General features: G+C 37.8%; 7 protein-coding genes, 3 long non-coding RNA genes and 1 pseudogene across 18 annotated transcripts; 7 read left to right on the top strand and 4 right to left on the bottom strand.

The window, feature by feature from the left end:
• The first annotated feature begins 8,685 nt into the window (after positions 1-8,685).
• LOC121803433 lies at positions 8,686-9,363 on the top strand. The gene is made up of 2 exons (XR_006051006.1): positions 8,686-8,784; positions 8,891-9,363. It is a non-coding gene; the product is annotated as an uncharacterized LOC121803433 (long non-coding RNA).
• Positions 9,364-10,494: 1,131 nt separating this feature from the next.
• LOC121803204 lies at positions 10,495-11,901 on the top strand. Its single transcript, XR_006050934.1, has 3 exons — positions 10,495-11,010; positions 11,095-11,151; positions 11,622-11,901. It is a non-coding gene; the product is annotated as an uncharacterized LOC121803204 (long non-coding RNA).
• A 40,472-nt stretch (positions 11,902-52,373) lies between these two features.
• On the top strand, positions 52,374-53,925 carry LOC121802862 (putative GATA transcription factor 22). The gene is made up of 3 exons (XM_042202556.1): positions 52,374-52,702; positions 52,789-53,145; positions 53,378-53,925. Exons 1-3 carry the CDS (start codon positions 52,523-52,525, stop codon positions 53,702-53,704), a joined length of 864 nt encoding a protein of 287 aa, XP_042058490.1. The 5' UTR covers positions 52,374-52,522; the 3' UTR covers positions 53,705-53,925.
• An 8,764-nt stretch (positions 53,926-62,689) lies between these two features.
• On the top strand, positions 62,690-65,990 carry LOC121804941. Of its 4 annotated transcripts, none has more exons than XM_042204665.1 (12): positions 62,690-62,836; positions 62,930-62,986; positions 63,055-63,106; positions 63,210-63,283; positions 63,386-63,516; positions 63,754-63,859; positions 64,020-64,171; positions 64,276-64,578; positions 64,664-65,251; positions 65,339-65,455; positions 65,555-65,622; positions 65,695-65,990. In XM_042204665.1, the coding sequence occupies exons 1-12, from the start codon at positions 62,812-62,814 to the stop codon at positions 65,795-65,797; spliced, it is 1,776 nt and encodes a 591-aa protein (XP_042060599.1). In that variant the 5' UTR covers positions 62,690-62,811; the 3' UTR covers positions 65,798-65,990. The 4 variants fall into 4 exon arrangements, with proteins under 4 accessions (XP_042060599.1, XP_042060598.1, XP_042060600.1 ...); XM_042204664.1 differs by having other exon boundaries at positions 65,692-65,990; XM_042204666.1 differs by having other exon boundaries at positions 62,727-62,836; positions 62,930-63,106; positions 63,186-63,283; positions 65,692-65,990.
• Positions 65,991-66,053: 63 nt separating this feature from the next.
• LOC121804940 (potassium channel AKT1-like) lies at positions 66,054-70,908 on the bottom strand. Its single transcript, XM_042204663.1, has 11 exons — positions 70,666-70,908; positions 70,109-70,474; positions 69,968-70,025; positions 69,568-69,885; positions 69,239-69,484; positions 69,047-69,145; positions 68,910-68,942; positions 68,652-68,837; positions 68,320-68,514; positions 68,145-68,220; positions 66,054-67,024 (listed from the first exon to the last, which is right to left on the bottom strand). Exons 1-11 carry the CDS (start codon positions 70,881-70,883, stop codon positions 66,141-66,143), a joined length of 2,679 nt encoding a protein of 892 aa, XP_042060597.1. The 5' UTR covers positions 70,884-70,908; the 3' UTR covers positions 66,054-66,140.
• Positions 70,909-79,263: 8,355 nt separating this feature from the next.
• On the top strand, positions 79,264-80,868 carry LOC121802699. Its single transcript, XR_006050836.1, has 2 exons — positions 79,264-80,480; positions 80,596-80,868. It is a non-coding gene; the product is annotated as an uncharacterized LOC121802699 (long non-coding RNA).
• A 52-nt stretch (positions 80,869-80,920) lies between these two features.
• LOC121803865 lies at positions 80,921-86,050 on the bottom strand (annotated as a pseudogene).
• A 3,474-nt stretch (positions 86,051-89,524) lies between these two features.
• LOC121805192 (venom phosphodiesterase-like) lies at positions 89,525-91,785 on the top strand. Its single transcript, XM_042204984.1, has one exon. The coding sequence runs from the start codon at positions 89,787-89,789 to the stop codon at positions 91,227-91,229; it is 1,443 nt and encodes a 480-aa protein (XP_042060918.1). The 5' UTR covers positions 89,525-89,786; the 3' UTR covers positions 91,230-91,785.
• A 1,945-nt stretch (positions 91,786-93,730) lies between these two features.
• Positions 93,731-107,885, top strand: LOC121804755 (K(+) efflux antiporter 4-like). Its single transcript, XM_042204406.1, has 20 exons — positions 93,731-93,944; positions 97,382-97,425; positions 97,973-98,031; positions 98,147-98,225; positions 98,366-98,427; positions 98,521-98,596; positions 98,735-98,809; positions 98,968-99,039; positions 99,162-99,245; positions 99,704-99,772; positions 101,199-101,276; positions 101,452-101,540; positions 104,430-104,526; positions 104,596-104,649; positions 104,751-104,846; positions 105,695-105,883; positions 105,970-106,047; positions 106,254-106,298; positions 107,145-107,234; positions 107,342-107,885. The coding sequence occupies exons 1-20, from the start codon at positions 93,746-93,748 to the stop codon at positions 107,420-107,422; spliced, it is 1,716 nt and encodes a 571-aa protein (XP_042060340.1). The 5' UTR covers positions 93,731-93,745; the 3' UTR covers positions 107,423-107,885.
• Positions 107,886-108,027: 142 nt separating this feature from the next.
• LOC121804753 lies at positions 108,028-112,870 on the bottom strand. Of its 4 annotated transcripts, none has more exons than XM_042204404.1 (7): positions 112,745-112,870; positions 110,934-111,250; positions 110,527-110,617; positions 109,652-109,812; positions 108,976-109,003; positions 108,665-108,773; positions 108,028-108,351 (listed from the first exon to the last, which is right to left on the bottom strand). In XM_042204404.1, the coding sequence occupies exons 2-7, from the start codon at positions 111,153-111,155 to the stop codon at positions 108,270-108,272; spliced, it is 693 nt and encodes a 230-aa protein (XP_042060338.1). In that variant the 5' UTR covers positions 111,156-111,250; positions 112,745-112,870; the 3' UTR covers positions 108,028-108,269. The 4 variants fall into 4 exon arrangements, with proteins under 4 accessions (XP_042060338.1, XP_042060337.1, XP_042060336.1 ...); XM_042204403.1 differs by having other exon boundaries at positions 112,624-112,854; XM_042204402.1 differs by having other exon boundaries at positions 112,656-112,853.
• A 1,287-nt stretch (positions 112,871-114,157) lies between these two features.
• Positions 114,158-117,846, bottom strand: LOC121802318 (inactive protein kinase SELMODRAFT_444075-like). 3 transcript variants are annotated; one of them, XM_042201955.1, is made up of 8 exons: positions 117,635-117,846; positions 116,773-116,927; positions 116,601-116,695; positions 115,550-116,490; positions 115,167-115,327; positions 114,848-115,075; positions 114,613-114,762; positions 114,158-114,472 (listed from the first exon to the last, which is right to left on the bottom strand). In XM_042201955.1, exons 2-8 carry the CDS (start codon positions 116,863-116,865, stop codon positions 114,434-114,436), a joined length of 1,707 nt encoding a protein of 568 aa, XP_042057889.1. In that variant the 5' UTR covers positions 116,866-116,927; positions 117,635-117,846; the 3' UTR covers positions 114,158-114,433. The 3 variants fall into 3 exon arrangements, with proteins under 3 accessions (XP_042057889.1, XP_042057888.1, XP_042057890.1); XM_042201954.1 differs by lacking the exon at positions 117,635-117,846 and adding an exon at positions 117,088-117,624; XM_042201956.1 differs by lacking the exon at positions 117,635-117,846 and having other exon boundaries at positions 116,826-116,924.
• Positions 117,847-130,553: the final 12,707 nt, after the last annotated feature.

Here is a 130,553-nt window from a genome sequence, read left to right as displayed (position 1 = left end):
TTTTACTTTATGATATATGGATCCATCCATTACATTATTTCAATTACTATCTCCGTTCCAACTAAGTTGAGTCATAATTTTTGGGCACAGAGATTAAGAAATTGTGTTGAAAAATAGAAGAGGAGAATAAAGTAGGAAAACTAAAGAAAGAGTAAAATAGGTGATGATATAAAGTAAGACTAATTAGATGTTTTGTTTTTTTTGTCAAAAAATGACATAACTCAACTTAATTGAGGCATCCCAAAAAGGAATACGACTCAACTTAGTTGGGACATAGAGAGTATTTTTTTTTCCTTCGTTCTCACTTTATCAATTACGCATTAAAACTCGTGTCACCCCAAATAATCTATTTCTATGGGACGGAGGGAATACATTTTTGGATGGTATTAAAGTCGACTATTTTTTAGACATAAGATATATATATATATATATATATATATATATATATATAGGATTATATATATATATATATATATAGGGGAGCGTTATTCTCCTTTTCACATCTTAGATCATTTTTCCTTTTTAATATTACGCGTTAGATCTAAGGCATCAACGGATCAAATTGATTCTATAAAACTGGTTCCGTGTTGCATTATAGAAGGTGGTTGTATGCATTACAGGGTTATTATTGACATTTGACGGAAAAGTAACTGCCACATTTTGGTATCTGCGAATAATGCACCACATGGTCACGAGTAATGCATATAATTGACTATATAATGCACAATATGTGAACTGCAATGCATACAAATAAGATGTACCATGTTATGATGTTTGGACACACGTTTCTTGTTTCCCCTAAGGGTTTAATAAGCTTAGAGGCTAGGGTATAGTACGTAGACACGTATGTAATCTTCACATGGTAACGAGTAATGGATATAATTGACTATATAATGCACAATTTGTGAACTGCAATGCATACGAACAAGATGTGCGGTGTTATGATGTTTGACACACGTTTCTTGTTTCCCCTAAGGCTTTAATAAGCTTAGGGGCAGGGTATAGTACGTACGCATTAATAACAAATTATAAAACGATACGAATAATTCACCAAATTGTCACGAGTAATGGATGTTATTAACTATATAATGCACAATATGTGAACTGCAATGCATACGAATAAGATGTACCATGTTATGATGTTTGACACACGTTTCTTGTTTCCCCTAAGGGTTTAATAAGCTTAGGGGCTAGGGTATAGTACGTAGACATTACTAACAAATTGTTGTTATTGGAATATACATATGTGCATTATTTGGTTTAGGTAGTGCATTATGTAGCTGTTAATTGTCATTATCCCAGTATATTATGCATTATTAGAGGTATTGTGTATATGGGTTAATCAACGGATTGAAGATTACATACGTGCGTTTAGTAATGTCTACGTACTATACCCTAGCCCCTAAGCTTATTAAACCCTTAGGGGAAACAAGAAACGTGTGTCAAACATCATAACATGGTACATCTTATTCGTATGCATTGCAGTTCACATATTGTGCATTATATAGTTAATAACATCCATTACTCGTGACAATTTGGTGAATTATTCGTATCGTTTTATAATTTGTTATTAATGCGTACGTACTATACCCTGCCCCTAAGCTTATTAAAGCCTTAGGGGAAACAAGAAACGTGTGTCAAACATCATAACACCGCACATCTTGTTCGTATGCATTGCAGTTCACAAATTGTGCATTATATAGTCAATTATATCCATTACTCGTTACCATGTGAAGATTACATACATGTCTACGTACTATACCCTAGCCCCTAAGCTTATTAAACCCTTAGGGGAAACAAGAAACGTGTGTCAAACATCATAACACAGCACATCTTGTTCGTATGCATTGCAGTTCACATATTGTGCATTATATAGGCAATTATATGCATTACTCGTGACCATGTGGTGCATTATTCGTAGCGGTTTCCAGCCATTATTAGATTACTATTGTACCCTCATAATGCACAAAATAGGACAAATAATGCAACACGGGATTAATTACCCAATGTTGATCTTGACCGTCCATTTCTCTAATCTAATGGCTGATATTAAGAAGGAAAAAAGAGGAAATATAGGAAAAGGAAATGAATACATCCCTATATATATATATATATATATATATATATATATATATATATGGTAGTGTTAAACTCCTTTTCTCCCCTTAGATTTAAGTTCCTTCTTAATCTGGACCGTTAGATATCATTCATCAACGGTCCAGATGATCTGCATTATTACACTATAATGGTGCATTATTAGTCGGTGTGCATTATTCAATTGAAAATCTGCATTATTACCACTATAACGGTGCATTATTAGTCGGTGTGCATTATTTAACTGAAAATCTGCATTATTAAATGACACGTGGCATCAATCTAACCGTCGGATGACAAAATCGTGGGGCTGAGATCAAGAAGGAAATAGGAGAAATTATGGAAAAAGGATTTGAATACAATCCTATATATATATATATATATATATATATATAGAGGTGTGATCAAATACAAACTCTCTAAAATATAAACTATACAAACTATGTCACCGGAGTGTACAAATTCTGTCACCGGAGTGTACAAATTATGTCAACGGACTATACAAATTCTGTCACCGAGGGTCGATGTCAACGGAATGTACAAATTATGTCACCGGGGGATGTACGGAGTGTACAAATTCTGTTGACGGGGGTGTCCAAATTCTGATTTTTCGATGTCAAAATGTTGACATTAGAAAATCTCTTATATTAACCGTTGATTAATTGTATTAAGTGAGTATGATTAAAGTTTGTATAGTTTGTATTTTAGAGAGTTTGTATTTTATCACACCCCTATATATATATATCTTGAATTGTTACATAAGTGTGACATGTTTAGTTGCGCCACTGGCCTAAATTTAAAATCCAGATATATACTGCTGGAGTAGTCATTTTTTTTTGTTTCGGTCCGGATATACTGCTAGGTTAAATAATTTTGGCCTATAGTCGACGACCCACTATGATACCATGATAGAAATATATGAGTTATATCATAAAACCAATTGGTGATAGGAGAGTGGCACATAAGATTTATAAAGTGGTTCAATATTCTCTTAAAAATGATGTAGGATAGTTATATGTTATTTTTTTAGTTTCAATTGCCAACATCATCTATGAAGAAGAAGAAGACCTAGAAATTGGGACCCGCTGAGAAATTGGGTCCCGCTGGAGAATGCTAACTGGCCAGTGTTCAGGGAGTCGTTATCAGGATTCATTCTATTCCTAGAGAAAGAAATTTTATAGTTGAGAGAAAAGGGAGAGGTGTGTGTGAATGAAATGGAGAGAAATGAAGTGTATATATAGGGGTGGGAAAAAAATCAAAAATAAAAAAGTCGAGAATAGTGGTCCAATCGGCGCGCAATAGGCGTCGATCGATCGCGATCGAGCTCGGCAACGCCTGCTGGGGCGGCGTTCGCTGTTCGGCGGTGACCGACATTTTCCCCTCAATAGGCTCCGATCGAAAGTCTTATTGTGAATACTCTTATGACGGTATATGGTACATAATTATCAAAGTGTGATTTGTAGACTAGTGTATGCCTAGGAGACATATTTATCCAATCCACCCATCAAATAATGATAAGGGTTTAGGGTTTAACAAATAATGATCGTGGGTTTTTCTCATGGTTAACAAATACTTCCTCCATCTCAATTAAGTTGAATCGTATTTTTTTTTAATGTCCCAACTAAGTTGAGTTATTTTCTTCTTTGACAAAAAACAAAATATCTAATCATTCTTACTTTATTTCATCACTCACTTTACTCTCTATTTATCTTTCCTACTTTATTCCTCCATCTCAACTAAGTTGATACTTCCTCCAGCTCAACTAAGTTGAATCGTATTATTTTGGATGTCCCAACTAAGTTGACATTTTCTTCTTTGACAAAAAACAAAACATCTATTCACTTTTACTTTATTTCATCACCCACTTTATTTTCTATTTATCATTATTACTTTATTCCTCTTTCATACTTTTAAACACAATTTTTTAATCTCCATATCTAAAAGTTTTGACTCAATTTAGTTGAGACAAAAGGAATAAATTTAGCAATAACTACAAATTTCACTCAAATCATCACCATCATAAAACCAAAGCTTGGAATACAAAACAACTATTGGGGACGGAACCAATCCTAGCTCCGTCCCTCACCATCCTTGATTCACTCGTTAAAAAGTGTCCCTAAATATAATAATTGTGAAATGCTCTTACACACGTCTATCAAATAAATAAATAAAGTCTTATTTTGTCATTTTGGGATACCTTTGATTTAAAGTCATATTTGGTTTTTTCTATTATAGGTAAATGAACTCACCATTCAACTAGTTCATTACACCACATTCTATTATAAAAATAAACATATAAAAGTGGAGTCCACATTCCACTAACTCATTTTGCTATTTTTATTCATATAATCAAACAATTTCTTAAAACTCGTGCCGAGTAAAAATGAGACTAAATGGCGGAAAGAGGGAGTACGTTTCAGTCTATCAATGACGGGCTAACATATACTCTCTCCGTCCTGCAAGAGTATGCACTCTTTCTTATTTGGTCTGTCCACAAGAGTATATAATTTTTAATTTTGGAAACATTTTCTCTCTATTGAGGTATGACCCATTCTCCATTAACACTACTTTAATTAATTTTTCTTTCTATCTATCTTACTTTACTAATTGTATATTAAAACTCATACCCAACCAAAAGTGTATACTCTCTGCCCACAAGAATACACACTTATTCTTTTTAGTTCGTCCCACAAGAATACACACTTTCTAATTTTGAAAACTCTTTTCTCTCTAATGAGGCAGCACCCACTTTCCACTAACAATATTTTAATTACTTTTTCTCTCTATATCTCTCTTACTTTACCAATTTTGCATTAAAACTCGTGCTGAACCCAAAGTGCATATTCTTTAAGGACGGAAGAGGTATTTATTTATTATTTTTATGATAAATTGATCTTGTCGAATGCAACATCTGGATAACAAGTTTACAACTTGCAGCCTCTCTTTGAGTTGTGCATACCCCATTTGCTGTTGGATCCACATTGGATTTTGTTTGTCATCAAGATCTCACTCATTGTTTTTATTTACAAGGATGGTATTGTCATTCGAGAAGGGAAATAATACTATTTTGATACAATTCTTTTTAAAGAGGAAAATATTAGTACTTTTAATTTACAAAATCAATATTTTTATTCTATAAAAAAATGTCTCGAACAATACCATCACTCAACCTCTACAATTAGGTCATTTAAAAAAAGTTAATTGTAATATCAGTGTGACAATTGATATGCAATAGGTATTCGGTATTCCGACACTGAGAAATGGACCTCATGACATTTTAATGATATTTTACAATATTTAAGAACATTCATCTTAAACGAAAATATTATGCGACAGTAGATAATATATTTCAATTAGTTGTCGATTACGAGGTATACTTAACCCTATATTATACATATAGTGAAAGAGCTTTCATAGTTTTTCTTGTACGCAATTATTTCTGAATTAATGAAATTAAGTAACGATTAACTATGCAACAGTAGTTGCAACTGCATCGAATCAATTATTTGGGTAGTTGCCGTTTTCTTTCTTTTTAATCAAGTACGATTTTTCTCTTCAACCGATGCATGCCAATCGTTGGATTAATTTAACATTATTCAAATCTGTTTTTTTTTTGAAGAAACAACATTAATCAAATCTAAATGCATCCTTTATTCAAATCTACTTAGAAGGAAGTGAAGATATTTAGGCATCGTAGATTCATTAAAAATGGATAAATAAAGGCATAAATTAAAGCCTATTAAGGCAAAGATGCTCTCAAAAGGAGACTCAAAAAAGATGACTTATCAATATTTATATTATCTTCCATCTTTTTCAACTTTATCAACGGTGTCTTTCTCTTTTCTCAAGTGTTAGAGCATCCACAACGGTGTCTTTGCCGACGGGCGTGCTCTAGCCGTCGGCAAGGACAAGCACTGTTCGTCGCTGTGCTCTTGCCGACGACAAGGACAAGCCCTGTCCGCCGCTGTGCTCTTGCCGACGGCAGGGCGCTGCTCTATGCATAGAGCACGTTCGTGTCAACGGCAAGAGCACGAGGCGTCGACGTGGCATGCTCTGATTGGCCCGTTGGTTTATCATTTTTTATTATTATTTTTAAAAAATCAAACAAATCTGTAAAATTCAGATTTAATAAAAAAAATATTTTCCCACTTCCTAATAACATATATCCATTTTTCCACACTTTTAATTTATTTTTTTTATTATTTTTACCTCAAAATTCATAGTTCCATCTATAAATACTCTCATTTCAAACACAAAAAAATGACACTATACCAAACAATTATCTCAATCTCAATTTTTAGGATTTTAATTATATAATTTTTTAATTTTTAGGATTTTAATTATGTAATTTTTAATTTTTAGGATTTTAATTATGTCATTTTTTATTTTTTTTTTATAATTTGTAATTTTATTCCGGGTAATTTTAATGCATTTTAATATTGCGGAAATGTTTTTATTTAAATTGAATGATAGAATGGTGGGACCCTTGAGCTTGTCCTTACGGAAGAGCACAGATGTGGGTGTTGTGCTTTTGCCTAAGAGCCGTGAGTAAAAGTGGATCCGGGCCCACATCCATGCTCGTTGGCAAGAGCACGGATGTGAATGCTCTTATTATGTGCTAAATTAATTAGATTAGAGGGGTGGAACTATTTCTTTGTTAAAGATAATAAAAATTATAATCGTGAAAGTAGATGTATATTATTTGATGAAATTGGAGCCTCGATTGCCCGTACCATCACCATCACTGCTTCATAAGTGATGGCTACATCTATTTAATCAATATTGTCGTATTTATCTTCACTCATTATTATTCTGCATTTTTTTTGTTTGTTTTTGTTTAATTTTTTAAGGTGGTTGGGCGATGTGCAGGAACAAAAGATTGAACTTAATTAAGCTTGTGCACGAGACTATGATTAAAACTCTGTTCTGATTATTTAAAAACAAATCGATCTGTACTGTATTTGAAATAATATTTGTTGTTTATATTATTGAGTATTCTCGAATCAAATTGTACCAATTCTTTTGGTACCAATTTTAAATGCTCTTTATGCTCTCTGCAAATAGTAGCTAGTCAACTTCCCCTCCCCAAATAAATAGAGAATAGTAATATTTTATGCATTGGAGAATTAGATTGAAAATTTTCTCTTCGGCGATAGATTGGAGAAAATATTATTGATACAGATTCTATTTAGTTATTTCCTTATATATCAATAATTAGATTAACTTTATAAAAAGAGTTAATAGTTTATTGAGTTGATCTCTTGTACGTGCACAGTTTCCAACTCTAACCACAATTTACTTATTTATTTATTTTAAATATTATTTACTTAATTTTAAACAATATTGAATAAATTATAATAGCTCTTATTTTAGGTGATAGCTCACGAGGGGGAACTCACATTAACTTTGTCTAATAATATGTGTACCTGCAATATGATTGGTACGACCAATTTTGATCTACACCTTACTGGTGACAATAAAGTTCCGATACTCGTGGAGTCTAATTTGCCTTTTTATACAAGATTCATTCTCATCATTTCATTTTCTACATCTTAAATTGAGTATCAAGAAACACTAACTTGCTTCGAACTTGAACTGAGTATCAAGAAACCCTAAACTATTCGGGTTAAATCTTTCAAGAATCTTATTAATAATGTAAGCCACTTGCAAAAAATATAATTTATCTGTCACTTTATGGTACTTAATTTACATGTCTAAAATTTGATTAACCTCTCTAAGATATTTAATGAAAAATCATTCAAATAATTATTTTTTTCAAGTTATTCATCTCCTTTCCATCACTCCAGAGTTAATTGTCGTATACAACATATCCTCCTTATCTTGAGCTACTATCATAGTTCCCCTTGGTAATCTTCCCATTGATGCAACCTAACATCGTCACGTACGCTTATGCATCAAGCTGCCCAATCGAAAATAAATTTCCATGTAATTCGAGAATGACTCCATTCAATTTTATCACAGATCCATTGGATGTAATTACCTTCACTTTTTCAATTTCTACGACATACAAGAGCACGTCATCAGCTAGATGTATCTTTCCAAAATTGCCAGAAATGTGGTCTTCCATTATGTCCAGAATCTCGTACTCACAATTCCATTGGACTACTCACACTCAAGACCAACGTCTCGCCATCGTCATCAGACATGGTAGCGTTTGATGTCTTCACCAACCATCAGATCCATTACTTTGTAATTGAACTTAGTCGATATCAAGGACGGATCTATATGTATATCACAAGGGGCTAATGCCCCGCCTCAAAAAAATCATTTATGCTATTTTAATCATTATTTTTAAAATTTTTTAAAAAATACCTTTATAAATGTCTCTTCTTAAATCCTTAAAATGTTTTTATATATATATTTGCCCCAATTATATAGAATTTCTGGCTCCGCCCCTGGTTTATATTCAACAAATTTTATATCAACTAAGTTCAGTTACGCTGTAATCATGTGAAACACGTTGAGATGTTGTTGCAATGGTTTTCTGATACATCATCTACAAGGTCTTCATAATCTCATTCGTCGTCGATGTTGTAGTCGTATGGTACATCATATCAATGGACAATGATAGCCAAATCGTGCTCATCGTTTTTTTTGTCCAATAGCCCCTACTTGTCTTATTCTATCTTTCGAGCTTTGGATTTTATTGGTTGTATCTTTACAGTACAGGTAATCCTCGATTTGTATTTTCCAAAATCTGAAATTGATCCGTTAAATTTCTCCATAGCAATGTTTTCGTCGATCTCCATTGTGAATTCTATTGCTTGAACCTTAGGCCCTTTGATACGGGAACACACCCGACAACAATCACAGAAGCGCAAGGGGACGAAGTGAGACGGGAGGAAGGCTGCGAGGTACTGAGAGCAGAGGAGAATCAGTTGGTGTTTGAAACTGCAGGGGAAGAAAGAGCGCCAGCGGCAGTGCCGAGCAGGAGCGACCGGCCACGACGGGAGTCGAGACCTCCAGTGAAGTATGGAGACTTCGTGGTCGCACGGAAAAAGCGTTGAAGATTCAGACGTGGAGAGTTATTTTGCTTTCTTTAATATTAGTATTTATTTTGGATGTTGCTATTTCATTATTTGGACCGATTTAATTAAAGTTTAGAGTCGAGCCCAATAAGCTCCTTTCCGGGTTTTCTTGGTGATTCTTTCCCGGATCGCAAAAGAGAGTCGAATCATCTAGGGTCCTTAGATTATAAAAGGGGATTGTGTTATGAATTGTTCATCAAGAAATAACATATTTTTCCTACTCCTCGTTGTTTTACTTTCCGTCAACCCTAATATTGGAGCTGATCGCGGGGCAAGCCCGTGACGTCCACGTTATCCATCCCGTCGTCGACTGCTCGTCGCCGACGAATCCGCGTTGAGGGAGTCTTCTCTTAACAACCTTGATACCAGTTGTTTGGAATTGAACATAAATAATCATAAGTATAAAAGAGACAAAACGCAAGGAATTGTTTTTCCAGTTCTATACAATGTGTTTCTATATAAGGGGTGGGGCGATGTTAAGCCAAAGATTTCATATTACTTTTACAACGAAAGAGTAGCTCCATTTGTAAGAAAAATAAAGAATCCTAATTCTTGCCACTCTATGAAATTGAGTATAATTCTAGATATGATAGAAAATTATTAAAACTACATGATTAACAGATTATTGTAAACAAAAGTCATTATATACTTAATTTGTACATGGATTCAACAAAACATTATGGTTTCAACCGAAACTTAAACCGATTGATGGCAGACAGGCAAGCTGAGAGCTGATTTTGGACAAAACTTAAGATCACAATTCAATCAATTAAGTTTAATTATTTTTTCTCGGAAGCGAAAAAAGGAAAATAAAAAGAAAGAGATATGAAGGATGCATATATATATATATATATATGGATGTATTCATTTCCTTTTTTATCTTTTGTTCTATTGTTCTTTTTAATCTCAGCCCCACGATTTTATCATCCGACGGTTAGATTGATGCTACGTGTCATTTAATAATGCAGATTTTCAGTTGAATAATGCACGCCGACTAATAATGCACCATTATAGTGTAATAATGCAGATTTTCAGTTGAATAATGCACACCGACTAATAATGCAAATCATCACAACCATCCAATTCAAGGATCCAAGGGCTGTGATTAAAAAGAAGATTGGACTGAAAAGCTGCGAAGGACTTTAACATATATATATATATATATATATATATATATATATATATATATATATATATAGGGTCTTCATCTACCAAAATCAGTCCTTAAGTATAGAAATACAGACCATATCTAGACCGTCAGATCTGGAGATTAATGGCTAAGATCTGGAGTGACTCCTCGTTTTATATGGGTCATAATAAGGCCGATCTATGTCATGTTAGGGGTAATTTAGGAAACAAACATATTAATAACTGTCGTTCCGTTTTTAGGCCCTGATTAATTGGGATTGGGAGTAATTACTGCACACGTTCCATTCTATTTCACTCTCTTTCAACAAAAACTCTCCAATCTCCCTCAAATCTTCTTCTTCTACCACCAAATCAACAAAAAATCATTCAACAAAAAATCGTCTCGGCCCCTCAAAATCGTCGTCTCCTCCACAGATTCGTCTTCTCCTCCACAAAAATGTCGCCTCCTCAAAAACCCTATTCCTACTCCAGAAAATCGACGGAGAAGGGGAACCAAAACCTACTTTACCACCAAATCAACAAAAACCCTTCTCCAAATCAACAAAAACCCTTCTCCAAATCAAAGCGTCTCCACCTCAAAACCGTCGTCTCCTCCACAAAATCGTTGTCTCCACCAGAAAATCGAATCCTCCACGATTTTGGAAGACGGTGAACCAAAAGCCTACTTCAACAATGGTGGACACTCGAGCATCTGGATCTGCTAGTCATGACGGAAAAAGTTAGTAAGATTTTGTTCAACGCTTGACTTAAATTTGACTAAATCAGGCAAAATTGTCACTTTAATTGGTTGTTCGGCACGTAGTGTATCAGAGAACGAACGTGAAGAAGAAGATTTTGCGGATCCCTAAAGCACCGAAATGTATGTCGATTTCATTTTCTGGGATTTGGATGCATGTAGTTTTGTTTCGATTTTGGAACTTTGGTATTTAATTGTGGTTTTTTGTTCCATAAGCAAAAGGTCAAACCTCTTCAATGGCTCAAGTTTTCGTTTAGTATGACCCAAAAATCGTAGTTGACGATTTTGGTTATTATTAGTGTATTCGTCGGTCGTATGACCCAGTGCCAGCTTATTATGCCCCAATTTAACCAAATGTTTCTATGACTGAAATCCCCGTTTAGTATGACCCAAAAATATATCTAATGTTTTTGGTTATTGGTAGCGTATACTTTGGTCGTATAACCTAGTTCCAGCTTATTATGACCCAATTTAACCATATGTTTCCATGACTAAAATATATTATTAGTATGACCCAATAGCATAGTTGAGGTTTTTGGTTATTGTTAATGTATTGTTTGGTCGTACTAATATTTGCAACCCATGTTTTGCAGAGGACGTTCTTTTGTAAGTATTTAACAATGATTGGTTGTCACAATCAATGCAAATCAGTGATCAACGCACCTATTCAGAGGTTGAAAATGAGTTGGACAACGACAGACAATGTTGATGACAACAGGGTTTATTTGCTTAGACACCTTGAAGTCTACATGGGTGAAAGAGAGGGTCAATGACTTTTGAATGCTTTCCTCTTGTTTTTTGTAGACGATAGCCCATGCGATGAATATTACTCGATACATTGGGTCACAATAAATCAATATTTGAGTTATAGAATTGTTAGGTTAATTTGTGTCATAATATACCAACATTCGAGGCATGACGTAAAACTACTCAGTACCAGCATGCCTCATACAATTTGATCGAAATGTTCGCATGAAACAAACTTATTGGAAGTACGACCGAAGAATATTCTCGTGTTCTGAACATATTAAAAAACCAAATACGCGATTGTAATCAAGTTTTAAACATATTAAAAAAGCTAGCAAGACAGAAGAATGCAAACACAATAACTAAAAACAATAGTTATGCTTTTGGGTCATGCTAAACGACGTTTTGAGTCATGAAAATATGTGGGTATATTGGGTCATAATAATCCAATATTCAAGTCATGCCATAAAACTACTGTTTTGTATGCCAACAACTTAATGACGATGATACAGAATTGGAAATGGAACTGATTAATCTGGAACACGATTGGAGTTGGAATCTGCTAACGACGATGATATATAAAATTGAGAATGGAACGGATTAATCTGGAACACGACATCGACGAATATTAAATCACAAATAATAAATCTTCATGGAAAAAAGTATGATGGAAGTTTGATGGTAGATCGGTTGAAGAAGATGAAGATAGGAAGAAGAAGAAGTTGAGGAAAATAAACTGTTAACTCATGCGTGTGATTTGTTGGCCGAAATAAATGTAGGCAAGATTATAGGAGATGGCATAACAATAGAGAAATAGCTAATGACTTTATTAACCTTAATGAATATTTAGTGAATAAAATAATAATATTTAGGGAATTAAATGGGCCATTAGATCTTTTAATCTCAAGATCATCTCGCCTAATCCTACGGCTGAAAATTGGCCTGTATTTCTTTGTTTAAATGGATTCTTGTTTGGATCAAAATCCTATATATATATATATAGGGCTGTATTCATTTCATTTTCTCATATTTCCTGCTTTTTCCTTCTTAATCTCAACGGTTAATTACATCAATCGGATGGTCTAAAATATTCGCTGATGACATTTAATTATAATCAATTAAAAATTGATTAAGGGCAGATTTGGTAGATAATTATTTGTTAGTTATGGAAATTCCATGATTCTCTCATTGGCAAATATTGCGGTTTTTTTTACTTCTATCACGTTGAACAAGGAAGGGAAGGCTCAGGCATATATTATTTTGCTCTAGTTTTTTGCAAGATTTCAATTATCACAATTCTCAATTTTCTCGTTAATCAATTCTCGGCAGTTCAAGCTTGTCTACTTGGCGTTGTAGCTACCAGTTGTTGTTCTTAATCAATGGAAGAAGGTAAATCACGAATCAGCCTGATTTTGTTTATGATGCGGATGTTTCAGTACAAGTTGTAGCAGTTTGATTATTTGATTTTTAATCAGCAATTAAATCGTGTATTGTGTTGCCATGGTATAACATTAGCGCTTGCTGTGAAAGCTTCCTCCATGGATTCGCTCTCGCCATATCTAGGGTATTAGGTTGAAACGAAGCATGTAATGCACATATTGACGAAGCATAATGAACTTAGGTGTCTATATAATGCATAATTCGTGAGCGGCAATGTTTCTGGTAAAAAGATTTCGTCTGGTTTGCGATGTGTGGCGCACGTTGCTTGTTTCCCCTAAGGGTTTGATAAGCCTAGGGGCTAGGGTGTAGTATGTAAACATTAATAACAACGTTTAACAAATCTTTGTGTTTGACCTATAACTATATTACGTAAGTCTTCAACGTACATAGTATACTGAATAAAGTTCTTAACAATAATGCATAAAGTGAATATGCGTAATGCTATATATTGTATGTATAATGCATAGTATCTTATTCGCAATGTGTATGTTGTACGAATTAAGATAGGCATATCTAGGGTATTAGGTTGAAACGAAGCATGTAATGCACATATTGACGAAGCATAATGAACTAAGGTGTCTATATATTGCATAATTCGTGAGCGGCAATGTTTCGGGTAAAAAGATGTCGTCTGGTTTGCGATGTGTGGCGCACGTTGCTTGTTTCCCCCAAATCTTTGTGTTTGACCTATAACTATATTACGTAAGTCTTCAACGTACATAGTATACTGAATAAAGTTCTTAAAAATAATGCATAAAGTGAATATGCGTAATGCTATATATTGTATGTATAATGCATAGTATCTTATTTGCAATGTGTATGTTGTACGAATTAAGATAGGCATATCTAGGGTATTAGGTTGAAACGAAGCATGTAATGCACATATTGACGAAGCATAATGAACTTAGGTGTCTATATAATGCATAATTCGTGAGCGGCAATGTTTCGGGTAAAAAGATGTCGTCTGGTTTGCGATGTGTGGCGCACGTTGCTTGTTTCCCCTAAGGGTTTGATAAGCCTAGGGGCTAGGGTGTAGTATGGAATGGTAAGGCCTGAATCTGTTGCGGTGCATCCTCCCGATGCCGTGAAGACGAAGGGTCACGCCAGCAGCTCGGCGAGCCATCTGATTTCAAAGAGAGAGAAGGCTATAAAGGATGCGACTAGGCCTCCTAGACGGTGTAAGGGTTGCGATGAGTTGGGTCATCACGACTCCAGGAACTGTCCTGTACTTAAAGAGATGACGATGGAGAAAGATGGGCGGAAGGGGAAAAATCCAGCTTGAATCATGTCGTATAAAAAAACAACATTGGTCGTTATTTGGTCAATTTTTTATTTTTTGTAGAATGGTTGTCATAGAATTCCATGGTTTACTTTATTTGTGGGAATAATTTTTGGGTTTATTAGAGCCTTATACATCGGTCCCTAACTCTATGAATAAGCATTATTTGAACTCAATGTACAATGCTTCATACATTATGCGGTTTGAATTAAGCATTACAAAAGTTTACTGAACCTATATATACAATTATCGTAATGCACATTGATTTCAATTTGGTACGTGTTGACATTTTGTTGTGGTCCAATTTAACATACCAAACACAATTAACGACAGAAAGTATAGATTTACGTCCATGTGACTTTCCACAAAACCAATTCACCCAAATACACACACCAAGTTTACTAATGCATAATCTAATACGTATACTGACATTATATGCAGATATGATGCAAATAAAATCGAAGCGTACTATATATATGGCTTAATATTTTAGGCGTACAATATACAAATGGATTATTTGGTTTTGCCATTGCATTACGCCCAAGGATTGGTGCATTATTTGGTTAAAATACACAAACAACGTTTAGTAATGCATTATCTAATGCGAATACTTACATTATATGCAGATATGATGCACATAAAATTGAGGCGTAATATATATGGTGTAATATATTAGGTGTACAATGCATTATTTAGTGTTTCCATTGCATTACACACAACAATTGGTGCATTATTTGGGTAAAATACACAAGCAACGTTTTGTAATGCATAATCTAATACGAATACTTACCTTATATGCTGATATGATTCACATAAAATCGAGGCGTACTACATACATGGCTTAATATATTAGGTGTATTATATACAAATGCATTATTTGGTGTTGCCATTGCATTACGCACAAGGATTGGTGCATTATTTGATATATGTTAAGCATTACGAGAGTTAATCGGCCACCTATACAGACAAAAAACATAATACAAACAAGACAAATAATATAATACACCAATTACACACTAAGTATTTTAAGCTGTCTGAGTAAACAGGATGCACATACGGTTCGACTGAGTGTTCACAAGATCAAAATCAGAAAGAGAGTACTGCACCAAAACCAATTTCCGTGAATGTCGCAGATTCCAAAACATTATGCGGTTTGAATTAAGCATTACAAAAGTTTAGTAATGCATTATCTAATGTGAATACTTACATTATATGCAGATATGATGCACATAAAATTGAGGCGTACTATATATATGGTGTAATATATTAGGTGTACAATATACAAATGCATTATTTAGTGTTTCCATTGCATTACACACAACAATTGGTGCATTATTTGGGTAAAATACACAAGCAACGTTTTGTAATGCATAATCTAATACGAATACTTACATTATATGCTGATATGATGCACATAAAATAGAGGCGTACTACATACATGGCTTAATATATTAGGTGTATAATATACAAATGCATTATTTGGTGTTGCCATTGCATTGCACACAAGAATTGGTGCATTATTTGATATATGTTAAGCATTACAAGAGTTAATCGGCCACCTATACAGACAAAAAACATAATACAAACAAGACAAATAACATAATACACCAATTACACACTAAGTATTTTAAGCCGTCGGAGTAAATAGGATGCACATACGGTTCGGCTGAGTGTTCACAAGATCAAAATCAGAAAGACTATTCTCAAAAACGCAAGATAGCTAGGGATTTCTTTAATGTCGAAAGAGAGTACTGCACCAAAGCCAATTTCCGTTACAGCCCTTTTCTGCCTGGGATTTAACTGCTTCATGCAGTTCAGAAATTCCGACGGTGTTCGTCTGCAGTAAAGACGATCAGTCTTTCTTCCCTTAACTTGTGTCTGTTGAACATCACTTGCTGAGGTACTAGGGGCAGCCGCTGCCAACCGATCCCTCAACTTCTGTGCCAACGCTACCGGAATTAAATCATCAACTGCATCGTCGAGTTCAGATCTTACTCGCTTCTCTGAAACTGCACAAACAAAGTAACAAATCACAACCTTTTCAATAAAGTAGACTACGTTCTATGTAATGATGTGTTCATATTAATGTTTACATATTAATGCAAACAACGTAATTAATCAGATCACATGAATGATTGCGTAATGCATTCGCATAACGCATTAAACATAACTGATAATGCACTAAATATTACTGATAATGCATTAGATACTACTGATAATGCATTATTACATCATTGAAATGCACATTTTTTCAAAAAACCTCTCTAATGCATATTTTATTAAACATAATGCTTATATTATGTTCCGAAATGCAATGACCTGATAATGCATTTTCTCAAAAATGCAAGTGTACATCTGTTACACAAAAATTGTATAAAAAACGCACATTTTCAGTTCGACAATTCATTTCCCAATGAAAATAAAAAAACAAACGATCCTGCCTGAGAATATTTAACAACACTCCCAAGTATCCTCTGTAATGCAAATTTTGGTAAACATAATGCATAAAATATGTTAAATAATGCTTAGTTTATATAAATTATGCTCCATATAAACAAAATATATTACACTTTATAACTAATATACCTCATATAATGCAGACAGTAACACCAAAAAATGCATGCTTATAGTTCCACAATTCATTGATTATATCTGAAATTATGAACTCTGTCATGTATTAGACACCACACCACACAACATGGATAATGCGGATTCAACAGATTTACTAATACCCTTACTCACAATCTAAAAAAAAGATATTGAATTGAAGCAGGCCGATGTAAATTTTACCTGCAGCCTCTGTTACTTGAGATAGCGGACGACCCCTCTTAGGCATTTTCGATCTGGCAAAAACCACAAAAACATATCATGATACCGGATTTCATCATTGTTTAACCGAACCCAAAATGGGTCTGCAAAATCACGAAACCGCAAAAAACGTATTCACGCCCCATTAAGAGAAAACCATAAACAATATGGGTCTGCAAAATCACGAAAAAAGACGCCTAAATCACTATTGAAACATACCTAGTAGAAACGAGTCGGTGTTTCTGAGTAGATGTTAATGTTGATAGCTAATTTCCTCCAAAATTTTGGTCGACTAATGCTCAATTTTCAGACGCGGCGCTGGGGAGGGAGAGTTCTAGGGTTTCGGTTGTGGAGAGAGTGGGAGGAGTGGTATGGGTTGTGGCCGTAATGAATGAAGAAAGAAGAAGAATAGGATCGTTTCAAATCCCATGAAAGTCGCAGATTCCAAAATATGGCGGTTCATCTTCAGTTAAATGTCTATATTACCCCTGTAATGCATAACGCCACCTTCTATAATACAACACGGAAGTTGATTTATTGAAACAATATGATCCGTCGATTCCCTAGATCTAACGGGTATTATTAAGAAGAAAAAAGGATGTAAGAGTTGAAAAGGAGAATAAGGCTCCCCTATATATATATATATATATATATGGTTGTCTTATATACAAAACAATCTAAAGTGTATAACCTAGAACTACATTTCATCCATTGGATGAGGAAAAAGGATGGTCAATATCAAATTTCATACATAATCACAATGCATCGGTTATAACCACCCCACTAACCACCCCACTAATCATGTTTTCAATCCAAATTTGGCCTTGGTTCTACATTTAAGATTGGTTCTACATTTAAGAATGGTTCTATCTTGATCACAACCATATATATATATATATATATATATATATATATATGGTTTTGATATATGCAAAACTAGATTTAAATACAGAAACGCAGAACAATATCATACGTAGGGCACTTTTAGGTCATAGTTAGTTAATTTTTAGGTCATGCTAACAAAGCATGACCTAAAATGATCTTAGCATGACATTAAACCCAAATATTATAATATGACCTAAAATTGCTTAATTATGACCTTCTGTGTTTTGGGTTAATTATTGACTATTAGATCATCTAATCATAAGGCCAAGATTTGGGCTGCATTTCTGGATTTAAATGCATTTTTATTTTGATCATCTCCATATATATATATATATATATATATATATATATATATATATATATATAAGATAGAACCATTCTTAAGTGTAGAACCTAGAACTCTACATATTTTATTCATTGGATGAGGAAAAAATGACGGTCAAGATTAAAAATCATACATATTAGACTATGTTTTCACGACATTCCGGACTCAACATGTGAAAAAACTCACATGTTGATGGAAGAATGAATGAAACGAAGAAGAGTCCATGCATGCTTTATTTTTTCACTTCTCTGCATTCACCCATTAATAATAGTTTTGGTTGTAATGGGAAGTTGCTGTGCAAATCAACACCATTGGATTAAAAGATCTAACGACCTCCGTTTGGCATTTGTTCTACGTTTAAGAATGGTTCTACGTTTAAGAATGGTTCTATCTTGATCACAATCCTATATATATATATATATATATATATATATATATATATAGTTGTGATCATATGATAACCCCTAAATCACGTAATAACCCTATAACCAAATCTGAACCACACATATTTTCTAATCTTGTGGTTGAGATTCAAACTTAGATTTACTTCATAAAAAAAAGCGCAGGGGTAAATATGTCATTTCCCTCATTTAATTTCTGAATTTCGCCAAATATCACGTAAAATGATAAAATGATATATGTCAGGTTTATTGCATAGAATGATAGTTTTGCCGGATAGAATGATACTCTGAGTTGATAAAATGATAATATGTCATTTCCCTCATTTAATTTCTGAATTTCGCCAAATATCACGTAAAATGATAAAATGATATATGTTAGGTTTATTGCATAGAATGATAGTTTTGTCGGATAAAATGATACTCTGAGTTGATAAAATGATACTTTTGACTGACTAATAAAATGATATATGTTGGGTTTATTACATTGAATGATAGTTTTGCCGGATAGAATGATACTCTGAGTTGATAAAATGATACTTTTGACTGACTGATAAAATGATAAAATGATATATGTTAGGTTTATTGCATAGAATGATAGTTTTTGCCGGATAGAATGATACTCTGAGTTGATAAAATGATACTTTTGACTGATAAAATGATAAAATGATATATGTTAGGTTTATTGCATAGAATGATAGTTTTGCCGGATAGAATGATACTCTGAGTTGATAAAATGATACATTTGACTGACTGATAAAATGATAAAATGATATATGTTAGGTTTATTGCATATAATGATAGTTTTGCCGGATTAAATGATACTCTGAGTTGATAAAATGATACTTTTGACTGATAAAATGATAAAATGATATATGTTAGGTTTATTGCATAGAATGATAGTTTTGCCGGATAGAATGATACTATGAGTTGATAAAATGATACTTTTGACTGATAAAATGATATATGTTAGGTTTATTGCATAGAATGATAGTTTTGCCGAATAGAATGATACTCTGAGTTGATAAAATGATACTTTTGACTGACTGATAAAATGATATATGTTAGGTTTATTGCATAGAATGATAGTTTTTCCGGATAGAATGATAGTCTGAGTTGATAAAATGATACTTTTGACTGATAAAATGATATATGTTAGGTTTATTGCATAGAATGATAGTTTTGCCCGATAGAATGATACTCTGAGTTGATAAAATGATACTTTTGACTGATAAAATGATAAAATGATACTTAAATAAGATTTTACGTATTTAAATGAGCGAAATTTGTATATAATGGGAAATAAGATTTTACGTATAACTGAACCTTATACATATGTGTAACTGAACCTCATACATCTGTATATCATGGGAAATAAGATTATACGTATTTAAATGAACGAAATTTGGATACGTAAATTTTATCATGAGCGAAATTCAGAAATTAAATAAGCGAAATGACATATTTACCCTCTGCGCCTTTTTTATGAAGGAAAGCTAAGTTTGAATCTAGACCACGTGATTTTAAAAATGTGTGGTCCAGATTTAGTTATAGGGTTATTACGGAAATTGGGGTTATCATTTATAATGCACCCATATATATATATATATAGGGAAGTGATCAATGTCGAACCAATTTTAAAGACCGAACTAGAGACCAAATCTCATCCATCCATTAATCACATCTAATGGTTATTAATAATTAGTCATTATTTTATTTCTTTTATTTAATTAAATTGACATAAGGGTAGTTTTGGAAGACCAAAAATGATGCAGTTCCGTGCATACACTTCTTCCTCCATTCCCAAATTCAATCCACTTCTCTCTCTCACCGGTCCCCGGCGCCAACTACCTCCACCGTGCGGCCTCCCCCACCCCACCGCATCGGAGTTGAGGAAGAAGCACCACACTGCGGAGTGGATCTCAGATCTGGTGGAGATGGTGAAGCTCTCCGACTACACTTGGAACGAGGCATATACAGCAAATCGTGGATGTGATCTGCCGATTCTTTATCTCGTAAATATCTATCTTCTTATCTCAATCTTCCTCAAATCATATTGCAGTTTTCATCAAATCGTGATTCATCTCTGAATATAAAGCTGGAGATATCTACACAACGAAGCCGGACGTGAAGAATTTCGATTACTTCGTGAGACCAGAATTCCGATTACTTCTCAATCTTACCTTCATAATCTCATAGAAAAAATCTGATTATGGATGATCTACAAACACCAATTGGCACTCTTCATACAAATTCAGATTTAGAGGTAGAAGAAGACGACAACTCATTTGAAGGTTCACGGTTTTTTTGATTTATTTTTTTTGGATACCTGATGTGTTTTTAATTTTGCTAAAGTTTTTTAACACATCCGATGAAAAATCTATTGTTGAACCTTGTTGATGAATGAATTATATTTAACAAGAGATTAACAATTTGTATATTTTTTTTATTTTTTTCACGTTTGTAGTAATAAACAGATCAGTATGAGGTAATAGTTTATCTGAATGAATTACTAGGTTGTATGCATAAGTAAGAAGAAGAAGAAGAAGAAGAAGAAGAAGAAGAAGAAGAAGAAGAAGAAGAAGAAGAAATGTTTATTTCCTTATAGTAAATTATTTTATTCTAGTAGGTTTCGTTCGAATTTTTTCACACTTGTTGTAATAAACATATCAATATGAAGTAATTTATTTCCAGTAGGCATTACTCCATTTTTGTAGTTTTTTATTTCATTACAGTAAGTTTATTACTTCAGTTCATTATCTAATAAATTGAAAATGAAAATGTTTTTACTTCATTCAAGTAAGTTTATTACTTCATTCCAGCACGTAATATATTGAAAATGAATAGATTTTTACTTCATTACATACTACTTCATTTAAATGAGTCGTTACTTCATTCAAACAGGTTTTTAGTTCGTTGCATGCAGTAGGTTTTCAAATGATTTAACACATGTTTCATTCGAATTCATTGAACTAGGTTTTTACTTCATTCCAGTTGGTTTTTACTTCATTTCATTTGATTTTTACTTCATTTAAGTAAGTCTATTATTTCATTCCAGCACGTAATATATTGAAAATGAACACATTTTTACTTCATTCCATATTACTTCATTTAAATGAGTCGTTACTTCATTCAAACAGGTTTTTAGTTCATTGCATGCAGTAGGTTTTCAAATGATTTAACACATGTTTCATTCGAATTCATTGAACTAGGTTTTTACTTCATTCCAGTTGGTTTTTACTTCATTTAAGTAAGTTTATTATTTCATTCCAGCACGTAATATATTGAAAATGAACACATTTTTACTTCATTCCATATTACTTCATTTAAATGAGTCGTTACTTCATTCAAACAGGTTTTTAGTTCATTGCATGCAGTAGGTTTTCAAATGATTTAACACATGTTTCATTTGAATTCATTGAACTAGGTTTTTACTTCATTCCAGTTGGTTTTTACTTCATTTCAGTTGATTTTTACTTCATTTAAGTAAGTTTATTATTTCATTCCAGCACGTAATGTATTGAAAATGAACAGATTTTTACTTCATTCCATATTACTTCATTCCATATTACTTCATTTCCTTATAGTAAATTATTTCGTTCCAGTAGGTTTCGTTCGATTTTTTCACGCTTGTAGTAATAAACAGATCAGTATGAAGTAATAGTTTTGTTGAATGAAGTTATCACCAGAATCAATGAAGTAATATTAGCATTACTAGGTTGTATGCATAAGAAGAAGAAGAAGAAGAAGAAGAAGAAGAAGAAGAAGAAGAAGAAGAAGAAGAAGAAGAAAATGCTTATTTGCTTACAGTAAATTATTCCATTCCAGTAGGTTTTCGTACTTCATTCCTGTAGTTATTTACTTCATTCTTGTTGTTTATTACTTCAACACATGTTTCTTTCAAATTCATTGAACAATGTTTTTTACTTTATTCACTATAAATAATAGTGCAATTTATTCCAGTATATTTATTACTTCATTCGAAAAAGTTATTACTTCATCCAGTAGGATTTCAAATTCTTCTACAGATACTTCGTTTCTGCAGTGTCCACGGCAGAGCCTTCAGCTTCTGAAAACCAAAAATCATCTCTAATAATTGAACAAATGGATTTAACAAACAAAATGCATCACCTCTTCCCCACCAAACTCACTTGCTCATCGCATTTTTAATCAATTATGACCATCATTTCAGGATCCAAGAGTTATTTGTACTTAGAAACATCGGTGAGGCGGTTCTATCCACAGTGGTGACTCGACAGCAGCAACGAGCATGGTGAATAGATGCAGCGCGAATGAGATGACAGCGACATAGCTTCAAGTGGAATTTTATTACTATTTTGACGAAAATCAGAATCCAATTTGGAATTAGATTAAGTAAATTAAGACTAAGAACTCTGTAAAGCTTCAAAGATGTATTACCTTCACCAGACATTCAGCCAGAACGCAACAGCCGTTGAATACCTTCGGTCGACGATTGGCCTGTGTCAACCATTTCAAATCATTGGATTGGGGATGAATTGGGGGTGAATCGACTATAGTTGAATCAACTGGAGATGTCGTCGATTGTAGTCGAGGTACACGATGATGTCGTCGATTTGCAGAAGAAGATGTGGAAGCGTCGATTTTGGTAGAAGAAGCAGCTTTGGAGCGTCGATTTGTAGAAGAAGATGTGGAAGCGTCGATTTTGGTAGAAGAAGCAGCTTTGGAGCGTCGATTTGTAGAAGAAGAGGAGCAGGAAATGAGAAAGAAGGGTAAACATTTTTGGAGGCGCAGCAGCGGGAATGAGTATGGAAAGTAAACCATGAAATTTTTACCCTAAATGCAATTTTACCTAAATACCCCTGGGATGAAGTAAATTGTGTACCTAATGAAGGAGCCAAATTAATATAACATGGTCTAATCTCATCCATTAAAAACTAGATCTAAGGGCCCTAATTTGGTCCCTAGTTCGGTGTTTAAGACTAGATTTGTGAATAATGAGACTAGACTATGTGGCCATAATGTGGCCAGCCACACAATGGCATTTTTGTAAATAATTATTAAAGTCAATGCAATAAATTAATAGTAATAGTTAGTGCTAAGATAATTTTACTTAATTACCCTTTTCTCAATTTTTTACTTCAAATTTAAATTTACAACATTCTCTCTCCATAAATCCAAGCCCCTTGGCCTAGCGGTAAAGGGTGCTGGATACCGCGTCCATCCTGGAGGTCTCGAGTTCGAACCCTGGGTGGCGTAATTTGTCTTTCCTCCTTGTTATAGGAGTTGATTTGTAATTTCCTCCTTCGTATATATGATATAAATATATGAAGTTAATTTTTTTTTTTTTAAAAAAAAAAAAAAAAAACATTCTCTCTCCATAATAATTTATGCACAATTTATTTTGACTTACCTTTTAATTTGTCTATTTCTAATCATTATTATTTAGCATTCTCTCTCCATAATTATTTAGCATTCTCTCTACATTTAGCATCACAATTTACGAGCCCTATCAATAATTTATGTATTAAAGACTAAGGTGTATTATAATCTAATAATAATATATTATAGTGTACTATGATATACGATTATTAGATTGTGAAATATTATGACAACATAGTATTGAAACTTAATATTAAATTATAACTAAATTATGAATTTATGATAGCTTTTTCGTCATACTTAATTTATAAAAATAAAAATAATAATAGTAATGATAAAAATATTTCTTAAGATTACAGTATATGTCGAGTAATATTATTTTAAATAAACATCTGAATAAAAAGCAAAAGGATATAAAGTACTCTAATAAAACGTAAATATCTTCTAAAAATAATAAAAACATTGTTGGATGGATGAATATAAAGTACTTACTTTATAAACTAAGGTAGGGGGTAGAGTTGTTTTAAGAGTTTTGATACTTTTAAGATAAGTTAATTATTAAGTGAACTCATTTAATTTTTAGCTAAAAGACAAATTATGACTGGCCATAATATGGCCATTTAGCATCACTCATTAATATAACTTGATTATAACAGTTTGCTGATGATAGGCATTGCAAAATAAAATATTATTAAACTTAGTTTAGGATCCACCAAAGCATAATTAGTAAGCATTAGTTAAATGACTATAAGTTGATGCATCATTATCAATGCTTACTCACTAAGAAGTCAAACTCTTTCTTGAGTTCCGAATCTAGCAAGCTCAAAATTAACATTGCATCTCATCTCCCTAGCTATTCTTGAGCACCCAATCTCTCTCTCTCTCTCTCTCACGCACACACACTGATTTAACAAGTTAATTGCATAATTGCATTCATAATTGTGTTGAAAGGTCAGAATGAGCGGTTAATTGATCCATTTCTAGAAATTGAATAAGATACTGTACTTATTATTGACCTGATTATCCAGCACCCCAAATCTAACTTTAAGTTCTGAATTATAAATATATTTTAGTGACAAATTCGGATGAAGATAAAACTACCTCTATAAAATTATAAGCTTATAAGTACACCAATGAGAGCGAACTAGTGTTATAGAATAATTTTTTTATTGTATTATTGTATAAGGGAAAGTGAGAGTTGTGGGATAGTGTAAATGTAATCTTGTAAAGGATATTAAAAGCTTAAATTCCAATATAAGCATATAATGATTTTGTGGATTTCAAGATTTTATTCGAGTAATTAAAGTGACACTCATGGAGCAAACTAATAATATCTCGTGAGCTCTACACCAATTTCTTAACTTAATTAATTAATTAATTAATTAATTGTTTTTTAAATGACGGCCCAATGGAATAGTTTATGTCCTTTCAAGAAACGAAAGCGTAAAACAACAGACGTCATCTGCAACGCTGTCACTTATCCGCCCTTTAAATTACTATTCACGGGTCCTACTGTACTTTTTTACTCCATCTCTTAACTAAGGGACGGAACCTGCAACCCTCTGTCTCTTAACCGTCCCTTAAATTACTATTCATTCAATTTCATTTTTTATTTTTATTTTCAACCAAATTCAATTAATAAAAACACACTTCATTAAATAAAATAAACTTACAACATTAAAATTCGTAAAAAAACATAATTTAATAATTTCCAAAAAAATTAAAAATACATAATTTAATAATCTCATCCGCCAAATTTTGCCCAAATGTGCTCCATTAGATCATCTTGGAGTTGGGCGTGGGAGGAAGAGTCACGTGTCCTTACCCGAATAGACAACCGTTCTTGTATAGACGGATGCACTCCACTGCCTGGCGGACTACTTGCGGTAGAGCTTGCGGGGGCTTCAGGGTCGAACCAATTTCCCGCCTCAGGTCCTTCGTCTTGGACAATCATGTAGTGCAAGATTATGCACGTATACATGATGTCGACCATGCTCTCCATGAACTACGTACGAGCAGGGGCTTTGATAATGTTGAAGCGCGCTTGGAGAACCCGGAACGCCCGCTCCACATCCTTCCGAGCAGCCTCCTGCTTCTGCTTAAAAAGCGCCTGCTTTGCGTTCACAGGCTTGGTGCACGTCTTCACGAAGGTTGGCCACTTCGAGTAGATGCCGTCGGCAAGATAGTACCTCATTTTATAGCGCCGGTTGTTAGCGGTGAAGTTGATGACCGGCGCTTTACCATCCAAAACTTCGGCGAAGAGGTCGGATTGGTGGAGGACGTTTATGTCGTTGTTTGAGCCGGGGACCCCGAAGTACGCATGCCAGATCCATAGCCGGTAGTTGGCAACGGCCTCGAGTATAACGGTGGGGTGGGTGCCTTTGTGGCCGCTCGTGTACGACTCCCTCCACGCCACCGGGCAATTCTTCCATTGCCAGTGCATGCCATCGACGCTGCCAAGCATCCCGGGGAATCCGTGCACTTCTTCGTGAAGGCAGAGCACGAACTGGCAATCTGTCGTGCTTGGCTTCCGGAGAAATTCGTCAGTGAAGGCTGTCGGACGCCTTTGCAGAATTGGAGCAAGCACATTCTCCTAGTGCTTTCTCCAATGTGGAGGTATTCGTCGAACACATCCGTCGTTTGTCCAATCGCAAGCTGACGGATTGCTGCAGTACATTTCTGCACCATTTTGTCTATTGTTAGTATTTGTTACTGCTTGTGAATAAAACTGATTTGGTCCCTCAAATTTAAATATATTGTTGAGTATACACCGACAAGCTCTTGTGTAATTTTCTTAAATGAATGAATCGTTCGAAAACATGTTATTGATTTTGTTGCACGAACGTATTAATAATTTAGGATTGGTGTATGGACATTAAAGAAGCTGCGGATAGTGTGGTCTATGTCTAAATTTTGGTGTTGCTTTTAATGATAATTTTGATTGAAAATGAAATGATAGATTGAAAGGATGGGCGCAAAACTAGCTCGTATTATTCATTCCATTGTCGTTTTCTTCTCATTATTATTTCTTACTTTAATGCCTTTTACCTTAGTCCACCATCATATCTCATCCCTCTACCTCTTTTCCCTTCACTTTTTAAAATTGTTTCTACATTATTTTACTGTTTTGCCTAGTAAAAGATGTTGTTAATTCAATAGTAAACTCCGATTAAAAATAATTTTCCCTCGAAAACATTAAAAATAATTAATTATATACCTACTAATTTTCTCTGCATTTTAGAGTGTTGTAGAGCAATATATAGTTGATATTTCCCCAGCCCCACAAACTATGGTCCCATATTCAGAAAACCACAATTAGTTGTTTGTATTTACTTCGTTTTTTTGTTATTTTGTATGTATATCTACTCTTCAAATATTAGTAGGCGAAACAATCTCATATCGTCACATCTTACTTACAACTTAGTTGCGTTTGCGATCTAAACATGTTCTTGCACTTCTAATCAATGGATCAATTAAAATAATTAAAATTCATTTCTGTCCATGACAAAGTATAAATTATAAATTTAATTGTTTTAAATTAGTCACTTGAATGGTAATATTAACATTTATTATAGGGCTTGCCGAAAATATCATTAAATTTGCCAATATTCTGGTTCAATAAACGACTTTAAAATTCAGTAAAACAAACATATTGAATTTATTCGCAACTATTTCACATCAATTTTTTACAGTATTGAATTTGTTATGACAACTAAGAAATTATATGCGGACGTCATTATCAGTAAGTTAAATAATTTCATCTCTTCATGCAAAAAATGTGGTTGTGTGGAAACAATAACAATAATAGTATATTACAATAGTAAGTAGGAAACCGAATATTTTGTGGGATAGTTATGATCAATTCTAAATTTCGTAATTTTTTTTCAAATGATTGTTAAAATTATGGGACAACTCATAATTTCATCAAATTTATAATCTTACTGCCAATTTATTTTATATTGGTTTTTGAGAAAGGATATGCATCTCTTTAGATACTTTAATTGTTCTTTAAAAATACTTTTTGGGCTTTGTTACAAAATTGCTGATTTGTTGGAACCTATCATAGGTGCGTTTAAGCAATTCTATAACTTGTTGGCCCCAAATATGCAAGCCTAAGGGTGTCCACTATAGGGCCGGCGCCGGCCGCCCCCATTCCGATACCGCCCCGCCGGCCTATAGTGGAGGGAGCGTCCGCCTCGGGGCGGACGATTTTTGTTGGGGGGACGGCACTCCGGCGAGTTAAGTGCGAGGACGCGCCGGTCCCCAATCGCTGCGCCTATAGGCGCGTCGGCCTATAGTGCGCTGGCGATCGACGCGCCGGCCGCCGGATAATTTTTTATTGTTTTTTCCAAAAATTCTACTATAAATACCTCTCCACCACCACCCATTTTACACTCATTTTAAACAATCTCCATTCATTCACTCTCTACACTTTCACTCTCTAAAAATGCACGGTGGAGACGACGAATCACCCGGCACTGACGAATCGGGATATGGCGGCTATCCTTCCCAGCCGTCGGGTTGGAGTCAAACTCCCCCTCCGGCGGAGAAGAGGAGGAGGAATCCGATTCTTCCACCGAGTAGACGGTGGCGGTTTTTTTATTTGTATTGTTTTTAAATGTTAGTTGTATAATTTTACCGTTTCCAATACAACGAATATCCGGTCCCAATTACCTCATTTTCTAATTATTTACATTCCGATAATTTTAATTGATTTAATATAGACGATAAAAAAATAAAATGATAAGTGGCTAAAAATTTTGGGGCTATTGGAAGTGTCAACCTTATAGCTGCGGAGAATTTTTTTTGTGGGCGCGGACAAATAAACTGGGGCCGTTGACAAAAAAAGGGGGCGTGGCTATTGGGACTGTCCACCTATAGTGGACACTGGCTATTGGGGCAGTCCGCCTATAGTGGACACTCTAAGAGTGTCCACTATAAGGCGGACACTTCCAATAGCCCTGCCCACTTTTTTTGTCCACAGCCCCAGTTTATTTGTCTGCGACCACAAAAAAAGTTCTCCATCCCTATAGGTGGATACTTCCAATAGCCACAATTTTTTTCGTTTATTTTAATTCAATTATAATTAAAATTATCGGATTATACGTAATTAGAAAAAATGACTATAAGTGAAGAAATTAAAATTAAACACTAAATTTTCGTCGTATTAAAGTACTGAAAAAATTATACAACGAAAATTTAATCTATTGAAAATCACAATGGTGTTCACACTGCGTCACCTCCCCTACGTGCCCAAACTTGTTCAATCAAATCGGCCTAGAGTATGGTATGTGCTGTGCTCCTGCGCATATCAGTGAAACGTTGGAGTAAATATTCATTGCTCCGTGGTACGCTCCGCTATGGTCTCGTTGGATGATCCGCCGACGAGTAATCGCACGAGAGATCGCGGCCTCCGCCACTTCCGCCGCGCGCGCCGCATCCTCCTCGTCGGCCTGGTGCTGCACCTCTTGAATTAGGGAATTCCACGCGTCGTTCCACAAATTGTCCATGTCAATCCACAAATTTTAGTGAGAGAAAGTATGAGTGAAGAGTTGGAATGGTGTGAAAATAATGAAAGGAATGGGGTGTATTTATAGGTAAATTAAATTGAATTTAAAAAAAAACAAAAAAATTCTTCCGCCCCGGAACCGTCGCACCTCGCACCGCCCCACTATAGGCCGGCTCGCCTATCGCCTCGGGGCGGTCGGTCCGGCGCGTCATCGCACAAAACTCGCCGGAGGGCATTCCGCCCCAAAAATGGCGTCCGCCTCGGGGCGATCGGTCCCCCACTATAGCAAGGCGGGGCGGAGGCTGGATGGGGGCGGCAGGCGCGGAGCCCCGCCCCTATAGTGGACACCCTTAACCACAGCCCAGACCAGCAAATTATTGTATAATTATTTTTTAAATTTATATTTTTACTAAGTTCTTGAGCCACAAAAATATGTTTTACCATGCAGGTAGGTTGCAGAATTATTGGGTGATCATGGACAAATTGTCGGTTTATTTATATTAGTAGGGCTCTTTCCCCCATTTTCAAGTCTGCCATTAGTTAATTTATGGGCTACTGCGCTATATAGTCTAGCTACGTCACATTCATTGTCATGATTAATAGTAATAAGAACTTAAGAGCATCCACGTGAACTTAAGAGCATCCACATCCGTGCTCTTGATTAGGCATCCACATCCGTGCTCTTGCCAGCGAGCACGGATATGGGCCCGGCCCCACTTTTTCTGCATGCTCTTAGGCAAGAGCACAACACCCACATCCGTGCTCTTCAGCAAGGGCGAGCACAAGTGTTCCACCATTCTATTATTCAATTTAAATAAAAACATTTCCACAAAATTAAAATTCATTAAAAATACACGGAATAATATTACAAATTACAATAAAACTAAAAATTACATAATTAAATTCCTAAAAAATAAAAATTACATAATTAAAATCCTAAAAAATAAAAATTACATAATTAAACTACTAAAAAATAAAAATTACACAATTTAAGCGTTAAAATTACATCCGGGGAAGACTAGTCATAATCCGGCAATACCCCCAACGTTCTTTGGAGACCCCGTATCATCGCCACATGCGATCGAAGTTGCTCGGGGGTCATATTTGACCTATCGGCCAAATTGAGTTTGGCCAAAACCCTCCACAACGAGTTGGTGGGGGGTTGAGGTGGCACATAGGGAGCGGGAGCGGGTTCGGGATCGGGATTAGGATCGGAGGCGGATGGAGTCGCGACGCGACGGCGGTTGGCCGCCGCCTTCTTCCTTCCTTGCGGTCGGCGTTGGGAACCGCTCGGGCCGGCGTCGGGGCTACTCGAGTTAGCTCCGGAAAGTTGGCTAGCCACGTCTTCGGAGCCGGCGTCGGATAGAGATACCGACCTTGACCGTTTGGAGGAGCCACTATAGGAGGATGTTACGCCTCCCCTATACTTCGGATGCGACTGCGTCTCCTGCCAAATGTTGAGGTACTTGAACGGCTTGTAGTTCATGGATTGGTAGGTCGACAAGGCGGAACTGATGATGTCGACCTCGCTCCGACCGTTCCCCGCCGACCGCTCTTCTTGGAGGTAATACCCTTGGAACTTTTGGATTTTTTCGTTGGCTCTGTATATGGCGTTGCGCACTATACTCTCGTTGCGCTCGATTGTTCCAGCCGGCCGGTTTTCATTGTACCGGCGACAGATGCGCCACCAATAATGATCGCCGGATTGGTTCGTGCCAACCTCCGGATCTTCGGAGATTGACAAGAACGCTTTGAAGAATTATTCCATCTCCGCCGGAGTGTACGGTGTGCGGACACCGCGAATAGGAGGAGTCGGAGTTTGGGAGGGGCTGCTCGACCTCGCTCTAGGCTCGGGTGTCCACACGTATTGCCCTTCGGGGGCATCTTAGTCGTCGATCGGGTAAGACCGGTAGCCACCCGAAACTTCCGAACCTTGGGTTTGAGGAGGGGCCGAATATTCCGTTTCCGAACTAGGAAACGGTTGTGAACCGAACCACTCGGGGTTCCAGCCGTGGGAGCCGGAGGGTGATCGCCGTGGCCGGACATTGTTATGTTGTAGGAGTGGAAGAAAATTGAGAATTGAGAATGAAAATGAGAGAATGTAGATGAGAATTGTCTAGTGTGGTGTGAATTTTTGGGTGTGAAAATGGGGGTATTTATAGATGAAAATGTGTATTTTGGGGGGAAAAATTGAAAAATAAATTAAAAGTGGGTAGAAAATGGATATAATTTTTTGGAAAGTGGGAAAATATTTTTTTTAATTTTTAATCGGATTTTTTAATTAAAATCTGATTTTTTAAACAAAAATCAAATTGCCAACGGCTATGCCGTTGGCCAATCACCGCCTGCCACGTATGCTGGTCGCTGGCACGGACGTGCTCGATGCATCGAGCAGCACCGTGCTAGCGGCAAGAACGCAGTGGCGGACAGCAGTGTCGCGCCGCTGGTAGGACGGACGGACGAGCTGTAGCTCGCCGATGTGGATGCTCTAAGATACAAAAAGATTCTCATCTTATGTCCTGACTCCTGATAAATATATAGGACAAATGCAATTTAAAAACAAACATTTAAAATCGTATCCAAACACATGCGAAATATAGTTAATGGGAAGTGATAAAATCCAAAATCATATATTGTATAAACTTCAAACTTTTTAACACAATATCAACACAATGTCAATACAATGTCAATACAGTTTAAAATTTTAAGATTTTGATGTCAATACAATTTTAATACAATGTCAACACAATATCAACACAGTGTCAACCGTTGACACTGTGTTAATATTTTCTGTTGCTATTATTTTATAATCTGTTGACATTTTTAACGGCCCAGATCATAGTTTGGAGTTTGTACTATATTTAAAGTTTGCAATTGATTACATTCCTATAGTTAATAGTATGTATACTATGGTGTCGCTCAGTTGACATGGATAATTCACCTTGGATTAAGTTGTGGGCCGGAATTATTTTAGTTAAAAGGGGATAACTATGATTAATTATCACATATATAATTATCAATCTAAAGTTAAGTTATGGAATTCAATCTCATTAACCAAACATAATACTCCGTCCGTCCACGAAAAATAGAGCACATTTGCCTTTTTTGTTGTCCACGAAAAATAGAGCACATTTAAAAAAAGAAAGTTTTCAACAACTTCTTTCTTACTTTTTTCTCTTCTCTCTTACTAATAATATTAACCTCATATTCCATTAACACCACTTCTCTCTTACTTTTTTTTCTTCTCTCTTAGAGCATCCAGAGTAGAGCGGATATCCCGACGGATTAACATTAGAACTGGCCAAAAACACATCTTGCCAAGTCACTAGGACATCCCACTGCACACTAGTGGACAAGCACTAGGATATCCCAACAAACAAAATCACAAATTCACAAATACGGAATTAAAATTTTGACACGAATACGGGGAAAATGCAACCATTTTATATAAATAAAAAAACATACATAATTAAAAATAAAAATACATAATAAAAAAATACATAGTTCACGAAAAAAAAACCATCCTGCAGCTTCGACACTCGCAACCTCCCTCTCACTCCTCGTCGTCCCCTTTGCCAGACCCGGCGGCATCGGAGTCCCCAGAGGCTCCCCCAGTGCCGATGGGTGGGAGCCCCAAATCGCGCCGCATACTGTCGATGACCCCCTTGAGCATCTCCTTGTGTAAGGGGTTAGTCGTCACACTCCACTTTTGTATAACATCTATCATGCTCTGCTGCTGCATGCCCGCGAGGTGGGCGAGCTCGGGACTCAGGTGGACACTAGGAGCTGCCGATTGGACCTACTGGGACCCGTCGGCGCTTCCCCTAGACATCCGTTATGCCGTCTTTTGCCCAACCGGGTGACGGCGGCGGGAAAATTAGGAGGGTTGGAGCCTCTTCGGCATCGTTCGGGGAGGTCGTGGGAACCGGCGCTACTGCTGTACTCGCCGGCGATGTTGTCCCTCTGCCGCTTTAACCAGCCTGCGTCAACACCCACACGAAACTTGGTGGAATCCATCAGCACCACATAGGTGTCCCAGTATTTAAACGCGGCGTACTTTTCGTGCTCGGTGAACTGCTGCATCGACAACGTCTTAATATCCTCCATGGTCTGTCCGCTGGTTATCATGTGGCTGTTGTTTTTGTAGATGCCGGTAAATCGGGAGAGCGCGGCCCTGATTCGGTCCCATTGCTCCCGGCACTCCTCAGACGTGTATGTCTTCCCATCCGAAAAAAAAACACCTTGTAGGCGTCGGCGATGCGAGACCACACGTTGTCGATTTTCTGATTGTTCGACACAATGGAATCATCGCAAACACTGATCCAAGCCTTGCAAAGCGCCACGCACTGCTCCTCACTCCAAACTGTCCTCCGACCCTCTGCCCCATCGTCCCCTGCCACCGCATGTGAAGACTCGCCTCCTACCCCCTTGCTCTTCTTCATCGAAGGGCTCCAACGTCCTCCTGCCGGTGGACTCTGAGTGGGAGGCACCCCTATCGGAGATATACTCAACTCCTCCAGTAAGAAAGTCTCATCAGAAGTGAACTTAGACTCCAGTGGAGTACAGGTCTGAGAAGCACCTGTCAAAAAGTCAAGAGTGGGCTGATAGACATTGTCCCCGGGCAATTCGGGGACCCCCACTCTACTACCCCCCGTAGCGGCACACTGCCCCTGCATCATCCCGCTAACCCCAATCATCCCTGCCATTTGGGGCATCAGTCCAGCTATCCTGGTGGTGTTCCTGCCCATCCCACCTCCAACGGGGAACGTTTGCGATTCGCTCGTGGCTAGAGAGTCGTTGTCGTGCTCCATTTATCTTGAATAGAAATGAGAGTCGAGAGAGAGAAACTCATTAATACAAGTGGTGCAAATGAAAATGAAGTGCAACGAGCCGTATATATAGAGTTTTGAAAAAAAAATTGAAAATCGTTCTCGCCAGTCGCTCGTCCGTCAGGGGCCCACAATAGCGGACGGGCGAGACGACGGACGAGCGCATTATCCGACGTACAAGAAGTCGTCCGTCTGGCTCGTCCGTCTGCCTCTCGCCGGTCGCAGTAGTGGACTAGCACGACGGATGAGTGGCTTGCCGGTCGCTAGTTCGCGCGCTAGTCCACTATTATGGATGTTCTTACTAATAATATGGACTCCATATTCCACTAACACTCATTCTCTCTTACTTTTTTCCCTTCTCTCTTTCTTTGCCAATTCCATATTATAACCCGTGTCATTCACAATATGTCCTATTTTTTTATGGACGGAGAAAGTATATATTTAATTATTAAATATAATTTTACAAACCAAACTAGAGAACATGTAGTTTAATACTCCCTCCGTTCCATAGTAGTAGAGTCATTTTGTCATTTTGGTACGTTCCATAGTAGTAGAGTCATTTCCCTTTTTAGTAAAAGTTAACACATTTCTTCTCACTTACTTTACTCTCTCTTACTTTATTCTCTCTTCATCTCTCTACTTTCTTAATCTCCGTGCCGAAAAGAAATGCCCCCACTACTACGGAACGGAGGGAGTAGTATTCTGAGTATCATTTGTAAGCAATGGCACCTAATATGGAAAACGAACATTAATTTGCACCTAATATGGTAAACGAACATTGATTTGCATCATATCATTATATTTAATTTTACATATTATACAGAGAGAGTGATAAACTGTCGTCTGATATTTTTTTATAAAATTTAATAAAATTCTTCCTCTTGAAAACTAAATTTTAAAAATACAATATCTCTGTCCATAGAAAATAGTTTTATACTGTAGGAGTTTTACTTTTCATTAACGTTACTTCACTTACTTTTTTCTCTCTATCTTTTTATTTTACTAATTTTGTTGAAAGTATTCTCGTCAATTATTAATACTATTTTTTATAGGCATAAATACTAGAGTAATTATTAATAAGCCCTAGGTATTCGCCTCTGTTATATACAGAAGAAAGCCCAGTGTAATCAGGCCCATTTTCGCATTTCATAATAACAAGACAAAAGTATATTTGCGTACAGTGAAAAGAAAATCATATGATCCATATTTGATTTATTCTTGTATCAACTAAAGAAAATAATAAGAGTTTTACCAAGAATAGTGAAAATTTCCAGTAATTTTTATTACCTATTTTTTCTTAAATTTATTATTCCTGATTTTAAAATTTTACTTATTCACATATTTGATACTATCAAAATAAAAAAACAATACCACTAATAACAGTAATAATTATTATTAATTTATCAAAACAAAAAACTATAATAACAACAATAAAAAGTACTATAATAATAACAAATATGCATAATAATATCGTTACAGTAACGCGGCAATACCTATCAATGTTACATGGCTGGTGGAAGAGGGTCTATCTCAAAAGGTTCATTACCGAATCCGCCTTTGGCGGAATTTAACTAATCAAACGTTCATTTTCTTTGTTCACTGTATTCATTCTACATTTCTGTTATCCATTAATTTGGGTTAGTTTCCACCTAAAACTACTTGACTACTCTTCAATAGTATTCATCCTAGGTGTATATAGAATAAAGTCAATAATTGAGTATTATAAAGATAAGCATCCTCATTAAATTTATTTCTTTTTTATTGTTATTCTTTTTTTTATTATCAAATAGATAAGCATCCTCATTAAAGGTAAGCAATATTACATTTAAAAAATTCATTTTTTAATTTGATAAAATGTCTATTCCAGTGGGGGAATAGCGAAGTCTCCTCCTTCAAAAGAATCGCATAAAATTTTAACAATTATATTCCCATGTAGGGGTGTGCATTCGGGTTTCGGTTCGGTTTTTTGTCAAAACCGAAACAAAACCGAAAAAACCGAATTTAGTTCAAAATCCAAACCGAACCGAACCCGAAAAACCGAAAAACCGAAACCGAAAAACCGAAAACCGAACTTAAAAAACCGAAAAACCCGAACAAAACCGAAAAACCTGAAAAACCCGAAAAAATAAATATAATATTAATATATATATGTGTAATTTATTTTATTTTATATATACTAATAGAATATTTATATATAATATAAAATTAATAATACATATAATATAGTAGAATTTATTAAAAGAGTATACTACATATTATATATAATATAATATATTAAATTAATAGAATATATATATAATTCGGTTATTCGGTTTTTCGGTTTTTTCTTCGCCCGAACCGAACCGAAAAACCGAAATTTTTGTATTTTCAAAACCGAACCGAACCGAAAAACCGAAATAACCGAACCGAATTTCAAAATTTCGGTTTGGTTCGGTTCGGATATTCGGTTTCCGGTTTTTTTGCTCACCCAATTCCCATGTCCCAAAAAATAGTCCATTATTGCTATTTTGGTCTGTTCCTCTGAATTAGTTCATTTACTTTTGGTAAGTTTTTGGTTTGAGAAAATATTGATTCCAGTCTTATTATGATGAAATATTTGGCATGTCGACAAAGATGGAAAACCAATCTCATGCAAATCATAACACTTCAGTTAATCCACTTTTTCACCCCTTAAATATTTGTTAAGCACTTAAGAGGGAAATTGCCTAATCCACATCTATAATGTTATATAGTATCACTAGATGCCCATTTTTCAAGCAAGAAGACTCCATGCCCCACTCTTCCTTTCAAGTATCCCACAATTCAAATTAAGGGCAGTCGAAAGATGATCAACATGCATGTCGTATATGCATTAATATCTCCCTTAGCTAATTTTACTTTATTCATTTTATGTAACAATAGGCTTGCACTTTAACATCGTTGTTTCTACTAATAGTTTTGCTTCAAAAGATTCATCGACCTTATCCAAATACCTCAATGTCGTGAAAATACTCTACTAATGCTCCAAGATCATCATATCAAATTCAGAAAACAAATTCTACCTCAACATCATTCATTTCCTGTAATAATCATATCATCTATATAGAATTATAGATGACATAACATGTTACTTAATACTTGTTGAATGTTATCGAATTTGTTATTAATCCTATATATGTTATTGTTAATCTTTTATAAAATTTAGAATTTTTATATTTTGCATTTTTATTCATTATATGATATGTTTCTTCTAACCAAAAAACTCCCAGTGAAATATCTTTTCTATATTAATCTCTTGAGTTATTTATCCGAACATTAAAATCTAACCGAACAAATGTCTCTAGCTAAAATTGATGATTTCAGCATCCTTAACGCGCGGGGCCGGGCCGCAATGAGCGAGTCCCGGCCCGTGCGTGGCGTAGGAGGGGAGAAAGTTCCGGCCCAGGCCGGTCCCGGCGCCGCAGTTGCGGCCTGGGGATGCTCCCGGGGTCCGGCCTGGCCGGCATTAAGCCGCAACGAACGCGTCCCGGCCCAGCGTTTGATGCTCTCCGGGCTGGGCCGCAAGTCCCCATTTTTTTTTCGAATTTTTGTCTATAAATACTGAACATTTGGCCACCATTCTTCCGCACTTTACCCATTTCAATCCTCTTGTATTCCCATATTTTCGGCTTCTATGGAGTGGTTTAACAGCGATGAAGAAGTAGTAGTTTTATCCTTTTTTTAAAAATGTATGACTTGTATTTTTATTTTCTAGGATTTTTAATTTGCTTTGTCTAGGATTTGTAATTTTAATTTCTACTGGACAATGTATTTTCCCGGTTTGAATTGTTCAACGTATTGCATTTACGAGTAAAATAGGTTGAAGTTGTGAATAGTGAAATTTATTAGTTGTGGCCCGGGTTGGGGCCTACAGGGTTAGAGCAGTTGTGGCCTGGGACTCAAATTTAGGAGAATGATGACGTGGAGAAGACTTGGGGCCAAAATCCGAGCCATGGTTAAGGATGCTCTTATAGAAAAAATATCATGTATAGAATCGAGATAGATCTGAAAATGGTGTTCATTCCTCTAGCATTGTCTAATACCAACCATTTAAATGTACTAATATTATTTGAATTACAATAGAATAATAATTTTGTTGAGAGGATAGAATAATAATTTTGTTGAGAGGATATATAGGGTAAAAATAGAATTGAGTCGAGCTCTGCGAGGACAGGTAATATATCTATATATAATCACAAAAATGATAAAAGTAGTATAGATACCTAAATCATATAAATATGTGTATAGCTAGATTGAGAATCCTATGCACACGTTTGATTTTAGAGTGAGAAGAGAAGAGAAGAGAAGAGGCGTAATTAATTAATAAGAAAAAAAATGAGAAATTTATTAAAGAGGAGAGAGATGGAGCCTAGTTGACATTGAAAAAGGTGTCTTGTAGCTGAGAGGCAAATGGCCCCAAAGATTTGAGGCAGCAATTTGAAAACAACCTGCATTTGGACGTACCTTAAATTTCTGACAGTGAACGTGATAATATTTTTGGCCCATGCATGTCACCATCCCTGTCTCCACCCTGCAGGAGTGACTCTTAATCCGCATACGTAGCCAATCCCTTCATCATTCATTCTCTTTCTTAATTAATACAGTTATCCTCTTCAATCTACACACAACATTAATTAGTAGTATTTTTCTTACAACACTAAAATAATCATAACTACTTCAATTCCTATATTTATTACTACTACTTATTAAACAACTATATATATATATATAGATTGAATATTAATACTTTATTGCAATTCATTTTTCATAAAATATAAATGGATCAAATCAGCCAAAACTGATCAGGCCACCAAATTATTTTCTGAATCCAGGAATAATTTCAAAAATGATGGGAGATATTGGCACTACATGTCCTCCGATCCTAATTACTACTTTATTTTTTTTCTTTAATTATGGAAGGGATCTCAGCTGCCCTTTTAATCAAAACATCAAATATAATAAAAATATAAGGTCGGAAATAGCTAGCTTTTATAGTTAGATCAGAAATTAAGTAAACTTAACGAAAACAAATATGCTAATAGTTAAGGGCCATGCAAGTAGGGTTTCATATATATGAGGGTGTTGACATAATAAACAAGAAAGTCCCATATATTAATAATTCTTGTTTTTATTTCTGTCACACTCCAAACAGTGTACACAAATCTCATCCACACGAGTTTTTGAGACTAATCATTCACCCCCTTTTCTTTCGATTTATTTTTTTATTTAAATTATATACTGTCTTGTATGGTGTATGAAATTTGCTAACATGCATATCATATTCCAGGTGTCAACAAAAATTAATGGGCATATATTTCGTCCAATAAACAGTGATATACGGAATCGAATTACAGTTTTGGAAGACATGGTAATATTATCTTCATCGATATTTTAGAAAAAATTAGGAACAACTCTAATCTATAATTACTTATTATCAATCACGTTACTCAAAATCAATTACTCCTACTATTTGGGCATTGTGAATAAGTCGAATTAACTAAAACTGAGCAGTAATACAAATTGATCTCTGCTGGCAATACAAAATAATTAATTTTCGAATATACATATATAAATCTAGCCACCATAATGGAAACTGCGTGTTAAGTCTTCTAACGTTCATATCTGGATATAGTAGTATTTTAAAGAAATTAAATTATTTACTAGCGCTCGAGAAACAGATTGAAATTCCTAAATTTTGTCTCATATATTCGTCGCACATCAACTATAATTGACGAGGTTCTGTTTTGATTGCATCAGGATATATGTAAAGAGAAAAAATAACTAATCATAAATATAGAAAAGACAAATATGTTATGGATTATTACATTTTTTCTCTTTTTTCGACTTAAATTAGTATTTAACATGATCATATATATGTGGAAATAACTCTAATTGATGTCTCTTCAATACGACCATTAATTAAAAGATTAACAATTGTCGTGATCAAAGAGTACCTGGCCTTGCCTTTTCGTGGACCCATACATGTTTCCACTTGAACTTTGTGATGGCTTTACACGATCTTGAAAATATTCTGTAAGATTTTACGACAATTTGAAAATTCGAAAGGCACCAATCTTGAAAATATTCTGTAATATTTTGCCAAAATTTGCAAACAAGGCAACAAATTTAAAACCGCCATATGTACTAGTAAGCTACGTGGTGCCATAATGTTTGACATTTTTTTCAGTAATGTTACGATTTTTATTTTATGTAAATTGGTATATAGTATTTACAACTGTTGAGTAATATTTTTTGCATCTCTTATTGGGCTTCAAAGCCCCAAAGTATATTTAATCCAGGTCTTACTAATGCTAAATATCTTCGAATTTCTAAGGCTATGTTACATGGCATTTATGGTGTGAAATTGAAAATAGAGTTTATAAATTAAAATCCAATGTTGGGTATTATAAAAAAATGAATTTAGAATTTAATTATAATTCCAAATTACTGAATTCTACAGTTTGAATTTCATAAGTAGATATTTAGAATTCCAAATAATTATAGAATTGGATATTTTCACACATTGCACACACAACACACACTTCAAACACACACATGCATAATACGCATACAATATACACATTGCACAGATCAACAATGTAATTCGGATTTTCACACACAGCACACACACATATTTTTCTTATAAGGTGGTTTTCCTTCGGATTTTATAGATTTTAACGAGGCTTTGACCATTGTGCCTTCTACTATCCCCTTAGTACTATGTTTAACTTGTTTTTGAATAATAGAGCTTTAATGTAAAAATCAAGCCGACATATTCTATTATTGTATTATTCCAACATTATTCTATATATTGAGATTGGACATCAAGGTTCGCTTCCTCGTGATTTTGTTAACATTATTGTGATTCTATTCTAAAGCTTTTGCACATTGTTTAATGGAGCAGAAAATAGATTCAAAGTTTTTGGCAAACAAAACAACGTTGGAAGTCATATCGAATAATTGAAGTTTTGCATTGCTATGAAGTCTGAACAGAATCATGTTATTTGATGGACTCTTAATAACTAATTTTATCATTTTAGATCATCCCTTAAAATTAAACCGATTCTAAATAAAAAAAAATTTATAATAAGGTGAGTCTCATTTACCACTAACAATACTCAATCACCTTTTCTTTCTATATCTTTCTTACCTTACCAATTAAGCATTAAAAGGCGTGCCGTATACAATACTCCCTCCGTCCCCAAAGAATATGCACTTTGAGTTCGGCATGGAATTTAATGCAAAATTGGTAAAATAAGAGAGATATAGAGAGAAAAAATAATTAAAGTATTGTTAGTGGGGAATAAGTCTCACCCCATTAAAGAGAAAAGAGTTTTCAAAATTGGGAAGTGCATATTCATTTGGGACGAACTAAAAAGGAAATAGTGCATATTCTTGTGCGACGGAGGGAGTATAAATCAAATAAAATCAATTTATTTCAGTCAATCTTTTTCTTTTCTAGAAATAAAATCTCAATTGTGTACAAGTTTCTCGACAGACGATATTGAAGGTCAATCTTGTTCTAGCTTTGTAATTCTGAGTAGGATTAGAATTGAGAGATGATTGTGATTAGGAATCTTATTTGAAAGCTTGAAAGATTTTATATATATAGTTATGGAGAAAGCTGGATGGAATTAGGATTAGAAAAGTAGTAGTACTATAATTTAAATCAAAAAATGAGGTTTGTGGTTTCCTTTCCCACATGCCGCAAGGCGGGTCAAGCAAAGCATGCGATTTAATTGCATCATCTAAACTGGCCTCCCAAAGTCGTCTTCACGGACTGTGAGTTTTTCGAATGCAATTTGCAAGGTGTTTCTCGCGAGGCACATGTTTAATATTTGGTTTGTTTGTTTTTTTTCGATTTTTCGGTTAGGTCGATTTAAAATTTTTGGAAAATTTTAGTTTTTCGATTCAAATTCGGATGTAAACAAACTGAAAAACCAACAAACCGAGTTTCTTTTTAAAATTATATACTCCCTCCACCCCTCATTATTTGTCTCACTTTGATCGGACACATGTTTTAAGAAATGTAGAGGAAATTAAGTTGAAAAAGTTAGTGGAATGAGGATCTTATGACTTGAATATTAGTTTTATAATAAAATGGGAGTGAAATTAATTAATAGAATGTGACGTCCATTACCAGAAATAGTAAAAGTGAAGCGACAAATTAATAAGGGATATGGTATTTATTAAGGGACATGGTATTCATTACGAAGAAGTTCTCTGAAATAACTTTATTATCTTTTCCCAATATTGAAATTTTGTTTTTCTTTTCTTCGCTCTGTGTCTTTAAACATGTTCCCACCAAAATAAAGCATGTTTCTTTAATTTAATGGCAACCAATTTGACCTTGTTGTTGTCACTGATTTCTTTATATCAAAAATGCGTTCTACGATATTTAACCAATCAATGAACTCACTAAGAAGAGTCTTACCCTCAAATTCTAGAATCTCAATATGCATGTCAATATCACGCGCTGGGACAATCCTATAGTACTCGTACCTACTGTTAAGAGTCACCTACTCCTAACGTGAATATTCCGTCCAATTCTTCTGGGTAACACACGTTTTCCGGCGCCTTCAACGAGAAGGTCGGCGGATGATTTCTGTTCTGGCGCGAAGAACGCTCTTCGTCGGCAGAGATAAAGATTTCAAGAGTATTACGCAAGATAATTAGGCAAATAATTCTGTATTGATGATAAGATGGAACAACGAATAGCCGTATTTATAATCTATAGACCCTAGGGTTGGTTCGACCTATCCTAATAACATCGGGAAAGAACCAACAAAGAAAACCCGACGGAAATAAATAAAAATAAATAATTCCCATAATGACTAAAATATTACCAAAAATATCTAACTAACAAAAGACTCAAATTTGATTAAGGAATCGGTTGGGGGCTTCAACCGGTCCCTCGGGCGAAGCTGTCGGCCGTCTCCCTGACCCGCCGTCGCCGAAGCCGGCGGCGGTTCTCTCTCAGTTTCTTCATCACCTTCAGCTGGCGTTTCTTGATCGTCTTGATCGTCAGCCGCCTCTTCATTAACCCCAGTTGACAACTGTATTGTTTGATCGGCAGCAGCTGTTGCTTCTACTCCGCCCTCCGCCTCGGCAGCAGCTGCCTCGTCCTCCCCGCTTGACGGTGCCGGTGCATTCGTAACAACTCCCCCCCCTTGGCGACGCCGTTGTCCTCAAGGGCGAGAGTTGGAAAGCGCTTGCGGATTTCCGACAATGATTCCCACGAGGGCGAATCCGTGCCGTCCGACCAACACACTAAAACGTGCTCCATCGCTTCGCCGCCATGCCACATCGTCTGGGACTCCAAAATGCGCACCGGATAAGTAACGGGTCTGCTCCCTTCGAACGCGGCCGGCAGGGGTACCACCGGGTCCCCTGGCACAAACGCTCGTAATAAACTGACATGGAAAACGTTATGCACGCGGCTGCCCTCGGGAAGGCGTAGCTTGTAAGCTACTGGACCTATTCTCTCCAGGATCTCAAAAGGTCCGTAGAATTGCTTGGCCAACTTAGCAGAAACCGGCTTCGCGACCGAGTGCTGACGATAAGGTTGTAACTTTGACCACACAAAGTCCCCAACGTCGAACTCGACGTGACGGCGGTGTTTATTCGCCGCAGCGCTCATTTGCTGTTGGGCCTTCACGAGGTTGCGCCGGAGGTCGACCAGGAGCGCGCCCCGCTCCCTAATCAAGTCAGCCACGTTGGGAGGAGTCCTGTTGGACGGCGGCGCCGCGACCAACGTTGGAGGTTCTCGGCCGTACAAGGCACGAAACGGTGATGTACCTATCCCGGCATGGTGAAAACAATTCAAAGCTAACTCCGCCCAAGGCAGAAAGTTGGACCACGCCGACGGTCGGTCTGCCGTGAAGGCGCGGAGGTACTGCTCAAGGCCTTTATTCCGAATCTCCGTTTGTCCGTCAGACTGCGGATGATATGCCGTTGAGAAATGTAGCTTCGTGCCACTAAGGCGCAGGGTCTCCTTCCATACGGCATTCAAGAAAACCGGATCACGATCCGAAACCAATGTCTTAGGAAACCCATGATGGCGGACCACAGTATTGACGAAGAGGTGCGCCACGCGCAATGCGTCGAAACGGGTGGGCAAGGCTGCAAAATGGGCGTACTTCGATAGTCTATCGACGACCACCATGATAGTAGTATACCCGCGGGACTGCGGCAATCCCGTGATGAAGTCCATCGAGACGTCTTCCCAAACCTGGGATGGAACGGGCAACGGTTGAAGGAGACCGGCCGGTTTCTGTGTCGAGTACTTCGTTGATTGACAGACGACACACGCATCCACAAAGTCCCGTACGTCCTTCCGCATTTTGGGCCAATAAAAACCCACTGCTAACAGCCGGAAAGTGCGGTCGTGGCCAGGATGACCGGCCAGCGGTGTGCAATGATGCTCCTCCAAAAGTAGCCTCTTCATGGCCGATGATGGACTGACAAGAACTCGACGGTTAAAATGAATTAGGCCGTCTGCCCATGATAGCTGTGCCGGGGCCTCTCCTGACTTGATCTTTGCGGTCAGCTCCACGAGATCGGGAAACGTCGCAGTCTCTGTGCGAAGCGCATCTAGCAGGTGCGGAAGTGGATGAGCCACCGTTGCCAACACAGCTGCCTCGGCGACGTCCTCGTGTTCCGCCGGAGATGTCTCGGCTGCCGGCGCCGAGTCCGACTCCTCGCGGCGTGAAAGGGCGTCAGCCGCTTTATTCGATATCCCTTTTCTTGTACTCAATTCGGAACTTGTACCCCATTAGCTTTCTGACGTACATTTGCTGGTCCGGCGTATGAACAATCTGTTGGAATAACTCCTTTAAGCTCTTTTGGTCTGAACGGATCACAAACTCCCTTCCCAACAAGTATTGGCGCCACTTTTGAACTGCTTCCACAATTGCAAACAATTCCTTATGATAGGTAGACGCTGCCCTTCGTCGGGGACCCAATTTTTTGCTAAAGAACGCAATGGGATGGGCGTCCTGAATGAGCACTGCTCCAATGCCCACATCCGAAGCATCCGTCTCAATGCAAAATGTCTTTGAGAAGTCCGGCAGGCTTAGAACCGGTGCCGACGTCATCGCCGTTTTAAGGGCGTAGAAGGCGGACCCGGCTGCGTCATCCCAATCGAAGGCGTCCTTCTTTAGTAAATCGGTGAGAGGAGCTGCAATCATTGCGTAGTTTGCGACGAAGCGACGATAATACCCGGTCAAGCCCAAAAATCCCCGCAACTGTTTAACTGACCGCGGCGTAGGCCAAGCTGTCATAGCCTCTATCTTTGACGGATCTGCCTGTAAAAGGCCTGCTGTAATGAGATGGCCTAAGTATTCGACCGTTGTGCTGCAGAAGGAGCACTTGGTCAACTTCACAAAAAACTGGTGGGCCTGTAATAAGGAAAGCACCTCGGTTAAGTGCCCGCAATGGGTTTCCAGGGACGGGCTATATATCAAAATATCATCAAAGAAAACGATGACAAATTTTCGAAGTAGGGGCTGAAATATCCCGTTCATTGCTGCTTGGAACGTGGAAGGAGCGTTGGTCAGACCAAAAGGCATGACCAGGAATTCAAAGTGCCCATCGTGAGTCCGGAATGCGGTCTTAAAAATATCCTCTCCATGCATCCGAATCTGGTGATACCCTGAACGTAAGTCCAACTTGGTAAAGAACTTCGCCGCCCCTAGCTCGTCAAATAGTTCGTCCGCGGTCGGGATCGGGAAATGGTCCGGGACCGTGGCCGAATTTAGTGCGCGATAATCTATGCAAAACCTGAACGGCCCATCCTTCTTCCGAATCAACAACACTGGGAATGAGAAAGGGCTCTGACTTCTCTGTATTATCCCTTGCTCGAACATCTCTCGGACCTGGCGCTCGATCTCGTTCTTCTGAAAGTACGGATAACGGTATGGCCGCACGTTAATTGGTTTGGTGTTAGGTAGCAAATGGATTTTATGATCGAACGCGCGCTTAGGTGGTACCCCTATCGGCAAGGCGAACACCTGCTGGTGAGCCTCCAACATCTCTCTGGCCGGTTGTGGTAACTCCGAGGGAAAACATGGCCCGACGGATAATCCTTCCCTCATCTCCGGCTCTGGTTCGAAAGGCACGATTTCATAGAATTCATGTGCGGGGGAGTGAGCGGCCAACAGCATCAACGCGTTCAGGGATAGCTGCTGCGGTCCCGGCCTATCCCCCTTCAACACAATCGATTTCTCTCCTTGCCGGAACTCTAAGGTCTTTCCAACAAAATCTGCCGAGATCTTGCCCAGCGATTCGAGCCAGTCCATTCCCAGAATCACATCCGCCCCGTGCACCTCTAGAATGTGCAAATCCACCAGAAACTGGACACCCTGCATAGTCAACTTCGTGCGACGCGACACGTGTGCACATAATAGCGAGGCCCCGTTTCCTACATATACCCGAAAAGGGCGAATAGGCGTCAATGCAAGCTGGAGGCGCTCCGCAATCTGCGGGTGCAGGAAGTCGTGGGTGCTCCCTGTATCAATAAGTACGCCCACCTCCGTTACACCAATATTCCCTGTCACCCGGAACGGCTTAGACCGGCTATTTCCGTTTAAAGAGTGCAGATGGGACAGGTCCGCTGTGATAACCTGATCCTCCTGCAATTGATAGTCAGTCGCCGGAGGTGTATCCTCGTCGTCCTCTTCCCCAACATAGCACAACAACTTCACCGCGCATACATGTCCTGGAACATATTTCTCGGGGCAATGCCAACACAACCCCTTCCTGGATCTCTCCGATTTCTCCGCTAGCGATACCCGGATTGGGGCGGCGCGCGAGGTAGTCGACGGGCCCCCAGCCTGATGTGGGGCGGCGCTGCTAGGTGGCGGCCCCGTAGGCAGCCGGGGCTCCCGGGTCGGCCATTGTCGACGCGGAATTGCCGCGGTCTGCTGCGCCCGGTGTTCCTGACTTGCTCCTAACCGTAGTGCCATCGCCATTGCTTCGGCCAATGACTGTGGTTGCTGCAACTCCACCGTCTCCTGGAGTGGCTGTTTAAGCCCTTCAATAAAGATCGGTATCAATGCCTCGTCTGAAAGACCCTGGACCCTGTCCAAATATTTCTCAAAGGTGTTGTGGTAGTCTGCGACAGAGCCCGTTAGCACCAACTTAGCAAGGGGTCCCGTATAGTTCTTGAAACTTTAGGGGTCGAACCGGTGGCGCACATCTTCCAGAAATTCCAGCCACGTTACGTAGGGATTGTTCTTCTGGTAGTTAAAAATCCATTCCGCAGCCGGAGGTTCGAATAACATAACCGTGTAATGCAACCTGTCCTCCTCGGGCGTAAGTTTATGGTTAAAGTAATATTCCACACGAGAAATCCAATTCGTCGCGTTTGACCCGTCGAAGTGCGGTGCCCGCATAGAGATCCCTGTGTTATCGTCTCCCCCCTGTCGACATATAGCATGCTCCCGCTGCCGGGGGCTGTCCCAGGCCGTCGGGCGTCGGCCCACGGGAGCCCCTCGCGTGCGTGTCTGCGGCAGATCCCAATTAGTCGGACGTCGGGGTCTCGGTCCACCCGGCACGCCCTCCTCTCTGCGGTATGAATCATAGCCTCGCTAAGATTCCCCTCTCCCGCCCCTTGGCGGTCGCCCTCCACGATTACCGAATCGATTTCTAGGGTTAGAACCCTTCGGGAGGCCATACGAATTGCGGTGGTTATGATACTCCTGATCGTCGGAATCGTAATCCTCGGCAGAGAAGTCGGCCTCCTGTGCGGAAGGACCCTCTATCGCATCCAACCGGCGATCGGAGCTGTCCATGCGCATCTCCAATTGATCGAAACGCGACATGATTTGCTCAAAGCCGCGTGTGATCGGGTCGATGGCCCCCCCCCAAGGGGTCGCTCCCCGTCGCGATACGTATCGCGCGCCTGGTGCCGCGGTTGTCCAGCTGGTTCCCGGATCGCAACCCCAGCCTGGCGGCGAGAAGACTCCACCCCCAATTCCGTCGCGTTGGCTCCAGTCAGCGATGGTCGGGACGGGCTGTTGACGTTCATTAAATCCATGAGTACAGGATGAAAGCACCACTTGTTAAGAGTCACCTACTCCTAACGTGAATATTCCGTCCAATTCTTCTGGGTAACACACGTTTTCCGGCGCCTTCAACGAGAAGGTCGGCGGATGATTTCTGTTCTGGCGCGAAGAACGCTCTTCGTCGGCAGAGATAAAGATTTCAAGAGTATTACGCAAGATAATTGGGCAAATAATTCTGTATTGATGATAAGATGGAACAACGAATAGCTCTATTTATAATCTATGGACCCTAGGGTTGGTTCGACCTATCCTAATAACATTGGGAAAGAACCAACAAAGAAAACCCGACGGAAATAAATAAAAATAAATAATTCCCATAATGACTAAAATATTACCAAAAATATCTAACTAACAAAAGACTCAAATTTGATTAAGGAATCGGTTGGGGGGCGTCAACCGGTCCCTCGGGCGAAGCTGTCGGCCGTCCCCCTGACCCGCCGTCGCCGGAGCCGGCGGCGGTTCTCTCTCAGTTTCTTCATCACCTTCAGCTGGCGTTTCTTGATCGTCTTGATCGTCAGCCGCCTCTTCATTAACCCCAGTTGACAACTGTACTGTTTGATCGGCAGCAGTTGTTGCTTCTACTCCGCCCTCCGCCTCGGCAGCAGCTGCCTCGTCCTCCCCGCTTGACGGTGCCGGTGCATTCGTAACACCTACGCTCCTCCGCACAAGCAAAACGGTTATCGTCGTCTCATGATTGGAAAGATCTGAATCCGAGTTTGGCTCAGTTGAGGTCCTCAGTGGTGCCATTCGTCGTTGGAGGTCTCAAACCTGCAGTCTTAGATCATCGTTCTCGATGTCACGCAGGTAACGATGTCATGCCCCTCTTCATCTGGAGAAATCTCTCCACATCCTCCACCACGACCGCTACAACGAACACTGCCACAATCACCACCATGTCTACGTTAAGAATTGGCAATCAACTTAGATCGTGATATCAATTAATCCAGAAACGTATAGAGAATGACTTAACTGGTAAGTAAATCAGAGAAATCCTTGTATTTTTTAAAAAATGAAAATATTATTATGAGTAAAGGTCAAAATTGGTCCTGAACATATAGCCATTTTACGATTTTGGTCCTAAACATTATCTTTTGGATTTTTTGGTCCTGCACATATGGACATTTGATCATTTTGGTCCTCCGTCAATATTTCCGTTAAAAACTAACGGTCAACATTATCTTTTGGATTTTTTGGTCCTGCACATATGGACATTTGATCATTTTGGTCCTGCACATATGGAATTTTGATCATTTTGGTCCTCCGTCAATATTTTCGTTAAAAACTAACGGTCAACAGCCGATTTTTGACTAAAACAATGGGTTGGGTCGGGTCGGGTTTGGGTTACACGTTAAGAAAAAAATAATATTTTCTTAAAATCTAAGCATAATATTTTCGTTAAAATCTAAGCATAATATTCTTAAAAAATTAATTAATATTTTTTAATTAATAAAATTAAAGTATAGTATTTTTTAATTAATTTTTTCATGAATTTGAAGAAAATATTATGCTTAGATTTTATTAAAAATAATTTTTTAATTATTTAATTTTATTATATAGATTTAATATTAGTATACTTTAATTTTATTGTTTTGATTAAAAAATGATTATTTTAATTTGGTAATTTTTTATTTTATCGTGTAATATCATGTTTAAATCGTATAATAACATCATGTTTTAGTCGTTATAATATTTTTAATCAACAAAAATAACTAAAAATTAAAGTTTTATAATTTTTTAATTAATAAAAAATAATTATTTTTTTTCTTAACGTGTAACCCAAACCCGACCCAAACACGACCCGACCCAACCCATTGTTTTAGTAAAAAATCGGTTGTTGACCGTTAGTTTTTAACGAAAATGTTGACGGAGGACCAAAATGATCAAAATTCCATATGTGCAGGACCAAAATGATCAAATATCCATATGTGCAGGACCAAAAAATCCAAAAGATAATGTTGACCGTTAGTTTTTAACGAAAATGTTGACGGAGGACCAAAATGATCAAATTTCCATATGTGAAGGACCAAAATGATCAAATGTCCATATGTATAGGACCAAAAAATCCAAAAGATAATGTTTAGGACCAAAATCGTAAAATGGCTATATGTTCAGGACCAATTTTGGCCTTTACTCTATTATTATTAATAAAAAAAATGTATTCAAAACAAAGACATTTGCTACTTATAAGCGCTTAGAAAACTTTATGGACACTCTGCTTGATTTGCGAACACTATATGAATTTCAAGTCATTGTGACATAGAAAACGTTTTCGACATCGTCGACGTTTCCTGCTCGAACTTCGTCATAAAATTTAGCTACAATTTTCATATTTATAGTCCTTTATATAAAGTAAAAGGGGTCGCAACTAATTAGTTCCCTCCTATCATTATTAGTATAAGCTTGTGTATTGGCGTTGCATTATGTAACAAATAATATTACTATTTCATAGCACTTGTATCGACTGTCAGAATATTCAAACCTCTCTCTAAACAAAAAACCATTAATAGACATGATTATTCTTATATTTTGTATTTCCTTCTTTCAAATTCTGGAATGGACCAAGTGATGATGTGATTTTACAAAAAGATAAATTAATTTTCGACCATTTACGATCAAGACGATCACGTATATATTGAACATAACAGTAAATAAATGAGGCCGGTTTGATATACTATAAATGAATGAAAAAGTTTAACAATAAAATGATTGTGGGGAGAGGCGTCGCTGTCCTTTGCCTGGCGAGGGTTCATAATACTAACATTATTGCAATATGCCGCCTCCATGCAACATAACTATCTCAAGATGCACGTACAAATCCATTATCTATATACATAATGGTTAGTTACTAAGTATATTTTTTGTGACATAGGCGATGGCCGACGTTTTGACGTCAAAATTACCGATACAGAGAACAATCGAATGACGTGAAATTTGCATGGTGACCCGACATCGTTTAGAGGGAAAAAAAAGACAATTTACTATTTTTCCAGTTATTATTAATTTCCTAGTTTCGTTTTATATACTTTTGACGCCCTAGGGTTTCCTAACCACCTAATAACAGTGAGTTTCATTGTTTGGAACTCATATTTTGATTAATAAGAATATTTTCATTTCCAAAAACTAGGAATTTTTTTATTACTCTCTAGTTCAGTCATTCTTTATACGTTTCTACACCAACACCATGACTTTACATTAATCAGACACCTTCATAGATCCACAATTACAGTTAGTAATATTTTAGGACGAATTAAGTATTTTTCATATCCCTTCTATTAAGCTTGTTATATTTATATACTCCATAAAACTAGAGTAAATTGTTAGAGTAGGAATGGATATTATGAACAAGGATGCAAAAAGAATTAGCCACTCGATCCCTCATAAAATTGATGGATTAGAATTAAGAGAGGACGATTAAAAGGAGTCATCACATGTGGACATGAAACTAATCACATATTTTTAGATTTCCTTCACTAATCAACTACACAATCATTTGTTTTATGAGTACTACTAAATAGAATGACAATTGTAAAAGATAGGGTTCTGTGCAAATGGTCGTGTGGTAGCATTCGACTCCTTCCTTTTTCCTTTTGTCTTTTTATTACACTTGTTTGTTTTGTTGCCATGAAGTCACGTGAAAGCCTGCCTGAATTTCCCCCTCTTCCCTTTATAACACCCTCTAAACCTCACCTTATTACGCCCTTTTACACACACATCAACCACTGCCTTCCCCTTCCTTCAATCAACACAACATACCACTTCCATTTTCCTCGAATTGGATCAAGAAAAAAAAAGCATTCTTAACTAGTCTTTTTTGTTTTCTTACTCAAAAATGAACTTAAATTCCCCCCCTTCACATTTTCCTATGCACCAAATTGACAATGATCATGAGCAGCCCTTTCTCCCAAATCATTCCTCTTCTGTCTCTTGCCATTTTTTCTTCGATCCAACCCGGGATCACGTCGGATTCTATGATCACCACCAACTATACCAACCTAGCCATCGTATCGCGGTACGTACCTATAATTTTTTTTCTTTTTTTTTTCAAAGTTAAATTTAGTTGTGATATGAGTTTAATTTTTTTTTTTTAATCTTTAGGGTGATCAGAACTACGGGTACCACGGCGGATCAGCATACGAGACAAATGGGGCGGACGACAGCAGCCTAAATCTAACCCTATGGAAGAAGGAAAGCGATGAGCTTCAAAATAGCAGTAACCCTATGAGATGGATGTCTTCGAAGATGAGGGTGATGCAGAAGATGAAGAAGACGGATCATGATCGCGCTGCTGTGGCTAAGACAACAACAACGGCGCAGCAGCCTTCGTCGTCATCTGTGGAGACTGATCTGCGCAGCAACAGCTCCTCTTACAACAACAACAGTCCAATTAGGGTTTGCTCCGACTGCAACACTACCAAGACCCCTTTGTGGAGAAGTGGTCCCAAAGGCCCTAAGGTAATTAAAAACCTTTTTTAATCAAAGAGTGGTATAATTAGTTATCAAATTTATTAATTAAGTACATCACAACTTAAAAACATAGATCAAATATGCCATGATCTTTAAAACAAATTGAAAAGTTTGGGATAAATTTGATAACTAACCCTAATTAAGAATATAATTTCCTTATAAACCAAAAAATTATTAAAAAAATGGTTCTTAATTTGTAATTTTGTATGTATATTTGCAGTCGTTATGCAACGCATGTGGTATAAGGCAAAGGAAGGCCAGGCGCGCCATGGCCGCAGCTGCTAACGGCGCCAGTCAGGAGCCGGTGGCGAAGATCAAACTGCAGCAGAAAAGGAAGAACGGGCACAGCGCGTCGCAGCTGAAGAAACACTGCAAGACAGCAGTGACCGTGGCGGGTTCAGGTGGGAACGGGCAGAAGCGGATTGGTTTCGAGGATTTTTTAATAAATTTGAGCAAGAATTTGGCGTTTCACAGAGTGTTTCCAGAGGATGAGAAGGATGCTGCGTTCTTGCTCATGGCTCTATCTTCTGGTCTCGTTAATGGTTGATTTTTTTTTTCAATTCAAATTTGGGATCAATTAAGCACATTAGGGTTAATTAATGTGTGGGACTGCTCTCTTTTTTGTGATGGATCGAGATTAGGAGATCAAGTGAGTGAGACTTTAATCATGTGTCTTTTTTTTCTCCATATTTTATAAGAAATCATGCATAATAAATTTGTTTGGTGATCTTAATTTGTGAAACCTTTTGGGACAAGTTGATAACCTAATATGGATTTCTTGTTCACATATTTATCCCTACTTATTATGTTTTAATTTGAATATTCAATCAACATTCATGTTTGTAGTATGTATATTTTTAATTAATTCATTCATTTTTTACTTTTTTTTGGCTCCATTTTCTTTGTTTATTCAATTAACATTATTGTACGGAACAAGAAGTTATAGAACAAATTCTATTTGCAGCCTTGACCGAGGTGATTGTTGATCATCGAATTCTTGTCATGTCAAATAAATATATTACTAATATATTATACATGGAGATCATTGAGAGATGCTAAAATAAATCCCAAATGCTCCCATTAGATAAAAAGAACATACATATAATAAAAATCTAGCTAATAAGGTAATAATTGATTGATACTGTCTTTTTCTTTTGGGGATTTTCAAATTCAACTCATTATGTAAAGAAATAATTGCACTAGCTGTTTCTTTGTTGTATATGTGTGTTTCTGGCAATATTAGTATTACATTGTGTGGACCAAGATATGTATACTATAATTTATATGTATGTGTGTGTGTGTGTGTGTGTTTAGTGTAAAACTGTTAATGGAAGATGTGAGAGGGTGTGGGTGTGGGTGTGATACGAGCCTCCTTCGTCTAGTTTAGATTTGTTCCTTCTTCATTTAATTAGTTTAGATTTATTAGGGTTTTGCATATCTTTACATATATTTGTTTCTTGTTCGATAAGTTAGGACTTAGTATTATAAATAGGGAGGAATGTGATCAATTCATGCAATCAATAAAAAGAATATTATTTTGCTCTACTTACGTGGCCCCTTATCAAATCCTAGTTATCGCGTTGCCCGACGGGAAGATCCCGCGCACAACTCGTAACTATTCTATCAAGAAACTCTAGCAAGCGTGCTGCCCGACGAGAGCTCTCGCGCACAGCAGCTTCTGGATTCCTCCGACCCCGTGTTGAGGGCGCCGGACGAGTGTTAGATCGACGACAAGGTTCGTCGAATTGTGGTTAAGGGAAAGACCTCTTAACAATTGGTGCTTTCATCCTGTGTACTCATGAATCGATTCAACAACAACGACAAAACAGCCTGGAGCAGCCATCGCCCAGATACGTTCGCGAACAGAGCCTCGCGTCGTCCAAATTTCAACATCCGACGTAACGAGGTGTTTCAACGGCAACCGTTCGATGATGATGAATTGGAGGGGCGTCCACACGGTGATTCTCATCATGATGATACCGTGAGTGGGAAATTAGATCGCTTGCTGGAGAAGATGGATAAATTAGGTTTATGGAGGGAAGAGACGGATCGACGCTTTGATAATCTGGACCCATATCTGTCGCGTGAGACAGAGCCTCCGCTGGGGATCGACGATGATGATGAGGAGTATGATGTCGGTAGGAGGAGAAAATTGGGGTATCGAGGCAGCGGTATCCCTACTTGGGGTTCTCGCGATGCGGCGTTCGACGATAGGGATCGTCGCGGCGCGAGGGGTAGGAATAACTCGGGATGGGACCCGCCGGGGAATCGCTACGAGCGCGAGCAGTTTGGAGACTTTCAGCAAGGATTCACGCCTCGTACGTCGTGCTGGAACCCCTCCCATCGTTACCATGCTGCGGCGACGGGGTTTGACAAGAATCAAGTGTCAACGAAGCCGCCGCGCTTCGATGGCAGTGATGCAACCAATTGGGTATCCATGGTTCATTACTATTTTGATCACTTGATGATACCGGAGGTACAACGAATACACTATGCGGTGATGTTATTTGACCCCCCGGCTTCGGAGTGGGTGTTTAATTATTGTGCAAATATTGAATTCGTCACGTGGCAAGAATTTTTGGAAGATGTGCTCCACCGTTTTGATAGGAAGAGTTTCGCGAATGCAACAATGGCTCACACATTGGAATTTGCTGACTCTCAAGCAAGCAGGGCTCCTCAACCCCAGCCGATCGCTGATCCTCGTCGACCGTGGCAGAGCAGGGAAGACCGTGGCACGACGGTGACCTACAGCAGACACCCTCCGACTCGGTCTACACCTGGTACGGGGCCGTCACAGGAGAGTTCAGGACGGGCTCCGGAGCAGCAGCGCCGCCCTTTAATTCGGGTTTCTCGGGCGAAAAAGGCGGAGCGTTCCCGTTTGGGATTGTGTTGGAATTGCCCCGAAAAAGGGGTAATGGGGCACGTGTGTAACCATCGTCTCCTATGTTATGCGGACGAAGATGATGTGTTTGAGGAGAATATTGATGACGATAATCTAGCTGAGGATGTGGATGACGTCGATTTGGAGAAGGATATGACGGAGGATTTGGCAGACATGGAGGTAGCACACGTACCGCCACGAAATCCCCCAGAAATGGATCGTTTGAAGCTTTTCGACAGCAACGACATTTCTTCAGACGACGACCTGTCCAAAATTGAAATCAACCAGGAACATGCCAAAAACAAGAAGCAATTGATTAAGGCGGGTCCAGAGCTAAGTAATGAAGATGATGAGAAGATTGGTGAAGAGGAGGTGACATGGTTAGAAGATAAGGAGGAGACATGGTTAGAAGATAAGGAGGAGAGTGGTTGTATTGGTAAAGGAATCAAGCCGGGTTTGGGTACTTACAGCTCGAGTTTAGATGGTGCTTGCAGATATAACAATGGAGAGGTGATTGAGAATGTTTTATCTTCTATGGCACAGACGGGGCTTATCTTGAAAGGTCATGCTTCGAATTATGATTTGATCAACAAGAAGCTTTGTGGTGTGGGGGAAACGTTCGCAATGGATCTCTCCCTCATGAGGGCTTGCATTGATAACGCAGAACTAGAGCATGCTACGTATGAGTGTATGTTTATGGCGCTGCTGTGTGAGGGAAGACATTCAACTGTTCGATATGTGTTTGATCCCGGAGGATACGCATCGCCAAAGCTTTCAACTATCATCGTTGCTTCGTGGTTTCCACCTTGAGGACAAGGTGGATTTTAACCGGGGGAGAGTTGATACGAGCCTCCTTCGTCTAGTTTAGATTTGTTCCTTCTTCATTTAATTAGTTTAGATTTATTAGGGTTTTGCATATCTTTACATATATTTGTTTCTTGTTCGATAAGTTAGGACTTAGTATTATAAATAGGGAGGAATGTGATCAATTCATGCAATCAATAAAAAGAATATTATTTTGCTCTACTTACGTGGCCCCTTATCAAATCCTAGTTATCGCGTTGCCCGACGGGAAGATCCCGCGCACAACTCGTAACTATTCTATCAAGAAACTCTAGCAAGCGTGCTGCCCGACGAGAGCTCTCGCGCACAGCAGCTTCTGGATTCCTCCGACCCCGTGTTGAGGGCGCCGGACGAGTGTTAGATCGACGACAAGGTTCGTCGAATTGTGGTTAAGGGAAAGACCTCTTAACAGGGTGCAGTGCAGAGGATTATATTGTTATGTGTCTGCGGGGCCTGAATGCTGATTGTGATGATACGAAATAAATGTCAACTTTTACACTTGTGATGAGTCAGTACTTTCTCTTTTTTGTATGTTTAGTCAAAAACATTTACAAATTTTAAATATTATGGTTTCTTTCCTTTTCCATTTAGGGGTCGGAGGATCTGAAATCAATGTAGTTCTAGCTACAACCTAATTAATGCTAGCTAGTCAATAACAAGTGTCATCTTGATTTTCGCGCACCCAATAACGGTTCAATTTGCACCAAGTTTCATTTTCCAATTATTTATAATGTTCTGTGGTATCATGAAATTGAAATTAGATTAGAACTGAAACTGTATAGAACTAAATTTGAAGAAATTGTATTATATTATTCTAAAGTCATTTATTTGGTAAGTTCGTTTATTGTATGTGTTGTGTATATATGAGATTGTTCGGCTGTCATGATTATTTATGATTAAAGTTCATCATTAATCTTATTTTTTGTTTGATTGTATTTTTTTCAAAATCTCGGTCTGTGATAATGTATCTTTGCTCACTATTTGATCCGATATGAATTTTAAGAAATGTAATAGAAAGTAGGTTGAAAAAATATGTGGAATGTGAGTCCTACTTTTATATATATATATATATATAGTTGTGATCATATGATAACCCCTAAATATCGTAATAACCCTATAACCAAATCTGAACCACACATATTTTCTAATCTTGTGGTTGAGATTCAAACTTAGATTTACTTCATAAAAAAAGCGCGGGGTAAATATGTCATTTCCCTCATTTAATTTCTGAATTTCGCCAAATATCACGTAAAATGATAAAATGATATTTTTGGTTTATTGCATAGAATGATAGTTTTGCCGGATAGAATGATACTCTGAGTTGATAAAATGATACTTTTGACTGATAAAATGATATATGTTAGGTTTATTGCATAGAATGATATTTTTGCCGGATAGAATGATACTCTGAGTTGATAAAATGATAATTTTGACTGATAAAATGATATATGTTAGGTTTATTGCATAGAATGATAGTTTTACCGGATAGAATGATACTCTGAGTTGATAAAATGATACTTTTGACTGATAAAATGATATATGTTAGGTTTATTACATAGAATGATAGTTTTGCGATAGAATGATACTCTAAGTTGATAAAATGATAATTTTGACTGATAAAATGATATATGTTAGGTTTATTGCATAGAATGATCGTTTTGCCGGATAGAATGATACTTTTGACTGATAAAATGGTATATGTTAGGTTAATTGCATAGAATGATAGTTTTGCCGGATAGAATGATACTCTGAGTTGATAAAATGATACTTTTGACTGATAAAATGATATATGTTAGGTTTATTGCATAGAATGATAGTTTTGCCGGATAGAATGATACTTTTGACTGATAAAATGATACTTTTGACTGATAAAATGATATATGTTAGGTTTATTGCATAGAATGATAGTTTTTCCGGATAGAATGATACTCTGAGTTGATAAAATGATACTTTTGACTGATAAAATGATAAAATGATAAAATGATATATGTTAGGTTTATTGCATAGAATGATCGTTTTGCCGGATAGAATGATACTCTGAGTTGATAAAATGATACTTTTGACTGATAAAATGATAAAATGATATATGTTAGGTTAATTTCATAGAATGATAGTTTTGCCGGATAGAATGATACTCTGAGTTGATAAAATGATACTTTTGACTGATAAAATGATATATGTTAGGTTAATTTCATAGAATGATAGTTTTGCCGGATAGAATGATACTCTGAGTTGATAAAATGATACTTTTGACTGATAAAATGATATATGCTAGGTTTATTGCTTAGAATGATAGTTTTGCCTGATAGAATGATACTCTGGGTTGATAAAATGATACTTTTGACTGATAAAATGATATATGTTAGGTTTATTGCATAATGATACTCTGAGTTGATAAAATGATACTTTTGACTGATAAAATGATATATGTTAGGTTTATTGCATAGAATGATAGTTTTGCCGGATAGAATGATACTCTGAGTTGAGTGAAATTTGGATACGTAAATTTTATCATGAGCGAAATTCATAAATTAAATGAGCGAAATGACATATTTACCCTCTGCGCCTTTTTTATGAAGGAAAGCTAAGTTTGAATCTAGACCACGTGATTTTAAAAATGTGTGGTCCAGATTTAGTTATAGGGTTATTACGGAAATTGAGGTTATCATTATAATGCACCCCTATATATATATATTAGTTTTATAATAAAATGTGAGTGGAAATTAGTTAGTGGAATATGAAGTCCACTGCAAAAAAATTGTAAAAGTGAAATGTGACAAATTTTCAGGGACGGACAAAAATGAAAATAGTGATAAATTTTCAAGGATAGATGGAGTATCTCATGATTAATCATCTCACTTTAACCTCTATGACTAATTTAATTCTAGATAGATCATATTTTGACTTATCCAATATTGTATCTCACTATTATCTTATCTAACGAACCGAAAACCATCATAGTGTGTTGCATATATATTGTTTGTGTATAGTGTGTGTAATGTGTGATTCCACTAACGATACTTAGTTGTCAAGAAAGACGTTACTAATAGCAGCTTTGACGCTGACACTACCCCTTTTTCATCATCGTTAGCTCTTTTGTCATCGTCGCTGTTTTTTAACGACAACCATCGTACCTATTTGTAGTTTCTATCATTAATTATCTAATTGTTTTTCTTTCACATTACCCATATCTTTCGCATTTTTTACTGTCAATGTCACAACTGCTTCCATTGACGTTGATACCGAAAATACCTCACAACTATTAACACTAGCTTGAGCCCTCATCTCATCGTTAGAATCGTGGCACCACCACTGTGTGTGCACATGCGTGTAGTGTGTGTGAGTTGTGTGCGATGGGCGTATTGTGTATGTTCTACATGCATTGTGTGTACATGTGTATTGATATGTTAAATTCAGTAGTATATCACTACCACTACATCTGAAATTGTAATTAGCCTTTAAATTCGTATATACCTTTAGTTCTACTATCCAAAGCTCCAACTCACATATAGGTGAGGCCCAAACATATGCATGGCCTGTAAACCAAAAATTCTTAAGCCCAGCATACATGGTAGTAATCCACTAAGTTACGGACCTTGTTCTTCTTTTCTTTATATGAAATCTACAGTTAATCATCGTGTTATACATAAACGAATGAGATATCACACTAAGCCGCATGTGTAGGCTTCACAAACTGCAGTGCTATGCTTAGGCATGGTCAACGCCCTCGAGCATACCATAGCAGAATATGCATGAGCACATGGATGCGTGCACAAGCACAATATTGATCATGTTAACCTTTGTCGCCAATCATATCATGTCATGTCACTTATGTAATTATGTTAGTACTCCATCCGTTCCACTATAAATGACACGTTTTCCTTTTTTGTTTGTCCCAAATAAGATGACATATTTTCTATTTTAGAAACTTTCTCTCTCCGATTAATACACTCAACCACTTTTTCTCACTCTTAATAAAATATTCATCTTTCTTTCTCTCTCTATTTTAATACTTTCATCCACATTTTCTCTCTCCAAATAAACACATTAACCAATAACTCCTAAAATCTCGCGTCGGCTAATAAATGTGTCATCTTAGCCAGATGGACTATTTTTTTTCTTTTATGAGTAAATTAATTTCATTGACAGTTAGTAGTATAACTTAAATTATGCATAATAAATAGTCATTTAAATTTTGAAATTTTAATTAAGTCAGGTTAGTCCAATACAGTTACTCCCTCCGTCCGCGAATAAGAGTCTCATTTTTCCATTTTAGTCCGTCCGCGAATAGGAGTCCTGGTTCACTTTTATCATAAATGGTAATAGGGTCCCACATTCCACTAACTTATTCCACTCACATTTAATTTAAAACTAATATATACAAGTGGGACTCGTATTCCACTAACTTTTTTCCACCAATTTTCTTAAAATTTCTTAATACCCGTACCGCCAAGGAATGTGACTCCTAATGGCGGACGAAAGGAGTACAAAATAACTTTACAATAAGAAAAAGAAAAATACTTTAATTTCATAAAACAATATCGTCTGAGGAGCACCAAAGACGTTGTTTAGTACTACACAGATGTGATAACTTAGAAAAACTAAAACTTTGTAATTTTAATAGTGTTATGTTTTCAAATTTTATGGAATTAAATAAAATTTGATCAAATTTTATAATTTAAATTGTTATTATTCCTTGAAAATAATAAAAACATGAGAAATATGGAAAATACGTGAAAAATATAATACTCAATAAAATACTACTCCCTCCGTCCCACAAAGTTTGTCTCAGTTACGAGTTTTAACAAATTGTTTTACTTTGTATTAAATGGAGGTGTGTAGTGGGATAAGAGTCTCACATTGGAAGAAATGGAGGGGTGTAGTGAAATAAGGGTCCCACATTCAGAGAAATGGAAGGGGTATATTTAATGTCTTTTTTTTGGTAGATTCTTTATGGGACAAACTTTGTGGAATAAACTGAAATGGTAAAATGAGACAAATTTTGTGGGACCGGGGGAGTATTGTTTAAAATTGGTAATAGTATGACAGAGCAAAATAACATGATAGTATTGTCGCTAATTTATTAAGTTCAAGGTGTTTGGGTCAAGAAAAAATTATAATCCTACTACTTTCTAAACATAAGTAGAGTATTTTCTTTTTACCATGTGGTCGTGGGTTCGATTCCCACAGCCGGCGTATATTAAAATTTTATTTTTTATGTGTGTGAGTTGGCCAAGCGGTAGAGAGGTTAATAATGTCTAATGCCAAAGTTCTCAAGTTCGAGTCCTCCATGACGTGACCTTAAATTTATGTTCATTTAACCATATAAAAAAAATAAGTAGAGTATTTTCACGTAAAGAAACAGAGTTTCCAAAAGGTTTTTCTTTCCAGACGAAATTGAAAAGTATGCCCTGAAATGAACTTTTATTTATGTGGAGGCTAAAGGGTAGGACCACATAGTGATTACCCTACACTTGAATGCATGTACAGAAATACTGATATAGACTCTTGTGGCATCTATTTATTAATTACCTTTTCTATTTAGTGTTATTACTCAGTAACTCTATTATTATTATACTAATATCAGGCTATGCAGACTCGTTTCTAAAATTTGTTTTCCTATGTGTTAATGACTTAATCTATTTTCTTTTGATTTTGATGTCAGTGTTGAGTGAGAAATATATTGATGTACTTTCCCCATTACATGCTAATTCAAGAAGTAAATTTTTCCTAGTTTACATTGAGCTGAGTGAGACAAAAGTAGAGATTTTGACTATGCCCTTTTGAGGTGGTTAGCAAATTTATGGACCCCATCATGTTTAAATCCAGCCACCCATACCCTCACAACCAATCCTCTATCTCCCAATTTCTTGCTGATTTGCCTCAAATTAATTGTTCACAACTTAATTTCTCGAGCTTAATACTCTCCAATGCCAGGAACCATACATGTTACAGGTGTGTTGAACTGCCTTTGCAACTGATAATTCTCTGTTTCTGTTTATGACACCAGCTCTGATTTCACACTCTTTCAATATTGAAACACTGTAGTTCTTGAATTCAAGGGAGTCTCATCTTCACCAAAGCCTTCTGCAAAATCCCTCAAAGGTAAATGAATCAAGACTTGCTAGTTTTCTACTTCTCTTTCTGTATTTGGTCTTGAATCTTTTGAGCAGTTTCGATGGGGAAGAGGCAGTATCAGACTTGGGACAAGGGGCACTTCTCATTGTAATGATTCTGACTCTCAGCTTCACTTGTAGAATCTTGCAAACTATCATGTAACATGTATATATGCAGCTAAGTAAAGAGGAAATTGATGATATTTTGACAGCCCCATAACGAGAATTCGCGAAAACATAGTTGTTGCTCTTCTTGATGCCGGGGGCAATGAGATAGCTCATCAAGGTTTGTCATGTTCCAACATACTACTAAACAGCATTGTGCTCTTTGTATAAGTCATATTCTTTTACTTTTTTTAATACAAATTTGTCTTGTTTCGTGGGGTAGATATTCGGACAATGCAGATCATTGAGAAGGGGTCTTGGGATGAGGTTTTCTCCATCAATGGAGGTGGGCATGTGCACTTGAAGCTGGACTTCACTCTCAGTCAGGATGAACGCAACCGCATTCGTGTTATGGTATTGTTTTCAATCCAAATATTTTTATCTAGTTCTTGTGTAGTGCAGGAGGTTTTCTTGAATCGTGAATCAAATTATAACGAATTATTGAGTGCTTTGTTTTGTAACATTATTTGGCTTGAGAAACATGAAATTTCTAGCTTATGATCATGACTTGAAGGATTCGAATTCTAAAGAAATTTCATTATGCAGTTGAATGTGTAACTCTGATTCTTGTTTATATTCCATGCTTTGCAGAGAGAATCTGCGATGAAAAAGAAACTCGAAGCGAATCCAAGCATTAATCTTCGATTTCTGGAAGCTGTTGCCTCATCATCCATGAAAGATGAACTGCAAATCTCAGGTCAGAACTCACTGCTTTCATGAAAAGTGAACATTTGAGTAGTTAGCATTGGAATGTATTGCTACACAGTTATGTCATTATAGTTTTAATGTTGCTTAAGTCTCCCTTTTCTCAGAGAGAATTTTAGTGTGATTGAAGTATCAATGTTGTATGTCTTAAGCTTCCACAAAAGGATTTGTTGAAATAGATATAACTACCCCAAAAGTTGAAGCTTCTCAAGCTGGTTCGTCTCTGACCGCTGCTGCTTCCTCTTCCGCCTCACTGTTTAGTCACCAGATGGGTAAAGAGCCCGTCGTTGATATTGCAATCCCAGTTAAGGAGTTATCAGTTGTGCTAAATTCACATTTTTCATGAGAAAAAATAATGTGGAAGAAATATCTTTGTTGTCCTAACAAAAAAAAAGTTACCTGTTTTAGAATGCTACAGATGGAATTCAAGACACTCCATCTTCTCCTGTTGAACATGAAATCAACGTAGAATCTGCTCAAGTATCGAATGAAAAAATTGAAGCTCCTCGAATTGCTAGTGTAAGATCCGAGAGTAAGGATGGACCTTCGTCTGACTTGCCAAGATCATCCATATCGGAAAAGAATAGTATGATTGCATCAAAGTTGCAGGATGATCTTCTCGTTCAAAAACCTCAGAAACAAGTGCCTGTGAGGAAAACTCCCAGCAATGTGAGAAAAATGATTAGTGCCTTTGAAACTGTCCAGGTTCAGGTAGTTTGATTTTCTATACTTTCACTTGCCATAAAAAGGAATTGTTACAATCTGATCAATTACTATGAAAACTTGGAAAAAGCAGGAAGTGAAATCAATGAAGAGAGCAGCATCTGTACCGTCTCAACTGAACATATCTAGTAAGGAACGGTTGTTGGAAGATCGCGTCTCTCCTGCTGAACAAACTTCAACTGATTCTAAGGATCCCAACCTGAGAAACTTGCACAAACAGCCAACTATGGTCAGTGGAAAAGTTTTGAGCAAATGTGAACCATCACAAGTCGAAAATTCATCAGTTGATATAAGGAGGCAATTAGCTTCAGAAACAGCAACTATTTCTGGAAGAACGGACGAGGAACAATCTCAACATTCTTTCTCAAGATTGGTGAAATCTTCAGCTGCAGAAGGAAGTGGGAGAGGAAGAGGAACCGGCTTGAAGAACTCAAGCACGATTAATGCTCAAGTGGCTTCAAACCTGAAACGGAAAACACTAGATTATTATAACAAAGAAGAATATGATTCGGCTCAAACCTCTGGTATGTGGATATTCCCAGATAACACGAGTCGTTTGTGTATCACAACTGCATGTGAGCAGGACATGAAAATAGTAGGACATTATAACAACAAAGCGAAAACCCATCAAGCCAACAGCATTTCTTCAGAGAAACAGAAGGTAAGATTTCTGAAAGATATTCAACTAAACTTTGCAGTGCTTTATATCATTCTTGCCGTTTCTGTTTGTTAAGACATGTGTCTGCAGAACTCAATGCATGAAAAGGAGCAACAGATGGGAAAAAACTCGAAAAAACTCTTTCACCAGCCAGAATCAGGATCTTCTGGCTCTCCAAGTGACTCGTTTAATGGACTAGTTAGACAAGTAAATTCCTAACTGTTGTTTATGTTCAATTATCAAACTCCTGGTCAGCTTATTTTACTTCAACGGGGCAACGTGTCATTTTGTGTGTTTACGTCTCAGGTGATCAAAGTTGCAGCGATTGTAGGCTTTGGAGTACTAGTTCTTATGACCAGACAAAAGGAACCGTGGTATGGGTTTAGTGAACTGCTATTAGAACATACACAAACTAGGTTTGTGTTTAACAGCATAATGTTTAGCAGGAGGAATCATAAAGAAGATAAAGATAAAGATAAAGACAATCTCTTTCATATACCAGATTATGTTGATGAAGGAACATTGAAGCCATGGACCGGGAAACCATAAAAGATCAATAAACTGTGAGCTGTACTTCTGCATTGCTCCATAGACAACATATAGATGCAGTTAAATCTGTGAAAATCCTATGATGTCCTTTTTTCATGTAACGTTGATCTAATTCGGAACCTAAATGCCCTTTAGCATATGAGCTTTTTCACTTGAACAGTCCAATGTTGGTGAAAGAACCAATTGTTACACACATCTTCAATTTCAATTTGCGCACACTTGATGAAATATATAGTATAAATATATGAGTATATGAAAGCTGGGTCTAATTTACATTTCCAATCAAAAGAAATGGTAGTGAATTTAATAATAAAAAGTGACTTGCAGTGAATGAAAGCAAACATCAATCTGTTCCACAGTTCCTACCATCACTCACTAGGACTAATTGATCGCCATCTCTGATTAGCTGTATATCATCAATTGCAGCACCATCTTTGCTCAAAATTTTTGCAGGAATGAATCCATACTTCTTCTCCCCAATCTCAAGTAGTTCTTGAAAGCTTTGTGGAAGTAGGACGAGCTTTCCTGCTACGTCCCCTCTCTCGGGACAGCTCACAGTCACTCTGGCAGCATAAGTTCGTCTAACTGCCGGTGCTGCACCTGTAGCATTGTTGTCCAGAGGAAAATGTGAGCTGCTGTCTCCCTGTCGCGCTGCTGACATTATTCCAAACAGAGAATTATCAAAATCGTTGGTCTTGCGCCTAGGACGAGACCTTCCCCATGATGTATCAGGCGCTGGAAACAACGAGTCATGGTTAACGGGTGAAATAGTGGGTTCACTTCTAAACTTTTCCAAGAAACGAACTCTGTGGCGCTCCTCAGGGATTTTGACAGCGGATTCTTCAGTCTTGGACCCTTTATAAGAATCAAAGAGCTCCTCAATCTCTTTGTGCCCTTGATGCTCAGCCAGTTTCCTTGCTGTCCAACCATTTTCATCCCCCTTATAAACATCAGCACCTTGGTCCAGGAGGAACCTGACCATTTCGATGTTGCCTTGACAAACTGCAACATGGAGGGGCGTACAGCCGCTGCTCTTGGATTGATTAACATCCCCTCCACGACAAACAATTTCCTTGAGTAAATCCAGATCATTTTGTTCAGCAGCAGTACAAGCAAACAGACCAACATCGCTGGTTGCTATCGTAGTGCCATTGTCCAACAACAGTTTAACAACTTTCTTGTGCATACCAAGCATGGCCTCCCATAGCGGTATATTTCCCTCTGAATCTGCTAGTTCAGCAAAACAACCACTTTCTTAGGCACAGGTAACAGTAAAACAATAAAATTAAAAACCAAATAATAATGACATTACTGAACATGCATTATCAGTCTGTCCCTGGGATTGGTGGGGGCTAGTCGAATAATACACTTGACTTTCTAAAATAGATCCAGCAAGAAAAAAGTTCATTTGAAGTATAGTCAGCTGATGATAATCAATGCATCTAATATGGAAAGATGACAGGTAGTTGTGTGATTCTTTGACAAAGACATTGACTTATGAGAGTCAGATTATGTGAGATTAAATGCGAATAAATGAGTATTTCTGACCATTATCGGCCATACTGGTTTAGCATCATCCTATTTGTACAAAAAAGATTTGTTTATTAAAAATAATAAATGCGCAAGAGTGATCTCAGACTCACCAACCGTTCAGTGCCAACTATCCGATCGCTAAAAATAGTAAGAAACAGAATGTTGTTGGGATGTTCACCCCTTAACTATAAAACAACCTACGGATTGCTTATGAGACAAAAGGTATGCCAGTTATAGCAAACATATAACTAGAAAGAGTGTATTGTAATTTTGCAAGATGAATCATTTAAAACAATAAAGAAATCAAGATTAGATTTGAAAACAGCAAATGAGTATTATAGAGTGAATCAATCAGATTTTTTTAAAACATCCACTATGACCACTTGTATGGTCCCACAAGGATACATGCTTTGAAAAAATGACATGAATACCTAAATATAAAAAAATCCGGAAGTCGGTTATAGAACTCAGCATGGAGGAATTGTAGAGTGAGTTATGAAGTCAACTCAACATGTTAATAGAAGGCTTAGTTAATGCAACCCCAGCTCTTGTAGCAAGCAATGGACATATTCGAGTTATACATATGTCAAGATTTGCATTAAAGTGGAGTATCATTTTTTCTTTCTACAATATGTTAATAGCAATGACACGCACTAAATCACATCTGTTAGCTATAATAGTATGTATCTGATAGAAAAGAAGAATTGTGGATTCATATTTGGGAACCAAAAAGAGCTTACGGCTATCCTACATGCAACACGCAAATCTAACTTGAGCCTAATAATAATGTGGTTTTGGGAAAAGTATAATGGACCTCTGCAGTTGACCTCTGCCCCATAATCCAGCAAAAGAAGCACACAGTTCTCATTTCCTTGTGCTGCGGCTATATGCTGAATAAATATGTACATAAAGACGATAATATTAAGGAACAAAAATAAAGATTTTCAACTCCGCTTAAAGTGCAATAACAGTAGCTAAGATGTACTGACCAGAGCTGTTCTTCCGTTAGTATCGGATTCATTTGGATCAAGACCCCTCTTCAGCAGCTGATGCAATAGCAAGTCATCTCCCCTAAGTGCTGCAAAACACAGTGTGAGAGGTAGATCCAATCTTCCTCGAGCAAGCATGTTCTCAGTCTCTAAAAGAATTTCCTCCATTATTGGGACCTTCGATTGCTTCAAATGCTGGCATGAGGAGGAAAACAAGTGTCAATCAATATTCTCCAAAGCTTATATGGGTAGGCTAGAAAATTAAAAATACAGTGAAAGAATGTTATATCCAACTTTAGCCTGAATAAAGGATAATTGCATAGGAAACAGACCTGAAGAATGTTATTCATGATTATCGTTCCATCTCCAACGTTAGCCTGAATAATGTTCATAAATGTGGTACGGTTCAGGCGCAAAAGCTGGCACAATTTTTTTGTACGCACGGTGAACGGTTGGGGCCTATAACAAAGGACACCAATCTCTCCACATAGATCACCATTTTTCGCCTCTCCAACAACCTAGAAATTTTTGTTCAACTTTTAGTCTGGTTTTCTATATAAAAATATGTAACAAGTGAAAATCGGACTTACATGTTCTACTCCATTTTTAAGGACCAGTAAATCCTACAAAGAAATTACACATTATGACGTCAGTAGAAAAATCAGTTACAACATGATTATACATCACACAAAAATATTAGAGGCGAGGTTTTAAGGCCAATCTTTACCACTGCTCCTGAGACAAGGATATAAAAGTCAGTTGGAGCTTCATTCTGCAAGATCACGTCTTCCTTGGGAGGGAAATACTCAGCCTTCATCTCAGATACCTTTCACACAAAAAGATGATGATAAATGAGGATTAGAAAAGTTCAGTGTGTAGTAAATAGGAAGAAAACTGAAATATGGTTTCAAGAAATCACCAGCTGGAAAAGTAAATCATTGGACACATCACGAAACAAGTAAGCCTTTTCTACTAAAGCATAGAAAAGGAAGTGAGAAATGCTTGATCGAATGGCTTTTGGAAGAGAATCAAGAGTCTCTTGCTGCTGAAGCCCCTCATAGTCAGTTCGGAACTTTAAGCACAAATGTGAAAGCATCTGTTCTTGAAGCCGAGGGGCCAATTGATTCCTTTGTGCAAAACTTGAAGCGGCTTGAATCGTGTCTCTCTAATGTAAGCAACACAGAAATTAATTTGAGGCATGTAGAACCACCAAAGAAATTTTGCAACACAATATCAAAAGTTACTCACAAATTGTCTGGTCTTACTAGTCCCATCGACAACCAAATTGGTCATATTTCCTATCAAATATGCTGTTAGCCCCAAGTTAAACAGCATGTAAAATATAGCAAATATCATCTCCCTTGTATTTTCAGCATGCAAATCTCCATAGCCAACCGTTGTCATCGTTGTAATGGCCCAATAAATTGAAGTCACATAGCAAAGCCATATGCTTTTGTCATGAAAATTCTCTATAGATGCTCCAATCCATGTCTTGTTTGGATTAGGATAATGGTCGGCAAGTAGAAAATAGAAGCAACCTGCACAATGAACCGCAAACAAAGTAACCTACACACAAGCAAAGCTAAAGTCAATACAACGAAAACAATAGTATCACCAGAGTCTTCCAAAAGCTCGAGATTTAACTTACACAGATTAGTTTGGCACACCTAACCCAAAAGTAGTTGAAGTACTTATCCTTCTCCAATCTGCATTGAAGAAAGAACAAAAAGATCATGTTTGCTCCACTACTCTCGAGAACATACACATAAGAAAATTCAGAATACGATACCGTGCAAATAAGGATCCAACTCTTCTAAGACGCCAGAGACGAAGCATATTGAATGCTCCATAAAATTGAAACGGTTTGGGAAGCATCTTACGAGCAAGTTCGGATGGGATTGTAGATACAAAATCAAATACGAACCACGACAATAAATACTTCTTAGCAATCTCCTTGCGGTCATCCACAAGGATATATGTGCTTCTATCCAGATAAGCAACAAAGAATGTGAGGACGATGTCGATAAAGAAAAATCCGTTGACAATATTGTCAACGATGGAGAGAGGCCTTGCCGGTGTATCGATAAATCCTAATTCGAACGGAGACACCCAAGCAGTGTAAACAACCAGCACAACAAGAAAGTTTTGCCATACTCTGCAAGATTCAATTCAATCTGAGCTGATTTTAGCATCATACAAAAAAGCAAAAGAGATTTGCAGCAAATGCATATAATTGTATTGAAACTATGAATCAAATGAACACAATGAAGCAGTGAAATGAGACATGCAAAGTAGTAGTGGAAAACTCTCAACAAATGGAAAAAATAAATAAAAAAGCAAAGGAACCTGTAGCGGCGATTGGAAGGTGAAATGATGAAGGAACTAAGCGTGACTCTGCGATTACTTCTGGCGCCAAGTGAAGGGAGAATTCCGGTGGAGAGGCTGTATCGACTGCCTTCGCGAGAGAGCTGCTCAATTTCACGTGCTTGAGCGTCGCCGCCGCCGCCGCACATTGAAACCCTGAGCAGGCCACCACCTCTGCTATTGCCATATGCAGCCGCCATTGTTTTCTGCAACCAAATTTGGAAGGTTTTATTCTATTCCTCGCTTGGTTCCTGGGCTGTGTTCACGTTCAATATTGGCACTTATATAGGTGAGGAGGTTTATGCATAAATATAATATTATTATTTTCTAGAAATGATATTTTGGGTCCCACGCAATTCACTCATAAGTCATAGTAAGTCTCACCTCATTTTTTGGTGAAGTTTGAAATTTGATTCGATTACAGATTTCGGTTTGATTTCAATTTTTAACAGTTTTTCTATTTTCCCAATTAAGGTAAAAATACGAAAAAACTGAAAATCGATTTTCTTTTAATATTATACTCCAATGGTGCGTTAAACTAAAAGGGATGGCAGAATCTATATTTGCATACAAATTCATAAGGAAGTGTTAAATGGAAACAGAATAAGACAGAATCTATATTTGAATAGTAATTGAGAATATGTTGATGGTATGTTTTATATATATATTGGCTGCATTATATTATAAGATCCGACAGAATACTATACTTCCACTACGTTTAGAAAGTTTTTATTTCCAAAGTTATATTATTAACCCCAACAATTGTACTGTTAGTATCCAATTATTGATTTTCTTGAAAGTAAACGGTGGAGGACCGCAAGATCACCGATACCTAGCTAGGACCTTAAAATATTAAGTAAATAAGAGAATTATATTTTTAGTCTTTGAATATTGTACCAATATAAGCAAAAATCTATGGACATTAATATAACATTATTAAAATTATTTTTATACTTTTTTGAACCAAAATACCTCCGTATTGTAAGAGCTATATTTATTTAAATTTTTTTATGAGAGCTACTGTTTATTCATGTCTATACTATTTTTCCAATAGAATTCACTCAAACTATGTGGCAAATTAATTGGTCGTTACAGCACATACATGAAATAACCAAAGTGGTGATTCTCTCTCTAATAAACCTTTTAGTTTGGAGGGTTTTTAAAAATAATCTCCGAGTTTTGATTGTATTTTATATTAAGATTTCCTTTTACATAGATTACAAACCCCTAATGTATAATTAATTTCGATCTAAAGCTTGAACAATATATATAGAGCTTCACTAGATGCAATCAACGAAGATTTGAGTGGTTGTACAAGTTTACAGCTCCAATCAAGCATGTAGACATTGACCACAAGAATATTTGTCAGACGAATTAACAATTATTGTCACAAATTAACACACAGACAGAAAAATGAAGAAACGGTGGCTTCTATCCTCTTACTTAAATACTAGTAAAGCTGATCTTTAGTAGTAAAACAATTATGTTAGCAAGAATTAATCATCAAAAAGCATCTCTTCCTCTTTTGGGTCTGTTCTTTTTTGTAGATGGTTGATTTGAAAGTTTTCCTGTGTGTATGAGGTTTGATGTTGTGTATGTGTTCGGCTGCAGGCGTTCAATTTTTGGGGTTGATTTAAAGTGTTTTAGAATATGTATGAGACCATTCAAACTAACTTTAATTATATATTCCCTTGTTGATGGGAACTGCTTAGGGGCATGATTACAACTAAGACTACTTCGTTTGATCAATTTTGCTCATTTCCAGTTTCTTCTTTTCTTTACTTTTATTAGTCATATTTTGACGTCGGTGATATAACATATCAAGATTCAAGAGATATGTGATTGCCAAGAGTCACAATCTAAAACAACATATTCATTTTTTAGTAAACAAGTTTCAGTGATCCACAAATTTGGTTGGACTTAAAAAGTGGAGATTTAACTAACCTTCTCCTCTATTTATAGGGCCTATGTATGTCTATTTGTTTGAATACTCTAAAGTGGACAAACTATAGAATATTTGGATTTAGCTAGCGTATTATATTGTGATGGAATATAAAAAGTGGAAGCATCAACATTTTAAAAACTCAACAGCTGAAACCAAATTTTTATACTCAGTTTGTTATGACTGTTTATTCTTCCTTTTTGTGGGAAACATATAAAAAAATGTGAGTTACATAAAGGAAGTCAGCATAATGTGACCACACGCATATATTATCTATTGTGACACTTATATCTTTTACGTCCCAGTAAGTTATCTATTGTGGCACTTATATCTCTTACGTCCCAGTATTAATCAAATGTGTCTCAATAGATATATATGTGTGACATGTTACTTCCAAATGCTGAATAAGTTATTTGGATACATAGTGCTTCCAGATTAGTAAGTTATCTGATAATCTTTAAAGAATAGGTTGATAATACTTCCAAATGTTAAATGTAAGTTATTAGAGCATCCACTATCGTCCGCCCGATGCATCGGGCGTGCTATCGTCCGCCACTGTAGCTATGTGGACGATGCTCGATGCATCGTCCGCGCCCTATGCATCGTACGCGGACGATAGGCTTCTCGACACGCATCGTCCGCGGTATGATAGAACGCGTTTTCTATTTTTTTAATTTTATTTCTTCCAAAATCTATATATATACAACAATTCAACACTTCCATTTTCACTCTATTATATTTCACTCTATCTTCACTCTTCTCTTCTTCTATTTTCAATATGAATCCGGATGAGTTCCCAAATCCGAATAATCCCGACGGTCTGCCGATGTTCGGCGGTAGTACACGGTGGCCGGGTACGGACCCTGACCAATACCGCCCCTTCGACTCCAACACCCAGTACGATCCGGATTTCAGCACGGATTCATACGGGCTTTCCGACATGGAGCCGTCCCCCACCCGCCCCGCCACTGCCACCACCGCCGACCCTGCCTCTTCCGCCTTTGCCTCGGCATCCGCACCCAAGGAGTGGAAGAAGAGGAACATACACCGAGCCCAGAAGTTGCCACCTCAGGAGGTGAACGAAGAATTTGCCCCAGGTGTTTGCCAACAACCAAAAGTAAATCGTGTACTGGGAGCGCATAGTGGAGCGCTACAACGAAGCCCAATCGACAGCCTCGTACAAGCGCTACAGGGAGCAGTTGCGCAAGCATTGGGATCAAATCAAGAAGCAGCTCAATTTATTCTCGGTGGAGTATACAAAGTGCTTGAGGGGGCAGGGCAGCGGCGAGAATTTGAACGATGTGCGCGATAAAGCGCTCGCGTCGTACATTTCACTGTACGGCGAGTTCAAGCACTACTCCTCCTGGCTCATCGTGAAGGAGAAGGAGAAGTTCCAAGGAGGGATTATGCCCATTTGGTCTGCGAGGAAGAGGACGAAGAACATCGCTACCGATGATTATACGAGCAGAGATAGCGGCGCAATTCTGATGGACCTCAACCAGCCGATGTACGAGGATGAGAGCTCCGGCACACCGGTGTCCTCCCGGCATCCCATTGGCAACAAGGCTGCCAAGAACAAGGGCAAGGCGAAGGCGACGACCCTGGCTCCAGCCCCGCCTTCGGTTGCGGCACATGCATATGGGGAATTGGTGAGGGCCGCCAACCAGTGGACGTTGTTGGACACCCACAACGCCCCCAGACAGACGGACGACCCGGCTGAAGCCGAATACCTCAAGCAGATGATCGAGAGTCTCCGGAGCTAGTTGGGAATGCTTTAGACTAGCCTCTTTATCTGTAGTGCACTTGTTTTTTATTTTCACTTTTGTAACTTTTTTTTTAATTAAGTAAATTATTGGACTCTAGGTGTTTGACACAAGATGAGTGGCGAAAGAATTGTCCAAATTACCCTTTGAAGGCCTTAAGGGCTTTTTTGTCCGAAAAAAGTTCAAAATACCTCAAATGATATTAACTTGTAGTTAACGGACCTAAAATGATATTTTCAAAGTTCACGGACCTAAAATGATACTTTGACAAAGTTTGTGGACCTAAAAAGATGTTCCCTCTTTTATTTATTTTGGTTGACATATTTGCAAACATAAAAATTAAATACAAAATAGAAGTATAAAAACTATAGGGCTGACTATAGGGCATCCCACTACAGGTGGAAGGGTAGGAGGATAAAACGTTGATATGGCGGATGATAGGGCGCCCTATAGGGCGCCCCATTGTGAATGCTCTTAGGATACATAATCCCAATTAGTAAGTTATATTACCTATTAATCTTTGAGCGTCAATGACATTATATAACTATTAAGCGCAAATCAAATTTTCCAAAATAGGAATTTAACATACTATTATTGAAAAATGATATGTTACATGTGAGCATCATCACCACAATTGCTTAATGCATATTTAGCTTTCTTAATTTTATTTTAGTTTAGTTCGATTCTAATATATTTAAAATTGTTATCAACATTGTAGTATAATAATTCATAAAAATGATCGATTTTCATTTTATATATCGAAACATATAAAATGTCTTATGTTTAATATGGTTAATACTTTTAGTTTTCCAGCCGAGATGCATTCGACTTTTCCATTGTGGCAACGGTTGATGTGTTTATGATTTGTTAGTATAATAAACAATGAGACTTTCCATATCGACATTTCCGTTATTGTAACGGAAAATGATTTTTGTATTTGTAATGGACATCGAGACTTTCAAATCTCACAATAGCATATAAATAGACGTGGGTTGTTTAGAGTGGAAGACACACTAATTCATGCAATTCTAACTGTAGCATATAAATAGACATGAGTTTTGAGAGTGAAAGCATTATAAAAGTGAAAGTTTTTCACTCTTAAATTTTGTTAGGTACATAGTTAGCTCATCCTCATAATTTCATTAAGTTTGTTGTTGCTAGCGCATTTGAGATGTCATTTTTTAAGGAGATTAACAATTTGAGATGTTTCTTCATGTTAGGAGGAAATAATTTTATGTGGTGTGGGAATAATACGTCAATTCGTGTATACTAGATTACTAGTCAAGTCATAATGTCATTCATATATTGAGTTTAGGGATATATGTTTCTCCTTAACTTGACTTACAGTTTTTGCTTCAATTTTATTTTGTTCTCGATCGGTTGTTTTTCTAATTTTTTGTTTTGTTTTTTTTTGATTAAATTGTCTGGTGGAGAATAGTCTGTTTAACAACAGTAATTTTCAACATACTAATCAATAATCAATTTTCTGACCGAATTTTCCCAATGAAACAATATACATGGATCCTAGGTCTAACCAAAAAGAACCACTATGATTATTAGAAATGTGGAGCCAAGATGAATAATGACTATGCATAGAAACACCATATAATTATTGCACAAGAGTTGAGGATGTTAAATTGGAAGGCAGGAAATATAAAGGCCCAATCCGGTTCCAATGGGCCTAATCAATCTCATGTGTAAGAGTGAATCGAATTATATTTGATTTTAAAAAATTGTCCTATAGTTAAGAGTAGTTCTACAAATTATTCAATCTGACCTTTTTTAAGTACATCGGGTTTCTTTTGGAGATTTTCATGGTAAGTGGATCATTTCTTCATCTTTTTGCAGGTATCAATATTTCATTTTATTTTTTTATTGTATTCTTTGTTCATTTAATTAATTAAATTTCATATTTAAAAAATACTCGCTCCGTCCTCAAAAAAAGTCTCATTTGTTGACGACACGAGTTTCAATGAGAAATTACTAAAATAAGAGAGATGATAGAAAAAATAGATAAAGTATGAGAGATGGAAGAGAAAAAGTAAGAAATGGAAGGAGAAAAAATGGGTAAAGTACGTGAATAAATTTTCATTTAAAATGGAACTATTTTTGTTGGATATACAAAAATGGCAAAATGTGACTATTTTTTATGGACGGGGAAAGTATTGTACCGGTGGAAAAAAAAACGACAGAAAGTATATACCAGAACTCACAAACTAATGATGTAACAACCCCCCCCCCCCTAATCTTTCTATAGTTGTTCTCGAAAGTGCGTCGAACCTTTCAAGCCGATTTTCACCTCCAATTCTTGTAGTAAAAGAATATACATTTTGGGCCTATAGAATTTATTCAGTTATTTTTCAAGAAAACCCATTGTTAAGTTATTTATCAATTTTTCATTTTTGAGCTCACTTTGAATATGCAACCCAATCATCAGACTAATGTGCAGTCGATGATCCTAACAAGTGGTATCAGAGCCGATGGCTTGGCTTTGGGTCGGGCCTGGATGAGTCTAGGTTAGGGTCGGACCCAGAAAGATTCGGGTTAGAGTCGGACCCAATATGACCCAGGGGCCATAGCTGTAACAACCCATGTTCGAGTTAGGCCCAGGATGATCAGGTTTGAGTCGGGCTAAAAAAGACTCAATGTGTCTACTGTAATCTCGATGTGGTCTCGATTTGAGGAAGGTCTGATTGGTTACAAACCCATACCATATCGTGTGTAGTAAACGATCCTAACAAGTGGTATCAAAGTCGGTGGCTTGACTTTGGGTCGGACCTGGATGAGCCCTAGTTAGGATGGGAGCCTGGATAAATAGTAAAATAAAAGCAGGAATAATATAAATCAATCGAATATTTTTATACGCAAGAAATGTCTCAAACTTAAGCTATTTTTTTCACTTGTACTAATATAAGTAGTAACAAAATTATGATGTATATTTGTACTTAAAAATAACAAAGATTTCTCCACTATTTCAATTATAATAAATTGAAAGGAAATGGCTAAATAAATTGGAATATGGATTAATTTTGTTCACCACATTAATTAGATCGGAGAAAATAAAATTGTAGAAATGCAAATTCATAAAATTTCAATTAATTTTACATCTAAATCGACTTATTGCCTATCTTGACTAAATTTAATATACAAAAATAATCATAAAATAGAGATGACTCCTTACCCTCCAGACCATCATTGCTAACTCTATTGCTTCATGCCAGATTGTTGCAGGGGCTTCCTCCGACCAACAAATCGATTTTTCCGATGGTGCTGATGATCTGCTCGACCGTGGGAGTGTCAAACAATGTCACGTTGTCAAAATCAATCACGTTACCAGTATGGTTGGTTTGCTCCCACCAACTTCTCATTATGTCTCTGTTCGCTGTGGACTTCTCGATTGAGACGACAATCTTCAGTTTGATGCCGAGACGGAGGAGCACTGTCACGACCACATCTCCCTAGTCAAAGAAAGTGTAGCTTTACCGCGACTAAAACATACTGAAACTGTCTCAACTCATCATAAGATGCTTAAATCAAAAGAAACATTGTCTGAAGTGTGTTGAGGGTACAAATCATGCTGAATCAGAGTAGTTATGAGAAATTGTCTTTGTTAAATGAATGTTCTGAATTTGCGCAACGGAAGAGTACCAAGACAGATGTAGTATGTATGAAGACACACTACACCCGCTACCTTCCTACTTATTTGGTCTTCTGTCCCAACACCTCCTCTGCCTCGATCGATCAATCTGCACATTAAGGAAAACAATATGCAGGGCTGAGTATTTTATATACTCAGTGGCTTATGCCGAAAACTGTTTTCTTTTAGTCGTCAGCCAAACTGAGTGAACGCGGGGTTTTTCTGAAAATAAGTCCCGGTCACTAAAATCTGTTATTTCTTTCTGAAATAGACTGCAGTCTTTTAACTTTCTGATGATATACCATATCAAGCTGTGTGAATCGGGAATGTGGCCACATTCCACGATCACTGGGCCGGCCAACCTGGCGCTAGCTCACGACCCACGGACCGGCCAACCTAGCGCTAGCTCACGGTCCCTATGTGTACACTAGTCCGAGTAGGATTTACTGACCTACTGGGACCCGAATTCGATTTAACCATGAATGGCAATCACAAAATAAAATATGGCATGACAACTCATTCAAATATTCACACTTATTCTCATAGAGTTCTGTAAATAAAAAGGAAAGAAGCCCACACCTCAATTGCTTAACTCTTGCAAAATAGGTGCTTCCCTGTTCTGAGATTATGCGTCGAGCGACGACGTTCCTTTACAAAAATTCGTATATTTGAATTAGGCTTAAAAATTTACTGATTTTGCATGAATGCATGCCTAAGCGTGCTCCTTTATTATTTTATTTCCTTTCTTCTAAAATTAGGAAATCTTAATTCTTAATTAAATCTGCGATTTAATTTATTCGGAAACTGGCCGAAAACTATTTCCCGCATTAATTTAAATATCTTAAAATACTTTCCGGGCTAAGAGTTCGCTTAATTATTTATTGGCTTTTATTTTATCACGGCGAACATTCTTTTCATTTTCTTCCGTAGCTTAGGAATTTAATACCATAAATTCTTGGAATTAACTAAAGATTTCAACAAAAGAATCCGGGTCCAAGTAATTAAATTCTCGGGCTCGGTTGGAACTAATTATTCTGGCCCAGCCTTAACTTTCGGCCCGCTCATTTAATCTCGGCCCAAAATGCATTTTCCTTATCTTCTTTTCTATTAAACAATCAAGCCCAAACTAAAACTAAAGAGGAGGCCCATTTCCAATTAATTAATTAGAAGCCCAATAAGAGGAATAGTGGAAATGGCCCAAGGAGAGGTACTCCTTTCCATCCGTCGGCCCCCACCCCCTTCCCCTTTCTCATTTCATTCTCAATTCTAATCCCCAATCTCCTTCTTCTTCTTCCCCCAAAATTCTCCAAAAGAAATCCTTAATTCACAAACAAGGAAGAAGAAGCTGGAAACGGGAACCCTAGTTCTCTCCGCCATCGACGAATTCATGGAGCCGCCGCTCTCATCGCGTCTCCCGGAGGTGTCCGCCGTCGCCTACTCCAGGCTGCTGTCTCCGTCGCGAAGTAGCCACAACACGAACCGGAGCTCGCGCTTGCTCCCTCCACCGAACGCCCTCCGGCGAGTGATTCCCCCTTTCGGCGAAGTCGGCGGTGGAGAGGAGGCGTCGCCTCCTTCTCTTTCTCAGCCGCGGCCCGTAGCTGCCTCGCGCCGCCTCGGTTACTGCCGAAATCGGGCAAGCTCCGAGACACGCCACTGCTACCTCGTGCCTCTGCTCCCGCGTCGTCGTCGGCTCCCCACGGTCAAGCTAAGTCTCACTCCCCTTCCCCTTTTATTTATTCAGATTTGTGATGTTCTACTTGAAGGCAGTAGCTATGTGGTATTGGGATTTTTGGTGATTGAGCTCGATTACAGCAGTGTGTATGCTAAGGCTTCGTGGAAAAATTTAGTTTCCTATGTCCTTGAGCTTCTGTCCCTAAATTCCTCAACTTGGCTATCTACTGTGTTCGCCTAAACGTGATGCATAAAGGGTGTTGTGGAGTTTACCTCTACTGCAGTGTTTCGGTTCTTGTCTCTGCTTCGGCTCTCCCTCCCTTTAGCTTGCTCCTCTGCTATTGAGTAGTGGTGTTGTGGTGTGGTATTGCTTGTGGTGTTGAGGGAGAGTGAAGCTGGGATTATTTATGCCCATTTGTCTAACTGAAAGCCTGTTAAGGCTGATGTGTTGTGCAGCGAGGGAGTCCTTGCTTGGTTGTGTTTTGGCTGTTTTCTCTGCAATCATGCAGGGGTGTACTCGTGGGATTAAATGTGGTTGTTATACCATTTTGTTTCCTTCTTGCAGAACTCCCTTTTTCCCTTGAAGCTGCATCCCTTAACCTGAACTTTGTGTGGTGAAAAGCAGGTGCAACAACAAGGATTGTAGGGTTGTTACATGACAACCGCAGAGCTGCTGCTCTACACGGAGCAGGCTTTGCACGGTCGAAAGGTCCATGGTTGGGGCTGCTGTGAGCCGTGGAGTGCAGGAGACATTGCAGCCTCTTGCTTTTCCTTCTTTTTTTTGGTAAGTTTTGGTCTCCAATGCTTAAAGTAGGCTTGTTCCTTATCCTTACTTATTTTGCCAACTAGCCACTTTAGTGTCTTATGCATCTTCTTGTTTATCTTGTTGTTTCTGGCAGGGACAAGAGGCTGACTCCTTCTCGGCTTTTGTCTCGTCGACTCGGCCCAACAGGCCGTCGTGATGGGGCCGCGGTCCGTGCCGGAGAGGCCCAACGCTAGTTTTCCTCCTTTCATTTTCATATTGTAATAACGTAGTTCGACTTTTATCTTTGTCGTCAAGAGTTGTAAATTAGTTCGGGATTTCTGTAATTAGCAATTTCATTAGCTTTGTATTAAATTTGAAATTTGTACTTAAAATTCTTATTCAAGAAATAAAATCACTCCTTCATCAATTGTACAAAGAAAATTCCAATATTTACTATTTTTCGAAAAATCTCGAGATAATTACGTCTCGGCTATTACAAGCACCACCTCTGCTCCACCTATCCCGGAGAAGAGGGACAACACGTTGACGCATTGAGCAAACATATCCTTGAGCACTGACATATGATAGGCCACAGTGTCGACTTACATTCGAACCAAGAACAATGTATCAATGCATCAAGAATCGGGAATTAAAGAGTTGACAGCCTGACAAAGAGTTCAAGATTACTAACTTGAAAAGAGTTTCCAAGAGACATGTATCTGTCAGTTCGACTAATCCCACCGCCCCTTGTGTGGTTCTTTGGGAACCCCAAGAGCATCTCCACTTCATCTTGCTCCAGAGGGGTGACTTTTTTCCGACCCACCCACACTAGGTTCCACTTCTGGTACTGCTCCATGACCTAATGTTGGATGGCCTTTGATGGATCACCCTCGCTCCTCTCCAGCTCAATGCGGATCCTCTCCGTCAGCTTCACACTCACCATAGCAGTCTGAATACAGTTTAGTTCGTCTTTTGGATCCCACGAAGGCCACCACTTTCTCGATAGGGGAAAAACATGGCGGATGGTAGGGTAGGGGTGGGTAGGTACGGTATACTTTACCAAAGCTACCATATCGTATACCTTATCGTAAATTCAGTATGTGAAAAAATCATACATTTATCTTACCAATGTTTTTGGTGTACCGAACTTCGGTATACCTTATTTTCGGTATGACGAATTTACATACCGATATCGTACCTCATTTCCGGTATACCGTACCAAAGTTAGGTATGTCGTACTTTTGCTGTATACCTTACTTTCAACATCAATGAAAATAAATCATTTGAGTTTTTAGAATATTATTAAAATTTTATATTTTAAAAAATATATTAAATATATTTTATTCATAATTATATTTATATTTCACAATCGATTTTATAATTGAAAAATATAAAAAATATATTTTATATATAATTATATTTATATTTTACGGTATATACCTTAATTTACAGTATATACCGAATTTAGGGATGTAGCGGTATACCGCGGTATATGAAAATTTATACTGTTACCTTACCGAAATCTTTTGATAAGGTATCATATCGTACCGAAATTCATGGTATACCAAAAATTCAGAATTTTTTCGGTACGATAAGGCCGATATTTCGATATTTTTTCCCAGCCCAAGGTAAGGGGTGGGAGAGGTATGAGGGGAAACTTGTTCTTGATGGGCAGATTGTGAATGTAGCCCCTCTTTCTTGCACAAGCTGAGAAGAACTTCGAGTCAACGAATTCTGGCTCGATGTCATAGAGGAAATGTGAGATGGTGTCCCAGACCCCCTTTGGTGTAAGGGTGACATTCACATAGTAGAAGAACGGGGGCCTTTTGTTTCTTGTGGCAAGGAACGAGGAACCCATTTTGTCAACTGCATGGAGGGAACGCCATATCCAATCATTGGATTAGGCAAGCGAATCCACTCCTCTATGACATTCTTCTTCATCTCATAATGTTTTCTCTTCTTGCTCTTGCTTGTAGAGATGCCCATGGTTTCGGGAACTGGCGTTTACGGTTCAGAACTGCCAGTTTTGGTTTTGAAAATTGTCAAACTGGAAGCGAACCGCAAGGGTGTTTCACCATTATGGTTCCGGTTCCAAAACCATCAGTTGCAATTTCGGTTCCGAACCATTGATTTTTTACAATTTTCATGGTTCCAAACCGTCGATTTCTAGTAATTTTTTGCGGTTCCGGCTTGGTTTCACAATTTTCCGATGATTTTTTGTGATTCAAGTTTGGAACCGTCTGAAACCGACAATTCTAGCACGATTTCGGTTCCAAAATTTTGGAACCTTAACTGGTCCACGGTTCCAAAAGGGACAGTTTCAGTTCCATTTAAATCTCACGATTTTGGTTTGGAACCGTAACGATGGTTACGGTTTCACGATTAGCCGCCCGAACTGTAAACCTTGGGCATCTCTACTTGTTACTTCCACTAAGAATGTGTTTTGGTTGTTAGAAATGACATAAAGTGGTCGGTACAAGTCTCTAAAATCTAGATGGTACTGTAAAGGTACCGAAGGTTTACGGTTCTGGTGGTTAACTATGAAACCGTAACCGATAGTTACGGTTCCGAACAGAAACCGTCAATTTTAGAACCATGGTTCGGTTCAGATTCGAAATTTTTTGAACCATAAAAAGTCATCGACGGTTTAGAACTGTGAAACACCACAGAAAAACCACCGGTTTGGAACTGAAACCGAAACCGACGATTTTGGAATCGGAACCAGAACCGCAAAACACCCTCGCGGTTCGGTTCCGTTCGGCAATTTCCAAAACCGGAACCGACAATTCTGAACTATAACCACCTATTCCAGAACCGTGGGCACCTCTGGATGGTAGGTTTAAACATTAAGATGAAGAAGTTTACCTTGAGATCGTTTTTAGGCAAGTGGCCAGGGACGGACCTAGCCAGGGCCAAGCCGCCGCTCCAGCGGGGGCTTGGCCGGTGCTGGTCCTCGTACTTCAACCATGGCAGCCCTGCTGCACTACATATATTTTTTACGTTTCTTCTTCAGAAGGAAGGTTAGTTGGGAATGAGGAAGGGGAAAGAGAAGATAATTAATTATGATCCTTTAATTTATAGCTGTATGGGGTACACTATTAATTTTTATTTTATTTTTTTTATGTCATTATATTGGGAATAATACTTATCGAGAGATTTTGAAATACATTAACATTATTAATACTCCTAGTTATGATTGTAATAGAGTTTGAACTTTTTTTTTATTTTTGGAATAATAATGTAGGCTTATCTTCTTGCATTTATAGTCTGTTACTGAATTTATTTTAAAAAGATTATTTTGCATATCTTCATAATATCATAATTTATGTAATCTATTTTATTATAAAAATGTTAGTAGTCCTTTAAAATTTAGTTAAAATCTAGTTAATTTATTTGAAAATAACATATAAAATTAATATGAATTTTATTTTTTTATTAGAATACATATTTTTTCTTTTTAGTAGTAATTTTTTCTTGTTTTAACAAAACACTATTGTTTTAAACACCATCCAAAAAACGACAAATTTTATCTGGATGTGAGTATAAATTATACAAAAATAATTTAAATTTATTATTTAATATTCTGATTTTAAATATTACTACTATAAGACTAAGAGCATCGAGCAACGGTGGCGTCCGTCGCCACGGCCGTCAGCGCCGCTGGCACGGACGCTACCCGCCGCCGCTGCGCTCGCGCCGCTGGCACGGCGCTGCTAGATGCATCGAGCAGCGCCGTGCCAGCGAGCAGCTGACGTGGCGCGCTGGGATTCGTCAACGGCATAGCCGTTGTGTTTAAATTTTTTTTTAATTAAAAAATCGGTTTTTAATTAATAAAACTGATAAAAATAAAAAATAAAAATTTCACTTCCAAAAAAAAATATATCCGGTTATAACCATTTTTTCCACTTTTTAATTTTTTTTTTCATTTTTTTACCCAAAAAATACACACTTTCATCTATAAATACCTCCAATTTCACTCCCAAAAATTCACATCAAACTACACAATTCTCATCTTCATTCTCTCATATCCATTTTCATCTTTAATCTCTCATATCCATTTTCATCTTCATTCTCTCATACCCTACAACATCACTATGTCCGGCCAAGACGATAACCCTAAGGGCTCCCACGGTTGGAACCCCGAATGGTTCGGTTCACAACCGTTTCCTAGTCCGGAAACGGACTATTCGGCCCCTCCTCTCACCCAAGATTCGGGCGTTCCGGGTGGCTATTCGGCCTCTCCTCTCATCTTTAATTTTTATGATTTTAATTATGTAATTTTTAATTTTTAGGATTTTAATTATGTCTTTTTTATTTTATCTGTAATTTGTAATATTTATTGTGGTTTTTTAATGAATTTTAGTATTATGGAAATGTTTTTTGTGTAATTGAATTTTAAATTAATTGTGCTCGTCCTTGCGGAAGAGCACAGCTGTGGGTGTTGTGCTCTTGCCAGAGAGCAGGCAGAAAAAGTGGGGTCAGGCCCACAACCGTGCCGCTGGCAAGAGCACGGTTGTGGATGCTCTAACAAAAAGTTATAAACTTCATAATCTGAACGAATATACTTTGCATTTAATTGATTATGTATTTGTGTCTTCATCCGTTCATAAATATGTAAAATAAATCAAGGGGGCAAGGATAATAAAATGCTCCATAATTTTAAATATTATATACATAGTATTTTTTAATAATTTTAGCACGTACTTATTCAAGTTTCTGGTTCGTCCCTGCAAGTGGCAGTCTTTCTCCCTAGCATTTGAGCAACACGTATGAAGTCAATAACATCATTATTCGGGGCTTCTGCCTTGAATAGTAGTAGCAAGTAAATAGGGGCTAAAACAAAATATTCTAGATTATAAATAAAACTAGGGTCGAGGAAATGGACAATGTTCAAATACTAAAACAACTTCTAACAAAAAATATTAATCTCATAATACATCAAAGTCCTAGCACTTATGACAATATCAGGTGAAACTCTCATTTTGGTACTTAACCATAAGCACCTAATTCCCAACTGAAGTTGTATTCAAACAACCATTTTAAAGATGAAACATAATTTCAGCAAAAAAAAAAGATTCAATAGAAAAAGAAATGACAATTATAATTATCTAGTATGATTCATAGGAACCTATAACAAATCCTACATAAACCAAACAAACATTTTTTGACTCAATAAGACGCTCAAAACTGACCTTTATAAGACATAGTACGTGTATAAATCTGCAATAATTACCACCCAAAATTAAAGGAACAATATTCAGGAACTAAAGTAAATTTCATCAAGGTTATGCAGAAAAAGAAAATGAACACATAATTATCATAGATTGCACCCCAAAAATAAAGAAACAATAGGTAGCACATTTGTGTACACACCACATCTTTCTAGAGCAATTTCCACCTCTTCCAGAGCTTATCCCATGTTTGCCAAGTCCATCAATATTTTCTGTGTCTCTAACAACCATCCAGATGCTGCCAGTGACAACATCTTGTACTTCTTGGATTTGTAAGCATCATTTTCCTTCAAACAATCCAATATGGCGAGGAGAACAAAGGCACAAAATCATGATAAATGTTACTCCATCCATCCGTTCCTTAAAATTTGGCACCATTTGATCGGCACGAGTTTTAAGAAATGTAATAGAAAGTGAGTTGAAAAAGTCAGTGACACATGGATCTTACTTTTATATATTAGTTTTAAAATAAAATGTGAGTGGGAATGAGTTAGTGGAATGTAGGGTCCACTATCAAAAATGGTAAAAGTGAAAGGTGACAAATTTTTAAGGACAGACGAAAAAGAAAATAAGTGACAAATTTTAAGGGACGGAGAGAGTAATAACTAAATATTAAAGATTGTAACTAAATGCAAGTGCACAATATAGAACACAGTTTTTTTTTTTTTAATATAGAACACAGTTTATAGTCTTTGATTTTAGGGATAAATTATGATATATGCAAAAGAAAGAAACTAAAGAATGACAAATTCTGGCCAAAAGAAGTCATACAACAGGCTTATATAAATTTTCACTTACCATGACATTCTTATAATTATTCCCAAAACTCCTTTTTTATGTGTATAGATGTCCCAATATTAAATTTTCAATCACTAGATTATTATGTGGCTTCATTGCCTGAACTTGAAAATAACAATTACTCATATTTTCGTTTCATAAAAATAACATATTTTAAAATAATACGAGTTTTAAACTTTTAATATTTTCTCTCTCATATTTGATCCACTTTTTTCATTAAGACTCGTCGTCCTTCTATTTGTACATGAGATTATTTTTTGGAGGGTTGGAGTATAATTGACAAAAAAAGAGAGAGATTGAAAGAAAAAAAATGATTCATTGGTGGAGAATGAGATCAGCTTAGAAGAAATAGAAAAGTTATTAAAGATAAAAAAATTCTACTACTTTCATAAGATAGACCGAAATTGCAAAACTAGTCTATTTTTATGGAACGAAAGAAGTATTCTCTTCGTCCTATAAGTGTATGTATTTTTTGTTTGATACAGATTTTAATGCACAGATGGTGAAGTAAGAGTAGTAGATAGAAAGACAAAAGTAATTAAAGTGTTGAAAGTGGAGAATGAATCTTATTTAAAAAATAGTTTTAAAATTAGAAATTGCATAGTCTTGTGTAATGGAGGGAGTATATTTATCATTTATATTTGATCAATCGGGACTAAAATATGACTATGGATTGATTTTGTTCAGAGTTCGGACATTTATTAAATATTTTGAGATTTTTGTGAAATGTTAGTGATTAAAGAATTTAATTGCAATAAAAAAAATTCAACAAATTAGATTTTAGAGCATCCGCAGCGGTGGCGGTTGGCGCCACCGCCGTCCGTGCCAGCGGCAAGGCGAAGGACCGCCACCGCTGCAACCGCGCCGCTGGCACGGCGCTGCTCGATGTATCGAGCACGTCCGTGCCAGCGGACGCACACGTGGCGGTCTCCCATTCGCCAACGGCATAGCCGTTGGTTTCAAACATTTTTTTATTTTTTTTTTTAAAAAATCGGATTTTATTAAAAAAATCGATAAAAAATAAAAAAAAAAATTTTCACTTCCCCAAAAAATTATATCCGTTTATAACCGTTTTTCCCCACTTTTTAATTTTTTTTTATTTTTTTTACCCCAAAAATACACACTTTCATCTATAAATACCCCCAATTTCACTCCAAAAAATTCACACTTTCACTACACAATTCTCATCATCAATCTCTCATATCCATTTTCATCTTCCTCTCACACCCTACAACACCACTATGTCCGGTAACGACGACAACCCAAGCGGCTCTCACGGTTGGAACCCCGAATGGTTCGGTTCGCAACCGTTTCATAGTCCGGAAACGGAATATTCGGCCCCTCCTCTCACCCAAGATTCGGGCGTTCCGAGTGGCTACCGGCCATACCCAATCGACGATCAAGGTGCCTCCGATGGGCGCTACGGGTGGACACCGGAGCCTAGGCCTCGCGCCCCTTCCCAAATGCCGAATCCTCCATCTCGCGCCGGTGTCCGCACACCGTACTCACCGGCGGAGATGGAAAGATTGTTCAAGGCGTACTTGGAAATCTCCGAAGATGCGGTGGTTGGAACGAACCAATCCGGCGATCACTTTTGGTGGCGCGTCTCTAGCCGGTACAATGCACACCGGCCGCCGGGAACGATCGAGCGCAACGAGAGTATGGTGCGCAACTGCATCGGCCGAGCCAACGAAGAAATTGGCAAGTTCAACGGCTATTTCATCCAGGAGTCCCGGAATGCCGGGAGCGGCCGAAGCGAGGTCGACATCATCACCGCCTCGCTGAGCACCTACCAATCCATGAACGGTAAGTCGTTCAAATATCTTAACGTTTGGCAGGAGACGCGGACGCACCCGAAGTATAAGGGAGGCATAACATCCTCCTCTAGCGGCTCCTCCAAACGCTCACGGTCGGCATCCCTATCCGACGCCGGCGAAGAAGTGGCTAGCCAACTCGCCGAAGCTAACTTGGGTAGCCCCGATGCCCAACCAAGCGGTTCCCGACGCCGACCGCAAGGTAGGAAGAAGGCGGCGGCCGAACGACGTCGCGCCGCGACTCCATCTGCCCCTGCTCCCGAACCCGCACCCTATGTTCCACCTCCACCCCCGAACAACTCGTTGTGGGCCCTTTTGGCCCAACTCAATTTGGCCGATAGGTCAACTATGACCCCCACGCAACTTCAAACGCACGAGTCCATGATATTGGGTCTCCAAAAACAATTGGGGTTGGTGCCGCCGGATGCGTAGTCTTCCTCGGGTTATATTAGCCAATAATTATGTAATTTTTAATTTTTAGGAGTTTAATTATGTAATTTTTAATTTTTAGTATTTTAATTATGTAATTTTTAATTTTTAGGATTTTAATTATGTCTTTTTATTTTATTTGTAATTTGTTATTTTTATTGTGGTTTTTTTAATGAATTTTAGTATTATGAAAATGTTTTTGTGTAATTGAATTTTATATTAATTGTGCTCGTCCTTGCGGAAGAGCACAGTTGTGGGTGTTGTGCTCTTGCCAGAGAGCAGGCATGAATAGTACCGCCCGGGCCCACAACCGTGCCGCTGGCAAGAGCACGGTTGTGGATGCTCTTAGAGCATCTCCAATGGCGGACGTCCGGTCGGACATCCGGTCGGACGTCGCGACGGGCGACCGGGACGTCCGCCATTGTGGCGTTTAGGGTCGGATACGGACGTCCCGTGAGGACGTCGGGTGTCCTCGGACGTCGGCGCGACGGGCGGGCGGACGTCCGCCATTGTGGAAGTGATAGCGAGAATGAGTTGGAGGTCGCTGTTGAAGGTGCGATAGAGAGGCTGCTACAACAGAGATTGCAGCGGCGGCAGCAGGCGGCGGTACCTCGGCCGTTCCATCGTCGAACTCAAGTACCCCGTGACCACATTGCTGCACATATTCGGTTGTATGCGGACTACTTCGCTCCGCAACCGCGTTTTGGGATGTTCTAGTGGATGTCCTAGTGGGATGTCCCGGAGATGCTCTTATTCAAATCAAGAATATTGTTGAATTTTTACCGTCCCCTACGGCAAGGATATCGTCGTCTCCAACCTTCCTTGATTCGGAAGACAAACTGCCACCCCACCTTCTTTGACACCTTCATCTCAACCACCTTCCATTCTCACGCCACCACAACTCATATCTCTCATTCTTCTATAACTCATCACTCAACTGATTCACCACTCTCCCCTCCCTCCCCAAATACTCTTCAAATCTCAAAATTTGATCCAAAGCTACCAACTTCATCTGATTAAAATCACCCCCAACAATCTCCACAAGGGTTCCATTTCCATAAAATCAATTGGAAATGGTATCTGAATCCGTACCGATCCTCACTCCGAAAGCCAACGAATCAGCTGCAAAGGAAGAAGACGAACTTCCCGACGCGGCTCTTCTACCACTCTCCACCTCAGACTCTTGCCCCTCAAATCCAAACCCTAAACCGGCCTCCATTACCCTAATCATCATCTCCCTCTTCCTCTCCACCTGCATTGCTATCGCCGCCGCCGCCGCCTTCGCATTCCTCTTCTTCCACTCCGCCTCTAATCCGCCGCGGGAGGTGGCCAGGCCGCTCGCAAAGCTCAAGAGCCCAGTCGTTTTACTAATTTCAATGGATGGATTCAGATTCGGATACCAATTCAAGACCGATACGCCCCACATCCGTCGATTGATCGAGAACGGAACTGAAGCTGACCTAGGTTTGGTTCCTGTGTTCCCAACCCTCACTTTCCCCAACCATTACTCAATTGTCACAGGATTGTACCCTGCTTATCACGGAATCGTCAACAATTTCTTCACCGATCCCGCCACCGGCGACTTCTTCACGATGTCCAGCCACGAGCCAAAGTGGTGGCTTGGTGAGCCTCTGTGGGAGACTTTGGCAAATCGCGGCTTGAAAGCATCAACCTATTTTTGGCCTGGCTCGGAGGTAGTCAAAGGCTCATGGAACTGTTCTAATGAATACTGCATGATTTATAATAGCTCTGTGCCATATGAAGATAGAGTTGATACTGTTTTAAGATACTTTGATTTGAACAGTAGTGAAATTCCTTCGTTTATGACATTGTATTTCGAGGATCCCGATCATCAGGGTCATAAGGTCGGCTCCGATGATCCGAAGATCACAGAGGCGATTTCTAGGGTTGACAGCATGATTGGGAGGTTGATTAGTGGTTTAGAACAGAGGGGTTTTTTTGATGATGTGAATATCATTTTGGTTGGTGATCATGGGATGGTTGGGACATGTGATAAGAAGCTGATATATCTAGATGATCTTGGGATACCCAAGGATTGGATTCAGTCGTATAGCCCGTTGCTTGCCATCCGTCCGCCATCTGACCATTCGCCTAAGGAAGTTGTGGCGAAGATGAATGAGGCTTTGAAGTCGGGGAGTGTTGGGAATGGTGAGTATTTGAGGGTTTATCTCAAGGAGGATCTGCCTAGGAGACTGCATTATGCAGATAGTGATCGTATCCCTCCAGTTATAGGGTTGGTTGATGAAGGGTTTAAGGTGGAGCAGACGAGGTTGAAGAGGCAAGAATGTGGAGGATCGCATGGATATGACAATGCAATCTTCTCCATGAGGAGTGTTTTCATTTCTCATGGACCTCGTTTTGGTAGGGGGAGGAAGGTCCCCTCGTTTGAGAATGTTCAGATATACAATTTGGTTACAAGCATTTTGAACATTGACGGAGCTCCAAATAATGGAACAGTGTCATTTCCCTCGAGTGTTCTTCTGCCTATCCATTGAGATCATTAGTCATCTCTTGTGCTCAATGAAGTAGATTGGCTGTATCCTGGTGCCAGAGTTGCAAATCACACCATGCGCAGTGATGAATAGTATTCGTTATGGGGAATGGCTGCTGATTCAAATGATAAATGGAGTTTTTCCAAGAGAGAGATACGGGTTGGGTAAGGTAGGTTAGTTTTTTTTGTTTGCAGAGCTGGACGCGTGAAGCTTATGAAAGATTTAGTTGTTCGATCTAAGATGCTCGACTCATGCCATATTGTCACTTGAGCCACAGCAGTACTTTTAAAGTAAAGGGAAAGATTTATACTTGCTGAAGTGAATGTAGCAATCTGAAATGACACGGAGCTCTACAGCAACTGACGATGATTGTGCTTTGCTTCCAAAGCAGTTTGGATTACTGAATCTTGATATGATCAGTGATTTTCTGATTGATTCCATAGGTTTGATACTAATTCTTACAAGTGATGATGCCTTTTGCAGATACATTCATCTACTTGATCAAAATTGAATTGAATGTTACGATGTTTATAATGTTTGAAAACGGAGGAGTTTGTTATGTGTACAGAAGTAGTTGCTGTGAATGTGCAGAAAGCTTTTACAGCCTCTGGTTGTATAGCCTCTCCACAACGCTAGAATATAGATATCGCATTATCGCTATATACTTGTATTCCTTTATATAGTGGAGTAGTAGGAGTAGGACATTATTTCAAGTTGATACTAAACCTTTTTCAGACTTATATTGGATGCAAAAATTGATTTACGGTGAAGAAAGAGTTGATGCTGCTGCTAGGTGTTTTTGCATCCCACTTTTAAAATAGTCTTCATAACGAAAAACAAAATCAAACACAAATAACAATGTAACTAACTACAACAAGTCCTTATAGCAATTCTAAACTTGGAAACGAACTTAGAACCAAGTGTTAGGAACACATTACACACCTAAAGAGCACATTGTATCTCATAAAAACAAGCAATTGATACCAAATCCAGTGCACTAAACAAGCCTTATCAACCAACACATGAATAATGTCACTAGAGATATGTGTATGCGCTATTGCGCGTGTGCGCATAAAGCATTTGCTCTCCCTCAATTGTGTGCATGTGTTTTGATGCATTTTATGTTTGTGCGAATCCAATTGAAAAATTACTAACATCTCAAATAAATATTCCAAAAATGAATAAGAAATAGAATATCAATGATTATGGTTTGAACGTGATGAGCAAAAACAAATACTAACATACGATTTGATTATTTTAGTAAATGAAATAGAGTTGTATCATTAACGAAATCGAACCAAAATCATAATATGGTTTTATGGTTTGCTGCGATATGATTTTTTTAGTGATGCTAGAAGAATAAATAATCAGGAAATTTTAATTTACTAATTTTACAAGAATAGCAGAGAACTACTTACTAGGCAGCGCGGCCAAGGAGCGTCCACGCTCCTTCGCCCCGTGGACCCAATCTACTCTTTCGCAGATCTAAACCGCCGAGTATCTGAGATTAGTAAAGTTGAGAAACTCTGTAATTCAGGGGTAAATGCACAATAAATACAGAATATTTTACCAATATTTCAAATTAATATAAAAATATTTCTTATTTTTCATCCTTCACTCCACTCTCAAATTTGATAAGTTTTTTTGATTGAACATGTGCACATGAGATGCACGAAGTCTTCAACCGTAACTTGAACTCCCATCTCCGCGAAAACATCAACTGCCGCCAACCTTGAGAGCTCCTCGCTTTTACACAACGCGCACCTTGCCCATGTCGAACACCGCCGACACTTTCCCCTCGTCCATGTCAAACATTGCCGACACTTTCCCCCATTCGTTGCCAGATTCCTGCGGGTTTCCCTCTTCCAATCTCACTCACGCCTTCACTGTTCTTCCACTAATTATCCTCCCACATAAATTCGAAGATTTATCATTTCTAGGCACTTGATTATCGAGGCATACTGTTTGAGGGGGTTGGCATTTGTCTCAAGGTCATCGACGGTGGTGGTGTTGATCAGGAAAGGGAAGTGAGTTTAGTTTATGGTGAGAATGAGAACCATATATATTTAATCATTTTTTTAATGAAAATGGACTTTCAATCTAGGTGTTTATCATGATTTTTATTTCACTAATGCAGGTATTATTCATTTTAGGTGTTCAATCACAATTTTTATTCCCAGGAGTATCATGTAAATATGATGAAAAAATAGTACTACTAAAAAATAATTTGGAGTAGAGTGAAGGATGAAAACTAAGAAAAATTAAATGGTGTTAGTGTTATTTAAGTGAATGTATTGAAAAATTAATCAAACTCTTTGTATAATATCTGCTAACTTAATATTTTTGTATTAATTTGAAATATTAAAGAAACATTTTTGTGGCTGGTGTAATTACCCAATGTAATTCACTCCACCGCCACCACCTCTAACTCCGCCGTCTCTGATAACGTGCGCGGGGAGGACACTTATCTACCGCTATAATTTCTCCCTCTATCCGATTCCAAGGAGTAGATAGAAAAGATGCGACCATTGGTTGCTCTCCTAATTCTCTTCTATTTCATTTTGTCGCCGCTTATCGCCGGCGACCTCATGCCTGAAACCGGCGGACTTAACGCTACTGCCTCAAACGATACCTCCTTGCTAAAGGAAAACACTCTTGCAGATATGATTGATCACGCATTGGAGAAAGAGTTCAATGAAACTGATGAACTCGCCGACGGTTAGTGCAGATCGCTGATGATTGTACTCCGTGCTTTTGCCTTGTTGTACATTGTCAGTTAATGCTACCTTTCTATACGCTTTTCCTTTTCCCTGACTTATGTGTTCTGTGTTGCATGGACTAATGGAGCCCTTTTCCATTTCTGGCTTGTTTGTTTTAATGCATTTATTTTGTGATAATCTTCAATGATTCAGTGTTGTGTATATGCTTTTTGAAGTAGATTCATGTTAAAAGAAATGCCAGATAAAGATTCTTTGAGGCCATAGAGCATCCGCAGTGGTGGCGAAAGTCGCCACCGCCGTCTGCGCCGTTGGCAAGGCGAAGGACCGCCGCCGCTGCAGCCGCGCCGCTGGCAAGGCGCTGCTCGATGTATCGAGCACGTCCGTGCCAGCGGACGCACACGTGTCGCGCTCCCATTCGTCAACGGCATAGCCGTTGTGTTTAAACTTTTTTTTATTTTTTATTTTTAAAAAATCGGTTTTTTATTAAAAAAACCGATAAAAAAAAAAAAAAAAATTTCACTTCCCCAAAAAAATATATCCGTTTATAACCGTTTTTTACACCTTTTTAATTTTTTTTTCATTTTTTTTACCCCAAAAATACACACTTTCATCTATAAATACCCTCAATTTCACCCCAAAAATTCACATCAAACTACACAACTCTCATCATCATTCTCCAATATCCATTCTCATCTCCATTCTCTCATATCCATTTTCATCTTCATTCTCTCATACCCTACAACATCACTATGTCCGGCCAAGACGATAACCCTTCGGGCTCCCACGGTTGGAACCCCGAATGGTTCGGTTCACAACCGTTTCCTAGTCCGGAAACGGAATATTCGGCCCCTCCTCAAACCCAAGATTCGGCCGTTCCGGGTGGCTACCGTCCATACCCAATCGACGACCAAGGTGCCTCCGAAGGGCGCTACGGGTGGACACCGGAGCCTAGGCATCGCGCCCCTTCCCAAATGCCGATTCCTCCATCTCGCGCCGGTGTCCGCACACCGTACTCACCGGCGGAGATGGAAAGATTGTTCAAGGCGTACTTGGAAATCTCCGAAGATGCGGTGGTTGGAACGAACCAATCCGGCGATCACTTTTGGTGGCGCGTCTCTAGCCGGTACAATGCAAACCGGCCGCCCGGAACGATCGAGCGCAACGAGAGTATGGTGCGCAACTGCATCGGCCGAGCCAACGAAGAAATTGACAAGTTCAACGGCTATTTCATCCAGGAGTCCCAGAATGCCGGGAGCGGCCGAAGCGAGGTCGACATCATCACCGCCGCGCTGAGCACCTACCAATCCATGAACGGTAAGTCGTTCAAATATCTTAACGTTTGGCAGGAGACGCGGACGCACCCGAAGTATAAGGGAGGCATAACATCCTCCTCTAGCGGCTCCTCCAAACGATCAAGGTCGGTAGCCCTATCCGACTCCGGCTCGGAAGAAGTGGCTAGCCAAGTCGCCGGAGCTAACTTGGGTAGCCCCGACGCCGGACCGAGCGGTTCCCAACGCCGCCCCCAAGGAAGGAAGAAGGCGGCGGCCAACCGTCGTCGCGGCTCGACTCCCGAAGCCACTCCCGAAGCCGCTCCGGCTCCCTATGTGCCACCTCCACCCCCGAACAACTCGCTGTGGATGCTCTTAAGCCAACTCAATATGGCCGATAGGTCATCTATGACCCCCACGCAACTTGAAACACACGAGACCATGATAAAAGGTCTCCAAAAACAATTGGGGTTGTTGCCGCCGGATGAGTAGTCTTCCTCGGGTAATATTAGCCAATAATTATGTAATTTTTAATTTTTAGAATTTTAATTATGTAATTTTTAATTTTTGGGATTTTAATTATGTCTTTTTTATTTTATTTGTATTTTGTAATATTTATTGTGATTTTTTAATGAATTTTAGTATTATGGAAATGTTTATGTTTAATTGAATATTAAATTAATTGTGCTCGTCCTTGCGGAAGAGCACAGTTGTGGGTGTTGTGCTCTTGTCAGAGAGCAGGCATGAATAGTACCGCCCGGGCCCACAACCGTGCCGCTGGCAAGAGCACGGTTGTGGGTGTTATGCTCTTGTCAGAGAGCAGGCATGAATAGTACCACCCGGGCCCACAACCGTGCCGCTGGCAAGAGCACGGTTGTGGATGCTCTTAAGGTTATTGATATTTTGATGCCAACGTTTACAAAAAAATGTAAAGAAAATGCTAGAGTTTCAATTGAAAATAGTTAGAATGGTTTTAGGTGCACATTAATTAGCTTAAGTACGCAGCGACGGAATTAATAGAAGTTGGAGATGTGACATCACTATGATGAACTGGTGAAAAATCTTGGTTAATTTGGTGATTGGGGAAAGTGTATCCTTATATGGCGTTAGACCATCCACAACGCGTCTCGCGCCGGGCTCGCGTCTCGTCTCGGAGAGACGAGACCCCCGCGAGACGCATTGCAGCGGCCATCTCGTCTCCAGCTCGCGACCGTCTCGTCGCGTAGCTCGTCTCGGAGAGACACGAGACGAGCTGTCTCGCCACGCGCCCGAGACACGTGGCACGTCCCCATGCGTGCGTGACGCCCACTCGCTGGCCCGCGAGTGGGCGTCGTCACTGATGACGCAATAATTCATTTTTTTTTAAAAAAAAATCGATTTTTAATAATTTTTTTTTTCAAACGGTAATATTACCGTTAAATATTTATTTTCATTTTTTAAATTTTTAATTTTTTTACTCTATATACGTGCATAATCTTGCACAACATGATTGTCCGAGACGAAGGACCCGATGCCGGAAATTGGTTCTACCCCGAATCCCCCGGAAGCTCAACTGCAAGTAGTCCGCCGCGAAGTGGAGCGCATCCATCTATACAAGAACGGTTGGCTATTCGGGCAAGGACACGCGACTCTAGCGCCCACACCCAACTCCAAGAGGATCTAATTGAGCACATTTGGGAAAACTTTGGCGGAGAATATTAAATTATGTCATTTTTATTTTTTTAGAATTTTAATTATGTCTTCGCTTTTTTAATGTTAAGTTGTAATATTGTTTTAATTTTAATAAAGTGTGTTTGTTTAAATTGAATTGGGTTTTAAAAAAAATTATAAATTAAATTGAATGAATAGTAATTAAGAGACGGTATAGAGACGGTTAAGAGACGGAGCGTTGCAGCCTCCGTCTCTTAGTTAAGAGATGGAGGAAAAAAGGACAGTGGGGCCCTCAAATAGTGCTCAAATAGTAGTTAAGAGACGGTTTAAGAGACGGTATAGAGACAGCGTTGTGGATGGCCTTAAGCTTCATGAAATGAGAACCAAATAGAAGTTTGATTGATGTACTTTAAATCATTGGAGTTGATTTAATATAAAGTAGAGATTACATTTCTAGTTGGAAAGGAACATGTAACTTGAGTTTGTGATCACACTCTATCTCTCTTAACATTTGCAGTCAAAGATCATGGAAGCTTCAACAACAGTGTTAACGAACAGCAGGTTTCTTTTTTTCCTTATAATTTCTTCTTATGTCAGAACATGCTAATACTTGTAATTCAGACATCTTAGCTATTTGGAAAGGGTGAATGCATGTAAAAATTATTACTATATGCTTTCATGAACTAAATTGGGCAAGCACTGTATTTCTGGCATCTCAAGAATTAGATTTTTAGGTGCTAGGTGATATGCTGAAAATCTGCAGCCAAAGCCTGAGGGTTAAATTTGCTTGTGCTTGAGGGGATTTTGGATGATAATGCAGCTTTATACAAATCAGATTTGCTCTTATAGGGCATTGAATTGATCACATTTATTTGAAGTTAAAGCAAAATAATCACGAGTTCAATGGAATTTTGTCATAGTATAATTTATTGAGTTGTACGTAAAAAACAACTTCAATCAAGTTCATTACCTCAAATATCTAAACTTGACTAAACATCAAGAGCATTATTTGAAACATATTTGCTTTGTGACTATTCCCCCTTTCTTCTTGCCTTCAGTTTCAATTTGGATGTCTCTCTGCCTCTATTGAAACTTCTAAAATTCTCAGGCAGTTCTGGAAACTGTTGCGAGGGTTAAGCCCAAGAAGAATGAGACAAAAGATGAAAAGTATGCTTCTTAAACCTGTATCCTCCAAATTCAACAGTCTTCCGTGTTATGTTTCTGTGACTACAACAAACTTAAAGTTGGATTTTGGTTGATACTTTTTCTGACTTTATATTAGGTCATTTCAGTTTAATGATGTTTTTAAGCTTGATAGTGAGAATCAACCCGAAGAAACTCCAACCTTGATAGATAGCAAGGTACATTTTTTCAGCCACTAACAATATTGTTTTAGTTATACTACTGTGGGGATGATATAAATTTGTTTTCAATCATTTCAAGTTCTGCTTTCTTGAAATGTTTGAATTAGTTGATTTCAGCCACTGAAATTTATTTGCAGGACAATGTCTTCATTATGTCCAACCGCAAGTCGAAATTTCCCATCTTACAGTTGGACTTAAGGTTAGACTTGTGAGTTTCTTCCCAAGGTACCAGTATTCATTATTCAAATCTTACACAAGCAGTCACACGTTATGATTTCTTTTTATTCCACAGGTTCATATCTGATTTAGTTGTTGTAATTGTGTCTGCAACGTGTGGTGGAATTGCCTTTGCTTGTGCTGGACAACCAGTAAGCTTCCAAAGAGGCTTTCTGCTATTTTTGCTGATTTTAGCAACTTCCTGTTCATTGATTCTCCTTGTTTTAGTTATTCTGAATGTATTTCTGATCTCTGAATTTCTGTGATGATCTGCACTTTTAACCTTGCAGGTTATAACTGGATATTTACTAGCGGGATCCCTTATAGGACCTGGAGGTTTTAGTATTGTCAGTGAAATGGTTCAAGTACGTTGCCTTTTTGCATCAGCTTTATGTTTGAGCATAATATTGTTGCTTCTTTACTGATTTCTTACTCCTGTGTGAATGTGACCTATTTCTTTGAAATGTTTGTCATGTCTCAAAGATAATATTTGTGCCTAATTACTCATAGTATGCCCTTGCAGGTTGAGACTGTGGCACAGTTTGGAGTTATTTTTCTTCTTTTTGCACTGGGACTTGAATTCTCTGTTGTGAAGGTTCGTCATGTTTTTATCTAAATTTACATCCTTTCTAATCTTGTTATGTGTTATTAAAAGAAATAATAATAAAAGGAATCGAGACCTTGAAAGATTGATAGTAAATTTAACTGATAATGCAGATTCGTGTTGTGCGAGCAGTTGCTTTTTTCGGCGGGCTGCTTCAAATGCTTTTGTTTATGTGTTTGTGTGGGATAACAGCCCTGGTATACTACTCTCTATTATCAGCTTCTTAGATATTTGCACCTATGCAATCACACCTATGTTATATGAAATGTTAATCGGGGCTAAATTCCTTAGATATTATTGACTTTCTTAACCGCCAGATTGCCATAAAAGGTATTGATGTAAACTGGAAAATTTTAAATTGATTCATTCACTATCTGTAGGCTAAGCATTGAATTTTATCACTTTTTACTTTAGATGTCAAATATGTTTGGAAGGTCATTTTGTGATGGTAGGAGCTGTGTGGGAAAATACATGATCAAGGTGAATCACCTTGTCCTGCCATATCTTTAGTGCTAACCTTCAACTTTTAGAGGATGACATTCACCTGATCTTTAAGGTTTCCTTTATGGTCCAGTGCCATTCATAAAATAATCTTTTGTGTCTAGTCCTTTCATTTAGTTCTATCTTTTAATATGTTGAAGTAATATCTTGGCAGTTATGTGGTGGGGAAGCATCTGAAGGTGTCTTTGTTGGTGTGTTCCTGTCAATGTCTTCAACAGCAGTGGTACAACACCCATCTGATTTTTGAATCTTCAGCTTAATCTAATTTGTTAGAGTGAAGATGATTCAGCTGTTGAGTCCCGACTTTAGTTCTTTTTCCTCTCTATGGTTTAAAACATTAATTTCTGGATATAATTTATTTTCATGCTCTCTAAATCTCATAATATAGCACATTTGACTTGCACGGGTTTTAAGAAAATGGTTGTAGACGTGGTTTGAGTGGATAAAAGGTATTTCTAGGGATCCCACTTTATAGAAAAATGTGTTTTTTTTTGTAAATAAGAGATGTTTAGAAGGTTGAAATATAAAGTAGAGTGTCGGGTCATGTTCTTAATTGGAAAGTGTTGTACATTTGGGGGACACCGAATCTTGTAATTGTGCTATACTTTTGGGGGACGGAGGGAGTATTTCTTTTCTTGCTTAGAGGACCAATCTTGAAGTTATATTTAAGGTAAAAGAACCGTAATCTCTATATGCAATCACAATAACAAACAACCCTCGAAGACAAAGGTGTCAATTCTTTCCCTGAGACAATAATCAGAACGTGGATATAAAGAGATTAACTTCATTGTGGAGGAAGCTGTCACTAAGTTTTTGATGTCAAAAGTGGAGTTGACTTTTATAATGTGGTATAAGGAAACTCCATAATAAAAGGAACTTAGGAGTTGGTCGCTAGATATTTGACCAAATCGGATCGCTCATTTCATATAGATCCTATCACTAAACTCCTTTTAGAGGGGTGTACGGCTAAGTGGAGCTAAATATGTGCATTAAGATACGGATGCTTCATATTCCACCACAATGAAAGCACTTTTTCACTCTTTCATGTACTAGGGGATTTTCTTTTGGAAAAGAAAATGATGCATACTAATGATCGGGTCCATAACCATGTGTTCCAATGCTAGAGATCTTGTAGCACTTACCTAAGGAACCTTTACGAGGGGTCCATGTTATTGTACATGGATGATCCTCCTCCCATTGGTTGGCTTCTTATACACCGTAAGGAACCTTTAAAGGGCATTCATGTTCTTGCGCAAAGTAATTCCCTTAACCGGTGTTCCTTACTGCATATCAATACATTGCTGCTGCAATAAGATTACATCTTCCGATGATAAAAATATTCTAATTATGCCTCTAGCCCTTTTGAATATGGATTTTATCTTATTGAGCTCAGAGATATTGTGGTTGTGTATGATGAAAAAAGGGATCTTTTTCAGCACTAAAATTCACCCTACCAAACCACATAATATGCTCCAAGAGGGACAGAAACAAATGATTATATAGTGCTCTTGATACTTGCATTCCTATAAGGAGGCTTCACTTTTTACATGTGGATATGTGTATTGATTATCAGTGTGCGCCGTGCGGTTGGTGTCTGTTTTCGTCTTATTTAATCTGTACAACAGTGTCCGACTCTATTTTGCTTACAGGTTTTGAAATTCTTGATGGAAAAGAATAGTATCAATACATTATATGGACAGGTCACTGTTGGAACCCTCGTTCTGCAGGTTTGTGTTTGCTTAAGATTGTTCCTTTGATATTTGAAGTTGAAGCCTAATGCTCTGAAATCTGATTGTTGCACATATAAATAATACTGACAGATTTTCCTAACAGCTTTGTAAATAAGTTTATATTTTGCACGAATTTTGCTTTGCCGAAGTCTGAACCACACTTGTTTTCCAGGACTTTACTGTGGGTTTGCTATTTGCTCTTCTCCCTATCCTTGGTGGTACTTCTGGTGCTCTTCAAGGAATCATTTCCATGACAAAACTGTAAGACATTATACCTTACAGAATGGTTTTTCCTGTTTTCACGATTTGCATGCAACGTAGTATCTAGTTTGTCTCTAACTTAAACATTGATGCTACTATTTTTCCTGTTTACTTGACTTGTATCTATGACAACTTCTGGACTGATGTTCTGAAAAGGTGTTGGTATATATTATGAGTAAGAATATGAAGCTACCTGCGGACATTCTGACGTTCCGTCAGCCCACAATTATTTACTTATTTTTTTAATAAAGTCCAAATTTGGTCCCTTAGGGCACCCGCAACGCGTTCCGCCGGCGTTCCGCGTGCCGTTCCGCCGGAACGGTTTCGCCGCGGAACGCGTTGCGGCGCACCATTCGCTCCCATTCCGTTCCCATTCCGTTCCGGGTGCCGACGGCACGGAACGCGGCACGGCTTGTGCCGCCACGCGCTGGGGCGACGTGGCGCTCCCCGCTTCGTGCGTGCTTCCCACTCGCCGGCCCGCGAGTGGGACACGTCAGCAATGACGCAATAATTAATTTTTTTATAAAAAAATTGATTTTAAAAAAAAAAAAATTTTTGTTAACGGTAATATTACCGTTTTTTTAACTTTTTTTAATTTTTTTTATTTTTATTTTCTTATTCTATAAATACACCTAATTTATTACATTTCACACACAACTACACATCAACTCTTCCTAAACCAACATCAATTCCTCTCCAATTTTCTATTTCAATCTCCTTCACAAAATGTCCGGCGACGGGAATTACGGCGGTGGCGGCTCCGTTGGGTGGGATCTCAATGCGTTCGGCGATTGGGAGACCATGTACAACACACTTGGTGGTTCCGGGTAGTCGACGCCGGGCACCCAGGGGTCGGCGACGCCGGGTGGGTACCAACCACCCACTTTCGATGTGGATGCCTACGCTCGACCACCCGGCTCGCGGCTTTCTCAGGGTTTGTCCCAGATTCGGGAGGATATCCCCGTTGAACCCACCCAGGGAGGAAGTCGAGGCGGTGGAAGCTCTAGGGCTGCGTCTGAGGCACCCGAGGAGGAGGAGGAGGAACTGGAGGATCTGGGCCGGCATCCGTACAACAACGAAGAAACTAAGGCGGTGTACACCGCCTGGCTCACCGTCTCGTACGATCCCATCGTCGGGAACCAACAAGCCGCCAAGTGCTTCTGGGAAAAGGTCCGTGATGTCTACCACCAGACTAAGCCGAAAGGGGCTCGGAAGCGCAAATATACAATGCTCCGTGCTCACTTTGGCCGAGTCGACGCACAGGTCAAAAAATTTTGCGGCATCTACTCGGCCGAAGCGGCGAACTACTAAAGCGGAGCTTCGGGCGCCGACATTCTGAGGGCGGCTTTGCGCGTCTTCTACCAGGACACCGGTCTACAGTTCAAATATGTTGATATTTGGCAGCTCGTCAAGGACGAGGAAAGGTGGGTCGGCGGTGTCCGCTCGAGCTCGGGCTCAACCTCAAAGCGCACGAAGCACACGGCGAGCGGCAACTACTCGTCTGGTGACACCGGTGAGGCCAGCGAGGGTGAACCGCAGGTGTTTGGGGGTACGGGGGATCCAACGCCCGACGAATACGGGGGATTCAGCCGTGGGCGCCGTCGGCCGCAAGGGACGAAGGCGGCGAAGGCGGCTAGAGCGAGGAATGGCCGAGGCGAATCAAGCCAGTCGGCCTCGGGATCGGGCTCGCGGGGAGGCTCGGACACACTTATGGTGGCGTACATAACCGCCACAATGGCGGACACTTCCTGCTTCTCGTACGCCCAATTCACGGCCTGGTGGAACGAAATTGTGCATATGGCAGGAATTCTTGGTCTTCCTCCTCCCCCTAAACCTCGACCGCCTCCGGAGGATGATTCGCCGGCGGAGTAGTTTTTTTATTTTCCCACGTTTAATTGTGTGTTTTTTATTTTTTTTAAGTTTAAGTTGATTTTTTTTAATGTTGTGTGTTTTTTAATAAAGTGTGTTTGTTTTTTATTAAAGTGTGTTTATTTAAATTGAATTGGGTTGGAAATTAAAAAAAAATGAAATTGAATGAATAGTAATTTAAGGAACGGTTAAGGAACGGAGGGTTGCAGGTTCCGTTCCTTAAAGGAATGGAGTAAAAAAGTACAGTGGGGCCCTCAAATAGTGGTTTAAGGAACGGTATGGGAACGGTATAGGAACAGCGTTGTGGATGGCCTTACAATTGCCCTAAAAAACTTTTTGGTCCTATATATTAAGTGTATTACCTTTTGGTTCCAAACAATATATTTTGGTCCAAAATTAACATCGGTCAAACATGTTTTGACTAAATTATTGATTTAATTATAAATCTATTTAACTATATTAACCTAATAAAATTTATAAAATATTCACAAATGTAATTTTTAATATAGGTAAAATATTTCATCATTTTAGTTTAATTTAATTTTTATAAAATGTTTTATTAACTTTAATCTAATTTAATTTTTATTATAGGTAAAAAATATTTTAGGAGTATAAATTTTAATATTAAATTAATTAGGTTAATCTGCCTAATTAGATTTAAGTCACTTATTTGGTCAAAATACATTTGACCGATAAGTGTTAACTAAAATGTTAATTCTAGACCAAAATATATTGTTTGAGACCAAAAGGTAACACACTTAATGTATAAGACCCAAAAGTTTTTTAGAGCAAATGTAAGGAATTTGGACTTTGGTCTTTTTTAAATCAGTTATACTCCATTAAATACTATCAGCAGTGAGTGATGTAATCTAAAAATTCTCTTACTCCTTTAGTGGCATGGATATGTTTAGACTAATTTTTGTAATTCTTAGAAACAATTGACTTGAAGTCTGTATGAAACCAGGGTTTCTTTTCAGTGATCTCTATTGTCAATAATGGGATCCTACTTTACTTGTACAGGCTGGTGGTGTTAGTTACATTCCTGACCATTTTGGCATTATTGTCCCACACTCTTATACCTAGGTTACTGAAGTTGATGATTAGTCTATCCTCACAGGTGCCTTTGTGCTTGATAAAATATGTTGCATGCACTTTGTTCGGATATTTGACTTAGTCATCTTTGCAGACTAATGAACTCTACCAATTGGCATCTGTTGCACTCTGCTTGCTAGTTGCTTGGGTTAGTCGCACTTCCTATAATCAGTTAAAAGTCCTGAGAATGTGCCTTTTGACTGCTAAGTTATTGAATATATGTATCTAATGTAAACTATGTTTTTCCAGTGTAGCGATAAGTTGGGTTTGAGTCTTGAGTCAGGCTCATTTTCTGCTGGACTGATGATATCAACAACTGATCTTGCTCATCATACTCTGGAACAGGTATGCTTTTTTCTATTGTGGCATGGTATTCTATTCTACCATACATATCTTCCTGCATGTTTGTGTGAGTCTCATACAAAGAGCTAATGTGGTATTGATTGATTACTGAGCTGTGATTTGCTGTATGGTCAGTTTATTATGGCTGTCTTTCTTATTTTTATTGAGTTCCTTACCTTTATGCTTTTCTTACATTTTCTATTATCTGGGAGGAATCCATGAATTTCAAATAATAGTAAATCATACATAAAAATGGTTAGGTATAGCTGTCTGTATTAGTATCTCTCTTTGAACTTTACTAATTGCTTTTTTTTATAGATAATATTTTCTTTTCTTCCTGAAAGAAGACTGCCAACAAGCATTTTGTCCCTTAGGTTCAGGATCTTATCACCAACTGGAAATAGGACTAAGTTAGTTCTGAATGGTCATAGAACTATTTCTAAATTTGACTCCCTATATATTTACATGATTGATTGAGAGTATCACACTTTTTCCCCTTTTGTCAGAATGGCTGAGGCCGTTTAGGTTGTCGTGCACCTAATATTTAACTTAAAGCTAATTATTGATCTGTTGCTGCTCTTTCTTATTGGAGATCCTCCAATGGGTCTTTCCCCAACCTTAAGTTAGTTTAGATTTACCTGGAAATTTAGAATGTTATCCTGCAAGAAAATAACTTTGCTATTCAAATTCAATGTCTATGAACCCTAGCTTTAATTGGGTTCAACGTGATGTCAAGTTGAGCTAATTTTTTCACGCTTCCTCAGCTCTGACTTTTTATTTAGGTTGTATCAAATGGTGCTCTTACTTGTCACTATGCAGAGAGTTCTTCAATCTGACACCTTGTCTTGTAGGTGGAGCCGATACAGAACTTTTTTGCTGCTCTTTTTCTAGCCAGTATTGGAATGCTTATTCATGTCCAGTTTCTCTGGAATCACATTGATTTTTTGCTGGCAGCTGTTATCTTGGTGATTGTTATCAAAACAATTGTGTTCAGTTTGGTTGTGAGAGGATTTGGCTACAACAACAAGACTTCCCTTCTCGTATGCAACTTGCCAGCGATATTTTCTGAAATGTTGGTAATCAATGTTTGATCTGCAAATTGTTTTGTCAATATATCAATTTGCAGGTTGGGATGTCTCTTGCACAAATTGGAGAATTTGCTTTTGTTCTTCTTAGTCGAGCGTCAAACCTCAAGTTGATTGAGGTGTTGCTTTATTTTCCAAGTTTTTTAATTGTTGTATCAATACACCATTAGATGTTAACCTTGAACAATTGTGTTTTTTTCTTGATAAGAAATTTGTGGTCTATTGCTCAATACTTATTTTATGTATTATCAGCTTTCGGTGGTGGTCCTGATTTTGTTATATCGTCCTTTTTTGAGCCATCACTAACATAGGTGACGAATTGTAGGGTAAACTATACATGCTGCTTCTTGGGACAACAGCACTCAGTCTGGTATGCTAAACTTTTTACTTGTGTGCCTTTGCAATATCCCCTGAATTGTATTTCTTCTCATTCACAGCAAATGATCTGTGTTAGGGTCTCTACTGCTTATTAAGCTTCATGTTTGCATTGCCTTTGATATGTCATGGAGCACGTCTCACAATATTTCAAACATATGTTATATGTTATGCTTATATATACTGCTTAACATAGCTTAAATATAATGGATATACTATTTCAAACATACGTTAAAATGTTCCAATTTTGACCGGTGCGGGTTTTAAGAATTTGTTTGACTTTATGAAAGAAAGTGGTGAAAAAAGTTAGTGGAAGGTGGGTCCTACTTTTATATATTGGTTTTATAATAAAATATGAGTGCGATTAGTTAGTGGAATGCGGGGCCTACTTACCACAAAAAGTAAACGTGAAATGGGACATTTATTGGCGGATGGACGAAAAAGGAAAAATGGGACATTTAATGGCGGACGGAGAAGGGAGTATATGTTATACTTATTTATTGCATTGACTTAGATTGAGGAACATGTTGGTATAGGATCTATTTACTTGGGATGAATGAGATGAAATAGCAAGTACATATTTCTGTGTATGAAATATATTGGATAAAAGTAGCCAAGAACTTACCTATATTAATTTAGAAGTCCCAAGAACATGCAGTATCCCATTTGTTGATCCTCTAATCAAGCAAGTAGAGATGTGGTTTCAATTTTCATGGGTGTGTTGAAACTCTAGGAAAGAAATTAAGAGAAGTGTATTTTTTACTTAAACATTGGTATTTTTATATTAATTTTCCAAATATGTGCTCGAGTCCTTTCTTCATCTTACAAATAGTTTACACAGGTAACCACAGCATTACTGTTTAAGCTAATACCTGCCATGGTACATCTTGGAGTGCTATTACGATGGTTTTCTCCTGATTCCACCCATGAGGTATTGTATTACAGAAGCTGTACCACAGATTCATCACATTGTGCTTAGTTTTCCATGGCTGTCTGCATAGAGTTTAGGGGGTTTGTTGAATGTGGTTTTTGTTCCAGATTAAAGGGGAGATTTTGCGTGCGGACAGTGCTAAGCATATATCTTTGATGGTCATGATTGTTGATATTAAATATATATAAGCCAGAAGTGCAAGTAATGGACTTGACCTGATGGATGGTCTTGTGGTTGGGGGATATGTGATTAAGAGTGCAAAGAAGGTCGATTGACTCCCCACTGCTCCTTCTTCCCTTAGTATGGCAGGTTTGGTGCTGAATACAGTTTTCTACATATTATTTTTAACTACCCACCATACTACGTTACAACTGGGAAGTGGATATCTATACATCTTGTATTGTGGAGTAGTTGTTAAATGTATAGATGCCCAATTTTTCCTCTAGATTTGCTATTATTGTTATATCTTGGGTTTATGGGCGTACAACTTTTGTTTGGGAACTTGATGGAGCTGATTGCACTTTGCTAAATCATCATAGATTATACTCCTATTTCCAAAAACAAATGACTGCATCGATAGAAAGGTTGATCTGTATGTCATTTTATGGCTTATGGGGAGTTTGAGAAGCATAAATATTTGTGTTGTGAAAACCTTGTGTATACTTAATTCTACACCAATTTTAAAATGCATTTGTTGACTGAATATTGTGCATATGTCGACACCATAGATAGGATAGGAGGCCAGTTCTCTAATAAGATTCATATACACGACTTTTAACAATAATACGTTAAGTTAAACCCAATAAAACAATTTCAACTAGCTGAAGAAACATGTACAGATCGCATAGATATTTACATGATTAAAAAGCTGTGGGGCACGAACAGGTCACACAAGTAGCAAACTGCACACAATTTGGCCTCGATAACACCTGTTGCAATAGTCTAATGCAATCATCGTATCGTGCGAGCGAGTCACTGATGCAGCTCAGAAGAGCTTTGAGATAACATACTGTACAAGCGAGTCACTGATGCAGCTCAGAAGAGCTTTGAGATAACATGACATGAACTCCAGAATGCGGTGGAGGCAACCCTAAAGAGGGCTGGGTTTTGATAAATTCTGTTCCACACAACAATATTTCTGGTATGTGAGAACTTCATTATACCCGGAATTGTACAAAAGGGATGGTATCATAAACCTAAATCGTCTATAACAAGGCTAAAAGACTACTTGTGAGAAGAAACAAAAAAGGGCAAGAAAGAGGAGAAATGCAAGAGCTAGTGATACCCGCCCTCTAGGCCTTATAGTGGGTTTAGGGTTTAGCATGAAATATATCCCATCCGCCCGAGATGGAAGTAGCAGACACATGATCAGGAATTATATATTTGTGCCATGCAAATTAGATGAGCTGGAATTGTTTAAGAGAGCTCACCCAATGGCAGTAGCTCCCCATGATGCTACATTATAGATCACTTTGCTTCCATCCCATGCCTTCCGAAGCTTACCCTTCTTCTTCTTTAAAGAGAAAGTCTTGCTCAAAGCTGAAACAATGTTTAGTTAATAGAGCCCTTGTGTTCTATCCCAGACTAAAAGACCCAGTGAAGGCCACAAGTTGGAAGTTGGAACCAGCAAAGGCTAATTCTTTAGAGGAAATATAGCTATTTCTATTGCACTTGATATTAATCCTTTTAATATAATAGAAAGTATAAAGTGTGACTAAAGTATTGACATAGTAGGACTAACCTGCTTGGAGTTGGTTGGGTGACAAATCCTGCAAAACAGATGAGCACATATCTCACTGGAATCAATATATACGGATCGTTTAGTCGATGCCTAACTATATTGAAATAAATGCATAGGAAAAAACCACAACAATTTTCTTAACTACCTAGATTAGGAGCTTATTCTTCACATTTAGAAAGTATTCCCTCTCGAAGCTTATTCTACATAATGACTGGCAGTCCACCACCATAACCCTTTACACTAGTCCAGTCAGGGATTATGTATCACACCACCTCTCAGCAATCAGGTTTTGTCAAGGTATGTGCTGACTACTTTGCCAAGGAAATATGGTCGCAATCATTTTGATTGAATTGATTCAATTAAAGAAATACTCAAATCCATCCCAGTATCCCAAGCAATCAAACCATGTACAATTTCAAATGAAAGTACAGCCTCACTGAATGTACACCCCTATTTCCCAATCTCAAGTGAAGTCAGGAATAAGGTACATCCACACGTAATGGATATATAATTAAGTAAAATAACATCTTAATAATTGTAGCACACATGTACTGGGCATGTATGCAGGAAACTGAACATTAAGGAGAACAGGTTTCAGCTGGTACCTAGCAGGTGAAATAGTAATAACTTATGGAGATCTGAACTGAAGGAAATTGACAGACATAAAAATTCTTACCTTAGTTTGCTTAAGGGATAACAGGTATGCAGCCATGAATGATGCTATACCATCCATTATATCTTCTTGACCGACTAAAACATAGTCTTCTGAGTCCAAATCAACATTTTCACCATCCCAAAGGTCATTTTCACTGACCATGTCCCAGGAACTGTGTTCCTCTGCATCCTTTCAAATGTTAAAAATGGTGGTGACAGTACCAACTGTATTTGTAGAGAGAACTAATAAAAATTTCAGAATTGTAAAATGCTAGGCGTTTCTTTTTAGCAATTTGTCAAAGCCAATATCAAATTGAATATACTAGAGGCAAAGATGTGTATAGTGTTTTGAGTATCCACACCATGAGCGTAAAATTAATATGTGTGCGAAGTGAGAACTCAACCTCGTCAGTCTATTTGTACTCCCTCCGTCCCACAAAAGATGTCACACTTGTGGGACGGCACGGGATTTTATGAGGTTTTGTTTTGTGTGTTAGGTGGAAAGAGAAAATATAATATTTATATTATTGTGAGAGAGTACCTTTTCTAAAAATAGAAATATGACATCTTTAGTGGGACAAACTAAAAAGGAAAGTGTGACATCTTTTATGGGACGGAGGGAGTACTTTGTAGTGAAATCTGTGTTCATTGTATGCTTAATTTTTTTACCTCATAACCATTTCATTATTTTGAATATTTTATAAAGATAAAATTACTTTTATATAAAAGAAATTTGCGAGCTTTCTGAGCATATATAAGAAGCATATATATGTCACTAGGAAATTATCATATATGATTTACAATCTTGCTAAAAAGTAAAATTTTACATTGTTTATTAAAGAAGCATGAAACACACAGCATTTAAGTTTCAAGTAACCAGTACTTAAAAAATCATACCAGCCATGTTTCCTGGAAGAGATGCCTTGGCATTTTCTAGTTTCTTGATGAAATCAGCACATTCAACTCCGGATTTCAAGAGGCCATATAACTGCAACAATCGAATCAAATGAAATATAGCAAGTGTGAAGATTTATCTGAACTCTTTTTATCCTGAGTATCCTCTAAGGCATGAATACATAAAAACTCATTTAGTTGGTAAATTCTCCCAAAGATCATAACCATAAATTTAGAGCCCGAGTTAGCTAGAATCTGGATAGAGCATCCAATTTTGAACAAGCTAGCATTCAGTATTCCTTTCAAGAAAAGGCATCATGTATGAGCATTTGCACATATCACTTAATGATAGTAATAAATACTGGAAAAGAAACCATAAAGCTATATAATGCAGTGAGAAAAATCTCCACCTCAGTTGTGTCGGTATCATAATTGGTGGGAGCAGATGTTTCCGCAGAGTCTTGGGGAACCTCTTGTTCACAATCAACATTATCATCACTGTTATCGTCATCATCACATCCAGATGCAAGCTGCTGGAGGGCCCAATGGCATTGTTGCAGTACTGCTTCCAAGGTTTTCCTCTTTACCCGAACCTTATCTTTCTGGGCACCCATCACCTCTGCTGACTCCATTAGTTTGCAAGTGATCCTTCAAAATTATGCGTAAAAGTAGAAACCAGCAGATGGCTCTTTTACAATAGAATCCCCTGGCTTTGGGCTATAGAAATCTGAAACACACCATTACAAGCTTATAAGTGAAAATGGATTTGAGTTCAAATAAATTGTATCATTGGCTTAAAGTTATTAAAAGTAATATATACTTTGTTCGACCTGGCAGTGAACTTTACTAGAACTAAATAAATATCATAAATTCCTGTCCAAGTCCTTCTTAGCCATCATCATTCCCAATTTAAAACACTTGTCCTTCATTAATATAGGTATTGGAATAACAAAAGGTACAAGCTAATGTAGAAGAACCATTAAATTTAGTCAGAGAAAAACTGAAAGCGAACCCTGTCAATAAAAACTAAAGTAAGGGTTTAACATCATCCAAAAAAAAGGAAATTTACATTACCAATATGCCATTTTCAATTGAATCAACAGTCACGGACTAAAAAAAAATCAGAAGTTGTAAAACAAAGTTACACACAAACTGGATAAGCATAATACTAGCATTTAAGCTTTCAAAATAGCCTTCTGAAATGAATGACATTTCAGCTTTCTGAATGCAGAATTATCAACAGTCAACACCAGATTTTATCGTCCCTCTGAATTTCCATCTCTACAGAGCAACACAGTGCTTAAGAAATTTCACTTTAAGGATCCATAAAATTCTCGTTATAGCCTTATAGGAAGCTCAGAAATCATCACTTGAAGCGACTGGAAGACATGGATCCACCTTGACCACGGTATGTATTTTTCGCCTTCCCATTTTACAAATTGGGTTAGACAGTTCTTTCTTTTTCTTTATAACAGAACTCATCTGACATGATGAGCCAAATCTAAAAATGGCTACATACTTGAGCTTGCCAGTTCATATTGTTATAAAAAAACAAGCTTCTGTTTAAACTAGCAACCTCTTAACTTAGTTGACATTCAAAAGCTGCTCAATATAAAACCAAATACACTTCAGAGTCCACTGATGAAACATTAAGAGCCATTTTTGTACCGATCATGATAGCCAAAACCATATCTTTACCACCATCCACAACGTCCTTCGCCAATTAACAGAACAAATAATTACTAATACGATCAAATCAAGCTGCAGACACAGAGGGCACCATCCAAAAAAGACAGCAACCTCAACCGGATGCCTAAATGAGAAATTAATAGTACCAAACAGATTAGAGGGGTTTACCTAAGTTCATGGCACATAGTTCCGTCCGTGCTAACATATCTGTCTATCAAATTTACAGTTTTCTAAGCTGAAATTCAACGCTTTCGCCGTCGTATAAAGGCTAGAGTTCAGTTCACCATAAGCTTGAGAAGCTAATTAAAACTATATTCCAAAAAGAAAAGCGGGAAAATTCTCATAAAAACACAAGTTCCAATCATAAATTCACAGAAAAATAAGCACAACTAATATGTAAGTAAATCTAACATATCGAGAGCTGAAGACTGCGAAAGAATCACCAGTCGATGGCAGGCGGAGACAGCGCTGTGGCCAAGTGGGGGGTTTAGAGGCGATCGGGGGTTGGGTGGAAGAGAAAAGCGTGAATTACCGTCTATGTTCTGCCGTCATGAATTAATGGGGCTGGGGCTGGGGCGGGTTAGGCTCCGGGCTTGAAATTACGATTCTGGTGGTATTTCAAGCAAAGAGAAGAGATGCGCGATACCTCATTACTTCTTTATATAGATAGATATACATTATACATTTTGGGTGTTTGCGTGCGTCTCTCTATATTGTAAGTAACGTATTCCCTCTGTCCCCGAATAAGAGTCGCTAATTTTCATTTTGGGCCGTCCCCCATTAAGAGTCACTCTTCATTTTTACCATAAATGGTAGTAGGCCCCACATTCCACTAACCCACTCCATTCACATTTTATTATAAAACCAATATAAAAAAGTGGGTCTCACATTCCACTAATTTTTTCAACTAATTTTTCTCTACATTTCTTAAAACTCGTGTCCGGCGAGGGAGTATTATATTAGTACTAACTAAAATCTTATAAGTCGGGATGGGATTGTGGCGCACTTTTTCCAATACCATGATATGTTATCATGACACGCCCAATAACACCTATGCATACGATTTATGAATACGTTTCCTATTGGGATTAGCTTGCTAAAAGAATATTCTATTCAGATGAATAGATGATACATCAACTACCTCCATGGAAATCTTTTATTGGGAGGGAGTAGTACATTGTCCTCTTAACTAGGGCACGTTTGGTAGGATGTTCAGATAAGGTTTTGACCCCAACAGTAGTTTATTTGGTACTACAACTTCATTTAATTGATTATAGTTTAATTTTACATGTTTAATATGATATCGTAAGTAATTAACTATGTATTTACATGGGTCATGTTAGGTTGCGATTTTAAAGCTTAATTGAGAATTGAGATGCATTTCCAGCCACTCATCTGTAACATTTTCGAAATGTCAACTGCAAGTAGATTATGTCAACTCGTGGGTATTATCATCAATAGCATGCACATCAAAAGTCAATAGTCTGCACATCAAATGTCAACAACTTACAGTTGACATTATATATGTATAGTTGACATGAATTGTATACGTAGTTGACATGAATTGTATACGTAGTTGACATGGATTGCACACATAGTTGACATTATATTTGTATAGTTGACATGAATTGTATATGTAGTTGACAAAAAAAATTTAAAAATTATAATTTAAAAAAGTATTTATTGAATAAAATGTACCATGAAATTACCATTATGCCCTTTCATAATTAATTAAGCTAATAATATTTTTCATGTGGCAAATTCTGGACCACTCATTTAATAAAAATGAGTGGCTAATAATGCATCTCAATTCTCAATTAGGCTAAAAAATCTCAATTGATCACAACCCGTATTTATATTGGTATGAAATTTCATACGTGTCCTTTTAATATCATAGAAAATGGTGTACGCAGGATTTTGTGAAAAAGGAAACTATGAATCCTAATTGAATAAAAAATTGAAATATATAACTGATGAGTACCGGCAACGTCATTCCTAGAACAACTATTTACATATTAATTCCAACACTAACAACCCACGAAGAAACACCAATGGAAATCTAATTAAAAAAATTGTAAAGCTATTTACCAGATTCCAATCAAATAAAGGGAAAATGGCCTTTGGACATCCAGCAAAATCTATTATAACAATAAGCTTATTTTCTCTCTGCGAAGTGAAATTCTTTCTCCAACACTCCTAATTCCAATTAAAATGCTTTCATTCATCTCATGGAAATGTCACCTTCCAACAACCTAAGTAGCTGCAGCACACAAGCAAAGCATTATGAGTAAGAGCAGCAGAAATAATAGAAGTAGCAGACTCTTCATAAATCATCTTGAAATTTAAGAAGAAAAAAGAAGAAATCTGTTAAGTTTGCATAAATAGTTGTTTTACTTTTACCTGAGACATAGGAGGCCTCATGTGAGGGTCTCGTTGCAAGCATAGTGAAGCGCAATGCAGCATCCCGTCTACCTCCCTCTCCGAGTTGCACTTGTTCAACCACGGATCCATGTGTTTGGAGAGGCCATTCTCTTCCAGCAACGGACGTGCCTGCTCCACATGTATACCGTAGTATCAGAATGTAATAAAAGAACACATTTTATGTCAAGTTCCAAAAATATGGATAGATGTGTACCCATTCTGTGAGACACTGCTCGCCCTTAGGCCGGTATATATCCACAGCTTTCCGCCCCGTGAGGAGCTCCACCAAGACCACCCCAAAGGCATACACATCAGCTTTTTCACTCACTTGCCCAGTCTGAGCATATTCTGGAGCTATGTACCCAAATGTTCCGATGACTCTGCTCTCTGCACCGGAATCTCCATCAGCCGCCTGCAGCCTTGCTAGTCCAAAATCTCCAACCTTTCTCAACAAATTTCCCATACAACAGAGTTAAGTGTAAATGGATTGATATATCTGGTGAGAAACTGAACCAAAGGAGATGTCAACATACTAATGCCTCGAAATCATGTGTGAGGAGAATGTTGTTTGGCCTCAAATCGCGGTGGACTATGCATCCAACTCTACACTCCTCGTGGAGGTATCTCAGCCCTCGAGCAGCTCCAACTGCAATTTTTTGACGTGCATCCCAATCAAGTGGAACTTGATTCTTTCCTGCAGTTTCAAATCAAACTAAGACAAGTTTTCATACAGAAATGCTTCAAAAAAGTTACTATCCACTTTCAATATGGTTTGATTATTTATATGTTTGAACAAGAAACAGAAAAATCAGTTTCAAGAATACAAGATTTGAAGATAGAAAGAGAAGAGCATTCTTTTGCAGCGTAAAAAGTAAAACGATAAAAAATAACATAGAACTCAATCATGAAACTTTACCATATAAATGTGAGTCCAAAGAGCCATTGCAGATGTACTCGTAAACCAGGAGCCGTCTCCCATCATCCACACAGTATCCGATCAGCATCACAACATTCCGGTGCTGTGCACAGCTCAAGGCCTGCACCTCAGAGCAAAACTCACGGTCGCCTTGACTGCTACCCAATCTATGCTGTTTCACAGCTATAGCCTGGCCATCAGGCAACACACCACGGTGCACTGAGCCATAACCGCCCTCAGCCAAAAAGCTCGTCCGCTGAAAACCCCCAGTGGCTCGTTCCAGCTCTGCGAATGTGAACAGCCTAGGAGGTTTCCCAACGGACGGTGACTTGTGGCGACACACAGAGCAAAGTGGAGGGGGATCTGGAGGTGCATTTCGGTCCAGTGATATCATCTCTCTCACATTCCTGCACACATCAACATTCACATCCCTCGAGCCACTATATTGGCGCGTTACAGACGTTTGATTCATTGTTCTGCTGCTTGATCTTTGCAGACATTCTTTCAAGAGCTTCCCACATTCATCAGCTGAGCTAAGGTTGTCTTCCATGGATGGCTGGGAGCCTATGCTCGTCGAGACAGAGCTGAGGTTGTCGCTGTCTGACTCAGAATCAGATCCATCACAGTAGTAGTAGCACTCTCCCCGCACTAATGGTGAATCCTGCATCACCGTTGGCTCCCAATCAATGTCGGACATGAATGATTGAGACGCAAACTTGTCTAAGCTTGACATCGAGGAGAGCCTCTCGGGGCTGCTCGTTGGAGTCACGTTTGGGACCTTAAAACGTTTCTTAGTTGATTTCGAATGCTTAAGCATCTCAGAATCCGACCTTCTTGGCTCAATCAGGTTCAGTCTAAGGACCTTTGCCTCTGAGTTCTTAACAAGTACAACGTTGCAGTTGAGCTGCTCAGTACAAGAGCTAGCTTCTTTCTCCATTTTCCTAACAAATGATTAATATAAAGGTACTGAAACAGAACACATGATGAAGAATGCATTCTACTCCATTTGCAATAAGAATAGGTAGGAAACTAAAAAGGGCATTGCTATTACTTGTCAAATACAACCCACTGTGCTTGAGTTCTCTTGGCCTCAGCAGCCACCACTCCATCTTTGGATTCAAAAACAACCTTCATCTTCACAGTAACCTACACAGAAACCAACATAATGCAAGCCGACGAAACAATAACAACACTAGAGAGAAAATCAAGCATAGAAGAAACACCTTTTCAGGATCATAGATATGGTGTAGCTGGTGCATCATCTGGTTGCATATACCTGTAATATATTCCTTCTGTTCTACAATGCTTCCTGACATGAATCTCCAATATCCGGTGGCGCAATCACTATGAAAATTTGGAAATCCCCATAGCCTTTTACCTATCAAAAAAGGATCAATAATTTAAGATGAGAACACAATAAATGCACATTCATCTCAAACTCAATCATGAACAGAGCAGAGCTAGTCCCCAAAATTGAGCATTAGTTATAGAAAAAAAGTGATGGTTATATTAAAAAGGAGCAAAAGGGGAAACATTACTTGAGGTCTGAATTGGAACGACAACGAGCAGCCTAACACAATCCCCTGGGTGCACTACATTTTTCAAAGCCCAGGTTAAAGCAGTTGTGGAAATTTCCTTAGCAGCCCTAACAACCACCACCACAACATCACTGCTTCTACCTATCCCACTCTTTTGCCTTGCACTCATCTCAATTTCATCAAGTTTTGGTCTTTCTTCACTTTCAGTGTGTGATGGTAATGTGTAAAATAAAAAGGCAAGTGTGGAGCTTTGAGATTGTTGAATGATTAAGAGAGGATAAGTGGGCGGAAATAGGGCCAACCAACAGCAAAAAAATTCAACCTATCTCGGACTAACAAGGAGAGAAGTATGAAGCAAAAAGTCAATAACTGAAAGTGATTTTTATCATGTAGGAAGTGTGACAGTGAATTTGGAAAAGATGCGAAATTGGAGCAGAGGGCTGCTGCAGTGCAGTTGTGGTTTTACGTGGCGCAACACAAGAATTTCTATTAACAAAGTAGCGCATAACAACAAGGAGATTCAGTAATCATGAAAGCTTTCTCTCACCTACTCAAGAAATTTATGATGATTCTTTGCGAGGGAGAAGTCCACAGCGGATGACAGGTGGAGTAGTATTTAATTGTATGATTGCTTATACATGGGCCCCATCATATTAGCTGTATCGTAGTATATGTTGAAGGTTGAAACAGAACACTGCTGCTAATATATATGGTAGAAAGTTCTATAGTAGTAGTATGTTTCAATTTATGACAATTTTATCCATGTTTTTGACTATTTCATTATCTTTAATATTGTTAATTACAACTCTTATTTGGCATAGTTTTGTCCCTTTGTGTGGGACCATCAACATATACATCCAAAATAATACTAGTAGATATTCAGATTAAACTTTTGACAATTTTATCCATATTTATGACTTTCAAAATCTTTAATATTGTTAATTCTAACTCTTAGAATAATTTTGTGCAGGACCATCAAGATATAAATCCAAAATAATAGATATTCAGATTAAACGTTAGTCAGATACAAGTTTTTGTGTTACGGAATACTAGTATTCTTTTATTAGGTAGTATAATTTATGTTAGAGTAATATCGACGGAAAGTTAAAATAGTTAATCCGTTATAATATAAATAGCAGATACAATATCAATAAAATGGTAAAATAATTAATTTGTTATAACATATTGTATTAACGTAGTGTAAATTAGTACTTTCTCTGTCTCATTTAAGATGATCCATTTCATTTTTTGCATTTATTTTGAAAAAATCATATACTCCATCCATCCACGAAAAATATGGCACATTCAAAAAATAAAAGTTTTCAACAACTTCTCCCTTACTTTTTTTCCTTTTCTCTTACTAATAATATGGACCTCACATTCCAGTAACACTACTCCTCTCTTACTTTTTTCCCTTTCTCTCTTAAAAACTCTTCTCTCCTACTAATAATATGGATCTCACATTCCACTAACACTACTTCTCTCTTACTTTTTTCTTTCTCTCTTACTTTACCAATTCTACATTAAAACCTGTGTCATTCACAAAATACCCTTTTTTCGTGGACGGAAGGAGTAATACATAATTAAAGTAGAGGGAAAGTAAAGTAAGAGAGAATAATATGGAAGAGACTCTCTTCAAATTATTCTCCCTCTTACTTTACGTTCCCTCCGCTTTAGCTATTTATTATGATTTTTCTAAAATATATGCGAAAAATGAAATGGATCATCTTAACTGGGACAGAGGAAGTACTAATTTCACAGTTTTATAAATATTAACATTGTGACATGTGAAGTGAGAGAATTTCGGAGTCGGGTGGTCTACTTTGACTAAAAGTGTCCTAGTGTGGTCACCGGTAACTTGAGGTTGTGCACGATGGATTAACCGGTGAGAAATGAAGTTTGGCAGTGAAAAGATAGCAAGGGATGGAAACAAGTTACACCAAAATCTCATTTTCTTTTTTTAATCAATGACTTTGTAAACCTTCCACCATACCTTTGCACTTCTGATCATCTTCTTCGCCCTCAGTCTCTGCAGAATATTGGCCGTTACATCTCCAGATAGTTCAATCCACGGAGGCCGAGGACAGACTAAGGATGAATCAATTTCAGCCATCGGAGGAATTTTGTTGGACAAAAGGACATTGCTCTGCATTCACCGAAACCAATTTGAAGCTTGGCCTTCCATGCATAGATCCACTAAGCGCCTTCGCTTTGGGTGGAGTGTTGTAGTAGTTCTTTTCTTTGTTAAAAAATCTTAATACATATTCTTTTCTTTCCCTATTTTTGTACTTTTTTTATTTTCATTTCTAATATAACTAATTCATACACATAACAATACACATACTAAAAATTAAATCTTATTTAATTTCTATTTTCTACTTTAAAATTTCGATGCATTACAACAACACTCTCATATATATATATATAGACATTCTTAGTAGAGTATTCTACGCTATTCTTTTATATTCTAATAAATTATATATATATATATATATATAGAGAGAGAGAGAGTTTTGATCTATGCAAAACTAGATTTAAATACAGAAACGCAGAACAATATCATACGTATGACACTTTTAGGTCATAGTTAGTTAATTTTTAGGTCATGCTAACAAAGCATGACCTAAAATGATCTTAGCATGACATTAAACCCAAATATTATAATATAACCTAAAATTGCTTAATTATGACCTTCCGTGTTTTTGGTTAATTATTGACCATTAGATCATCTAATCCTAGGGCCAAGATTTGGGCTGCATTTCTGGATTTAAATGCATTTTTATTTTGATCATCTCCCTATATATATATATATATATGCATTATTCTCCTATTCATCCTTAAGATCTTTTATTCTTCTTAAAATGAGTCGTTAGATCGTCTTAACCAACGGTCCAGATTGACACTTCATTTTTATATCCGCGTTGCATTATAAGGGTTGTCTTAATGCATTATGAGGGTATTATGGACAAAGAACGAATAATGAACCGCCAGAAATTTGGTAGGTCCGAAATTTGTGTGATTTGGAGATTTGAAACATTGAGACGGTTCATTCTCACACATTCAATTCTCTGTATTTCCTCTCCACTCTCTCCACTCTCTAACTCTCGAAACCCTAGTTTCGTCCGCCGTTTTCTCTCAGAGGGAGACCGTGAAAATCTTGCCATTAATCGTCGAAGATCTCGTCACCCACCCTCCAACGTTGCTAACTTCGTAGCCAAACCGGCAAGAACGGTCCTGTTATATCCATCAATTAGCCCAGGTATGTGCGGAAAGAGCTTTATGGAAGTCGTATTCATGATTTTGTAGATACGAAAATTAAAAATTTGATTAATGTATCAGGTTCTTTAGTTGTTGTGCGAAAAGTGGTTATTGAAAGATACGTATGTAAATTATTTGGTTTAGGTAGTGCATCATGTAGGTTTTTATTGTCATAATCTGCAGTATATTATGCTTTTTTTTGGTATTGTGTATATTATTTACGCATCTCGGTCAAGATTACATATATACATTATTTGGTTTGAGCAGTGCATTATGTATTCATAATTTGTCATTATTTGTCGTATATTAGGCATTATGTAGGGTACTGTGTGTATTAGTTAATAAACTCAGACATTGTGTTGGGTTTAAAATGATGGATTCAGGTATCTTATTCTTTTTTTGTTATGACAGATTCACAATGACTAAACGAGGTCGTCCGTCGCGCATTCAATCTACACAAGCTGCAGGTATAACTCCGTGTATAATTGTATCAGTTGATTGAGTGTATAAAATGAGTGTATAAATGCTTCAGTTGTTCGACATCAGTTAGGCTGTCACGACCGCATTTTCTAAGGATAGAAAACACGGTTGATCGCGACTAGGGGAGGGTTAAAGAAGTGGGGAAAGAAATAAGGGGAAAATAAAATCAAGCATTGGTTGCGAGACATGACTAATCAAGTGCTGATACACAGAAGAAAAGATACTCGATCATGAAAACTTGAGTAATTGTTTGTAAAAATTTCAATATATCAGAGTTTTGAACAAAATAGACCTGAGTCTTTTAAGATGCACAACGGAAACAAATGAACGCGGTTCCATGTATGAAGACATGAACCTCCGAGAGTCAAAATCTGACTGAATTAAATGTCTTGTCTCAATAGCACTTCCTCCACCACTTCGCTGCTCAACCTGCACATTTAGAAATATATGCAGGGCTGAGTACAAAAGTACTCAGTGAACACATTGCCGAAAATTACACATATACATTTGAAAATATTGTCAATCCATCATCACAGTAACACTCGGGGATTTATTGAAAATGCCCGAGCTTACTAAAAATATCACATTGGACTGCAGTCCCTTTTTTTCCTGTACTTAGCCATATCTGATCACATTGTGCCGTCGAGATGGTGTTCTCGCACGGTCACCTTCTCTGCCCAACATGTCAGAGGTATTCTTGTGCCGGGAAGGTGGCCACCTTCCTCGGTCACCTGCTCTGCCCAACATGCAGAGGGAGCTTGTGTACACTAGTCCGAGCGGGGACACCACTCTCACTGGGACCCGAATTCGACTTATATCATCATTCATAATTCACTTGGCCGTAGCCAACAGATAGGCATCATACACAAAAACATTTATGGCAAGACAACATCTTTAAAAATCACGAACATGTGTTCAAGTTTTCGTAAAATACAATTTGTATTTTTAGTATAAGAAAGCTCACCTTGATCGCTTAGTTTCCTTAACTTGAATCTTTCGTTCCGACTTTACTTGCGAACGTACCCTTTTGAAAATATCACAATATAATAATACACTAATTAGACTAAGGACAAATCTACTTAAATTATAATGCATGCCTCATAATTGATCTCATTTTCTTATTTCACTTATCTTTAAAGAATTTCTAAAACTCATATTATTTTATGCTTCTTCTTCCACTATTCTCGGGCTTCGACTAAATTGGATCTACGTATCTTTTTCTTTGAAAATTTACTCTTAGGCAAAACTTTAAAATAAATCAAAAGATCAATTATTTTATCTTAGTTATACCTAGATGAACCATATAAAAATATTAATTGAACCTTAACTTAAACTAAGGCTAAAAATTAAGTATCTAAATTTCTCCCAACTAATTCTTGGCCACCTTTTTAAACAAATTTACTGCGGCCATTGGTATTTTAAAAGGGGATGGGCTTAAATTAATTTTTCTACTTAATTAGCCCAAACAAATAAAATGTTAGCCCAACAACAATTAAATAGAAAACCCACACATAAATACCCATTCATCATCTTCCTCACTAGGATTTAATCAACTTCATTCTTGCCCATAAGCAATTATTTAAAACAACCCAGTAATAAAGAAAACAAGGCAGCCCGGCTCAATAAAAATCGGCCCATGGAATTAACACTAGGACCCAATAAATGGAAAAATTACTCCAAGTTTAATAGGAAAGGGAAGTTAAAGGCATAACCCAAATTCTCAAATAAGCGTATGTACTCCCATTTCATTTTAAAGCAAACACTAAAATTTTTGGCCCAATATCTATTTAAATACTCAAAATCCAAGGAATTTAAAAATAATACAGTTTACTCCCATTTCAACATAAAGCTGTCGGCTATCTCTCTCTCACAGTTTCATTCAAAGCTCTTCAAAGAATGCACCCAAATTTTCTCAAATTTGCAACACTCAGAATTGGGGATTTACAAGCACACGCAAAATCCCTCTCCCTCTTCCTCGATTTCTCTCTCAAAAGATCAAAACAAGATCCCAAAATTATAGAGAAATCCCCCGAATGGAGAAATCCCCAAACCCGTCGGAGTCCGTTCATCCGCCGCCGATCCGCCTGAAGAGCTGCTTCCGTCTCGCCGGGAGGACGCTGCTGTCGCCGCGGCACAGAGCCGGGCTGCTGTTCGCCGCCGGGTTAGGCTGCTGCTGCCATCGGCCTCTCTTTAAGCTAAGTCACCCTTCCCCTATTCCCCTTTCACCCTTTCGTGATTTATTCCGAACTTGAGTTATGGCAGCATTGATTCATTGTTGGGTTTGTACTAAGTTGTTTTCTCAAGTTGTGATCTTGTTGGGGAGAGTTTGCTCTAAATTCGATTACCACTGGATGTTTATTGCTACTGGACTACTTGTGATGCTAATTTCCTCTACTGATTGTTGAGGCTAATTCTAAGTCCTCTTGAGTTCTTGTTCTCGATTGTTTTACTATGATGCAAGGAGTAATGGGGTGTTGAGAGGGTTACCTTGTTCGGTGGTCTTTCTCGGTTATGGATTGATCTCTTGCCGCCCTCACTCCTCTTCCTCTCCTTGCTCCGATTTTGTTGGTAGGATGTGGTGGAATTACACGTTGTTGGTAAGATGTGGGGGATGATTTGCATATGTGTATATATATACAACATCTTCTGTCAGAGAATGTGGTGGATGATTTGTTGGAAGATATTTTTCCACACTTCATTAATGCAGCCCTCTTTATTTCTACAACTCATTAAGGCAGCATTAAATGCTGCCATGACAAGGATTCCTTCTTGGATAAGCATATAAATATATATATTAAATAATAATTTTTTTTATTTTTAGTTTTATTTTTTATTAATTATTTGAGTATTTGCTTACTTAATCATTAAATTTAGTGTAGGTATGATCGGTTCAAGTTCGTGGCTGCCCGCGCTGAAGTACCCGATTTTCTTTAGAACGAAGGATGTATTAAATTAAATTTTCGTTGGACTTTTGTTGGATGTATCGGACATTAAAATTTTAAATTTTGGAGTTTTATTTATTTATTCGCTTCCCTATCGTCAAACAAACAAAGACAATCTAACGTAGCTCGGATTTAATCGCATAAAAGTTACTTATATAGATAATCAAGCTAATAATATTGATTATAATAATATCGGCTTAGCGGGTCGTTACAAGTTAGGCTTGCAGTGTGCATTCATCTTCATATCTGGTTAATGGCTGGAAGGGTAATTGCATGACTGTTTTGTGCGCATTAGATAATCTAAAATTTACATTATTGATGTATTGGGATGCATTATTTGTTTAATATTTTGCATTATGTACCCGATACTTTTGTTGTTGTGGGAATTTGTGTTATTGAAAGATACGTATGTGCATTATTTGGTTTAGACAGTGCATTATGTAGCTGTTAATTGTCATTATCTGCAGTATATTATGCATTATTAGAGATATTGTGTATATGGGTTAATCAACACAGTGAAGATTACATATGCCCATTATTTGGTTTAGGCAGTGCATTATGAATCTGTTAATTGTCATTATCTGCAGTATATTATGAATTATTAGAGGTATTGTGTATATGGGTTCATCAACTGAATGAAGATTACATATGTGCATTATTTGGTTTAGACAGTGCATTATGTATCTGTTAGTTGTCATTATCTGCAGTATATTATGCATTATTAGAGGTATTGTGTATTTGGGTTAATCAACTCGGTGAAAATTGCATATGTGCAGTATTTGGTTTAGACAGTGCATTATGTAGTATGTAATTGTCATTATTTGGAGTATATTATGCATTATGAGAGGTATTTTGTATTTTGGGTAATCAACCCCGTGAAGATTACATATGCGTATTATTTGGTTTAGGCAGTGCATTATGTAGCAGATAATTTTCATTATTTGGAGGATATTATGCATTATGAGATGTATTTTGTATATGGGTTACTCAACTCAGTGAAGATTACATATGTGCATTAATTAGTTTAGGCAGTGCATTATGTAGCAGATAATTGTCATTATTTGAAGTATATTAGGCATTATGAGAGGTATTGTTTATATTGGTTAATCAACTCAGTGAAGATTCAAAGTGCGCATATCATGCTGTATTCCATTTTAATGATAATTTTCTGATATTTTATGTTGTTTGTTCCATATCAGAGAAGCAGCTAAGACTCGACATCGGCGAAGCGGTCAACGATGTAATTCCAGAGATACTTGCGAAAAGATTCAGGGATAGATTGGCCGAGGTGGCACAAGTACGGCTGGAGATCAGGGTGAGCCGAAGAACCCTAGAGGAAGAAAGGGCGATCGTCTCTTACATAATATGTACACTATGACAAAACAAGAAACGTGCGCCAAACATCAGTCAAAAACACTGGTTTTTGACTGATGTTAAGAAGTACATATCTATTGTACATATTGTGTTGGCGCACGTTTCTTGTTTTCGATGTTTGGCGCACGTTTCTTGTTTTCCCTAGGGGTTAGGGTGTAGTATGTTCTAAGTCTAAAAAACATTGGCCAAATACACGAGCTGTAGTAATTCATCTCGGGTTGCACATGCATGGCGTGTAGGTATATTTTTAAAACAGATATACATAATTTACATATTCTGTAGTGTAATACGTAGTTTTAGTTTCTGTAATGCATTATTTGTGATATCTATTAAACATTAATCCTGCCCCGTTTAATTTAAGTTGTGCCGTATTTCGATGTTTGACGCACGTTTCTTGTTTTCCCTAAGGGTTTAACAAGCCCATGGGCTAGGGTCTAGTATGTTCTAAGTCTAAAAAACGTTGTCCAAATACACGAGCTGGAGTAATTCGTCTGGGGTTGCACATGCATAGCGCGTAGGTATATTTTAAAGCAGATATTCATAATGTACATATTGTGTAGTATAATGCGTATTTTTGTTTCTGTAATGCATTATTTGTGGTATGTAATGAACATTTATCCTTACCCGTTTAATTTAAGTCCATGTTTCGATATTTGGCGCACGTTTCTTGTTTTCCCTAGGGGTCTAACAAGCCCAGGGGCTAGGGTCTAGTATGTTCTAAGTCTAAAAAACGTTGTCCAAATACATGAGCTGCAGTAATTCATCTCGGGTTGCACATGCATAGCACGTAGGTATTTTTTAAAACAGATATACATAATGTACATATTGTGTTGTATTATGTGTAGCTTAGTTTCTGTAATGCATTTATTGTGATATGTAATGAACATGTATCCTGCCCCGTTTAATTTAAGTTGTGCCGTGTTTCGATGTTTGGCGCACGTTTCTTATTTTCCCTAAGGGTTTAACAAGCCTAGGGGCTAGGGTCTAGTATGTACACATTAATAACAACGTTAACAAAGACCACTAGTTTGAGTTATAAAACCAGTGTTTTGTTATAATCGCGACTATGGACTAATTTTGACTGATTTCCCTTGACTGATGTTAAGAAAAAGTAAATTATCACTTAAAATAACGATATTATTTTATGCATCTTATTTGTTTTGAATAATCTGACAATTTACATTATGTTAAGAAGTACAAACTTTATAAGTTAGATTTAATTTTAAATATATATAATTTCATCTGATACCGTAGTTTAATCTATAAACTTAGTACTCCCTCCGTTTCATCATAGTTGAGGCGAAACTTTTCGGCACAGAGTTTAAGAAAGAGATGTTGAGTGTGTTGAATAAATAGATAAAATAAGTAAGAGAGAGAAAAGGTGGAGTGAATAAAGTAGAGAGAAAAAAGTAAGAGAAAGTAAAGTAAGAAAGAGAAAATAATTACTACTATATATGGAAATGACTCAACTATGAAGAAACTTCCAGAAATGGAAAAATGACTCAACTATAAAGAAACGGAGGGAGTAGTATTTTTTAATTAATTAGAGGCAAATTAATATATAAGAAATAAAAATTTTAATTGAGTAAATATAGGATGAAAATTGCAAACATTACATATTTGTGTTGCATTTAGCTCATGAATTAATTTGGAGAAAAAATATTGCAATAAAGGAATAAATCTCAATTTTAACTTAAATAAATGGAAGGCAAACTAAACTCTCTAGCACAATTTCAATTTAAACCCAAATATAAGGCTAATTAATATATAAATTTATTAACTTAATTATAAAAAAAATTAATGGTAGTGCACTATTTAATGTGTTTTAAAACTTCTTCAAGAAGCTAGCACTTTATTGGATTATTATTTGTCCAATTATTTTTGCTTTCAAAAAATATTTTTGGATAGAAGTCACTCCATCTTTCTATTTTCCCTCCAAAAAGGGTATCAAAGTCTTTTCACCCAACTTGCACTTTAGATTATGATAGATAAACAAATCATCTTAAGTGTTTTTTTATAATGAAAATATAAAGCAATCAATTAGTTGAAAATAACTGCAATAAAGTTTTGAGATTGACTTTAAATATTGTCATAGATAATGGATCGATCATCGGCATTCCCCATAAGCCATACACCCGTGTGAGGTAAGTGCGACACTCGCACCTCTTTTTATAACAGCATCTATCTTTTTCGTCTCCTTTCAGCATGTAATGTCTAAGCATAAAGAAAAATGAAATTAGTATACCATATGGAAGAGAGAGCGGCGCAAGAAATGTCAAAAAATTAAAACTAGTAAGCAAATATGATTCCATTCAACTAAGAAATATTTTAGTTGTGAATTTTAGACAAAATATAGCCAATTCGTGATCAAACAAAGTTAATTTTGAATTGAGTGCGTAACTATCGATTTTATGCAGCTTCCATCCACACGTTAGTTTTCCATCTTGATATTTTTGATTTGTCGACCACAAAGTATTGGTCTCATTCTTTTTTAAGTAACTACTAGTAATTAATGTAACATGTAACATGCAAATTTAATCATAACCTGTAATAGTATCCCTTTGCTACTCATTACTTGACCTACATTAAACAAAATTAACAACTCTAAACTTATTATAAAAGTGAGACTATCGTTCCCCTCGCAACATATTATAATAATTTATTAAACATGCAAATGAGATATATTCATTTGTGGAAGACTTAATAAAGGGATATTTACTTATACTACTATTTAAGAAGACGATATAGTTTCCCTCAAAAAAGAAGACAATATATTACTTTATTGTTCTAGTAATCTTAAGAGCATCCGCAACGGTGGTGGGGAAGAAGGCCGCCGTCCGTGCCAGCGGCGAAGACGAGGCTCGCCGCCGCTGTGCTCGCGCCGTGCCAGCGAGCAGTCGACGTGACGGCAAACGATTGGGCAATGGCATAGTCGTTGCCTTTGAATAATTTTTTTAAAAAAAATTCGTTAATTAATTTTAAATAATGATAAAAATAAAAAAAATTTATTTTCCAAATCCCAAAAATATGGCCGTTTTTCTGAATTTTTTGATTTTTTTTTTAATTTTTCCCCAAATTCATCTATAAATATACACATTCATCATCAATTTATCACATCAATCATCTCTCATTCATAATTCTCTTACAAACTATCAACACATTCATCCCTCACTCAAAACCTCAAATGGATTTCACCCATATTATGGCGGAAGCGGAGCGCGAAGAACAAGAATACTAAGAACAACATCGTGCCGCTTACGAAGCATATGTCGCGGCGAATACCCCCGCTCCTCCTCCTCAACGAACTAGATCAAATCGCCGCTACATCCATCGTGACCGGGAGGGAGCCCACGAAAGGCTTGTTGCCGACTACTTTGCCAACAAGCCGCGGTTTCCGGCAGATTACTTCAGGCGCCGTTTTCACATGTCAAAGCGTTTGTTCATGCGAATTGTCAACACATTGTCCGCACGTGTTGAATTCTTCCAAACAGGTCCAGATGCAGCCGGCCGGCAAAGTATCACGCCATTGCAGAAGTGTACGTGTGCCATCCGACAACTCGCTACTGGGCAAACGGCTGACATCTTCGACGAGTATTTGCATATCGGTGAGTCCACTGGAATCTTTTGTCTAAAGAATTTTTGCGATGGCGTTCGTTCAGCTTACGAGGATGAATTCCTTCGGGCACCCAGCACCGATGATTTCCAACGGTTACTTCGTCTTCACGAATCAGTCCATGGCTTTCCCGGAATGCTTGGCAGCATTGACTGCATGCATTGGAGGTGGAAGAATTGCCCGAATGCTTGGAGGGGACAACACTTAAGCGGTCACAAAGGCGGACGTCACCACGGTTCGGGAACCGGCGGTTCACGGTTCGGAACCGCCGGTTCCGGTTCGAAAAAAAATGGAACCGGAACCGAACCGGCCAAGGATCGGCGGTTCCGGTTCCGGAACCGTGAACCGCCGGTTCACGTGAACCGCGGAACCGCCTAGGTTTGCCCGGTTCCGGGCCGGTTCATCCGGATCGGCGGTTTTTTTTTTGCATTTTAAATTTGTAATTCAAGTAAAATATGTAGATATATTTGCATAAATAAAATTAGAATAAAGCGATGTTCAAATGCAATTTTATTGATACAAATTACAACTTTAAAATTACAAATTACAACTTAAAATTTACAAATTACTACTTTAAAATTACAAATTACAACTTTAAAATTACAAATTACAACAATTACAAATCGAAAAATTTAAATACAAGTTACTTACAACAATTACAAGTTACAACAATTACAAATCGAAAAATTTAAATACAAGTTACAACAATTACAAATCGAAAAATTTAAATACAAGTTACAACAATTACAAATTTACAACTTACAAGTGTTGACAAAAAAGACTTAGAAGATCATTAAAAGATATTCCTCATTTGATAAGTATCTTATTGGTGAAAAAGTGGGTATCTTTGGGGCAGATGGTACTGGAACACAAATTTATATATGGAAATCTGGATGAATGAGGATCAGATTATAGTTTAAAATTGGAAGCTGGGTTCACTGGCGGGAGTTCGTTTCATCGTCGGACTCAGATGAATATACCACCCTGATGGCCTGATGAAACGAACTCCCGCCAGTGAACCCAGCTTCCCATTTTAAACTATAATCTGATCCTCATTCATCCAGATTCCATATATAAATTTGTGTTCCAGTACCATCTGCCCCAAAGATACCCCACTTTTTTCACCAATAAGATACTTATCAAATGGAGAATAGAGAAATTGAGATTGGGAGAGAAATTCTTATTAACACAGTTACACAAGAATGGGGTGAGTAGAAATGAAGAGGATTGGGGGGTATTTATAGGGGAAAATTGTGATTTTAAAAAAAAAAATTGAAAAACACGGCGGAAACTGCGGTTTACCGCCGGAACCGCCGGTTTTCGGCGGAAACCGGCGGTTTAGGCGTCCGTTTGAATTTTCAAAATTTGGAAAAAACGGCGGGAACCGCCGGTTTTCGGCGGAACCGGCGGTTTTGCCGGTGGAAACTGGCGGTTTCCGCCCATGGTTTCGGTCAAATCCGGCGGCCGGGGCCCCGGTTTCTGAAAAGGCTAGGAGTAGGCCTGAAATTGTGCCGGGAACCGCCGATTACGATTAGCGAAAAATTGGAACCGGAACCGGCCCGGCCGAACCGGCGGTTCCGGTGCCGGTTCGAACCGCCGCCGACGGTTCCGGTTCCGGGCCGGTTCGTCCGGTTCGGTTCGGATTGGGGACCTCTAGGCGGCGGCCCAACACTTATCCTTGAGGCGGTCGCCGACTACCGCCTATGGATTTGGCATGCATATTTCGGCGTTGCCGGAGCCAACAACGACTTGAACGTGCTCTATTCTTCACCACTCTTCAATGATGTGATGAATGGTGT

Source organism: Salvia splendens, chromosome 5, assembly GCF_004379255.2.
Source record: "Salvia splendens isolate huo1 chromosome 5, SspV2, whole genome shotgun sequence".
Taxonomy (NCBI): domain Eukaryota; kingdom Viridiplantae; phylum Streptophyta; class Magnoliopsida; order Lamiales; family Lamiaceae; genus Salvia; species Salvia splendens.
This window is presented reverse-complemented; position numbering and strand designations above follow the sequence as displayed.

Excerpts from the sequence above, each read along its gene's own strand:
- LOC121802862 (XM_042202556.1), top strand. The coding sequence starts at position 52,523 with ATGAACTTAAATTCCCCCCCTTCACATTTTCCTATGCACCAAATTGAC. Across the intron at positions 52,703-52,788 it reads AACCTAGCCATCGTATCGCG|GGTGATCAGAACTACGGGTA; the intron begins GTACGTACCTAT and ends TTTAATCTTTAG. Across the intron at positions 53,146-53,377 it reads GTGGTCCCAAAGGCCCTAAG|TCGTTATGCAACGCATGTGG; the intron begins GTAATTAAAAAC and ends GTATATTTGCAG.
- LOC121804941 (XM_042204664.1), top strand. The coding sequence starts at position 62,812 with ATGCCAGGAACCATACATGTTACAG. Across the intron at positions 63,517-63,753 it reads GCAACCGCATTCGTGTTATG|AGAGAATCTGCGATGAAAAA; the intron begins GTATTGTTTTCA and ends CATGCTTTGCAG. Across the intron at positions 64,579-64,663 it reads TTGAAACTGTCCAGGTTCAG|GAAGTGAAATCAATGAAGAG; the intron begins GTAGTTTGATTT and ends TGGAAAAAGCAG.
- LOC121804940 (XM_042204663.1), bottom strand. The coding sequence starts at position 70,883 with ATGGCGGCTGCATATGGCAATAGCAGAGGTGGTGGCCTGCTCAGGGTT. Across the intron at positions 69,485-69,567 it reads CTAGTAAGACCAGACAATTT|AGAGACACGATTCAAGCCGC; the intron begins GTGAGTAACTTT and ends TGCTTACATTAG. Across the intron at positions 69,146-69,238 it reads ATGATTTACTTTTCCAGCTG|GTATCTGAGATGAAGGCTGA; the intron begins GTGATTTCTTGA and ends TTTGTGTGAAAG.
- LOC121805192 (XM_042204984.1), top strand. The coding sequence starts at position 89,787 with ATGGTATCTGAATCCGTACCGATCCTCACTCCGAAAGCCAACGAATCA.
- LOC121804755 (XM_042204406.1), top strand. The coding sequence starts at position 93,746 with ATGCGACCATTGGTTGCTCTCCTAATTCTCTTCTATTTCATTTTGTCG. Across the intron at positions 101,277-101,451 it reads TTGGAACCCTCGTTCTGCAG|GACTTTACTGTGGGTTTGCT; the intron begins GTTTGTGTTTGC and ends CTTGTTTTCCAG. Across the intron at positions 104,650-104,750 it reads TCTGCTTGCTAGTTGCTTGG|TGTAGCGATAAGTTGGGTTT; the intron begins GTTAGTCGCACT and ends ATGTTTTTCCAG.
- LOC121804753 (XM_042204404.1), bottom strand. The coding sequence starts at position 111,155 with ATGGAGTCAGCAGAGGTGATGGGTGCCCAGAAAGATAAGGTTCGGGTA. Across the intron at positions 109,813-110,526 it reads TCTTCCAGGAAACATGGCTG|AGGAACACAGTTCCTGGGAC; the intron begins GTATGATTTTTT and ends GAAAGGATGCAG. Across the intron at positions 108,774-108,975 it reads ACCCAACCAACTCCAAGCAG|CTTTGAGCAAGACTTTCTCT; the intron begins GTTAGTCCTACT and ends ACATTGTTTCAG.
- LOC121802318 (XM_042201954.1), bottom strand. The coding sequence starts at position 117,256 with ATGAGTGCAAGGCAAAAGAGTGGGATAGGTAGAAGCAGTGATGTTGTG. Across the intron at positions 116,928-117,087 it reads CGTTCCAATTCAGACCTCAA|GTAAAAGGCTATGGGGATTT; the intron begins GTAATGTTTCCC and ends CTTTTTTGATAG. Across the intron at positions 116,491-116,600 it reads CAGTGGGTTGTATTTGACAA|GAAAATGGAGAAAGAAGCTA; the intron begins GTAATAGCAATG and ends ATCATTTGTTAG.